The sequence below is a fragment of the Dryas octopetala genome, chromosome 3 (assembly GCF_963921425.1).
Source record: "Dryas octopetala chromosome 3, drDryOcto1.1, whole genome shotgun sequence".
NCBI lineage: Eukaryota > Viridiplantae > Streptophyta > Magnoliopsida > Rosales > Rosaceae > Dryas > Dryas octopetala.
Genome location: NC_141368.1, coordinates 22,287,630 through 22,431,443, shown reverse-complemented (window position 1 = coordinate 22,431,443; position 143,814 = coordinate 22,287,630). Strand labels below are relative to the sequence as shown.

General features: G+C 37.5%; 6 protein-coding genes, 4 long non-coding RNA genes and 2 pseudogenes across 11 annotated transcripts in view; 5 read left to right on the top strand and 7 right to left on the bottom strand.

Annotated features, from left to right (window-relative positions):
- The window catches only part of LOC147291822 (putative dynamin-related protein 4A), a 1,465-nt gene extending 484 nt beyond the window's left edge, over nucleotides 1–981 (top strand). The window contains 4 exon segments of the mRNA XM_086236036.1: nucleotides 1–494; nucleotides 497–729; nucleotides 732–901; nucleotides 903–981. The exon segment at nucleotides 1–494 is cut by the window's left edge and continues 206 nt beyond it. Of these exon segments, the coding sequence (XP_086092162.1) occupies nucleotides 1–494; nucleotides 497–729; nucleotides 732–901; nucleotides 903–981 (976 nt within the window).
- Nucleotides 982–7,201: 6,220 nt separating this feature from the next.
- On the top strand, nucleotides 7,202–10,827 carry LOC147291821 (uncharacterized). Its single transcript, XM_086236035.1, has 4 exons — nucleotides 7,202–7,369; nucleotides 9,933–10,205; nucleotides 10,324–10,565; nucleotides 10,653–10,827. The coding sequence occupies exons 1-4, from the start codon at nucleotides 7,202–7,204 to the stop codon at nucleotides 10,825–10,827; spliced, it is 858 nt and encodes a 285-aa protein (XP_086092161.1).
- Nucleotides 10,828–10,967: 140 nt separating this feature from the next.
- On the top strand, nucleotides 10,968–11,365 carry LOC147291820 (uncharacterized). Its single transcript, XR_015121022.1, has 3 exons — nucleotides 10,968–11,018; nucleotides 11,118–11,187; nucleotides 11,301–11,365. It is a non-coding gene; the product is annotated as an uncharacterized LOC147291820 (long non-coding RNA).
- A 2,895-nt stretch (nucleotides 11,366–14,260) lies between these two features.
- LOC147291819 (DEAD-box ATP-dependent RNA helicase 21-like) lies at nucleotides 14,261–15,667 on the top strand (annotated as a pseudogene).
- A 16,062-nt stretch (nucleotides 15,668–31,729) lies between these two features.
- LOC147291818 (uncharacterized) lies at nucleotides 31,730–34,559 on the bottom strand. Its single transcript, XM_086236034.1, has 8 exons — nucleotides 34,049–34,559; nucleotides 33,753–33,964; nucleotides 33,328–33,411; nucleotides 33,130–33,237; nucleotides 32,793–33,057; nucleotides 32,636–32,688; nucleotides 32,178–32,535; nucleotides 31,730–32,003 (listed from the first exon to the last, which is right to left on the bottom strand). Exons 1-7 carry the CDS (start codon nucleotides 34,557–34,559, stop codon nucleotides 32,233–32,235), a joined length of 1,536 nt encoding a protein of 511 aa, XP_086092160.1. The 3' UTR covers nucleotides 31,730–32,003; nucleotides 32,178–32,232.
- Nucleotides 34,560–37,355: 2,796 nt separating this feature from the next.
- Nucleotides 37,356–37,885, bottom strand: LOC147291817 (uncharacterized). Its single transcript, XR_015121319.1, has 2 exons — nucleotides 37,854–37,885; nucleotides 37,356–37,734 (listed from the first exon to the last, which is right to left on the bottom strand). It is a non-coding gene; the product is annotated as an uncharacterized LOC147291817 (long non-coding RNA).
- A 1,838-nt stretch (nucleotides 37,886–39,723) lies between these two features.
- LOC147291816 (uncharacterized) lies at nucleotides 39,724–43,311 on the bottom strand (annotated as a pseudogene).
- A 2,614-nt stretch (nucleotides 43,312–45,925) lies between these two features.
- LOC147291815 (uncharacterized) lies at nucleotides 45,926–49,239 on the bottom strand. The gene is made up of 3 exons (XR_015121318.1): nucleotides 48,845–49,239; nucleotides 47,980–48,036; nucleotides 45,926–46,795 (listed from the first exon to the last, which is right to left on the bottom strand). It is a non-coding gene; the product is annotated as an uncharacterized LOC147291815 (long non-coding RNA).
- Nucleotides 49,240–61,642: 12,403 nt separating this feature from the next.
- On the top strand, nucleotides 61,643–67,532 carry LOC147291814 (nudix hydrolase 16, mitochondrial-like). 2 transcript variants are annotated; one of them, XM_086237910.1, is made up of 4 exons: nucleotides 61,643–62,068; nucleotides 63,313–63,427; nucleotides 65,890–65,973; nucleotides 66,989–67,532. In XM_086237910.1, the coding sequence occupies exons 1-4, from the start codon at nucleotides 61,998–62,000 to the stop codon at nucleotides 67,265–67,267; spliced, it is 549 nt and encodes a 182-aa protein (XP_086094036.1). In that variant the 5' UTR covers nucleotides 61,643–61,997; the 3' UTR covers nucleotides 67,268–67,532. The 2 variants fall into 2 exon arrangements, with proteins under 2 accessions (XP_086094036.1, XP_086094035.1); XM_086237909.1 differs by lacking the exon at nucleotides 61,643–62,068 and adding an exon at nucleotides 62,337–62,850.
- Nucleotides 67,533–73,364: 5,832 nt separating this feature from the next.
- Nucleotides 73,365–90,215, bottom strand: KEG (protein kinase KEG). The gene is made up of 16 exons (XM_086237908.1): nucleotides 89,237–90,215; nucleotides 86,621–86,983; nucleotides 86,298–86,528; nucleotides 85,957–86,082; nucleotides 85,527–85,863; nucleotides 85,270–85,427; nucleotides 80,265–80,422; nucleotides 79,644–79,765; nucleotides 79,345–79,479; nucleotides 78,785–78,909; nucleotides 78,374–78,478; nucleotides 78,019–78,252; nucleotides 76,256–76,589; nucleotides 75,956–76,144; nucleotides 75,543–75,848; nucleotides 73,365–75,120 (listed from the first exon to the last, which is right to left on the bottom strand). Exons 1-16 carry the CDS (start codon nucleotides 89,986–89,988, stop codon nucleotides 73,903–73,905), a joined length of 4,893 nt encoding a protein of 1,630 aa, XP_086094034.1. The 5' UTR covers nucleotides 89,989–90,215; the 3' UTR covers nucleotides 73,365–73,902.
- Nucleotides 90,216–128,468: 38,253 nt separating this feature from the next.
- On the bottom strand, nucleotides 128,469–130,554 carry LOC147291812 (uncharacterized). Its single transcript, XR_015121320.1, has 3 exons — nucleotides 130,243–130,554; nucleotides 129,745–129,792; nucleotides 128,469–128,691 (listed from the first exon to the last, which is right to left on the bottom strand). It is a non-coding gene; the product is annotated as an uncharacterized LOC147291812 (long non-coding RNA).
- Nucleotides 130,555–140,903: 10,349 nt separating this feature from the next.
- Nucleotides 140,904–143,814, bottom strand: part of LOC147291811 (uncharacterized) — a 7,568-nt gene continuing 4,657 nt past the window's right edge. Inside the window, exons 9-16 of the mRNA XM_086236033.1 lie at nucleotides 143,316–143,814; nucleotides 142,382–143,066; nucleotides 142,000–142,206; nucleotides 141,817–141,906; nucleotides 141,600–141,707; nucleotides 141,217–141,471; nucleotides 141,088–141,129; nucleotides 140,904–140,975 (exon numbers count right to left, since the gene is read on the bottom strand). The exon at nucleotides 143,316–143,814 is cut by the window's right edge and continues 103 nt beyond it. Coding sequence (XP_086092159.1) covers nucleotides 140,904–140,975; nucleotides 141,088–141,129; nucleotides 141,217–141,471; nucleotides 141,600–141,707; nucleotides 141,817–141,906; nucleotides 142,000–142,206; nucleotides 142,382–143,066; nucleotides 143,316–143,814 — 1,958 coding nt within the window. The remainder of the gene's footprint in view (nucleotides 140,976–141,087; nucleotides 141,130–141,216; nucleotides 141,472–141,599; nucleotides 141,708–141,816; nucleotides 141,907–141,999; nucleotides 142,207–142,381; nucleotides 143,067–143,315) is intronic.

The window sequence follows — 143,814 nt, the reverse complement described above, 5'->3', positions numbered from 1 at the left end:
AGTCAAAGCCACAGAGTTCATTGCTGGGGGAGGTAAGGGAATTTCGAACACCCCATTGACTCTGTTGGTGAAAAAGAATGGTGTTCCGGATTTGACAATGGTGGATCTCCCTGGAATCACTAGAGTTCCTGTTAATGGCCAGCCTGAGAATATCTATGACCAAATCAAGGACATGATCATGGAGTACATAAAACCAGAAGAGAGCATAATTCTGAATGTTTTGTCTGCCACTGTCGATTTCACCACTTGCGAATCGATTAGGATGTCACAAAGTGTGGACAAAACTGGTGAGAGGACTCTGGCTGTGGTCACAAAGGTGGATAAGGCACCCGAGGGACTATCAGAAAAGGTTACAGCAAATGATGAGAACATTGGTCTTGGATATGTCTGTGTAAGGAATCGGATTGGAGATGAAAGCTATGAGGAGGCAAAGGTTGTTGCTGACCAACTATTTGAAACTCATCCTCTGCTTTCAAAGATTGACAAAACTATAGTTGAGTTTCGGTTTTAGCTCAAAAATTGGTGCAAATTCAAGCTACTAGCATAGCCAGAAACTTGCCAGAGATTGTGAAGAAGATCAATGACAAGCTGAATTCTTGCCTTTCAGAGCTGAAAGAACTGCCAAAGAGTCTGTCATCTGTTTCTGAAGCAATGACTGCTTTTATGCAGATCATTGGGAAGTCGAAAGATTCGCTTAGGAAAATTCTTATGAGAGGAGAGTTTGATGTTGGTATCCTAATGACAAGCGCATGCATTGCACTGCTCGGCTGGTCGAGATGCTCAGTCAGTATGCAGATGAACTCTATAGCTGCACTGAAAGCGACCCCAAAAGTAATTTCCTAATGGAAGAGATTAAGGTTTTGGAGGAAACCAAAGGTATTTGCCTTCCGAATTTTCTTCCCTTTTCTGGTTGTTTTGCAGGGAAAAGTGAAAGGAATTTCAAGCATACCAATTGGGTTTGTTGAGAAGGTGTGGGGTTAATTTGTGAATTTCTAGTTGTGATCCTTTGTGGTCTAATTAAGTCCATTTGAAGAAGTTTTAGTTAATTAGTACTGAAGCATCTGGTTTCCAAGTAATTTAAATATTTCAAGTGTTGTGGAACTTGGAAAGCAATTCGTTCATTCCTGCTTTGATACTCTGCAGCCAAGACACCAACATAATGCAAAATTTAACAAAGTTTTAGAAAAAGGAAATAACTACAAACTGTAGTTTTCGAAACCCCATAATTTCAATTTTGTACTGTTTCTACAGTCCTCTCCACACTACAAAAGGGAAATTCTTGGGAAAAAATTTGCAGCTATAAGAAAATGATCAATGCCATAAAATATAAGCAATCATGTGCATTATAATCATGCTCCACAAATCTTGTTTAACTCTTTATTAATGCCCTGTTGTAGAAACTATATCAAGTCTAGCCATAGTTGATACATTAGTTGTAGACATCTGTGCATCAATGGACCATGAAATTTCACAAGCTCACTGTAGCCTGCACGGTTGACACACAAAAAAATACTATATTCTCCTATCATTTAAAGTAGAAAGTTATAAAAAAAAAAAAAAAAAAAAAAAAAAAAAAAGAAAAAAAAGTAGAGAAGCTATAATTGCAACAACCCAAAATTAGGCTAAGAATCAACCTCACAGGACAAAACCAGAAAAGCTATTGTTGTTGTAGGCTATTCCGCCTACACAAACAACTACGTTGTTCCTTGGTTTAGTCTCATATCTCACATGGTTTCAATAACAAATGAGTTACACTCAAATACCCAAGTAAAAAAACTTTCCTTTTTCTTGCCAAAAGGATGAAATAAGATTATTCATAACTTCAAAGCAAAGCTCATAACTATAATAGAGTTAATATAAGTATGCACATTATGTAATTATGTTAAAAGAATAATAATATAGAGCTAATATAAGTATGTCATGTATGTTTTTTTTTTAATTATTTGGAAAGAGAGGGGATCAAACTTAAATGTATTGTTGGTAATTCTACGGTCCTTCCAACTAAACTACCCAACAACTGCATTATGTCATATAAGTTGTGAAAAAAAAATTGAGCTAAATAAGTAATGTCCGAAAATTAAAAGTTTCAAGCTTTTGTGAATTTGTGCACTTGTCAAATGGAGGATTTATTTACACACAAGAAACTCTTTTTAGTTAGAATTAATCCAAGTTGCAGTGTCAGAAAACCAAACAGAACTATTAAGGCTATAATAAGAGCATTCATTACATTCGTTAGTTTAATTAATGTATAGTTCAATATTTGAACTATTTTGGCATCTATTAAATTGAACTGCAGTTTTACTTGCAATGGTATAGTTCAATAATTTTACATAAATAGCTATGTATCTTTTTAAATGTCACTCACTCATTGGTTTTTTCTTTTCTGGTTCTCTCTTTTGCAAGCCCATATGACATATGGGGCCATTGTCTGGTGCTATTACAAGTCATACCAGGGTGTTATTTCATGCACTCTTTATTATAATTAGGGTTAAATACAAAAATGGTTCATGAACTTTACAGTGAATCTCAATTTGGTCCATTAACTATAAAAAGTGTCAATTTGGTCTACGAACTTTTCAAGTTGTACCAAAGCAGTACAAATGTTAATTTTTATTGAAAAATTTAACGAAAACTGGTCATGTGCACAGCAAGTGACCACATTTTCAAAGGCATTTTAGTCCGTTCATCACATTTTCATGTGACCAATTCCGTTAATTTTTGGATGAAAATTAACATTTGTACTGGTTTGATACAACTTGGAAAGTTCGTAGACCAAATTGATACTTTTTATAGTTAGTGTACCAAATTGAGATTCACTGTAAAGTTCGTGAACTATTTTTGTATTTAACCCTTATAATTACATCAATTACAATGAACTAAACTATACCACTGCAAGTGAATTTTAATCCATTAGTTTAATTTCATGCAATAAAGTTGCATTGAACGCGGAGAGTGATATAAATTACTTTAGAATTGTAGTTAATTAGATTTTGTAATCATTAGATTTTATTACGACCACCCTCTACCAATCAGAGCAATATGTCCTCTCTTTCCCTCATATCCCGCTGCCCTACGATTACAATTGGCCTTACAAAAAAAATAAAAAACATGTGAAATAAAGGGTGCTTACTGCTTAATAATAAAACCCCTTAGCCATCCTAAAAATCTCCCAAAATCCCCTTACATCTCAAAATATCCCAAAACCCCCTAGTCATCCCCAAAACTCTTCCAAAACCCCATGTCATTCCAAAACTTCACCTGACTATAATTGTTTTTTTTTTTATTGTAATTATTTTGTAATTGTTTTTTATTGCAATTATTTTTTATTGCAATTATTTTTTATTGTAATTTTTTTTTAATTTTTTTTCACTTTAATTTTTTATTGTTTTTTATTGTAATTATTTTTTTATTGCAATTTTTTTTTCATGAAGATTTTTGGGATGGCAGGTAGTTTGAGGTAGTTAGTGGGTTTCGAGATAGAGGGTTCTTGGAGAGTTTTTATATGGCAGGGGGTTTTGGAAGAGTTTGGAGATGATTATGGGGTTTATAATTCATAACTATAAAATAAATAATACGTATCAAGTTTGCTCAACACAAGTGACAAAGGATGAGATGTGTGATGCCCAGAGACTGCAATGTCACAGCGGCACCTTCTAAAGATTCCGAGACTACAACACCCTTACCTTTTAGTGTTATAATTCCAAGCTCCTTAAAACAAGTTAAGTCTTTTTTAGTTGTACCGAATTGGATCAGAGTAGTAAAATGCAACGGAATAAGTTACTGAATATGTCTCATTATATATTAAATAAAAATAAACCAACCTACGAGGGGGTTATATGTTCAACATACATTAACCCTAGTACTGATGATGTAACGACCCGACCCAAATTTCACTGGAAGTTTGAATTTTTATTTAACTTTAGTTTTAAGAGGGTTTTAAGAAAGTTCAGTTTTGCGACCTTGGAAATTTTCTTTAATTTACTTTGGGAGTTTTTAAGAGTTTATTTGACGTTTTTACTTAAATTGATTTAACGTTATTTAAAGTTTAATTGGATTTAAAATGTTTCGTTTTAAAATTGTAAGACCATGTATTTTTCTAAGTTTTATTTCGAAAAGTATTTTAAAGATTTTGAGAATTTATTTTGATTATTTGGGAATTTATTTGAGAAATAAAATGTTTTGGATTTATTTTTAATTTTCATTTTAAATTGGGCTTGACCCCACAGTTGACTTTTTTTATTAGTGGGCTTTTGATTTTGACTTTGAGCCCGTTGGATAGGTCTCGAGTCCACGAGTTCATAGACACGAAGCACGCGCAAATCGGAGTTACGGTTTGGGTTTTACAGACGTTCAAAGTGAAGGGCAATTTTGTAAAATTGCATGAATGAGTTTTAAATACCCAAAAAGTCTTTTTTTTTTCTCTCTCTCTCTCTCTCTCTCTCTCTCTCTCTCTCTCTTACGCCTCTCGCAGCACCGGAGCAGTCGCGCCTGCCACCGGCGCGTCCGGCGGCAATGTTAGTTTCTAGAATTCGATATTGGCTTTTCCTTGTCAAAATCATTGTATTTATTTTTTAATTATTCACTCATAAGCTCTAGGCTAGAATTAAGGGTAAGATCACTTGTGTTGAAGAAATCAAGAATGAAGTTGTAATGCAAAAGACTCTAAGTTATACTGCATTTCATGCATTTCACGAAAAACAATTTTGTGTCTATTTGACTAGTCACTCACTGATATCATAAGAACAATTTTCTTCACACGTGTACTGCACTTGCAGTTTTATCACTTGAATAATTGTTGACAGTTCAGCAGCCCATTTCGTGACTTGGCTCTTAAAGCCCATTCAAATTAAAGCCCATTTCTCTTTCTTTAAACAAGCATGTGCACTGCACATGATCTGGTTGTTCACTCACACACTCACATCACTATTTATCTTCTTCCTCTTTTGTGAATTTTGCAAAATGAGGATATTATTGAATTTACAGCTCTACATCCTTATCTTCTGGTGTACTAGGATTCCTTTCTAGGACAAAAAGAATATGTTTTCATTTGTCTCTTGTAGACAGCCACTACTTAGCTTCCACGTGGCACGAGCATCATATGTGTGTGTGCGTCGTGAGTAGTTTGGGTATCCTTGGTCTGGGTCTTCTTCGTGTGATGTGAATTTTGATCTGGGCATTCTTGCTGCGTTAGAGCTTGGGCTTTTTGGGTGTGTGTGCTTATCTTTTCAAGCAAGAAAATGTTTTTGATTTTGAAAAACTAAAACAATTTTCTTAACTTGTTTTTCATCATCTAAATCTGAATGTGTTTGAGTGTGTTTTAAAATATTCATAAACACTATCATTTAGATTTTAGATTAATGATTCTCCATTAGCCTTTTCATAACTTTTGCTTGAGAAGGCTGATTTTTAAAGAATCCAAATCTGCATATCATGTTTATACATTGAAGAATATGCTGTGCTTGGTATGAATTGGTGCCATGGGTTGATAAGCTTGGAGTTTGAGCTACCTTATTCATGTTGACTGATTGCCTTACTTTTGGAAGTTGCACAAAGAGGTAAGAAGCTGCTACTTAGTTTAGGATTTAGTGATTGAGCTTGAATGCTGTATGTTGTATACTCCCTTTGTATTGAACCTCCTATATAGTGGATTGCTCGGTCAGCTGAAAACGACCCCCAGTTTTTACCCTTTGTGGTTTTTCTGGGTGAACAGCTGTTTGCCTTCGTCTCCATTTTGTGTTGTTTTGTTTACTGACTCACTCAACTTTTAAACACAAATATACATTGAATTTATATGCTTGATATTTCTATATGTCATATGGAACTGTTTAACTAATCACACACCATTGTAATTGTGGATAACACTGAGATGCCTACTGTGATGAGTTCTCTGAGTGTATAGGTTGTCACTTAATCCTTTGGTGTGTTTGATTTGTGTTCCTTACAAAAGTTATATTTTGATTTACAAGTGTCAATCTGTGTCTTCAGATTTTGTCACAAAAAGTCAGAGTTTTGTTTGTTTGATTAGTCCCGGAGTCATCACATAAACAAAAATTGGGGTCCGATTATTGACTGTGGTTTTAATCAAGTTAATTAGGTAGATAAATCACTTAATACAAACTTTCAATTAGTATCAGAGCGCTACTCTAAAAGGAAATCGAGAGATCCTAGGGTGTTGTTTGTTTTTAGGTGTGTCCAGATGGAAAGAGATCGAGTTGCAGGGTCTTGTAACTCTCCTCCATTCTTTGATGACAGCAACTACGCTGCTTAAAGAGAGAAATTTGAAATTTTCCTTGATGCCTATGATGAGTTGGCATATGAATATCTCACTGTTGAGTAGAATCCTCCCACTAAAATTGTAGATGGAATTGAAATTCCTAAGTCTAGGTCTGAATGATCTATAGTCGAAATCACAGCATCTAGCTCCAACAAGAAGGCTAGAAATGCTATTGTCACTACACTATCATCCTCACAATTTGCACACATACAACACTGTGTCACAACTAGGCAAGCTTAGAACAAACTTCGGGTTGTTCATGAAGGGGACAAACAAGTTAGGTCACTCAAGCTTCAAATGGTACATGCCAAATTTGAAGAAATTAGGATGAAAGAGTCCGAGTCATTCTCCGAGTTCTATGAAAGATTGGAAGCCATCACAAATGAAGCCATGTCCTTAGGTAAACCTTATGAGGAGTCTACCATTGTCCAAAAGGTTCTTAGATCTCTACCTAAGAGATTTCAATCTAAGAAACATGTCATTCAAGAAGTCCAAAATTTGGATGAACTCAAGATTGGTAAATTAGTAGGAAAGCTTAAAACTTTTGAGATGAAACTTGAAATGGATGAAAAAGACAACAAGAAATCAAAGGATATTGCTTTGCAAAGTGTCAAAGAAATGAGTGAAAACTTGATTGAAAAATCATCAATGTCCGATGATGAGGTTGCCCTTTTTGTCAAAAAATTTAGGTGAATTCTTAGAAATAAAGGGAGAGAAACTAGGACTAGTGATAAAAACTTCAAGGACTTCAAGTTCAAACCTCAAGGAGAAAATTCTTTTGTGAAAAAACAAGAGAGGAAGCCTAACTTTAAAGAAGAAAGAACAATCAAGAGAGATGTGAAATGTTACACTTGTGGTGGAATAGGTTACATAGCAATTGAATGTGCAAATAATAGAAAGAATTATTCTTCTAGTAAGAATAAATCCATGAAGATCACTTGGAGTGATAGTGAGAATGCGGACTCAAATGATTGTGAGTCTTCATCTGACATTAAGGGTGATGAAGTTGCATTTGTTGCATCAATCAAGGAGATTGAACAAGTTGATGGTGGATCTGAATCAGAATTTACTCCTGATGATGAGTCTTACACTGCAGTCTATGATAAATATGACTTACTTTTCACCGAAACACTTAGCATAAAGGAAGAAAATCAGAAACTTAAGAATGCCAAATTGAAATTGAGTAGAGAAGATTGAGTCATTAGAAAGTGTGGCTATATTGAAACAAAATCTAGAAAGTTAAGTCAAAGTGCTCAAGGAGAGCAACATCTACTTTAAATCTTCGAATGGGAAACTTTAAAAAGAAGTGAATGATGCAAATGAGAACATTGTTAAGCTCACCACTGGGGTTGAAAAAGTTGATAGGATGCTTAGGATAGGGAAGCATCATGGGGACAAGACCGGTTTGGGTTTTAATGAAAATAGTCCTAATGAATCTAACGCAAAGACCATTTTTGTCAAGTCAAAATCTGGTCATGGTGTCAAAAAGGGTCTAGGTTTTATTGACATTGGTCTACATGCATCTCATTCTAAGTCAAGTCAAGCTACACCAAGTGTCACACAAATTGATTGCTCTATTTCACATAGAAAAACAAGGTTTGTCCCGGTTTGTCATCATTGTAATGTCAAGGGTCACATTAGACCAAATTGCAACAAATTTAGAGGAAAGAAATCAAATGAAGTAAAGAGAAATATTTTTTTTCAAGAGCAAGTGAACAATCTACTCAAATAGGTAACCAAAATTGCCTTACTTGTCACCCCATTTCTCAAAAATAAGTTAAGTCCACATCAAAGATGGGTTGTGAAGAGTTCCACTAAATGTCTAGTAACCTTGACCACATTTTCTGCCACTAAGAAGAATATTTAGTACCTAGATAGTGGGTGTTCCAAATATATGATGGGAGATAAGGAGGTTTTTACTTCACTTGCTCCTTATGATGGTGGTAGTGTGACTTTTGGAGGAGGAGAGAAGTCCTATGTGAGTGGAAAATGGGTTGTACACATTCCCGCTATACCCGAATTGAAAAATGTAAGGTTTGTTGATGGGTTGAATTCTAATTTACTTAGTATTAGTCAACTATGTGATGAATGGGGTGGTGAAGTGTGTATGTCCAAGAGTGGATGAAGAATTGTTGATTCCCAAGAAAGGGAGATCTTGAATGCCCCTAGGTCTAGAGATGATTGCTATGTAATTGATGGCAATGTTGGCAAATTTGAGAATACTTGCAATAGAGCTATTGATGACACTAGCTCTCTTTGGCATCAAAGACTTGGACACATTAATGTTCATGACCTTTACAAGTTATCTAAGCATAAGGTTGTTAGAGGTCTACCAAAGATGGAAAAACTCGAAACTTTTATTTGTGGTCCATGTCAAATCGGGAAACAAACCAAAGAACCACACAAAAGGGTCAAAGACATAGGCACCTCTAGGACACTTGAACTAGTTCACTTGGATTTGGTTGGTTCTGTCCAAACTCTGTCAATAGGTGGAAAGAAATACATTTTGGTCATGGTAGATGATTTTTCTAGGTACAATTGGGTGTCATTTTTTAAGGACAAGTCAGAGACTTTCCATCATTTTGTCAAGATTTTAAAACTGCTGAAAAGTGAAGGTATGACAAGTCTGTCAACCCTGTCCAGAATTAGATTCGACTATGGAACTGAGTTTGAAAACTCTCAATTCGATGAGTTTTGTTGTCAAATGGGTATCAAACATGAATTCTTAGCTCCTATAACACCCCAACAAAATGGAATTGTTGAGAGAAAGAATAGGGTTTTAATTGAGACGTAAATAGCAAAAATCTTGCAAAACATTTTTGGGCTGAGACTATCAACACAACATGTTACATCATAAATAGAGTCTACCTTAGGCCGGGAACCAAAAAGGAAACCCAAGGTTACACACTTTAGTGTGTTTGGGAGTGCATGTTACATCCTTAAGCATAGAGAACATTTGGGGAAATTCGATTCTAAAAGTGATGAACGTTTGTTTTTAGGCTACTCATTAAACAGTAGAGCTTTCAGAGTTTTCAATTTGAGAACAAGTTCTATGATGGAGTCCATAAGTGTGAAAATAGATGATCATGATGCATCTATTAAAATGGCTGCAGATAAGGATGAATTGTTTCCTCATCTGTTCCAAAAGAGATTGATTTGATTTAAAATGAGTCCAAGTTAGGCTGTGATGAACTTACTGATGACTAAAAAATTGTTGAGTCTGATAAGTTAGAAAGCGATCAAAATGACAAAATTCTGAGTGACAGATCTGAAAAACCAAGATGGGTGAGGTATAACCATAGTGAAGATGTGATTTTAGGTTCTATAAACCAACCAGTTAGAACTAGAAAACAAATGGCCAATGAACTTGCTAATGTGTGCTATGTGTCCATTGTTGAACCTAAAAATGTCAAAGAAGCACTCAATCATGAGGAATGAGTGAGTGCAATGCATGAAGAATTGAACCAATTTGAAAGAAACCAAGTGTGGACTCTTGTAGAAAGACCAGCCAAAACAAATGTCATTGGAACCAAATGGATTTTTAAAAATAAATCTGATGAGTTTGGGAATGTGGTTAGAAATAAGGCTAGGCTTGTTGCTCAAGGGTACTCTCAATTAGAAGGTATTGATTTTGATAAGACTTTTGTACCCGTTGCAGGACTTGAGTCCGTTAGGTTACTTTGTGCCATTGCATGTCATCTTAAGTTTATGGTACAACATTGTCGCATATGGTACTGTCGTTGAGATGAAATCTGAGACCATACATGGTGTTCCTTTGGCAAAGGACTGCTTGCGGGTTTCAATTGACATGGCCACTAATGTGGCTGCTTTACTTCCAATTCCTGTGGGTGACGAGTTGGTAAATGTTGGTCAAGCATTTGGAAGCCATGTGGCTTGGCCGAGGGAACTTATTATCATTCAGCAGGTGAAGGTAATTAAACTCTCCCTACTGTAATTTTTTTAAGTGCCAAGTATACACTTCATGAATATTGATCTAAAGACTCAAAACTGAGTGTTTGTATTTGACACCATAGAAACAAACAAGGCAGGTTCCTATGATGGTGAAGGAGTTATTCAAGAAAGATGACCTTGGGAAGAAAGTTACTAGCGAATGCAAGCTGCTGTATCGTTTCGCGAGGGAGGCGATGGCTACATCTGGAAAGGCTCTCACAACTGACATAGATGAACAAGTGTTTGGAGCTGTCCGACGACTTTATATCCTGAGAGAGGATATTACTTCCCTTATGGAGATGTCAGAATTATCAGCCTCGTGCATAGTTGTGTACATGAGGTAATTTAGGGAATCGTTCAAAATGTTTAAATATTTTGTTGCCCTTTTAAAACGCTGTGATTTAAAATAATTCACTTATATGAATAGGCACCTATTTGATAAGCTTGTGGATACAAACATGGTTGAAATGGTTGCTTTTGTGGATCCGGCACGCATATCTAAAGGAGTAGGAAATGCAGAGCGTAGATCAAACTACTTAGCAGAACGCTTTCAGCAAGGAAAATGTGATCGTGTCTTCTTAGTGCCGTACAATGCTGGGTAAGGGTTTTAATTTGGTTAAACTGACTTTGAGTCTATGTTCTGCTGCCTTAATCTATGCATGCTTATTATCATTTTTTCTCTTAGCTCGCACTGGATTTTGACAATTATCAATGAAGACAAAGACACGATATTTGTGTTGGACCCTCTTCCAAAACTGAACCAGGACGCAAACTGGAAGGAAGTTGTCAACACGTGAGTTGCTTTTTTGCCATTTTAAATCATTAAAATGCATTGCAAATTTGGTTACATATATTGTAATTTAAACATACTGATATTTTGTTGATATATTAGTGCCATTCGACAATTTAATGTACTTACGGGTAGGAACAGTCGGAAAACAATACAGTGGAAGCATCTTTCTGTAAGTATATATTATTTAATCTAGTGGTTTGTTTTTACAAATATTTCTATCATTGGAAGCATCATGCATAATAACCATCTGCATGTCATTAATTGGATTCTGATTTTGTGTAGTGTCCTAAACAACCTGGTGGGGTTGAATGTGGTTACTATGTGATGATGTATATGAAGGAGATCATTGAGGACACGAACCTAGGATTTGAGACCAAGGTAGGAATCCAATTGACTCTTTGTTTATTGGATCACTTGTGAGTTTTTGTGTGTAGTGCTTTGTCAATCTTTCATTTTGCATAAAAAATGCAAGCTAATGATTGGTACCTAGCTAGGACTGGTCAATGTATATAGTTAATGGATTGTTGGCTTTTGGATGTTTGATTGGCTAAACCCTTTATTTGATATATTGGATATGTTTGGAAGTCTGCCTTCATCATTATTTAATTTATGCAAAATGCAGGATAAATGATTGCTGGTCCATTGAATGGAAGATGTATATACATATATAATTGATTGCACAGATAGGAACTATGGTATTTATGGATTTGGGACTACTACTTTGCATTTTTCATTTGAAGTTCAATTGGATCTACATACCTATTGGATGTCTGATAGTCCTGCCAGCTTTATTTCAAATATTGCATGTCTAGGTGACTTTGATAGCATGTAGGCTTATAACTTTATGCGCCTCTGCCTTCACTATTTTAATAGCTATATTGCATATATGTCTTAGTGATACTGTATGCAGCCTTATAACATGGCCAAGCTTAGTTTGAACACTTTAATTACTAGTTGTCTTTCAACTTGATTGGGCTTAATTATAGCATGGCCCAGCCTTATGCCTCATATTTATATATGTTAGGTTTATTTACTGTTTGTAATTGACTTGGTGCCTTCTGTTTTAAATGTTTGCAGTGGACTAATCCGAATAAAAAGCAAACCAGTTACACACAAGAGCAACTTGATCAGATCCGGATTGAATGGGGCAACTTTGTTTCTGCCAATTATATTCAGTAGATGACAGATGGAGTTGGTATGTGGGGTTTGGACATTTTGTGGATAAGTTTTTGAAGCTAGCTAGTAGTGCTGCCATATTTGCCAATTTTTTGTCAAGGAAGCTTAGAACATGTGTTAGACATTGGCATTTTTGTGTGAATATTGAAGCTGAATTATATATAACCAGGTGTTGGCATTTTTTGTGTGAAGAAAGGTAACAAGTGCTGCCAATTAATATTTTGTAAATGAAGGCAGCCTTTAGAAGTGGTGAATCATGCACCTATTTTTGTGCAAGTGCATGGGCTGATTATTGGTTTTTGTAAAGGGATGCTATGCATGGGCTGATTATTGGTTTTTGTAAAGGGATGCTAGCTTAATTTAGATACTAGCTAGGATGGGATGATGTAATTCATTATGGATATATGCTCCATATTTTGGTGCAATGTGTAATCCTTTTTCGGAAAGTCTTGGAATACTTGTATTGGATATATGTTGGAATTAATGGTAATGGAATGGATTGAGATTGCACCAATTTCAGGCTTATATATATGTAAATTTATATCTTTTATATCAGGATTGTAGTACAAATTCGATAATAACAGTGACATTATAGTACAAATTTCATATCAGTTTATGTTAAAAAAAAACCAATATTTAAGTAACATTACAATATCAGTAAATATAAAAAACCTGATGTCCAAAATGGTCTTTTATATCAGTTATATATCAAATACAGATGTTTTCGACACATTCAAAAATCTATGTAGATCAGTTATAGGAGTATAAAACGATATCTAAGGTAACATTTCATATCAGTTTATGTTAAAACACAGAAATATAAAATAGCATAAATATCAATTTACCAAAAACAACCAATATCTAAGTAACATTACAATATCAATAATTATTAACAAACCAGATGTCCAACATGGTCTTTTATATCAGTTACATATCAAATACAGATGTTTTAGGTACTTTCAAACATCCATTTACATCACAAAAACCGATATGTAACATAATATAGAGATCTGTTCTTGTAGAATTAAACGATATCTAAACTAGTTAACATATCAAAAATCACATAAAATATGATGTGGAAATCATAAAAAAATACATTTAATGGGTTTTTCATATCGATAAATATATGAGAACGGATGTCTAAATCACATTTTAGATCATTTACATAGTAATTAACGATGTCTTTATTGTCTTTAATATCAGTTTCAGAATCTTAACGCTCCAGAAAATTGGAAAACGGATATCTAAAGGGACCATTGGATATCAGAATTTAAACAAAAAAGATGTCTAAACTCATTTTAGATATCAGTGTAAAACCGATATCTTAAGTACGTACATTAGACATCGCCTGCCTAGACATCGCCCGAAAACATGAAAAGACATCAGTTATTCACTGATATATAAGGGGGGTATTTGGCGTAGTGGTAGCAATTAAAGACGAGGGATGACATTGAGTGAAAATGCACTTTAGGGACCAAACTAATGTTTTGGTGAAAATTGAGGGACTATTTGTGATAAAAAAACATGTATATATATTTTTTAATTTAATGAAGAGTGTAAAAATAAAATGGGTGGAAAAATAGGAAAAAATGGTGAAAATATAAGCACTTTATTTTTAGGGAAGCACTATTTGCACTCCAAAAATGTCATCCTACACTCCAACATATATAAATTTACTCTTATGTTTAGAGTGTAGGATGACATTTTTCTTATGTTTGGAGTGTAGGAAGACATTTTTCTTATGTTTGGAGTGTAGGATGACATTTTTCTTATGTTTGGAGTGTAGGATGACATTTTTGGAGTGCAAATAACATTTCTCTATTTTTATTAATAAAAAAATTTAATTAAGTTCTAGAAACTCTTGATCCCATAAACATCTCATATTCCCATGGCATTTTACTGTTTCCTTGGTCGAATTTAAAGGCAAGAAACAATGCAATAAGTTATAACTGCCGTCAATTTGAGGAAATTTTGGTGGGTTAAGGTGGTGGCTGGAAAGGACAAAATTTTCTCGAAAATGGATGGGGTTTTAAATGGCAAGACTTTGTAAAAAAAATGTAAAAAAAATGTATGACACTTTCGACATGAGGGTTGATCGCCATTGGACTGATAAGAAGCTTGAGGAGATGACTGAGAGAGATTGGAGGATTTTCCGAGAGGACTTCAATATTTCTTACAAAGGTTCTAAGATTCCTCACACTATGAGGAGCTGGGCTGAGAGTGGATTGAATGCCGAGCTGCTCAAGGTTGTGGAGAGGGTTGGTTACAAGAAGCCCTCTTCCATTCAGATGGCAACCATTCAGCTAGGGCTGCAACAACACGAAGTCATTAGCATTGCCAAGACTGGTTCGTGTAAGACTGCTTCCTTTATTCTTTCTATGTTGACTTACATTTCGAGGCTGCCTTCCATTAGTGAAGATAATGTAGCCGAAGGGCCATATGCTGTTGTACCGGCGCCTACTCATAATCTTGCACAACAGATTGAGGAGGAGACTGTGAAGTTTGCGCATTACTTGGATATCAAAGTGGTTTCCGTTGTTGGTGGGCAGTCAATTGAGGAGTAGGGGTTTAGAATTAGGCAAGGATGTGAGGTTGTTATTGCCACTCCAGGGCGTTTGATTGATTGCTTGGATAGACGTTATGTTGTTCTTAACCACTGCAATTATGTTGTTCTTGATGAGGCTGACAAGATGATTGATATAGGATTTGAGTCGCAGGTTGTTGGCGTCTTGGATGCAATGCCTTCCAGCAATTTTAAGCCTGATCAGGATGAGGATGACGAGCTTGATGAGAAGAAGATCTACAAAACCACCTATATGTTCAGTGCCACCATGCCTCCTGCTGTGGAGCAACTTTCCAGGAAGTACTTGAGGAATCCTGTTGTGGTCACAACTGGCACAACTGGAAAGACAACCGATTTGATCACTCAAAATGTGATAATGACCAAGGAATCTGAGAAGTGTGAGAGATTAAAGAAATTGGTTAAGCAAATTGGTGATAAGACTGCTATTGTCTTCGTTAACACCAAGAAGAAGGCAGATTATGTTGCCAAGAGTTTGGATATGAATGGATATCGTGTGACCTAGTTGCACGGGGGGAAGTCACAGGAGCAGAGAGAAATTAGCCTGGAAGGTTTTCGGACCAAGAGATACAGTGTCCTTGTTGCAACAGATATTGCAGCGCGAGGGATTCATATACCTGATGTGTCTTATGTCATTAATTATGATATGCACAGGAATATTGAAACGTACACACGTCGTATTGGACGTACTGGCCATGCCGGGAACACTGGTGTGGCCACTTCATTCCTGACAATGCACAACACCAATGTCTTTTATGATCTCAAGCCGATGCTCATTTAGAGTAATAGTCATGTTCCTCCTGAGCTGGCTAAACATGAAGCCTCAAAGTTCAAGCTGGGCACAATTCCTGATAGACCACCTAAACGTAATGACACTATTTTCACTTATTGAGAAGTTTGGATCAACAGACTAGACTTTTTTACGAAGGGCCCAACTTATTAAGCCATGTGACGGTGTTATAGTAGCTGATGAGACATCTTTGCTTGCTGTTGGAACTGAGGAGGTGAGTTTCTTTGGATACGATTGTGCTCGATCGTGTAAAATGTAATTATAAATTAAACTTCTACTAATTGGAAAATGATGTCATCACTTTTTCTTCTGCATATATTATTTCTGTTATGATTATCTCAGTTAGTATATAAGATCGATGTTCATGATGATATTAGTTGGTAATGGTTCATTTGGGTTCTTCAATGGTTTTTTCAAATTAGTGATGGCCGGATTGTAGCATAAAACCCTTCAAACATTATTTTTGTCTGTTAAACACTGCTGTCATATTACATTTGAATGCATAAATAGAATCTTAAAGGTTGTGCTCCATACTTTTATACATTTTGTATGTAGAGTTTGTCCATAGTGGAGCAGTTTTTTAAAAATTAAATAAATAAAAGAGTTATTTACACTTATACCCCCTGAGGTTTATTGTCTTTTTGCATATACCCTTGGGGTTTCAAAAATTACATATACACCCCCTGAAGTTTCAAAACTGTTGCATATAACCCTCTGTAAGAGAAAACAATAAATAAACAAAGAAGAAGATATTTGTATTGAGGTTGGACCTTACACCTTAAGTAATCTTATTAGGTCATTTCACCCCCTTAGCATGCCTTTTTGCAAACCTTTTCATCATTTTTCGTCTTACTGTAAGGCGTTATGTGCAACAGTTTTGAAACCTTAGGAGGTGTGTGTAATTTTGAAAGCTCCAGGGGGTATGTGAAAAGACGATAAAACTCAGGGGGTGTAAGTATAAATAACTCTAAATAACAACAAACACACAAACAGACAATTCACTAACGGTACTCTACAATACAATCCGATAAGTTTCACTCACAGTGCTAATACGTGAAATGACCGAAATGCCCTTCATGGCGCCATTGCTCTGATATCAAATCTGGCAGCATAACGGCATCAAAAATAAGATTTCCCGAGCCCGTGGGCTTTGGGTGTAACATCTTGAACCTCGAGCCCATAAACACACTGAAAACTTGTCATTTAAACCCTTTTTCAAAGAATGCCATGCACTTAACATAGTAAATAAATACATATAATAAATTAGAGTGTGAGCTCAAAAACATTTATGTAAAATCACTGTATAAAATCAGTTTAAATCAAATTAAAATGAGCCACACTGCCTCGTCTTCTCCCTACTGCTTCCTCAGCCTACTTAACCTGCAAAACAACAACAACCACAGTGCACCATATTGATGGTACACCGGGTCATTCAAACAAATAACCCGGTAAGCTCACTAGAGCTCGTATGAGTGAAATGACTTAAACAATTAAACTCAATAATTTTCTCAATTTCAATACTAAAAAAATAATCCACAATAATATCCATAATTACTCAATCACAAAATATTTCATCACCAATCATCCAAACATCAAGATAATCAAAATCTTCTCATATGCACATCAAATCTCATCAATAATAATAATAAATCATTCTGGCAAATCAATTGCCTAATTATCAACTATTAACCTCAACCTCAATTCATTCACATCCTAATTAATAACCTCAAGATTCAAGCCTAGACTTTACCAAGTCCTAGCCAAACCAAATCCTAGCAAACAAATGCATACACGCAAACAAAGCAAACAAATCATACTATCTAATTTCACTCAGATCGCTCTTGAAAATTTCCCAGTTTTAAAACCATTTCTCAAATCCATTTTTAAATCATTTCAAAACTATAAATCGAACTCTAAATAAAAAATAATAATCTCAAGCTGTAAAACTATTAAAATGTCTGAAATAAAACGCAATGTCTTACTGAAGCTGTCAGTTATAATGTTTACTGATGAAAAATCATTTCTCAAAATACTCCATAACTGAAACCTCACGCCACACTAGTACCCGGGGAACTGCTGGTCATACACTGAGGTAATTAAGCTCGCCACTTCCCGTGTAGAGAAATCTCGATGCACAGGCAGGCAGAAATGCTCGCCACTTCCCGTGCAGAGCAAATCAATGCACGAGCAGGCAGGAATACTCGCCATTTCTCGTGCAGAGCAAATCTATACACGAGCAGGCAGGAATGCTCGCCACTTCTCGTGCAGAACGAATCTATACACGAGCAGGCAGGTAACTAGGCTTGCCACTTCCCATGCATAGCGAATCGATGCACGGGCAGGCAGGTATTCTCGCACAGCCTCAATCACAACGTTTTCGAAACTAACTCATAACTATTATTGTTTAACAATATATTAATGCCCCTTGTATTTCTTTTTAGATTCATCTCTACATAAGCATCATCATCAACATTTGCTGTGAGAAAATTTATTCTTAAAACATTTAGAAAACAAGGTTCACTCACTGTTTACTCCGTACTATATCGAATCCTTTCTGAAAATGATTACTACTCAAGACCCCTCACTTGTTTGCCACTCAAATCATACCAACACTTCCTCAATAAGTAACTTGATTATTCTGTAAAATAATTGCCCAATCATCATTCATTAATCCTTGATAATAAGCATTTCTTCTCTAATTCAGCAATTATTCTCAGGGCAACTCTGTAATTCCCAATTAATTCCTTAGCCTCAAATCCTCATCAATTCATTCTCATGATTCAAATCTTATACTTAGCCTTTTCTAACATATAACAACAAACACACAAAACAGACAAATCACTAATGGTACTCCACATTACAATCCGATAAGTTTCACTCACCGTGTACTCACGTGAAATGACCGAAATGCCCTTCACTATGCCATTGCTCGAATATCAAATCTGGCAGCGTAACGGCATAGGGAATGAGATTTCCCGAGCCCATGTACCTGTTAAGACCAGACAACTAATCAAATACAAAACGATTCACAAATGGTCGTTCAACGATCGAAACGGGCGGAAACCACCACACATGGTGGCTGCCCAGCCCCAAACAACACACAAACATCATCAAATTCTCACCAAAAGGACCTACAAAGGTTCATAGGACCTCAATTGAGCGGAATCGGGTCAAACAACCATTAACCCGCTGCCAAAAATGGTGGTTTCGATGGTGGCAGCGGCGGCACAAACCTGGAAATATCCAAAATAAACTCCAATTAATCCTAATTGCACAATAGAACCTTCAAGTGCACAAAAACAACTCGAATTCAAGTCCAATTTCAATAAATTAAAAATAGGCATAAACCCTAATATCGAATTTCCAATTTCTCAAAATTGGACGTGCCCACCTTAGGGTAATGATTACCTATCCCTCAAGGATCAATTCTCGTAACTGGGTTGACGGTCAAAAGTTGCCGGAAACGGTCGAAAACGGTGGCGGAAGCCCACGGCTGGCTTGGCTTTCCGAGCTCATTGCTCCTTCGGGGAGCATCGTATGAACGAACGGAGACCATGGCTGGACTCACCATGAAGAGGGCAACAAAGCCCAGTAGGTCCGATGTCGCGTCTTGGCCAGAAAAATCAGATCGTCGATGGTGGCTCTGTTTCTGTTTTGTATTGTTGCTTCGTCGAGGGGTGGCAGTGAGGTACGAGATCGGGCTGGGGAGGATGGCGACGGCGAGACGAGTCCATCAGTGCCCATCGCTGGTCGTGGGGTGGCCGGATGGTGCAGTTGCCGAAAAAGAAGAGCGGTAGAGATAAAGGGGAAGAGAGAGAAGGGAGAGACTCGGGGAGAGAGGAGAGAGAAATTAGAGAATTTATGGACTTTTGGAGTTTTAAAACCTAAACCGTAACTCCAATTTACTCGTGCTTCGTGTCTACGAACTCGTGGACTCGAGACCTATCCAACGTGCCCAAAGTCAAAGACGAAAGCCCACTAACTTTAAAAGTCAACTTTTGGGTCAAGCCCAATTTTACAAAAAAAAAATTAAAAATTAAATTAAAACCTTTTTAAATTCCAAATAAATTCTCAAAATCCTTAAAATAAATTCTCAAAATATTTAAAATAAATCTTTGAAAAAATACGGGGTCTCACATTGGGTGAGTGGCTAAAGGCCAAAAACCAATAATTAGAATCATCGGCACAACCAAACACGGCGGAACCCTCGGTGGTCAACCTGGGTCGACGACTAAATCTCGCTGGAAATGGCCGAAATCGGCTGTGGAAGCCGCCGGCCTTCACAGCGTCGATTCATCAACGAGGAGCGTTGGGTGGATGATTGAAGCACACCACCATGCTCGGCTCAATGAGAGGAAGCTTCCTGGGCCAGAGCTAGGCCTTGAAGACGCCGTAAACGGTGAGTCAACGCCAGAGCTCCAAACAGGCGAAAACTGGGTTCTCGGGTTTGCGGAATTTTTAGGCTGAACGGAGACCAGGGGAAGGAAGAGGGAGGGACGGCGAGCTTGGGGAGCTTTTGTCTGCCTCCATCCGCCGCCGAGCGCGCGCCCATGCAGGTGACAGGGCGACAATGTTGAACGGGTGAGAGAGAGAGAGAGAGAGAGAGAGAGAGAGAGAGAGAGAGAGAGAAAGAACCGGAGAGAGGAAAGAGAATGAGAGAAAACAAAAGTGGACTTTTGGGTAATTAAAACCCATTCATGCAAAATTACAAAATTGCCCCTCCTTTACGCGTGCTTCGTGTCTACGAACTCGTGGACTTGAGACCCATCCAACGTGCCCAAAGTCAAAGACGAAAGCCCACTAATTTAAAAAGTCAACTTTGGGTCAAACCCAATTTAAAACACAAATTAAAATTAAATTAAAACCTTTTTAATTTCCAAATAAATTCCCAAAATCCTTAAAATAAATTCTCAAAAAAATTTAAAATAAAACTTTGAAAAATACGAGGTCTCACATGAAGAAAAATAATGAGGTCCGTTTTTAGGAGTTTTTGTCCTAAAGGCTCTTTTAAGGACTTGAATATGTTTGACAGTCTGTTTGCCTCAAAATCTCTACAGCACGTGTCAGGCAAGCTGCGGATCAAGGAAACCGGCCACGTACGTGTCCTTCAATTTTGCATTGGGCGTGCCAATACTAGAGGCCGAGTGTACAAAAGATGATGTTGTGGGTAACTGACTTCCGATTTGGCGACCGTGAACCGAGGAAGGAACACCCCTCGTTTTCAAAGACTCTGATGCCTTGGTTGCAAGGACTTAGGGTAGATAGGCAGTATTAGGTGTGTTGGTGATGCGGTGTGAAAACGTGTATGTGCGAATGACAGGTGTGAAATTAGGATCATGAAAATAACAATTAACAGTAAAAACAAATTTAAAACTTAGCAATCTTCAGTATTAACTGTAACAATATGAGTATGGACTGTAAAACACATAATCTAAACTTCCTTAATCTAAGAAAGCGATAATAAAGCAATAAACCTAATTATGCAAGAAAAGTAAAGAAGGGGAATTTGAATCTAAACTAACAATATGCAAATCAAAGTGATATACTCATATTATAACAAGGAAAACCGAAGAACATAAAGGTTTTGATCCTAAGTTCTTGAGAGAAACCATGAGATGTTTTCAAGAACAAATCTAAAAACAAAAGAATATAGCAACAACCTATGAAAAGTGAAATATAAGGGCTCTTATGGTGATTCGAGTTGTTTTTATGGTGACCTAAGTGTAACGACCTGACTCAAATTTTTCTAAAAATTGAAATTTTTAATTTTCTTTGGTTTTAAGGAGGCTTTAAAGGAAGTAGGATTGTGAGATCTCGTATTTTTCCGAATCTTATTTTGAAAAGTATTTTAAAGATTTTGAGAATTTATTTGAGAAATAAAAGGTTTTGGGTAAATTTTTAATTTTGTTTTAATTTGGGCTTGACCCAAAATTGACTTTTGTTCTATTGGGCTTTCGTTTTTGACCTTGGACCCGTTGGAAAGGTCTCGAGCCCACGAGTCCATAGAAGTAAATCATGCATCGATTGGAGTTACAGTTATAGAGTTACGGACGTGTGAAGTGAGGGGCAATTTTATAAAATTGTAGTTAAGGGTTTAAAAAAACCCCAAAATCAAATTTCTCTCTCTCTCTCTCTAGAATTGCTACACTCTTCCCTCTCTCTCTCTCTCATGCACCCTCTCATTTTCTCACACATTCTCTCTCCTTTCTCTCATTAATTCTCTCCCGCACTCTCTCTCTATCTTCTCTCTTTGCTCTCTGGCACACCTCTGTACACACTAGCCCGACCAATTCCAGCCACCACTCGACTAGCCCAGGCTACCGGCGAGCCCTTCTCGCCAGTGTCGACCTCCAGGAGTCTACCCCTTGCAGCCCAGCCTCACACGCGTGAGAACAAGGCCAGAGGAAGCCCAGTCCTGCTCTCACAGGAAAACCCAGAAAACCAGCTGCTACCCCCCCTGTCTCGTCGGATTCCGGCCAAACTCCGGCGCCATTCACTTTAAAATTAGGTGGGTTTTCTTCCTTTCTTAGTGGGCTTTCATTCTCTTAAGTTATGGTTGTTTAATTTTGGGTTTAAGTGGAAGTTTGAATTTGTGAGTGTAGGGCCATTTCGGGTTTTCTTTTATTTTCGGATTAGAAGGCTATTCTTGTTCTTTTGTTTAACAAATTTCATCCCTAGGAACCTCAAATGTGGTTTAAGATTGAAAGGTTAAGTGGGTTTGAGGAATTTGGCATTTTTTGGCTAAAAATTTGTGATGGGGCAGCCACTTTGTGCGGCACCCACTGTGATTTTGTGAATGTAAGTTTATTTTAGAATGATCGTTGAGTGGGTTATTCGATCTTGGCTGTGTTGAGCGTTGTTGGAGAAGCCGAAGTTGTTTTGGGGGCGAAAAATGTGAGACTTTGCCGATACCGATCTTACTCTAAGACGAGCTTTTCAACCAAAATAAGCCTTGTGCAGGTTTCTTTTAAAATTAGAATTTGGTTTAGAAGTGTACGTGGGTGACGTTGGGTTGAGCCGTGAAGCTTTCCAGGTGAATGAGGAGACGTTTATGGATTTTAAATTTTTGGTATGTTGAAAGTCGTTGTGATTAGAATGAGAGTCGGGTGAGACGTTAGGTTTAGCACACACACTTTGATGCCTTTGTGTCAAGACTAATATATTTTTTATTTTTTTATTTTATAGACGAGACTACTGTGGCCCAAGACGATCCGGCTAAGGATCAAAGTTAGAATTCTTGAGGTGAGTGGACCCTTGTTTCCTTAAATGATTTATGAAAGCCATGACTTATTTTGATCATTTGAGTTTTGATTGGGAAATAATGAATGTGGGTGGATTGTTGGTTTTCAAATGTATTTATGAAATTCTTTTAAATTGAACATTGTTAATAATCTTCATTGGATGTAGGGGTTTTGGTGAGTGGAGTTGGATTTCGGGTTTTCAAATACCGTCGTATATAAGTTTTAAAAATATGGTTTTACTTGTTGGATCGTTTAAGTTGATGGATCTCTTTTGGAAATGATTCTAGCTTCTTACTTTCTCCTTATGGCTTATTTATTTCTTCGGTTTTTGAATCGAAAATAATTGGTTGGATTTATGCTTATTGAATTTAAATTGAGCTATGTATTACGTTTATGGATTTAAAGTTTTTCTTTGGAAGTACAATAATATTTACTCTTGGTGGAAAGGATTTATGTTTTGGCTGTGGAGAAAAATGGTATTTAAACCACCTTGTCAGTACCCCCTCCCTCTCTTTATCAGACCGACTCTGCACTTGCCTCGAGGTTACGCGACAGTGTATGATAGTGATCTCAGACTGGCTCTGCACTTGCCTAGAGTTTACTCGGTTATGTATGACAGTGGTCTGAGTTATTCCCTCTGCGTGCAAGTATGACGATTGTGGGCTCTGCATTTGTATGACAATGCAAAGGCTCTGCACATGTATGATAGTTATCCTGGCTTTGTGAGTACCTTGAGATCACTCGGGCTCGTATGACAATTTCCCCTCTCCCTTGGGTGTCTAATTTGGTGTGAGTTGTTATTACTAAGTTTGTATGGATTTACTTCAATTCTACTAAATTTGTACAATTGTGATTACTTAAATTTCTTAGCGCATTGAGCATACTTAATTGGATTTTAAATTAATTATTTACTCATTGATTTTACATCCATTTGCTTCGAAGCTTCTGCGAAAGGGTTTTAAAACTGGGGGACTTCAAAACCAAGCTTGATTTTAAGGAAAAAGGGTTTTGTTGTGGAAATAAGTTTTACGAAGGGTTTTACGCTATTAATTAATTCATGTCTACTCACTGAGATTTTCTCACATCTTATCTGTTTTGGTTTTAAATTTTCCCCCAGGTAGAAGCGGTCGAGCCAAGAGGAACGACGAGGCATTTTGTAAACATTTCACACTACAAGAAATTCGGGATTAGGCAACGAAACAATAGGCAACGCTGCAAAATTCGTTGCCTAATGCGAGAATAGGCAACGAAGTTGTTTACAAGCGCAACGATTATGTACTTGATCTATGATAATTAATAGGCAACGATCTCGATATTATAGGCAACGATGTTTTGGTTGCTGAGTATGAGAATAGGCAAGGAGATAAAAAGTGGGTTGCCTATAATTGGGCGGGAAATGATCACAACGATGAGGTCGTTGCCTATTGTTTTCAAGTGGTTGCCTATTCATTTGGAGGAAAATTTTGGCACCATAATGAACATAATATAGGCAACGACTGTTTTTGTCGTTGCCTATGCGTATAGGCTATGAATGTGCAAGAGTTTAGGTAACAAAGTGAATTTGTTTTCTATTAAGTTTGGCAACGATTACTCTATAATAGGCAACAAACATGAACGCAATATTGAAAAAATATAAGGCAACGAATTCAGTACAATAGGCAACGACGTGGTCATTGCATATTGTGGGGATTGGCAAGAAACTAAGTTGGGCGTTGTCTATTAGTACAAGAGAAAAAGGCACAGAGTTTAGCAACAACGAGGTCGTTGCCTATTATTTTTCACGTGGTTGCCAATTCATATGTGGAGGATTTTTGGCACTATATTTAATATAAAATAGGTATGGACCGTTATTGACATTTTATATGAGTAGATATAAGCAATAAACTTCCCAATATAAGAAACAAATTAAACTGAACACATTGATTTTTGACCCTTATAAGGCAATAATCTTATGAACGATAATTGTTGATTAATAGAAAAAAAAAGTTTTGGAGTCGAGTTGTTTTTTTTTTTCTTTGAACATTTATGTAGATGGAGAGAGTCCATGCATATAATATAAAGATATTACTACTTAATATAAATCAAGACAAAACAAGGAAGGGGCAAATCCCCTGCACATTTCTAAGTGTAGTGCAATGAAACTTTGACATGCTGATATGTTTAAAAAGGGATTCAGCTCCATTACTTCATTATAAGTCTTTGCCCTTCTTTCCTAGCTCTTAATTCACAAACTCTGCATGCTTCTCAATAATAACAATACAATTAACATTGTTCTTCTTGAAAGTTAAAAAAGGAATAAATAGGAATATTGGAAGTTGAAAGCTCAAGCAGGACATTGAAACTTATAAATTACATTAATAGTAAATATTTTGCTCACAATATATACATATATAATTTCCAAATACATGCACTAATTAATCTTGAGCTAATGCTATTTCTCAATGTCTTGCTTTTTCGTATTTCCAGAGCATGGCTAATATGTGATTCTTCTTATGCATCAACCTCCATCTTTATCTCTTCACTTAAGATGCGATGATTGTAATGAGCTTCTTCAATGAATAAATAGGTTGTCACTTAAAACTTTCACCTCTTCTTTCAAACTCCAAAAGTTGGTTAATTGTGTATGAAGGGCAAGCATGCAAGACCATCTCCTGGTACTGAAATCATGAAAAAAAAAAATATTGGATTTTGAATGTTCAAGCTCGTTATAATAAATAATATACTGCAACCACATAACTTGTAACTTGAGAAGTCCATTCTAACATAATATTAGCAGCCAATAAGAAGTTCAAATTATGGTTTTCTGCTCAAAGCCCATAACTTTCATACAACTACAGTCTACAGTTAATAACTCATATTAATTTTCTACAAAGAAAGATGTAGAGAACATTGTAAAAATCCCATAAACAACAATGACTCCTATGATCAATTGCTATCATCAAATCTAAGGCATATCCATAACTTACCACCTACGGACAAATGTATTCCTCGAAATTTAACACAAGGGAAAAAATGTTCAATTTATCATAATGAAGTAACGCTTCTCTTGAAATTAATGAAATAAACAGCAACCTCATGCTATCATCATCGATTTCAGATTCTCAAAAGGAACCCACAACAAATTACTCATAATTTCATTGAACAAAAGCCACAATCATGGAGGATGATTTCACCCAAAAAACAAAAGCCCCTCCTGACTTAACCTATTAAGCCATAACTATGAATGATGATTTAACCCAAAAGCCCGTCCTGACTAGCCAATTTATTCTACCCAACAAATTAAAAAACAAAAAATACAGAAATAATTACAAAAATGGTGAAGAAAAAAAAAACAATTCTGAAAATGAAAAGCTCAAGCACCTTAATGGGATCAGCCTTCTCACCCTGCACAACCACCTTGTGAGTCTTGCAATTTGTGCTCACATCTTCAACCCCTAAAATTAAACACAAACAACCCATTAACATAAATCTCAAAACATAAATTACTTGTTCCTTGAATAGAAGATGCAAGAATAGAAGCTAGGGGAATTTTCCTTGACAAACATATTTGTTTCAATATTCATTTAGGCATACGCATTGCACTCATCACTATATTATTCAATGGCAGCAACAAAACAAACTCAGAAAAACAGCACATAACGAGTTCATAAAATCATAAGCTAAAATGTGACCACGTGAACAAAAGTTAAGGTTTAAAGCAAATAACATATCTGTAACCGAGGGTTCAACTCTAAGAAATTGTACTTGCCAGTGTCCATACTGTATAGATACTAACAGTAGCTGCTCCAACGTAATTAACACTTTTAGCCAACCTTCGAGCAGCCAAATTTTTATTCTAAATCACTAAATGAGTCAACATTAACATTCTCATCCTCATCCTCATCTCCGGATTGTATTCTAGCCTCTTCTATATCATCATTAATAAAGTCATCAACATCATTAGATTTGCTATTTTCAGCATCAACCAAATTTGTATCAATATTTTCATGTTCACCATCATGTCTACACAAAAATGCACCAGAGTTGTCGTCGTCGTCGTCATAATTATCATCATTGTAATCGTTATCAAGCTCATCATTGTCACTGTTATCAAGCTCATCACTAGCATCATCGTCCTCTTTCTCGGGTACATCCCACAAGTGTCTATGTTCAATCCTCTGAACAACTTTCCATCCAGGGCCCAACACTGGATCGTCTACATAAAACACCTGATTTGCTTGGGTTGCTAGCACATAAGGATCGTTTGTATACCACCGACTATTTACATTCACAGATGTGAGATGATAATCTTGAATAATTAGTTTCCTCTTAGCATCTGTGTTGTACCACTCACATTTGAAAAGAATGACATTATATTTTATGAATTGCACTTTTAAAACACTTACCAAATGTCCATAATAATTACAATCTTCACCACCATGCGACCCAGGTGTCCTTAACCCACTATTTTGGGTCATGCGGATCCTTTCATACTGCCTTGCTGACCACCTAATCCCATTCACAATACACTTTGGATATTCGACACATCGCGAATCTGGACCTAGTGCTAATGCATACAACTCTTCATTGACCAATAGAGACCCCTCATTATATAATATTGTAACACGATTCTTAAACCACTCAGGAAACAGTTTCATATGTCTGTTCTAAATTGTCAAGACTCTCATGTTCTAACATTTGATAATGCTCACTACAAGAAAACATTTAAAGGATTAGAATACATGCATTACAAATAAAACTTTTTTTTTTTTTTTTAAAAGGACTTTGTAGGGTAACGTCCCTTATATTTTTTATTTGTATAAAGTCTAGTATGGCGCTGATAACCTATGGAACTTGCTTGTATGGATGATCTATTTTATTTTGGACGGGTCAGAGACCTTTGTTGCTTTGTGGTAGAGGTGGCTGAAAGACATAGAAGTGTTTCTAGCCCAAAAGGTGAAAAATTACTAGGAGACTATAAAGCCCTTGAGTTTGAAAGTTGTCACAATGCTGATCTCAAGCAGGGCAACAGTTAGTGTGAAACAGTTTTGGAAATTAGAATCATGAAGCACCAAACAATGCGACAACACTGATGTTTTGAGCTTTGTGGCTGAAGGTGCACTGAAAACAATTAACAATCCACCTTGTCAAGAGGGTTAAATGACCTTTAATTGCAATGCCATTAAGCCATATATATATAGTGTATACATATACATATATATGCTAATACACCTAAGATGTACTTGTGATTTTGTTGATATAATACTGACACTGAGTATTATTCTTGTGCTCATCCATTAGAGTAGGCAACATCTGACAAGCAACCAATGTACTGAGTTATGAGTTATTACAATCAAATTAGGCAAGAGGTTATAGCATAATTCAAATTGGTGAAAATAATGAGAGAGGGGCAGTCCAAAAAAAAATGGAGAGAGAGAGAGGCTCTGAATTTCCTAGCTAGTAGTGAAATTTGTTAGATGCCTTGGCAATCTTCCCCTTTCAAGCCAGTTTTTAAGGGTGAGTTAAAGCCCATGAGGCTTTAACATAGTATCATATTCCATGGTGTGTATTCCTAGACATTTTGGACAAACTAGTGTATCTTGGGCATTGGGCTTGGTAACCCGTTTGTTGGGCAGTGTTCTCGTATGACGGTTATAAGTCTTGGGCAATTCTCCCCTTATAAGCCGATTTTTAAAGGTGAGTTAGGCCTATGAGACTTTAACAAAATTTTCATTTACTGATTCGAAGCCAAGCAAAAGCGATTTGAATGGAGAGGGCTGGTTCTAATCTAACACCAAGACACGAACAAAGTTTTTTCATGTCATAATAGAAAATTCCGATATACTAGTTGAGTCAATAAATTACATGACTATTTTTTATGTTGCAAGAGGAAAATATACAAAGCACCAGCTCACTAAAGTGGACGAACTTGACAAACATGAGACCTTGAAAACATGAGTAGTGTTAGAGATTTCAAATTTATATTCTAAATTTGGATACCAAATGATGTGTCAATGTTTTATTGATTCGTATATGGCCCACTCTACGACTCATTTATTTCACAAGTAAAACTGACACGTATATGACACAATATTATTTGGGATTAAATTTGGGATCTCTATCATTATTTCAACATAACCTAAAATTAAAAGGAAAAGAAATATTATGTATTTTAATTTTTTTTTTCTTTCAAATAAGTAGGTGAAGAGATAAGAGACAAACTAAATATATCACTTACTGATTGATAATATCTACCTTACTTATTCTATTCAGGAGGAAAAAGGATTGAAAAAAAAATCAGGGGGCTTTATGATCGGAGAAGGAGGAGGGGGCCGACTCGCTAAATTCACTTAAGAAATTGACAACATGATTGCCGTTGGATTGGTTGCGATGTGGTTTGGGCAGAAAGCTGATTACTTTGTGGTTTTGTTTAGGGTTTGATTTTGTTGAAGAAATTTAGGGAATTCGATTGTCGTTTTGGTTTTCTGTGACAGTCGTTTTGCTTTTAGTTTGTTTAGGCTTTGCCTGTTTGGGCTTTGCTATTGTCTTTTGTTTGTATCTCTGCCTTTTGGGGATTTTTTAATATCATGTTGTTTCGACTAAAAAAAAAAACATAAACAAAATCTTAAATTGCGTATAGAAACAAAACAAAACAAAACGAACCACTTTATAGGGGAAAGACACTTTCCAATAAACTATCTTTGAAGGATGAGGTCTATGGTCTGAGACTAAATGAAGGGGAAGATCTTCATGAGCATATCAGTAAGTTCCAAAGCTGCGTTAACAATTTATCCAAGTTAGATGTAAAGTCCGATGAAGATGACAAGGCACTTTTGCTCTTGAGATCCTTGCCGTCATTTTTTAAACACTTCAAGACAACTTTAATCTTTGGTAAGGATTCCCTAGTATTTGATGATGTTGTTGAATCTTTACAATCATATGAGAAATGACTAATGTCACAGAGGGCTCACAAGCACAAGGGCTCTATGTTAAAGGCAAGGAGAGGGGGCGGTCCAAAGCAAGAGGAGATAATTATGTTAATAAGGGTAGATCAAAATCCAAAGGGAAGAAGAATGGTTGCTTCATGTGTGGTGCATCAGACCATTGGAAGAAAAATTGCGCCATATGGAAGGAAAGAAAGGCAAAGGCTATTGCTCAGAGTTCCAATACAGCCATTGTTGTCACTACAGACAATAGTGATGGGGAACTACTTGCAATATCATTAGGCTCAAATGCTATATCTTATTGGATTTTGGATACCGGGTGTACATTCCACATGTGCTCAGTAAGGGAATGGTTCGACACTTTTGAAGAGAACTGTAGTGGAGAAGTTTTGATGGGAGATAACTCACCAGGTCAGATCCTAGGTATTGGATCAATTAAAATTCAAATACACGATGGAGTTGTGAGAACTTTGGGAAAAGTAAGATATATTCCAAAGCTCATGAGAAATTTGATATCTTTAGGCACACTAGACAAGGCCGGCCATAAGTATGTTGTAGAAGGTGGAAGACTCAAAGTTATCAAAGGGTTACTTGTGGTGATGAAAGCTGAGATTCAAAACAACAACCTCTACAAGCTTCTAGGAAGCACAGTAACAGGCAATGCTGCAGTTTCTACTGAGGCAGGTTTAGTAGACAAATCAGAACTCTGGCATCACAGGCTAGGGCACATAAGTCTAAGGGGAATGCAAAAACTACACAAAAGAAATCGGCTAGAAGGTGTTAGTAATTGCATATTGAATTTCTACAGGTACTGTACTTTGGGAAAGCAAAAAAAAAAAAATTGCATTCAAGGTTGGAAATAAGGAGAACACAAGCAAGGGTCTGCTAGACTATATTCACACAAATTTTTGGGGTCCTGCCCCATGTCATTTGCTATGCAAGCAAGACCCTCACCGATGCCCAACTCAACTATTCCACCACTGAAAAAGAACTTTTGGCGATTGTCTTTGCACTATACAAGCTTAAGTCTTACCTTTTAGACACCAAGGTTATTTTTTATTGTTGATTTCTCTACCTCAGGTGCAAAGTTGTCAATTTTTTGTATAAATTGGGAAGTCGGGGGTTGTCGTACCCAAGAAATTGGATTGAGACTTCAAGCACAATTTAGATTGATTTTAGGGTATAAAACTAACAACAAGCTACTATGTACTATGCAAAGCCACGGCTAAGCATCATGATATACACAAATGAGTAGTATTTGGTTGTTGGTTGGTTGATTGATAACAAGTAACACTAAAATTCAAGACAAGCTAATTTAAATAGAAAGCTAGCAAATTTAAGTACAAGTTTAAATTGATGATGATATGAGATTTGAGGTTGTTAAGGGTTCATATAAAGCCTTCCATATAACAAACAATGCAATTAATGATTATGTCAAATTTGATATATTAGATTCCCTCCTAACACTACAAGAAAAAAACCCTTTAACAACGTGCATTTCGCGTTGTTAAAACCTTTTCACAACATGAGCCCCCACGCTATTGAATCCGCAGTTGTTAATACTCTAGAACAATTAACAACGTGCATTGCACGTTGTCAAAAGTTCACGAACACGTTGTTAATACATATAACCAGATGTACGAATGAAGAAACAACAACGTTTGCATGTTGTCTAGTATATAAATCGCAACGCGCGGCGCATGTTGTAGTATATAAGTTTTGACAGCGTGCATATGTGCGTTGTAGTGAATCCTTTGACAACATGCCACGCACGTTGTTATACAAATTTTTTTTAAAAAAAATTAACAAACATGACCTATGCAGCTATGCTACAACCAAAATTTATATCCACAATAAATCTTATATACCAAAAGAAAATATATCTCATTAATTCACCAATCAAAAGTTATTTCCCAATGAAAAGATAACTAAAAAAAATATATATATAAATTTAGTTAAGAGAATTAAACATCCACCAATTCTTCATATGAAATGAAATTAGAAAATATTGACGTGGACACCTTGCATTACAAAATTTGGTGTGTGGCCTATTTGCTAAGTCTGTTCTTCACTATACTAACACCAACAGCACCATCACAAGTTCACAAAACATGCTGATGCAAAAACCATCCTGCCTTGAATATATTGAAATTGAGATAGGATAACCTAACAGCACCATCACAAGTTCACAACACAAGCTGATGCAAAAACCACCCTGCCTTGAATATATTGAAATTGAGATAGGATAGCAGCGAGTCCATCTTGGGGTCACCACTACAAACATACAGAGATGAGAAAATAAGAGAGAGTGAGAGGGGGAGTGACTTGTATGTTTGCACTAAATACAAGAAAAAACAGAAGAAAATTGCATCTCAGCTGAGGCTAAAAAAATACCAACTGAGGTTGAAATTATGGCATAGTAAATATCAATTGAGGCTGAAAAAATACCTGAAAGAAAGTCATATCTCTTCCTTTTATGAACAATTGAGGCTGAATAGCTTTTCTACAGCAGTTTGATAGAGCTTTTGGGCCATGCAACTGTACTGCCTATAGCTTCACCAAGCCGTTTGAATTCATCTGTGGCCCTATACAAAGACAGCTGTTCATTGAGCACGTCATCAACCCATACCTTCCAACAATCACGCCCAAGGGGTATGTGATGTACGTTCATCCTTGGGTCTGTTGATGAAATGCGTCCTTCAGCCACAACTTCCTCTGAATCAAAATTGTACCAATGCAAGAGCTGACACTTTACATTTTCCAGATTGTTGCTTTTGTCTTGCATCTGACGGCTTCCTTGTTGTGACTACAAATAGCATAATGAAATTGATATCAAGACTAATGTGTTTATATTTCATCTTAAAGAAAAATGTACAAAACTATATTTGTAATGAAAGTCTACTTACAACAGGAGTACATGCATGTGAGCTTATCATATCCTCCACATTTTTGGTTTGGTGTTGCAAAAAAGATACAAGTAAGATTGACATAGAATTTGTAAGTATTAGAACATTATAAGATTGAAACTGACTTAGTACATGGATCATTACACGAAATTAAGTACCTCTTGACTCAATTTTAAAATTGCTTCTAGCTTAGCTTCAAAACTGTCCAACTTTTCACCTTGAGTTTTTACTATAGCTTCAAGCTCCTTAACTTTTACATTACCATGAACTGCTGCATTTACTTTGGAGGGAGTCACACCAAAACCAAGGGCACGAACTCTCCCACGAGTTTCAGGTCCCAAAACTCTTGCAAGAGCATCATCTTGTACAAGATCTTTGCTTGGTGGATTCTCTTTTGACTCACTAACCTTCTTTATTTTTTCCTATAAAAGTTGAATATTATCTCAGCAAAATAGCATCAGTATTACACAAGTGAGAGCTTTTGTGAGGCTTACCATTAAGTCACCAGCTACCTCATTGACAGGGGTTCCATCCTTTTTCTGATATGCTTTAAGCCATAAATCAACCCTGGTTATTTGTTCAGGATTAGGATGGTTCAGTTTCTACATGAGTATATAACATATTCAGCTATATTAACTTAGCAAGCAGTTCAAGTTATAAATACAAACAGCACAATCAATTCAGTTTGTTACCATTTCCTGCTCCAAGCGAGCATAGCCCCTTCGACTCATTGTATATTTGATTTTTTGCTTCTTAGCCATTGCTTGGTACTTTTCCTTTCAGCCTATACAAACATATTTTCAAATGTTAACCAAAAATAGTACATAATTCAGTTCTAAATTTTCATCACAACTCTCTCTCAGAAACTGTCATTGTAGAACAGTCAACTTTGAGGATTAAACTGCACCTCCTCGGAAGGAATTATCTAATGAGCCTTATATCGTTGGAAAGCTTTGGAAGTCAGCTTTTTGGAGAATTTGACGGATTGTGATTCCGAATTTTATAGAGGGAGATATGATGGTTTTAGTGCCAGCTGTTCAGTACAGGAAATTTGTGCGAAAATTTACCATAAAAATCAGTTCAAGGCTACTTCAAAAACTAAAATAAAAAAACTTACTCGAAATTGAGGTCCAAGTCTCTCGGTGACAAATTGGTACCATGCTGCGTTTGATGTCACATTTGGTGGTTTCAAAAGGCCCATAGCACGTTTCTTATTTAGCATTTCACTTGCTCGAAAAATCTGGTTTGTTACTTTACATCTATATTGCCTCCAATAATTTGCCATCATTTGGAAAACAATGGGTTGATGAACCTCATTCACAATGAAGTATTGCTGCAGTACAAAGAATTATTAGATATTAATTTTTTTTAATAGACTTTGATGAAAACATAATAATCAACTGAATGTGTGTCTCATCTGAATTAAAGACCATAAATCACCCTTCAACTTACTCCATTCTTCCTTCTCAAGGTCCTTCCAAGTTATCACGATAGGCACATGTTGGCGTGCTATGACTTCAAGGAAGGAGACTAGTTTTTGTGAGTTTTTCCCATAAGGTTGCCCTTTGACATTGAAAGCCACCGGAAGCTTTTCAATTTCACCTTTTGGCAGGACTCCCATTGTAGTTGGACCTCGTGTCTTTTTTGGTTCTGTATGATCTGCATTTTCAGGGGGTCTCTCATTATTGGCTGGTTCATTAGGTGGAGTAGTGGCTACCTCATTGGCTGGATGAATAGGTGGCAGCATGGGTCTCTCATTGGCTGGATCAATAGACTGCATCATGGGTCTCTCATTGGCTGGATTAGCAGTCTTCTTTTGTAGTTTTGCAGACTTTCCTTTAGGGTCTTGTTCCTTAGTCCTTTTCACTCCATTAGTGGTCTTCTCATTGACAATGCTAATTCCCTCATTTCTAGGGCTGCCCATTGGTTTGGTATTTACCGAACCGACCGACTACCGATCGAAATTTTTTGGTTTAGTAAATCGATTTTAACATGCCGAAAATCGAAAATCCGAAACCAAAAAATTACCGAAAAAGTTGGTTTGGTTTTGGTAAAAACCGAAAAAAGTTGGTAAACCGACCGATTACCGAAAATTATGACCGAAAGCAACCGAATCGATTATTACCGAAAAAACCAAAATATATACCGAAAAATCCGAAACAATTACCGAAATTTAGTTATATATATTTATATGTAATATTATTACATTAATGATTTAATATGGTTAGTATATGGTTATATATATTTATATGTATTATTATTACATTAATATGCTTAGTATATAGTTTATATACTTTATAGTTTATGTTTATATAGTACATAGTTTATAATACCATATAGTTTATATAAATATATAGTTTATAACTTTACTAACTTTATATAGTATATAATTTATAACTCTATATAGTATATAGTACAAAGTATAAACAACTTATATAATAATGTTTTAATATATAATTTCAGTTATACTTATACCCTATATAATAATATTACTAATTAGTATATAGTTTTAGACTTTTAGTTATAGTTTATATGAGATAAATCATAAACTATAAACTACATAATAATATTACTAATTAGTATATAGTTTTAGACTTTCAGTTATAGTTATAGTAATATTATATCATATACTTGCTTATACCTATACCCTATATAATAATATTACTAATTAGTATATAGTTGCTTATACCTATAATATATTTGCTTATATCTTTGCTTATACCTATATAATAATATTACTAATTAGTATATAGTTTTAGACTTTCAGTTATTCTTATACCCAATTGGGACATTAATTTGCTTAGTATATAGTTTATAGTTTATAATTTATAATTTATAATTTATATAGTATATAGTTTATATATGTAGTTTATAACTTTATATAGTTTGTAAACTTTGTATAGTTATATAGTATAAACTATATATACTAAAAGTATAAAACTATATATTATAGTTATAAACTTATAACTTATAAGGTATATCCATATATGGTATAGGCTGTATAGCTATATAGGGTATAGACTGTAGACTTATGAAGTATATTAGTATAGACTATAGGGTATATACTATATAGTATACTTGCATAAGATATAGGGTATAGTGGTATACTAGTATAGGATTATAGTATACTAAATTACTAATATATATGGGATATGGTATATGGTATATAGGACTATAGAGTATAGGGTATGGTATATGGTATAGTGGCTATAGCCATATAGGGTATAGGGTTTAGGGTTTAGGGTATTTTTAATTAGTTTTTATATGAAATCTATTAAGATTATTATAGGGTCAATATATATCTAATTATGTATATAAATTATATATATGTTTTATATAAATTATAAAACACATAATAATTAAAAGTTTAAAACATATGTAAATAAGTTAAATAACTAAATAAGTAAATATGTAAGTGATGTATAAGGTTTTTATTAAACTAGTTAATACTTAATAGTTAATACCCTAAAGTTCTAAACAATTAGAAATTTCAAACTAAAACAGAAAATAACTTTGGTCAAAAAAAAAAAAAAAAAAAATAGAAAATCACTAAAAGTCTAAAACACAAACACAAATCAGTGAACGCTCTCGATTCAGAACTCAAAATAGATAACCCTAGCCGCCTAGCCTCACTCAGACCCTCTCTCGCCTCGCCTTCGCCTCTCTCTCGCCTCGCCTTCGCCTCTCTCTCGCCCTCGCCTTCGCCTTTCTCTCGCCCTCGCCTTCGCCTCTCTCTCACTCAGACCCTCTCTCGCCGAGTCGCCGCCTTCACCCTCGCCTTCGCCTCTCTCTCGCCTCGCCTTCGCCTCTCTCTTCCCCTCGCCTTCGCCTCTCTCTCGCCGCCTTCGAGAGAGTCTCACCAAAAACGCAGAAATCAGAAACTCACTCAGACTCTCTCTCTCTCACCGAGTTTCGATCTCCCAGAAACCATACACTCTGTCTCTATCACCCAGGTTATAGCTTCGATTTGTTTACATTTGATTTTGTAGTTTTATTCATCTGTCAATCTCTTTATCTTGTTTATGAATTAATATTTGGATTTTGTACTAATTTACGCAGGCTCAGAAACAGTCACTTGCAGCAATTTAACCTGAAGCCAAGACATGTTGAAGTGATACCCTGATGATCAATGAAGTCTGTTCACCAATGAAATCTGGTATCTAATAAATTTCTTGACTGAACTATGTATGCTAAAGTTACAATATTTATTGCATATCTATCTGCCACAAGATGAATGTTAGTTCAGATTTGCATATCTAATTCTGATTCCCTTCTGAAATATATGGTGGACAAGATTGTGCATTGGTAAATATTCTGTGAGATTCATTCATATACCATTTAGATCTGGCTTTTAATATATTGGAGAGTGCTAATCTAGTTTTTGAAACTTCTGGTAGAGAGACCATTTAGATTTCAGGTTGTATTTGAAAGATTGACATGGAGATAAAAAATTGAGATTTTGAATATAATTGCCAAAGCAGGGCCACAAGTGAAATTGCTTATGAATTTTCATATCCACTGCAGGAAATTGCTTATGAAAATTCTAAGTGTAGGAACTTTCAGCATGAATTTCTGCATATTCAATTTTACTTGGTTCATTTATAAACAAAAAGAAAAATGCTTTTGCAGATCAATTTTGTGTCATCAAAGAAAACTACTTTGCTTGGGTGATGTTATAGGGTTTATTGCAGGGAATTTGCAGTTGAAAGATGTATATATATACTCGATTTACTATATTCACCATGGGCCAGTATAATTTGATAAAGAGCACACATAATACAATCCATTAGAAATTAGTCTACTGATCCTTACAATTTGTTCCTCCTGGGAAACACTACAAATACACAAAGATAAATTTGTATTGGCCACTTATAGTTCATATCATACAACAGTAATAGGTTAATAGCAGTAGCAACAAGGCTTAGGTGAAATTAATCATTCCATTATTCTACCCCTTCATAGCAGACACTATAAATTGCAGCATGAGATGCCTTTATTCCTTCAAATTTTCCTTCTAAGCTTAGAGGTCCACAGAATCCCAAGTATGAGAAGCATTCATTTTAATCATCACAGTTCCCTTGTCAAAACCAAATGCAACCCTGCAGGGAGTAGTATATATCATTAAGTACACATCACATTTTCCTCAGTTATTGCATAACATTATCTGATTTTGAGGCAATAAATTTTTCCACCATAACATGTTTGAATATCTACTTACTTGTGTGATCCTTTCATGTGTCCTATATTGCTAAGTATCTAGTTAATTAATTTTCTGTTTGAAGCAGTAGTTATGGTTTCTTTCAAAAGATATGAGATACAGAAACCATTATTCCATTTAATTCAGATGTCTTGAAACCCCTTGAAGATTTGATTAAACTAACTGATCAATGATGCATATAATTAATTGAAGGAGTATTTTATTCGTCACATGGATGGTTGCACCCTTGATACTGAAGGAGAGAAGGAAAGGGTCATCAAATGTATTGATGCTGCAATTCGAAGAAGAGTAAGCGAGGTTAGTGAAAAGTCTATCCAACAGGAAATGCTCATTTTAATTAGCATTATTAATAGGATAATCACAATTTACAAATAATAATATGTTTTCCAGTCCCTAACATAATGGAAAAATAACTAATCCATACATTATTACAATTTTTCATTCATATGTATCATTATTTATTTATGTTCTTATCAGCACAGTGGTTACTTTTTATACACTCAAATCTTGTCTCTTCAGATTTCAGCAAATTACATAAGCACCCCTGGGAAGTTGATATGCTGCAGCCCCAGGTCTTGAAGCCTTTGACCTTGAAGTTTAGAGAGTGATCTTCAATATTTTATTTAGTAGTTTATTTTCTGAATTGTAAACTTTGTTCTTATTAATTTGGGTTTATTGTAATTTCTGGATTATTCTAGTTAATTTGGGTTAATTTGGGTTTTTTTAATAGTTTATAATCTCAATAGTTGATACTTGATAATTTGATCTTTGGATATGTGATAATTTGATTTTTGGATATACTGATATACTGATATACTTGATAATTTGATCTTTGGATATGCTGATATGCTTGCTGGTTGTTTGTGCTGGTTGTGTAATCTAATTGTAATATTAATAATTTAATATATATATAATTGATTGGATTCTTAATGCTAATTGTTATATTGGATTCTTAATGCTGATATGTCTTGCTGGTTGTGTAATGTGTGTGTGTGTGTGCGCGCAGGGAAAAGGCCTAAAAGGCTTGGATTTTTTTGTTTATAATTTTTTTTTTCTGCTGTAAGCTATAATGAACATTGTTTACCAAAATACCAAAAATACCGAAAATTACCGAAAATTGAAGTATCCGAAAATTACCGATTACCGAAAAAATCGATTTGGTAATCGGCATCCAAATTGAATTACCGAAAATGTTGGTAATCGAATCGGTAAGGCCATTTACCGATTCGATCCGACCGATGGGCAGCCCTACTCATTTCCATTATGGGTTTCAGCAACAAAAAGAGCTCGACGTTGCTGTGACCCTCTCTTTTCGGGTCTCTTAGAGGTCTGAACAACCAAGTAATTAAGGGAGCTTGTGAGAAACAACTTATTAAACACTTGATCATGATAAACAAGCCCAAGAAAAAAAAAAAAAAAGTAACTTTTGTGCATTTATTCAAAACCAAATACGTATGTGAAAGCCTTACCTCAACAGAATCCATTTTGTGACCTTTGCTTGATTCAACAGTGAAGCTAGCTATTCCTCAGCAAAATGCTACCAACAAACCTGGAAAAAGAAAGGAGATTGTATAATTTAGCAAAGTACCTGAGATTATTTTATAAATTAAACTCTTTCATAACTAAGAAGTTACAACTAAAAAAAAAAAAAATTAATTCTAAACATTAATACAAAAGCAACCACAAACTATTCCACAACAATAGGCTTCAATATTTACCTAATTACAAACCATTAATATAAAGATGAAGATACATTTCTGGAGTTCACTTAATAAATAACACAAGCTAGCCATCACACTTGGAATAAGTTTTACTAAAAAAAAAAAAAATTAGCATAAGCACATCAAAATTAGGACACCAATGAAATACATTATGCATCACATAGCACCCCATCCACACCCATCCGTGCATATTCTTCTTCCTCATCTCCATTGTAACTAAGTCTTGATACATCAAATGGTGTAGATGGTACACATTCAATCTCATCACAGCTATCAAACTCTTTAAACCCTCTTGGTGGTGGGTGCATCACAACATACCAATTTGAAGTATCATCCACCCTAGAATAAAAAAATTTCTTAGCTTGTGATGCTAGAATAAAAGGATCTTTTTGAAACTGACTTTGTCCTTGATAGAGGTTGACTAATGTGAACCCATCCTCAACTTTCACACCATTCACAATATTTGCCCAATCGCATTTGAATAGTGCAATATGAAATGAATTATAGGACAAAACTATGACATCTCTCAAAACCCCATATTAATTGACTTTCTCATTAACCATTGCATTGTCCCTTGCACTAGCTCTACAAACCGTTGCCGCTTCAATGGTAACTCCACTCATTTGTCGAGATTTCTCTTTATCTTGAGTGCGAAATCGAATACTATTTATAAGCAACCCAAAATATGAAAGGGCCTGCTGCAATGGGCGACGTGAAAGCCACCTTATAATCTTTGACAAATTTTGGACCACCATCTCAGCCTTAATATGTTTAAGGTATGAGCATAAGTTAGAAATAACAGTGGCAAATAAGATAAAAGTGAAATCTAATTGTGTAATGTCAAATATATGCATGGCAACCTTATTTGCAAACCATGAAGTGAATGACTCCATGTGTTTCTTCTCTAACAATGCATCATTCCTTTCGAGACGTCTATCTAAAGTCTTAAGCTCATCCTTGTGCATTCTAGTACAAAAAGCTAGATGTTAGATTAATTTCACCAATGTCTCTTAATTTCTATTTTTAATGTAGAAAAAGGCATTTCTAGAGCAAGAATGACTTACTGTACATAAGGCTCAACTTCTTGTGTATTACACAACGCATAGCGATGGGCAGCTTCTAACATTTCTGGAGTAAGAATGATTTGCTTCTTTGCAGATAAAGAGCGCCCTTCCAGCAATAAACCATTCTCAAACTCTTCATTGCGTGCATGCCTAGAGCCTATATCATCAGCTTTTGTTATGTACTTGCTACATAACAATGCGCACTCTTCAGCAAGGTATCGTTCAGCAATACACCCTTCAGGCCGTGCACGATTCATAACATAACCTTTCAATACTTTCATATACCTAAAATAACGATAAAATCTCTATTTAAGATTTTACATTACTTAGAACAAGTTATACTTACAAGTAATAAAAATAAAATAAAAAATTACCTCTCAAATGGATACATCCAACGGTATTGTACTGGTCCACATAATCGAGCTTCTCGTCCTAAGTGAATTGTCAAATGGACCATAATATCAAAGAATGAAGGAGGAAAAAACCTTTCTAGCATGCACATAGTGTCCACAATATCTTCCTCCAACTTTTCCAGTTTGTTTCTATCTACAACTTTCTGACACAACTCATTAAAAAATGCACACAATCTGAAAATGGCAGTTCTAGGCCCTTTGGGAAGAAGACCTCTCAATGCCACTGATAACAGTTGTTGCATTAGAAGGTGACAATCATGAGACTTCAGCCCAAATACCTTGCAGTCCACTAGGGATATACAGTTTCCAAGATTTGACCCATAACCATTAGGCAATTTTAAATTTGCAAGCCTACTGCAAAAAAGTTGCTTTTCTGTCTTGGACAAAGTGTGAGGTGCTGCTGGAAGATAAAATTTATTCCCTCTTTTTTCAGGATGTAAATCGCTTCTAATTTGCATTTCTTCCAAGTCCTTACGAGAATTTACTCCATCTTTAGTTTTCCCCTTCAACATCAAAAGTGTTCCAATAATGCTCTCACAAATGTTTTTTTCAATGTGCATGACATCTAAATTGTGGCGGACAAGAAGACTCTGCAAATTGCAGCAACCATGGTCTGTGTTATAATCATGATAAGCTATTCTAAAATGTAAAAAAAAAAAAAAAAAACATGTATTGACACTTTAAAAGAAAATGACTAATATCATTACCTTCCAATATGGTAACTCAAAAAAAATTGACTTTTTCTTCCACTTGGTTTCAGATGGCAGATTTGTGTCATTCTTCTTCTTCCTCTTTCCTATTGTTTTCTTATCCTTTTTCCCAAAGTTATTCACAATTCCATCAATTTCAACATAAATTTCCTCACTTGTAGAAATCTTAGCCTCCTCCCATTTTCATGATGCCCATTAAACCAACTTTGTCTCGTTCGAAGGGGATGACTTGGAGCAAGAAATCGTCTATGACCCATATACGTAAACTTACGGCTATAGGTCAACTAATTTGAAAATGTGTCTTCACGACAAACGGGACATGCAACTTTTCCTTTGGTGGGCCATCCGGATAAGTTTCCATAAGCAGGAAAGTCATTGATTGTCCACATCAAGATAGACCTTAAGTGAAAAGTCTCCTTACTAAATGCATCATACATCTCCACTCCATTGGTCCATAGCACTTTTAAATCGTCTATAAGTGGCGCCAAATACACATCTATGTCATTACCTGGTTGCTTTGAACCTGGGATCAGTAAAGTCAACATTAAGTTTTTCTTAGACATGCATAACCATGGAGGCAAGTTGTATGTAGTCAAAATCACAGGCCAACAACTATATGGACACTTGAGATCATGAAAAGGATTAAAACCATCAGTAGCAAGGCCAAATCTGATGTTTCGAGGTTCTGATCCGAAAGATGGCCACTTTCTGTTTATCACATCCCATGTCACCGAATCAACAGGATGTCTCATCTTACCATCGTGACTTTTATTATTTGCATGCCACCTTAATTGTTCTGCTGTCTCACTCATTGCAAACATCCTTTTCAACCTTGCTATTATTGGAAAGTATCGCAATAATTTTGCTGGGACCCCTTTTTCAATTTTAGTAGTGCGTTCATTAACTTTCCATCTTGAAGCACCACATTTAGGACACATCTCTACATGCTTAAGCTCATGCCTAAATAGACAACAGTCATTAACACACGCATGTATCCTCTCATATCCAAGTTCAAATGTCTTGAAAAATTTCTTTGTCAAATAAAAGGAATCTGGCAGCACATTATCATCTGGTAGCATATCACGAAACATTTGAAGCATGGCAGTGAATACACTATCAGTTAAGCCAAATGAAGCTTTCAACTTGAACATAGAAATAATTGCCGACAGCTTTTTGTACTTTGTACAACCAAGGAACAGCGGCGTTTCAGCCTCTTTAACCATGTTTTCAATTTCAGCCTCTCTACTTTCCCTAGGCTCCTCTACAACTTCATCTTGTTGAAAAAAAAAAAAATCCTTGTACATCCTATATGCCTCAGGCATCTCCACATCATCATGCTCGTTAGGTTCACTTGGTCTTTCACCATGAAAGACCCACGTCTTGTAATTAGGGTCAAACCCTTTCATGATCAAGTGTTCGTACACTATATCAAAGTGGTGGTGTTGTAAGTTTCTACATACCAAACAAGGACACACTATCATATCTGAATCTCCTGCTTTTGCTCGAGTTTCATTAACAAAATTACGTAATGCCTCCTTAAGACTCTCCATACTGGGAGACCAAGTGTACCAAGCCTCCTAGTTTGTTGATGATATAAGCACTTGAAAAAAAAAAAAAAATTGCAAGATCAATATTCTAATACTATATCGAACAACTAATCAACAAACTCTGCTAAAATTCTCAAACATGAATTGGAATGAAGTTTACTAAGTTGACATACATGTATACCAGGCAAGAAAAACTTTTGCACACAACAACAAAAAACACTCCCTCCACAATCTAACTAAAGAGTGGAGAAGAGCACAATGCACCGAAGAAAATAACAAATAAATCTAATCAGAGAGGAACACCATGAGGGAAGTGGAGGTGGTAGTGATTTCTTAAGCTTAAAAATGATTTCCATAGGAAGTTTTGAGCAAATATGAACTGAATGCTGCACATTCTAGATGTTAAATTAATTTCACCAATGTCTCTTTCTATTTTCAGTGTTGAAAAAGGCATTATTATGACTTACTGTACATAAGGCTCAACTTCTAAAACTATATCAAACAACTAATCATGCTAAAATTCTCAAACATGAATTGGAATGAAGTTTACTGGGTTCACATACATGTATACCATGCACTACTTTTACAACAACTATTACAGCTTATCAAATTGGATTAAAAACCAATTTACCAAAACGATTGCACCAGTATCAATTTAAAGAGAAAACCATACATGTGTCACTGTCCTTTACATCAGAAGCTTGATCACAAGCAAACCAGGATGCCTAAAACTAACATTTTTGCCCCTTAACATAGAAATCAAAAGTTGACACCAAACTAATAAAATTCACTACTTTATTAATACCTGTTGTACTTGAATTAAAAAATCAGAAGTTTAGCACCAACCCACCACAACTCATTACTCTAATTGTACTACCTACTCAATTCTCCTCCAATAGGACGCAGCATCCCCAGAGAAAAAGGCAATAAAGTAACTAATTACAAAGAAAAAAGCACCTTTTAAAAGCAAAAAAGTTACTAGGTACGTGAGAAGGAGGAAGTAGGTGCAAGTAATATGCAAAAGAGAAGAATCAACTCAGATGCCAATGATAACAAAGAAATTACATAGATTTTGCTTTTGAAATAGAAGGGTCACCCTTCAATTACCAAATTCCTATAAATCATTTAATTTCTTAAAAGAACTAAATTTGTCCTTTGATCAACAAAAAATGTCGCTCAAAGAAAAAAAAATTCACAAATTCTATTTAAAAATCAATCAAAGAGCTAATAAGGACAAAAGATTGCCCAAATTTTTAATTCCCATTTTGAGACGCCAAATTAGAATTCACATATGCAAATAAAACCCACCTCTCACAAATTCTAACAGAGACCCCTGTTCCCAGATCATGAAATAATCAAAGAAACGTTAAATTCATCCTTGAAATTCATTAAACCACTAATCACCCAAGTCATACAACACAAGCAACAATGAGTCAATGACCCACAACAACAACAAAAAAAACAATAAAAACCTTATTAATCCACCTACATAATTAAGAACAACAAATTTATCAAAATCCAATGAAAGCTTAGCTCCGACATACCCATCATGATTATCAATCCAATTAGCAGTTGGCCGGCTTCGTCAGGGTCATTTCGTACAACGTTGGCACTTGGCCGGCTTCGTCAGGGTCTTCTACTTACCATAACGGCGTTTCCACTTGATATGTTCCTTGCAGCGAGGGCAGACGCCAGTGATCTCCGACAACAGCCTGAGCCGGCCTCCGACCTCTGTCTCGTTGTACCCCAAGAAATTTTTTTGTGGACTACGAAAGGAGGATTCATGCGTGGGGAGAGAGTACAGAAAGAGAAGAGGGAAATCGTGAGTTTTGTCTAAATTTTTGGAGTGAGAAGAGAGAAGGTTAAGGTTTTGTCTGAACTCTTGGGAAATTGATCTTGAATTTTGTTTGAATTTGGGGCTATCTGAAATTTTGGCGTGAGGTCTAGAGCGAAATGTATTCCCGCTTAACCAAAATATATTTTAGGGCTTTCCAATTTTTTCTAAGTATCAGAGCACTGTTAGTCTAATATTTTTATTTATTTGCTTACTAACTTATAACAACATGGTAACATGTTGTTATAGGTAAACCCATTGACAACGTGCACATCTCGTTGTTGATTCAACTTATGTCAATGGGCAAAGAGTGCACGTTGTCAATCACTTGTAAATGACCAATTCGACAACGTGTTTTAAAAGCACGTTGTTGAATATTACATTTCACAAAGTGTTTTCACTGCACGTTGTTAATCTCGTGTTGTTAAAAATGTTTTTTCTTGTAGTGTAACCCCCGGCTAAGGTGAATTAGGTCACATCCTCTTTCATGTTATCAACTATCCCACTCAAGATGATAGCTAACTACCTAAGATTAATGTCATAGCAAACCCTAGGTGTATAAAGTTCTAAGGATGAAAAATCCAGGCAATTAAAACAATCCAACAAAGGTGCTTTTAAATTACCACACTCTTATGCAACATGCTTTAGAAACTAAAGTTCATCATCTCCAATTTCTACATGACAACATTTCTTATATGCACAAGTGATGAGTTCATACATACAAGTCATGATAATTAAACTAGCATAAGAGCATATATATCCAAATAGACATTATTTCACAAATCACAAAGTCATTACATAGTTGGGTTATGGGTAAATCTCTAACCCCAAATCAAGAAATTACTCACTAGTCATTAAAGTTATAAACAACATCACAAATTAAAAAATAAATGAAAACAAAAGGGAAAATAGAAAACTCTAGATGTTGAAGCCAAGCTCGCAAGGGATGTCACTCCTCCAAGGATGTCCAAAATAGCTTCATGTGTAACGACCCGACCCAAATTTCACTGTAAGTTTAAATTTTTATTTAACTTTAGTTTTAAGAGGGTTTCAAGGAAGTTCAGTTTTTGCGACCTTGAAAATTTTTTTGGGAGTTTTTGAGAGTTTATTCGACGTTTTCATTGAAATTGATTTAACGTTATTTAAAAGTTTAATTGGATTTAAAATATTTCATTTTAAAATTTGTAAGTCCCTGTATTTTTCTAAGTTTTATTTCGAAAAGTATTTTAAAGATTTGGAGAATTTATTGTGATTCTTTTGGGAATTTATTGAGAAATAAAATGTTTTGGATTTATGACAGGACCGCCCCCGGATTCCACCCTGAAACCCGGAGGGGTCCTGTGGGATCCAAAATCAAGGAAAATCCTACCGAAAATTCGACAGAACCTCCCCTGAAAATGGACTAACCCAAAAATTTCAAAACCTGTTAAAACACTTCTAAGATATCAACCACCTCTACCACAACCAAAAATAAAATCTCAGGCCCACAACAAGTAATACAACTCTAATCAGAGCACATCTAATCGACAATACAATCATATCTCATTTTAATAATTTCAAGGGAAGACATTGATCCTATTATACCAATAAGTTGGAGATGTGAAACTCGAATGCCTCGACGTGGTACGGCCCGACCTCGATGATCACTACAACCTGGGGGGACGTCAAAAACAAAATGTGAGAAAACTCTCAGTGAGTGAACAAAATAAAGAAACAAAACATTAAGTGATTCATCATTTCAAATTCCTTTAAAATCAAATCTTCACTAAAACCTCACGTCACTCTTTGAAATCCCCCAGTTTTAAAACAATTTCACAAGTCTATTTCAAAATCTCCTTGTAAACCACGATCATGCTTAGAGTATGAGAAAAACATATGAACATGAAACTATTTCAAATCCTCAGAATGCCCAATGCATAAGAAAACTCATAGAATAATAAAATCTAAAGTTGAAAATCAATCTTTGGAAATAACAAGTTCTCAAACTGAAATCGATACTGTCAATTTATAAATAAATAAATAATTTAAGCTAAAAACTTTCTTCTCAAACCACTCTCAATATACTGAAAACCAATAAAACTGCTCAACTGAAACCGTCTTACTTAAAACCTTTGCAGCCATAAACTTATCACTTAAAACTTAAAATACTTAACAAACTGAAAACACACCCCAATCAGTTACCCATAGAATCTGTCATACACGCGCAGAGCCAATAATCTGTCATACGCATGCAGAGCTATAAATTCTGTCTTACGTGCACGCAGAGCCACCCCCAAAGGGTCAAGCATCACGACACACGGTCCAAAGCCTATGTGTGTGCCGCAATGGGTCCCAAAGACCTATCTAATCTGATAACCTGGAAGGGTACTGAAAAGGTGGTTTGAAAACCAACAACAACTTGACAACAACATAGCTTTTACTTAGAATGCCAACTTCCCCAACCTTTTTCGAAACTTTTCAAAATAAAATAATGAATCGATATAAATCTCAATTCCATCTTTCTCACAATAGGTTCAAAATAAAATGAGTTATAAACATAATAAAAAGAGTGGTAATAAATATTAAAAACCCCTCGCTCAAATTCAAGAAAAATTAACATATAAAAATTTATGCTAAAACGATCACTTGTGTATGATTTTAAAAGCCAAACGCTTCAAATCAAATCCCCAATTAAAATCCACATCATAGAATAATTAAAATGATACGATTTTCATAACTCATTAAGAATTAAACCAACTCAAAGATTCTTATTTCTCAAACACTAACTCAAAAACAAGTATAAATTAAATTATAAACTTTCATAAACATTTCCAAAATTTAAAAGTTAGTCCACTCACACTGAGAATCCTAACTTCGATCCTCCTCCGGGTTGTCTCGAGCCACGATCGTCTCGCCTATAGAATAAAATGATAAAACCATAGATTAGTCTTGGTTCTACGACATTTAAAGGGTGTGTGTGTGTGTGTGTGGAGCCTAACGTCCCGCCCAACTCTTGGTCAATAAAAAGGTTAGAAACTCATTCTCTTTAAACCCATAATACCATACTTATGTCCTTCTCTTAACGTTAATTACACAAAGTGATCCAACCATAAATCCAAAATTAATTATGTATAGCCAAACCCCAAAACCACAATTATTCTAGAGCTTGTTCGGTCTCGGAAGGGTACCCAAACACCGTGCAATACCTCCACCCTATATAAACCGACAACTAACTACAATTAGACGCTTAAACGGTGATAAAAACTAGAATTGGTAACTGAATGGTTGTATTCGCAACTGTCACTATCCAACTTGGCAGCTCCAAAGGCAATATTCACCAAAACTGAGAATTTTCTTAAAACTTCTTATTAGGGTCGGCACGTAGAAGTTTCTATAAGTGAAAATTGTCCATAATAACCCCCAAAACACCACCAAATCCAGAAATTTCCATCAAACCCGAAATGGGTTCCAAACCCATGAACCCAACTCCCCCAAGAACTCGAAAATCCTCCAAATTACTTTTAAATTTCCGATTCTAACATCAATTAACCTTTCTAAGAGGTGGAAAAATATCTAAAACACAACAAAATCAATCCACAAACTCTACATTCAAAGGGAACCCGCAATGGCTATAAAATCCAAAATTTTAATTTCCTAAATACTCAAAATTAACCACAAAAGTATAGGAAAAAATAAAGCCCAAGATGGGGGAGAGAAACCCACATAAAATCGAGGTGATTGACGTTGAAAAAGTGGCTGAAATCCGGCGAATAGAGGGGCAGCGGGCTGGTGTTTTTCCGACGTGTTTCCCTGTGCCTGGATGATGGCTGGCAAGGAAGGAGGCTGGGCTGGACCGGCGCCGGGGTGGGTCGTCGAGAAAGTAGCCGAATGTGGGCTGGGTGGCTGGGTTGGCGTGCGCAGGGGTTGGGTGGCTGGTTTGGTCGAGCGCGCAGGGGCTGGCTGGAGGAAGAACTGGCAAGCTGACCGGCGTCGGGGAGACACGCCGGTGATCAGGGTCGACGAGTGGTGGTCGACGACGAGGTGGTGGCGGCTGTGGGAGCTGGTGTGCAGGGGTGGTCGCGGGGAGAGAAGGCAGAGGAGAGAGTGCGGGTGAGAGAACAAATAAAGGGAGGGAGGGAGAGAGAGAGAGAGAGAGAGAGAGAGAGAGAGAGAGAGAGAGAGAGAGAGAGAGAGAGAGAGAGAGAGAATGTTGTAGAAAATTCTAGAGAGAGAGAGAAAATTCCCTTTAAAAATCTGATTTTCTATTTTTAAAACCAAATCGTCAATTTTACGAAATTGCCCCTCGCTTCAAACACCCATATCTCTTAAACCGTAACTCGGATCGACGCGTGCTACGTGTCTATGAAATCGTGGGCTCGAAACCTATCCAATGGACCCAAAGTCAAAATCAAAAGCCCATTTATTTTAAAAGTCAACTTTGGGTCAAGAGCAAATTAAAACAAAAATAAATAAATAAAATTTAAATCAAAACCCCTTTCTTTTTTTTCTTTTTCCAAATAAATCTCAAAATCTTTAAAATACAATTCGACATCCTTTAAAAGAAATCTCTTAAAAACATAATTAAATAAAAATTTAAATTTCTAGTGAAAATTTGGGTCGGGTCGTTACAATTTATTTTAAATTTTCATTTTAAATTAGACGTGACCCCAAATTTGACTTTTAAAATTAGTGGGCTTTCGTCTTTGACATTGGGCACGTTGGATAGGTCTCGGGTCCACGAGTTCGTAGACACGAAGCATACGTAAACCGGAGTTACAGTTTAAAAGTTACAAACGACCAAAGTAGAGGGCATTTTAGACTTTTTTATTTTAAGGACTTTTAAAATTTTAAAAAACTCAAAAATCAGAATTTTTTTTTCTCCCTGTTTCTAGAATTTTCTATAACCTTCTCTCTCCTCCCTCATTTATTTTTTTCCCGCACCCTCACTCACTCTCTTTCTCTCTCTTTCCCCGGGGAGCTCACTCTCTCCCCTCTCTTCTCTCTCCGGCACGGCCAGCTCCGGCCAACTTCTCGGCGACCAGAGGCCGGCGGCAAGTCCCTCTCGTCGTCGCCGACACCCCCTTCCAGACTCCCTACTTCTCTCTCTCCTCTGTTCTCTCTTTCTCCCTCGCGCCCTTGCAAACACACATGGCCCAGCCACCACAACCACCATCGCCGACCACCTCCCGTTGTTCTCGATCCACCGGTGCGATCTCCCGGCGCCGGCCACCTCCTCCCTGACTTCCTCCTGCTGGCCCAGCTTCCCCTGCTAAGAAAACAACTCAAAAAAAAAAAAAAAAACCCAGCTGCCGCCCCTTCCCTCTGCACACAGCCCAACCTGAAAAATCCTCCCAAGTCCGGCCACCGACCCACTCCACAGATGCCGGCCATCTTCCTCAGCTGCTCCTTCAGTCAACCAATATCCCTACACGCGCGAAAACAGCCCAAGAAACCCCAGACCCGCCGGCCTTGTCCTCCAATTTTCGGCCAGTTTTTCACTACAAATTCTTCAGCGTTTTAGTGGGTTTTTCCCCTTGAGGTGGAAGTCTTCTGGATTTGACGAAACCTCAATTTGGATTGTATTCAGATACTTTTCTGTATCGAATCGACTCACAGACGAGTCCTGGTCGAGGTATAGCGCACATAATGTTTAATTGGATATGTTTGATGGATTAAATGTTTGGGTGTAGTTGGATTTTGAGCCGGGAAGGAATTAGAAGAGATTTGGGTAATTAGACTTTAAGAAAAGTAATAAATCATCTTTGAAAAATAGAAGGGTTGAGCGGAACATTTAGGCTTCACACGTACACTTTAATCATCGTTGAGCCGAGCCTAATTTCATATTTCATTTCTTTAACTGTAGGCAACAACCCTGAAATCCGAGACGACGCAGCGGAGGATTGAAGCTAGAGTTTTCCAATTTGTGAGTGGACCTTTGTTTCTCTAGATGATTTATAAAATTCATGCTTTATATTGGTTATTTGAGTTTGATTGAGAAATAATAAGTGTGCGTGAACTTTTACTTTTCAAAAGAATTTGTTGGGTTTATGCTTATTGAATTTACATTGAGTTATGCATTACGCTCATGGATTTAAAGTTTCCTTGGAAGTACAACAATATTTACTCTCGGTAGTGGAAACAAATTTATGTTTTGGTTGGAATTCCATTGGTTTTGTTCGAGAATTTATTTATGGTTAATTGTTTGAGAAACATCTATTAAATGAATTTCTTCCTTTTATTTTGAGTTAATGATTTGGGATTTCAACTCATGGTTGCATGCATGATTTTTATGTGAAGGTTTCATGAGAGGTTTTGAAAAGAGTTAAATATTAATCTCTTGGGGATTTAAAATGAGTTACACCATATTTACTTATCTTAAGGATTTCTTTACAAGAAAAGAGAGGATAATTTATGAGCATGATTTAAGCAAAGACGTATCTTTATGAGCTTGGTTTTGTTAAGGAAGGTTTTGGAAAGGAAAATGAAAGGTTTTGATATTAGATTTCATATATGATTTTGTTATGGAAAAAGGTTTTAAACCACATTGTCAGTACCCTCCTCTTTATTAGACTGGCTCTGCACTTGCCTCAAGATTTCTCGGTAGTGTATGATAGTGGTCTCAGACCGGCTCTGCACTCGCCTAGAGTTTACTCGGCAGTGTATGACAGTGGTCTCAGTTATTCCCTTTGCTTGCACGTATCACAGTTATGGGCTCTGCATGTGTATGACATTGCAAAGGCTCTGCACATGTATGACAGTTATCCTGGCTCTGCGAGTACCTTGAGACTCTTGGGCTCGTATGACAGTTTCCCCTCTCTCCTTGGGTATCTGATTTGGTGTGAGTAGTTATTACTAAGTTTTTATGGATTTACTTCAAATTTTACTAAATTTTTGTATAATTGTGATTTATTTAAATTTCATGACATGTTGAGCATACTCGATTTGATTTATATTAATTATTTACTTATTGATATTACATCCATTTGTTTTCAAAGGTTTTGCGAAATGATTTTAAAACTGGGGGAGTTCAAAGAGTGACGTGAGGTCTTAGAGGAGATTTGATTTTAAAGGAATTTGAAAGGATGAATAACTTAAATGCTTTGTTTCTATATTTTGCCCACTCACTGAGAGTTTTCTCACATTTTGTTTTTTGACGTTCCCCCTAAGTAGTAGCGATCACCGAGGTTGGACCGTACCACGTTAAGGCATTCGAGTTTCTCATCTCCAGCTTATAGGTATATTAGGATCAAGGTTTCCCTTGAAATTATTAAAGTGAGATATGATTGTATAGTTTATTAGATATGCTTTGATTAGATTTGTATTACTTGTTGTAGGCCTGAGACCTTATTTTTGGTTATGGTAAAGGTGGTTGATGTTTTAGAAGTGCTTTTACAAGTTTTGAAATTTTTGGGATAGTCCATTTTCAGGGGAGGTTCTGCCGAATTTTCGGTAGGATTTTCCTTGATTTTGGATCCCACAGGACCTCTTCGGGTTTTAGGGTGGAATCCGGGGGCGATTCTGTCATCTTGTCCCAAGTGCCTCCAAGCTCCTCTTGCAAGAATGGTGGTGAATAAGGTGGATGAGTGTTGTGATGGTGTTTGGCTTTTTGGAGAGGAATAGTTGATGGAGGGAAGATAGAGAAAAGAAATAATAGAGAAAGATGAGAAAAGGCTATGGTTTTGAAAGATGGAATATGAGATGTGTGTTTTTGAGATGAGATGATGGAATGGATGATGGTTTGAGTGAAATTAGAGAGGATGGAGAGAGAAGCTCAAAAATTTTGAGGAGTGAATTATGGTTTTGGTGAGTTGTTATGTCTAGAATAATCCTTGTGGTAGAAGTCTTTGATGTTTGGGGCATTGATTTTATGGGACATTTTTCTAATTCCTTTGACAATTTGTACATACTTGTGGGTGTGGATTATGTGTCCAAATAGGTAGAGGCAATTGGTATGTAAAACCAATGATCATAGGGTAGTGATTCGCTTCTTGAATGAGAACATTTTTACTCGATTTGTTTCCCAAACACTATGGTATGCGGATATTGTAAATTTCCTTGTCACTAATGAGATGCCTTTTCAGTGGACCAAGCAAGATAGATCTAAGTTTCTAGCTAGGGTTAAGCATTATTTTTGGGATGATCCTTAATTGTATAAATATTTTCCCGATCAAATCATTAAGAGATGTGTCCCGAATAGTGAGCAATCCAATATCATTTCCTTTTGTCACGATCATGCTTGTGGAGGTCATTTTAGTGCTAAGAAAACCGCCGCTAAGATCCTTCAAAGTGGTTTCTATTGGCCTTTCATTTTTCTTGATGCCCATACTTGTGAGAGATGCCAAAAGTTAGGGAGTCTCACTAGGAGAAATATGATGCCTTTAAACCCAATCCTTGTGGTAGAAATCTTTGATATTTGGGGCATTGATTTTATGAGATATTTTCCTAATTCCTTTGACAATTTGTACATACTTGTGGGTGTGGATTATGTGTCCAAATGGGTAGAGGCAATTGCATGTAAAACCAATGATCATAGGGTAGTGATTCGCTTCTTGAAGGAGAACATTTTCACTCGATTTGGGACCCCACGTTCTATATATCATTAGTGATGGAGGGAAACACTTTTGTAATAAGCCATTTGAACACTTGATGAATAATTATGGCGTCACACATCGAGTTGCCACTCCTTATCATCCCCAAACAAGTGGTCAAGTTGAGATTTCTAATAAAGAGATTAAGCATATCTTAGAGAAAACAATCAACCCGTTCCGAAAAGATTGGTCTTTGCGACTCATTGATGCGTTATGAGCTTACCAAACTACTTTTAAAACTCCAATTGGAATGTCTTCTTATCGCTTACTTTTTGAGAAAGCGTGTCATCTACCTATTGAATTGAAATATAGAGCGTTTTGGGTCATAAAACAATTTAATTTTGCTTTAGACAAAGTAGAGACCTATAGGAAGCTCCAGTTAAATGGGCTTAAGAATTAAGGAAAGATGCTTACGATTCTGCTAAAACCTACAAGGACCGTATGAAGGTGTTCTACAATAAACACATTTTCAGGATAACTTTTTCACCTAATTAAAAAGTCTTTTTGTATAATTCTCGTTTGTATTTGTTCCCTGGAAAATTGAAGTCTCGTTGGACTAGTCATTTCCTTGTTCACACTGTTTATCCTCATGGGGCGGTTAAAATTGAAAATCATAAAAATGGTGATGTGTTTAAAGTCAATGGTCAAAGATTGAAAACATTTCTTGAGTTCCAAAATTATGAGGTTGAGAAGGTCTTAGTTTGTGATCCGGTTTATCCTGATTGATATTTGCAGTCACACTTTCTATGGGGGCTGCCAAGACATACATTAGCATTCATAAATACTGAATTAAGAATATTTTCACTAATGTGGTTTAAGTGTTTGGACTTCTTAATTAGAGATTAAGGGATACAGCTCTTACTTTATTCTTGGGTTCAATTCCCTAAATGGTATGCATACAAGTGTGATCTAGAGTTGGTTATGAAAATTAAGAATATGCTAGAGGGGAAGTACATGGTTTTTCTTTACTTCAATAAAAGAACATTTCACTATCTAGATCTTACTTTTTAGTAAGATATGAAGGATAAAGGTAATTAAATTTGTATGCCAAGACATACATTAGCATTCATAAATACTGAATTAAGAATATTTTCACTAATGTGGTTTAAGTGTTTGGACTTCTTAATTAGAGATTAAGGGATACAGCTCTTACTTTATTCTTGGGTTCAATTCCCTAAATGGTATGCATACAAGTGTGATCTAGAGTTGGTTATGAAAATTAAGAATATGCTAGAGGGGAAGTACATGGTTTTTCTTTACTTCAATGAAAGAACATTTCACTATCTAGATCTTACTTTTTAGTAAGATATGAAGGATAAAGGTAATTAAATTTACAAATTAGGGGATAAGTCCACTATTTATAAACTTTACAAGTTTGCAATGTCATAAAGAAAAAGGTACGCTTTGCATTGTTATTTAAATAAACATGCATTTGCATTTCATGAAATTAATCATGATTGGATATTACAAGTATAGTTGTATGATTATTTTGTCATGTCCTACCCGAGAAAAAATTTGGTTATTTATGAAAATATAAATGCAACTTATGTTTGTGTAATCGTGGTTTTGATCTTTGAAATTGAATATGCTTATATTTCTAAGTAAGATTGATTTGGTTTCCCTTTTTAAAGTTTTAAATAGGCTGCCAATTATTTGTTAGATCACTTGATTGTACCATTTCGGTAAAGGCTTAAGTCAATGTTATACCCTACTTGTTAATGAATTGTTTGTATTGAAATGATTGAGTTTTGTTAGGCTAGTTGAGTGTGTGATCAGCTGTTTTGGTGATGCTCACCCTTACACAGTTTGTTAAGTTGCAAAAAACCTTTAGGACAAAAGAATGGTCAGCTTCATAAACATTTCAGATAGTGAAGGATGAAAATTTGGAAGTAGAGAGAATTCACCAAGGAATAGCTTACCAACACCACCCACATCTGAATACTCAAGTGATGAAGAAGATGATCCAATTATGGACGTGTTTGTTACTATCCCTTTACTATTTATCTTTTTATATTTAGTTGGGAAATGTGTGCAATTAATTATTTAAAGATTAGAATGGCTCAATTACTTACCTATTATTTGATGTTTCGAAATGTTGTTATGTTTACACCAAAATTTAGATTTAAAATAAAGTTTTCACTTCCAAATAGATTTCAATTTCTTATTTGATGTTTTGCTCAATGATTTTCAAATAAAGGGTTTATCTTTATACTTGGAAATCGATTTATCTTATAAAGTGAATAACCAAAAGCTCACTATTTTACAAAGTTTCCCTTTCGGTTATACTCTGATTATTTGTTATGAAAATGAAAAAAATTCCCCACTATTTGGAGTTGGTTTGTTTTTTTATTTAAAGCCTTACATTGATCTTCGATCTTAGCATATTCTTACTTAGGGTTTAGTGAGAGTATATCTGATAGGACCGACCCCGGATCTTCATCCTTGAACCCGAAGTGATCCTATGGGATTCAAAGCCAAGAGAGATCCTACTGAAATTTCGATAGAACCTCCCCTGAAATTGGACTAACCCATACTTGAAGAACATGTAGAAAAACACTTCTAATATTCAACAACCATCTCTACTGCAACCAACAGAGAGTCTCAGACTCATCAAATAAATATTCCAGTTAGAGAGTTCAAATGCGGTTATCAGAGCCAATATTTCAACAAATTTTTACATTAAAGCTAAATGAATGACTAAAAGGACATGAAGCCTATAATGTCTGAGGAATGAAAGTGGAAAATTATGTCTAGATGTGTACGGCTCGACCTCCACCACTGCTATTACTTGGGGGGAAAATTTGAAACATGATATAAAGAAAACATAAGATAAACTCAGTAAGTGGACGAGTTATAAAAACGAGCACAAAAATTATTTATCTTTTCATAAGTCTTAAAATAATTAATCTCTAAGACTTCACATCGCTTTTTGAAATCCCCCAGTTTTAAAACACTTTTGAAATTCTTTCTAAGGACGACATAAAATCCTTTAAAAGTAAGAAATAATAATAAGATTAAAATGAACTTGCTCATTTAAACCTCCAAAAATTTAAGTATCATAAAACAACATGTTATGAGACTTAAAGTAATATAGTTATTATTTAAAACTTATGTTGTGATCAAACTTAAAAATAAATAAATAAATAAGAAATTTTCACCATAATTGTACCCGGGAACCTGTGATAGGACCGCTCCCGGATTCCACCCTGAAAACCCGGAGAGGTCCTGCGGGAATCCAAATTCAAGGAAAATCCTACCGAAAATTCGGCAGAACCTCCCCTGAAAATGGACTAACCCAAAAATTTTATACCTGTTAAAAAGCACTTCTATACAGCAACCACCTCTACCACAACCAAAATAGGGTCTCAGACCCAACAATTTCAAAGAAAAACCATCTAAGAATTTTAAGTGTGATCATCAGAGCCACTATCCTAATATAAGAAACTTTTACAATAATATTAACTGGCGTCTACAGAGTCCGACTTGAGAGATAGATGTAATTGCCTCGACGTGTTTGGCTCGACCTCCACCAAAGCTATTACCTGGGGGGACAATTTAAAACAAAACAAGAAAACGGTGAGATAGGCTCAGTGAGTGGACAGTTAAATGGAAATGAAAATCAAAGATTTAATATCTTTTCAGAAAACCCTTTTTACACACGTTTAAACTTTAAAACCTTACGATGTCTTTTGAAATCCCCCAGTTTTAAAAACCATTTCCCAGTAAAATAATAAAATTTGAAGCTGAAACTTTCTTCTCAATATATTGAAAATCAAACATTACCCGCTGAAACTTTCTTCTCAATATATTAAAAACCATTACCCAACAATAAAACTTTCTTCTCAAACATTCTCAATATATTGAAAATCAATAAAACTGTTCAACTGAAACCGTCTTACTTAAAAACCTTTTGTTGCCATAAACTCATCACTTAAAATACTTAACAGTTAAAAACACACACCAGTCAGATACCCATAGAATCTGTCATACATGCGCAGAGCCGAGGATCTGTCATACGCATGCAGAGCCATAAATAATCTGTCATACATGCGCAGAGCCGAGAATCTGTCATACGCATGCAGAGCCATAAATAATCTGTCATACATGCGCAGAGCCGAGAATCTGTCATACGCATGCAGAGCCATAAATAATCTGTCATACATGCGCAGAGCCGAGAATCTGTCATACGCATGCAGAGCCACAAATTCTGTCTTACGTGCGCAGAGCCGAGAGTCTGTCGTACGCACGCAGAGCCGGATATTCTGTCGTACGTGCACGCAGAGCGGCCCCCAAAGGGCGAAGCATCCCGACACACGGCCCAAAGCCTATATGTGCATCGTGATGGGTCCCAAAGACCTTTTAAATCTGAAACCTGGAGGGTACTGTAAAGGTGGTTTGAAAACCATTTTTTTTTTCTCAATGCCACGCAAAATAATTTCTTAAAAATGAAAAGTCCCAATGAGATTCTCACACCTTTTACTATCAACTCAAGGCTTTCTCAAAACTTTGAAATCAATTTCCTTTCAATAAATTATTGTATAAATCACTTTTGAAATCGTACATCTCTATCGACTCTTAAAACCACATTTATTCGTCAATCTCGTATGAAAAATCATTTAATAAAACTTAAAGTAAGAACATTAGTCAAACTAACGGAAATGTAAACTTTGGAAATCATAATCACTTATAACAAATTCAACCCCAAAATATTTTACTCAATCCATACTCAAATAAAACTCGGGATAAGCAAATAAATTCAACCATAAAATAAACAAAATGTTTTTAAAACAAAAGTCCACTCACAGTGAGAAAATCTAACTTCAATCCTCCGCCAGATCGTCACGAACCCCGGTCGTCTCGCCTAAAAACTCAAAGGTTGAGGTGAAAATCCGACTAAAAATGGAGGGGAAGGCCGGCGGGTCTGTGTGGCTTTTCCGAGCAAAACCAGCGTGCAGGGGGGCTGGCTGGCTGGAGGAAGAGTTGGCGAGCTGGCTGGCGTCTGGAAGGCACGCCGCTGATCTCAGGTGGCTGGAAATGGCTGGGCAAAGAGAGGGGCGGCGGCTGGGGATTTTCTGGCTTGTTCCCTGCGCGAGTGAGAGTTGGCTGCTGAAGGGAATGGCGAGGAGTGGTGGTCGGCGCCTGGGAGGCGCTCGCCGGGGCAGAGGCTGGTAGGGGTGGCCGGCGATGGTGAATGGTGGTGGCTGGTTGGTGCGCGCAGGGGAAGGGTGCGGGGAAGAGAAAACACCCCCAGTGAGAGAGAGAGTGCGGGGGTGATAAATAGAAAGGGAGAGAAGGTTCTAGAGAGAGAGAGAAAGTTCAAAAAAAATCAGATTTTTAAACCCAATTTGTCATTTTACGAAATTGCCCCTCGCTTCAAACGCCCATATCTTCCAATCTGTAACTCGAATCGAAGCGTGCTACGTGTCTATGAACTCGGGGGATCGAAACCTATCTAACGGACCCAAGGTCAAAGTCGAAAACCCATTTATTTTAAAAGTCAACTTTTGGTCAAGCTTAAATTAAAACAAAAATAAATATTTAAATCAAAACCCTTTTTATTTTCCAAATAAATCTCATAATCTTTAAAATGAAATTCCACACCTTAAAAAATATCTCTTAAAAACATAGTTAAATAAAAATTTAAATTTATAGTAAAAATTTGGGTCGGGTTGTTACAACCTGGCCATACACCTATACAAGCAAGGCGGGAATATTGGCCATACACTTGTACAGGCAGGACAATATCTTGGTCCTACGTGCATGCAGAGCGGCCCCCAAAGGACGAGACATCCCAACACACGGCCCAAAGCCTATGTGTGTGTCGTGATGAATCCCAAAGACCTACATGAAACTCATCTTGAAGCTAGGTGTACTTATATGGCATTTTAAAACCATTCATAATATCTCAAAATCACGCAAATAAATTATTAGGCTGAAAATAAATCCTTAAATTTCTCACACATTTCACAATCCACTCAAGTTTAAGCAAGTCCTTGAAATCGATAAATTTGCCATGAAATTTTGTATAAAACCATGATTGCACAGTTTATCTCTCACAACTAGTAAAATCAAATTAAAAGTATCAATTCTCAAATAACAATCTTTTTATAAATTAAACTTAAAGTGAAATTCTTCATTGAAAAGCAAAGAAATCCTTTGACAAGAATTTAAGATAAAAACAATGATAAGACCAAGAAAATGTATACTTTGAAAATCATAAATCATACGTAAACGGGTCAATTCCCATGATTTCTTTCAACTCGATCCATACTTATATAAATCAAAAGAGAATTAATTTATAAGATATGCAAAATATTTCAAAAGTAAGAGTCCACTCACTAATTGAGAAATCTAGCTTCGATCCTCCGCCAGATCGCCACGAGCCACGGTTGTCTCGCTTATAAAAGAAAAACAATACATACAATTAGTCCCGACTTAAGGGCATCAAAGTGTGTGTGTGTGTGTGGTGAATCTATTGTCCCACCCATCAATCGTTCCACACAATGAGTAAACATTTAAACAAACTAGCTCTATACACACTTCCTCCCTCACTCTAAAGATTCCTCGGCTCTTTCCAACCTCACCCACGCCTCCAAAAACATAAATCCTAAACTCAAGGAAACTCGCGTAAGACTTACTCGATCAAAAAATTCGTCCTAAGGGTAATATCGATGTCCACAAGGTCTCAAGTAATCCCCCAAGCAACTTCGGCTTCTCCAATCCCATTCAACATAGCCAACACACAACAATTTACTCAAAAGTTGTCCAAAAAAAAAATCCTTAGATCACGGAATGATAGTGGGGGTTTCGAAATCGCAGTGGGTGCCGCCCATAGTGACTGTTCCAAGACCAATTTTCTAGCCAAAAATATAAATTCCCCAAAACTACATAAATTTTCAATTCTAAACAACAATTGGGGTTCGTAGGGATGAATTTGTCCCAAAATAACTACAATAAACGCCCATAATTCGAAAACCCAAGAAATTCCCAAAATGACCCTAAACCCCTCAAATCCAAACTTCATCAAACACACCAAATCAGCCAAATAATCATAAGGAACTGAAGGCCCACTGAGAAGGGAAGAAAACCCATCTAATTTTCAAAGTGAATGGTGTCGGTTTTGGTCAGAATCCGGCGAGACAGAGGGAAAGCTTCTGGCATCGTTATTGTGCACGCAAGGGTTGAGCAGCTAGAGGACGTCGATTGGTGGACCGGCGAGAGGGGTCGTGAGGTGGTTGACTTCGTCGGTGGTGACCGACGGCATGAGCTGTGGTGATGGCTATGTATGTAGGGGCGGGTTGTGGGGGAAAAGAGAGAACAGAGAAAGAGAGTGCATGGAGAGAAAGAGAGAATTTAAGAGAGAGAGTAAGAGTTGGGGTTTGAAATTACTCAAATACCCTTTCTAGAAATATCTCCACACTTCCTACCATAAATTTCCAATTAAAACCTCGTTTTCACCTACGCGTTTGGATACTCGAGTTCTAATTAGTCGTCTCAAACTTAAAGGCTACAATTTAAATTTTAAAACGTCCTTCTAAACACTAAAATTTCCTTCCAAAATTTAAATAAAGTCTGACCAATAAAATTTAATTTAAAAATTTAAAATTGATACTAAAATTAACTTGAAGTTGGGTTGTTACAATATAAGGTTAAAGACCGATATGGCGTTACCACATGCCCAAAGTACTAGACCTATTTTGGGGTGCGACACATGGCTTTAACCACCAATACGCTGACCTCTTCAATCCAACTTCCAAACAACCCCATCTCTATTTATAAAGGTCCAAAGTCCAAACGAACGTGAAAGGTGAAGGTCCATGCAACATCCGGTGGTTCAAAAGGCACTGAATCCCAACCCCGTTTCGTACAAAAGTAGGGCCCGCATTTGACCTATCACCCACGTGATTTTGACCACCCTTACCGTCGATCCGTTCTATGCGCTTTAATTAATTCTTTTAACTTTCTCTCTCTATAATTTTTTTGTTTTTTGGTTTTCTCTCTCTCTCTCTCTCTCTCTCAACGGAACCCAACAACGCCTATTTTCCCTCTCTTTCCCTCTACGAAACCCTAAAAATCGAAGCAAATCCACAGACATTGGATGATTCGAGAGAGCGTCGATCGCTGCCGTCGAAGCCCAGCGATGTAGTGGTGGGCGAGTTATCCGGTGCGGGCATGAGCATTGTGAGAAATCGTGCGAAAACAAAGCGATCAATGGCCGGTGGGAAGAAGAAAAGCAATTCTTGAAGATTATTAAAGAGAAAAACAGTGTTTTGTTGATTGGGCTTAATATGTGTGATATAGTGGCCCGTACGGGTCGGCATCAGCAACGCTACGAGGCCGGTTGTCGCCTTGTTGCCGGGTATGTACATTTCTTGAATCTATGATATGTTTGATTTGATTGATGTTGATGGTGTTTGTTTATGTGGTATTGTGGTGGCGAAGGTGGACCAATGTGTCTCTAAATTTGGAGGATTTTGCTTGTGATATGTTTTTTTTTCTAGGCTTTTGTTTTTGTTTTTGTATAATGCATTTTGGCTGGTTGATGGCTACCATTTGGATTTTTAAGTAGTGGGTGTGTGTTATATATATGTTTATTATATGGGTTAGGTGGGGAATGTGGGTTTTATTAGGACCAACAATGACCCTTATATTGACTTATCTGGGTTTCATATATGATTTTTTGATGAGAAATGCTGGTTGGATCACATATGAAAGGGATGTATACGGTGTGGTTACGTTTTATTCCATTGTGAAAGCTTTTTAACCTTTATTAAATATTAACTGTCACTATTTTTAGGTTAGGGGGACTAGGATTTTGGGAAAATGGTGATGCAATGAAAAAGATTATTTTACTGATTGTGATTTGGGGAAAATTTTGATTGAGGCAATCGTTGTAAACAGAGGCCCTACTTTTGAAGTATAAAAGTGGCCTTAGGTGAAGACATGCTTCAGTAGGATAAGAAAGGAGTTAGGTTAAACAAAATTTAAACCAATGGCCTTTGAATAACCTTATGTTTCATGGCTTGGGAGAGATGTTTAGTGGATTTTGGATTGAGAAAATGAAAAAATGTATATGCTCCGCCGGGGAGTGTGGCCCTCTATATTATGCTGTATTTGGGGAAAAGCTACTGTGCCATGGTGGTGAGTGGGTTTCCGCTTACTGGTAGATGGTTGGATATATTTTATAATTATTTTATGTTTGCCGTAAAACCAACTTGGCTAGTTGTTCACACAATTCTTGCTTGGGTCTTTTTTTATGAAATTCCTTTTCCCGTACATCAATGTCAGAAGAAGCTAGTAGAGTGAAGTATTGAAATGTTTATGTCCACCATACATATAGAGGGTGAGCTTGGTGGTATGATGATATAATAAATTGTTTGTCATTGCTGAGAGATGCAATACATACATACACATAAGATTCTCTTATGCTACTTAAGATTTATCTTACACTGTCTTGTCTGATTGAGAAATTAAACTTCAACAAAGCTTGTCGGTAACTGATCTTAAATTTGTTTTGAGATTACTCGCAGTTACATTTAATTTACATGAAATATTATAATTATCTCTGATATGAAGATGCTTACTCTGATGACCTTTTGACAGGTGTATTCCATTTAGGTACAGAAAGTCCGATGAGAGCGGTGAAGCCAATTCTGAGAAGATTGTTGAGGTGCTTATGATTAACTCAACTAGTGGACCAGGCCTTTTGTTTCCAAAGGTATTTCTTTTTCTGTTGGAGTTTCAAAATGTTAAAATTTGTGAGATCTTTCTTTGCGAAATTTATAATTTATTTTTATGGCTACCTTTTTTATATTTATATTTTATTTTTCTGCTGTTGCCTTGTTAGCAGATCAACAGTGAAATAAGTTTTAAGTGGTAAAATATTAACGTTTCGAAGTGATTTAGGCTCGAGAGTTAATGATTATGGTGAGTAATTTAGGCTTGATATCAACTTGGAGGTTGATAGGAATGCTTTCTTGGCTAACACTTAGGTTATAAGAGTTAAAAATGGTTGCTTCCCATGTAATTGCCTCTATCAAGTTTTAAGCACCAATAAAATGACCATGGGGTTTGAAAACCTGGAGGCATAAAGTGTGACAGCTCAGATTTAGATTTGACTAAATGTGAGGATGTGAACACTGACTTCTCTTGAAGGAATTGATTAAGTTGTATTCAGATTCAGAATCTAGATACTTGGTTATTGCAGAGCATAACTAATTGAAACTCCGATGATGAAAATACATACTATCATTTGTACAGACTAGTACTTTACATCAAAAGACTGGTTTTGATATTTTTTACTCCAAAACATTATTAGTTATCAACCAGAGAGCGTGAGTCTTCAAAAGATACAATATTAACCTAGAACTATAAGTCTTAGGATGATAACCAAGCCTTCCTCCTCTTCCTCCTCTATCACAGCCAAAATGTCAAAAACAAGCCAACTTCTATTGTGAGCTAATCTGAAATGGAAAGGACAATAAAAGGGTGAGCAACCACAGCTCAGTAAGCAACTACTTACAGCCATATGTGAGGACAATATACAATGGAGGTGAATAAATCAAGGGAGTATAAAGAAGTGGAAATCAAACTAGTAATATGCGAACCAAATTGAAATAGCATATACACAAATCAGAAAGCTAAAATCGAAGAACAAATATACCATCCTTATTCCTCATTAGAATCCCAGTGAGGCCTCATTCCCATGGTGGTTGCATGGGCATTATTACTAGCTGGCCAGAGTTCTTGAATCCTCCACTTATGAAGGCACAAATATAATAATTCAGATGGTCTGAATCAACCACAAAGTTTAGATGCTATTCCAATATTCAATTCTGAGTTCAAATGCAAACTGAGTAAAGGGAAAGATGTCTAAATCGGTAATCAATGAGACAAAATAACAGTACAAAGCAATTACAATACAATTAGCTCTTTTTCCAATTCTGTAGAGTTCACTAAAATAGGGTCAAAGGATTCTGAACATGAACAAGGTCTCAACAATGATTGTGATAATTCAAAGAATCTAGTTTATCACACTGATTTCAGAATATCAAAGTATTCAAAGGTCTAGAATGACAAATAGAAGACAAATCAAACAACCATAAAGAGAAACTTACCTGATTCACTAATCTCTAATTAAAATTCCACAACCAGACATTAGTTTTCCAAAGGACGCAGAAGAACTACTTAGCTTCTCTTTTTCCTTAACTACCAGTTTTAGCTTGGTTTTCATCTAAGTTTTGACTAGTAGAACCTCTTGCTTGCTTCTAAGTTCTGACTGGTGAATAAAGTGACAATCAACCTCAATATGCTTGATATGCTCATGGAAAACAGGATTGCTAGCAATAAAGATAGCAGATTGAATGTTAACAATGCATCTGCATTGGAGTAGGTATGGAAACACCAAGATCTTGAAGTAGATAATGAACCCATAACAATTCAGATGCAGTGTGTGCCATAGCTTCATACTCAGCCTCGGCACTAGAATGGGCGACCACATGCTGTTTTTTACTTCACCAAGTAACAAGATTTCCCCCAACAAATGTACAATAACCTGAGGTAGACTGTCTATTGGAACTGCCAGCCCAATCAGCATCAATAAAGCCATTTTCTCTACTAATACTTAGCAATAGTATTGATTGGGAAACTGGAATATATGGGCATTGGAAAGTTGTATTTTGGGAGGCAGTTGGAAGTTTGGAGCAATGTCAGGAATGTGATGAATATCTCTTAACATTTGTAGAAAAAAAAAGGTTTTGTGTTTACATTAGGAATGTTGGAGATATACTAATAATAATTGCAGGAGTTTAAATGATGTATTGTAGAAATAAGATAGGCGAATTGATGTCTCCAGTATTAACCATAAGTCCTTTAACTCAGGATTTTTGAAGTGGTAGGAGTGATTGTGACATTCTTGAGATCAATAAGATTTATCTTGAATTTTGTGTTAAATAAAACTGTCAATATATTTTTTGGAATCTGGGAGATATATATGTTTTACTGCTAATGTTCCCACCAGTTTATATATGTTTTCCACATGAAGTGCAAGATTAGCTGCTTCATGATCACTTTGCATTCTTAATTGGTGTGATTTATAACAACTACTTAGTGCTTTTTTCATTTAGGAACTTATAATAAGCTTCTCTTTTTATTTATGAATATGTTGTTATCCGCTTGCAGGGAGGCTGGGAGAATGATGAAACTGTTCAAGAGGCTGCAGTAAGGGAAGCTATTGAAGAAGCTGGAGTTCGAGGAGAGCTAATGGTGAAATACATCTTTATAACTTTTCTTCGTCTAATCTCTTATCCGTTGGGTCTTTTCAATATTATGGTGAACTCTCATATTTTTGAATAATACCATGATCCTTTGGAGGCTTGAATTAGTTTGATTTTCTTTTTTAAAATTTGGGGGAGGGGGGATTCGAACTTGGGCCATTTATGTGTTTCAATTCGGATGATTTCTTTTGTTTAACGTGGAATGCTTTCCGGGATTAGTGCAATGTTTTGTTAGATGCAAGATGATGCATATATTTATATAAATGCTGCAGTACTACTAATGAGTTTCACCTTATAGCTTATGCTGCACTGCCCAACATTAAAATTACAGGTGTTGTGGCAGAAAAGCTTTGTAACTTCTACCGTGGCTGAATTTTCCATGTAATAATTCTCATTGAGTTTCACTTTAAAGCTTATGCTACACTACTATGGATTGATCAAGTACTGGAATTTTAATACTGGCCAAAAAAAAAGTACTAGAATTTTAATGATCTTAGTTCTTAGAGGAAGAGTTACCTGTCACACAAGAATTCTGCAGTGTATCTGATGTTTTCATTTGATCCCTTTCACTTCATTTAGTTTTGGACATGCTATTATTTTAAGGGATATTATTTGCCTTAATGCAAGAATGTGTTTGTGTGTAGTGTGCACTAGGTGAGCTCAGTAGTTATGACTTATGAGGCAACCATAACTATGCTGAGCTGGCCCCCCAAGGGGCGTGGTATTCCAAAGTAGTTATTTCTTCATTCAATCATGTTGGTTTGTAAGTTTCAGGTGCTCATATCCAATTTATTTATTATGTTTTGGCTGCAAGGAGGAAGGATAAATTCTGTATGTCTGTGGCATATGTTTTTAACAGTTTTGAGCCTTCTTGCCTGCTGCCTGCTTCCTAGAAAAACTGCTGCTTAGATCACCGGGCCTCTATGAATTTGGTTTATTTGTTGTTTGTTTCTTCTCATTAGATGGACCAAGGCAAAGCCACTATTAATCCATTTGAATTTCAGGATTTCCTGGGGTATTATCATTTTAAGAGTAAAACACACCAGGATGATGCGTTTAGCCCGGAAGGTGTGTGTAGAGCTGCTATGTTTGCTTTGTTCGTCAAGGAGGAGCTTGAGTCATGGCCAGAACAGAGCACCCGAAACAGAACTTGGTTGACTGTACAAGAGGCTATTGGTAGTTGCAGGCATGCATGGATGAGGGATGCCCTGCTGGATGGCTTCTCAAAGTGGCATGCAGAAAAGATGTTAGGTACAGGGGAGGATGTAACATTGACATGCTAGAATTGGGTGTGCTGAAAAAAGGCCTTCTTAGGCGCATGCTCAAAAAATTCACATTTTCTGGGACATTTTTTCTGTTTTTCAGTTGGTCATCAAGTAACAACAATTTTAGCGACATGACTGTTAAAAATTGCGGTCACTGTCATTTAAGTTTCTTTTTATTTCCAGTTGACCTCTGACATTTTAATTCAGATGGTCATGTTTGAGCTTCCCTGCTAGAGATGTTCACCTATGTATAACATTTGCATATTGAAACATTTACTTATCATATACTCCAAATGGTACATTATTTTGAAGTTGGAAACAAATTACCGAAGCTCATTCTCAATGAAATGATCTTACTATTCATTTTCATCAAATTTCATAGGGTTTGGTTATAAGGTAACTGAATAAAACCTAAAAAATTCGGTTGGAGGTTGCCGAACACTATTCAATTATATAACTACATCCTACCGAACACTATTCAATTATATAACTACATCCTACCGAACACTATTCAATTAACATAAATCCAGCTACTCTATCTGGGACATTTTCCAAATGAATTGTTTGGCGTGTAGTCACCGAATTAGTTTCCACCATTTGGTTGATATCCATTGAAAATGGTTATCATATTCAGTGCTAGTCCATGGAACGAAACCTGACCCAGAATTTCTCCAACACATTATATGTGCGAAAATTTGCAAGAAAATGGAAAATATTTGCTCACATACCTCATTTGGAAGTTCACAAGGAACGATTTCACCCTTCATTCGCCTAAAAAACATTGTTTGAATGACATGGGGTCCAAAAATTTTTAGGGTTTGAAGTTGGGTTTAGGGTGAAGTTGAAAGTGAGTTTGAGTGTGAGTGAGTAAAGTTGATGAAGGGTTGGGGTCATTGGGTATAGAGAGTAAATTGAAATTTTTTATTTTAAATGTAATTCGTCCTTAATGGTCATTTAATAATCAGATATAATGATCAATTCATGGTAAAAAATATGATGGGTAAGAAAAGAAGATAAGGGTACGAATAAAATTTCCCTTCATTAAATAGTTAAAACATTCTAGCCAATCAAAAGGATCCTCTATTCAATCTAGAGATCATTTCGATTGTTAGCTGCAAGGTTTGGTCTACAATTCGCTCTTGATTTGGGATTTGGGGACGTTATTTTGGAGATGGATGCGAAAGATGTAATAGCATCTTGTTTGTACTTAACTAGATACTTGTGGAAATGTTGACTTTCATTTGGTTGAGAATGTGCAATCATTTTTAAAAAGATTTCAATGTCATTGTTGACGTTAGAATAGTAATGGAAAATTCTATTCATACCCAACAATCTTCTCATTTTACCCAACTATTACCTTTTTGAAATTTTTATTTTCTCATTTGACCCAACTCAAATTACTATAATACCTTTATTAATAATACCTAACCCACTCTTTTGTACTTTCTTTCTTTACCCAACTGATTCACATACCCAATCTCATCCCATTCCATTCACCATCGCACGAGCCCTTCTCATCGAAATAGAAAGGGACGCACGACAAGCTCTCGCTGAACCACCTGCCGCCACGAAGACGACCCATGTTAGGTATATTTTCTACGTTTTTTCTGTCCTCTTGGTCGATTTCATGTTAGTGTATGAATCCTAAGCGAATAATTTCAAATTTAGTACTTTGTTTAGACTTGGCCTACCAAATACAATGAGAGTATTCGGTACCCAGCCACCGAATAAGTTTGACTTGTTCGGAACTCACCCACCAAATGACTAAAAAAAAATGTTAGGCTGCCAAATGTTATACGGTTGAGGGGGGGGGGGTTTCCAAATATGTGCCAGTTTTTCGGCAGGGGGGTTCTAAAGAGTTGTGATATATTCGGTGGCTCCCTGCCGAATAAGTTTAGATGTTTCAGTGACTTCTTACCGAATTTTTCTGTATTGTTCATATTGTCAATTATTTGAATAAGTTTGGTAATTTGGTATGCAGGATACATTGACTTTCCACCGTCGCCATGGATGATGACTAGCTAGGTTTTGTGGAGACCTTGATGTACACTTGGATGACTTGATGACTAGCTAGGTTTTGTGGAGACCATGATGTATTTTTGATGACTTATTTGAATCTATGGATTACTTATTTGGTTTTGTGGATCACTTGGACTCATGTGATAATTTTAGGTATTTATGCACTTTTGAGTCATGTAATCTTGTTGTACATGATCTTCTATGTAATTGTCTTTAAATTTGCCCACAATTGTTTTTGAATTTATGCACTTGGATTATGCCCCGATTCTGCTCACAAATCATTTGGTGGGCAGCTACCAAATATCCTAACCATATTTGGTGGGCACTTGCTGAATATCCTAACCATATTTGGTGGGCACCTGTCGAAATATCCTATTACTATTTGGTTGTCGCCCACTGAATAATGTCATCGTGTTTAGTGGCCGACGACCAAAAACTGCGCGAACCCAAATTCATTCATAGCGTTCAGAAACACGAAAAAATTTTCACATAACTCTCATTTGAAGGCTTTGAAATAACGATTTGACTCTTCATTTTTCAAAACAACCTTAATTGAATGATATGGGAACAAAAATTAGTTTAAGGTTTGGAGTTTAGTTATGAGAGTGATGTTGAAGGTAAGTTTGGGAGGGAGGGAGGGAGGTTGATGAAATGAGATGTTGGGTATGAGAAAAAATTGAGTTTTTTTTTTTTTAAATATAATTTGTCCTTAATAGTAATTTCATGGTGAGACATAATGGTCTATTCATGTACAAAATTTATGTTGGGCAAGAAAACAAGATTGTTGGGTATAAATAGAATTTCCCAATAGTAATTTGGTAGCGCAAAGTATAGCAAAATATGCTATTGGTATATCTGACTTTTATGTCTAGGTTTTTTTTTTTTCTTTTTTTGAATGACTTTATGTCTTAGGTTGGCCAACGACTCTACTTCTCCAAATGTAACACTTTAGTTTAGTTAATGAATGAATCCATTTGTTTTTTCTTTTTTTGAAAAAACACCATCCCATCTATTTACCATTACATCATGTTGGAAGAACCCCACATATTATGGAATTTAAAAGGAGTGTTGCTATTTGCACACCTTTCTCCCTCATTTATTAAATTACAATTCTAACCCATAATCCAAATGATCATAATACCCTCATTACACACCTCAAACCAGCCATCATCACCTCCAAGTGTACACCTACCCCGACCCCACCATCGCTAGCGCCTCCCATTCTCTCTCCTTCCTCTCTCTCCTCTCTTTCTTTCTCCCTTTGGTCTCTCTCCTCTCTCCCTTTTTCTCTCTTCTATCCCTCTCTGTCCTCACCCCGACGCCACCCTTAGCCACCTCCGTTGTCGGCAAGGTCACTGGCGGTTCAACCCTTCCAGTTCTCTTCTCTCTCCTCTTTTTTTTCTCTCTCTCTCTCTCTCTCTCCTCTCTCCATTTCTCTCTTTCTTCTCTGTTCCAAATCAAATCGGTGACGCCCCTCCCCTCCGCACCCAGCCTCACCTCGCCCCTCTGCACCCAGCCTTGCCCTGCCTCGCTTGATGCCAATATCGAAGGAGAAGAAGAAGGAGAAAGAGAGAGAGAGAGAGAGAGAGAGAGAGAGAGAGAGAGAGAGAGAGGAGGCACTCCGGCGACGGCCTGAGTTGGCTATGGGGTGCAAGGGGTGGGTTGGCTATGGGTGTGCAGGGGTAGAGTCGAGCTGGGTTGCTTGTGGGTGAGTGTGTGTGTGTGTGTTATTTTTTTGTGAGTGGGTAATTTGGAATTTTAGGGGTGTTTTTTTTTTTTTTTTTTTGAGAAATTGTAAAATTTTAAAAATGAGGTGTGTAAGAATAACGGGTGTGCAAAAAGAAAAAAAATAATGTGCAAATAGCAGCACTCTTTAAAAGCCTTCTTATTTTTAAACTAAAACTAAGGTTAAATACATTTTTGGTCCACGAACTTTGGGCGGTTTCTCAATTTGGTCCACCAATTATAAAACGTAACAAAAATGACCCCGAATTATCTAATTTGTGTCAATCCAGGATCTTCCGTCCAAATATCCAACAGAGGCTGACGTGGCCGTTAAACGATAACGTGGCGCGCTAGATGTGCGTCACGTGTCACCTCTTTTATTTTATTTTCGCATTTTTTCTATTTTTCTATTTTTATAAACTTTAAAAATTAATTAAAAATAGCTCCGGACTCATAAAAATACACGAAAAATTCCTACGAACTCATCTTGACTAGTACTAATTTAATATTGGGTCAAACTACCAATTTTCCCTCTAAGTGTTTCCAGAAAATTTGGGAAGTCCAAATTTATTTCTAGAAAATTAAAATACTCTAGACTCTTTGGAAATTCATAGAATAATCTGTTGAGCTCCAAAAAATACGAGGTTTGCACCGTTGGTCTTCTAAAAACTAACACTACCTTTCTCGTGAACACTTGCTACCCAAATGACCTCTCAGTCTTAGAGGAAAATAAATTTTCCTCTATAAAATAAATTTTTTATTTTAACTTTTTTAGAAATAAATTTGGATTTCCCAAATTTTCTAGAAACTTTCAGAGGGCAAATTAGTAATTTGGCCCCATAATAAATTAGTACTAGTCAAGACGAAGTCGTAGGAATTTTCCGTGTATTTTTATGAGTCTGAAGCTATTTTTAATTAATTTTTAAAGTTTATAAAAATAAGAAAATAGAAAAAATCCGAAAATAAAATAAAAGAGGTGACACATGGCGCACATTCAGCGCGCCACGTCAGTGTTTAACGGCCACGTTAGCCTCCATTAGATATTTGGACAAAAGATCTTGTATTGACACAAATTGGATAATTCAGAGTTATTTTTGTCACGTTTTAAAATTGGTGGGCCAAATTGAGAAACCGTCCAAATTTTGTGAACCAAAAATGTATTTAACCCCTAAAACTATTAACACAGAGTTCTTATGAAACATAAATCCACTTGATTCAAATGGCACTAAAACCAAGAAATATAATACGATAATTCTGGAAATACTCATACAAAATCATTTAAAGAATTGAAAAAAAAAAAAAATCAATTTTTTTCACACAATGTTTGAAAAGTCTGTTGTGCTAAAATTTGAAAATTTGTTCTTATACTAACCCGACATATTCAATCCTTAATTATGGTTGGTTATATCATTTATAAGGTCTGAATCAGGTGCGAAGTGGACGCTGATCAATCCATAAAAGAACATAAAAACCTCCTGTAGATTGTTAGGTAAAAATTGATCTACATGACTGGCCGATCTATTTGCCCACATATATATCTTTATGTCGATCAACCAAAAAACATAAAAGCCTCATGTCGATCGATCTGATCTGTAGATGATCAAAGCCTCATGTTGATCAATCTGAGCTCTAGATGATCGGCCGATCAATCGGACATACTAGCCGCAACAAATAGCCGCAACAAATCCAAACCATATAGCCTACTAACTTCATGTTGGATTTCAGATGTAATATTTTTCCTGTTCTATATAAGGCCAGTGCTATTCCGACTATCCTAAATTGCTGAGTTGACCACCTTATTTTAAAATTTCAACTTTACCCTTAAAACAAAAAAATTTTAATTTTGTTCGTCAGTCATTCGACAGTTATCTACCAAAATATTTATGATTATTCGACAGTTATCTGCTAAACATTGGTGAATTATTCGGTGGATAACTACCGAATGGAAATGAAAAAAGCATTCGACAGTTATCTGTCAAAATATTTGTATTTATTCGACAGTTATCTACCAAATATTGGTGGATATTTCGGTAGATGACCACCGAATGAATCTGAGTGATTTTATCATGTTTTTGCAATAAAGGGTAAAATAAAAAAAAAGTTAAAAAAAATATATTAGAATAGTCAACTCAACAGTTAAGCAGTTAAGAGTAGTCTGCGTGGCTTCACTCTATATAATCAGCCATAATACAAGCAGACCAACCACATTTTGGAATCTGAAAAAGCACACCAAAGCAATCACCATGGGTCGTACCGGTAGTCCGGTACAGCCAACGCACCAAAAATATCAACTACAAGAAAGAAGACGTGACAAGCAGCAGGTATAAGGATTACATACTCTGTCCCAAATGCAACCAAATACATTAAAAAATAAAAATAAAAAAGGCTTGATTTTTCATTGAAACACCTCTATACCAGTTTTGTTTTGGCTGTACTGTACTCTAGGAAACACTACTTTGCTGCCAATTCGTTCAAGGAAAGATAAAACGCAGACCAGAAGAGGTTTCAAAAAGGAGTAAAAAATGAATTAAGTAACAAGATTAAGGGTTCAATTTGTACAGCAATATAAATAACCTTATATATATACCTCAAAAGCTTGTCAACTGCACAACTATGAAACACAAATGACAAAATGCCACCTTTTTTCTTTACCACCTACCTTGTGTCTCCTGTAATTAACAGTAATGCAAGCCAATTTCCCCCATTTCCTATCTATCCATCTCTTGTACTCTTCTGTATTAACAGTAAATAAATTGTCCCTTCAGAACCCATTACAACAAAGGTATAGTTTCCAAGCAGATCTGATTGCATGGTGCAGTAACAATGGCTTTCCCATCTATCTGCACAAGCCAATAGGGCAAAAACCCTGAAAGCAGAGGAGCCAGTTGAAAGAAGCATAAGGAGTTGTGTCATGTGCTTTCATCGACGGCAATATCAGCAGGATCTCCAATCCATGGCCTCCCTTCTCTCCACCGGAACTTAATCCTTAACTTCCCATTTGCATCCACCCCTACCACCTGTCCTTTGCTCGCATGTGTCTCCATTCCCCAACCCCACCGTGGGGTCACCAAACCTTCTCTAATCCTCACTTGGTCCCCCACTTTAAAAGGCCTAACCCGTTCCATTTCCAATGCCTTGCAAAGCCACAACCTCTCCGTGAAGCAAAAAGCCACCCAAAGCTCCTCATTTTCCATCCGATGCACCACCCCAATGCTCGAACGATTCACCTCTCCCCATTGGTGGGTTGGCATTGAAACTGATGCTTTGACCCTAACCCAATCGCCAATGTGAAGTTCCTCTTCCTCCACAAGTTCTACTTCTGATGGATCCAACATCCATGCTTTTGAACCAGCTGGTGTGTATATTCTCAGCTTTCCATCAGCATCAATTGCGGATATGGTTCCAACACTTGCATGGCTGTGGCCTGACCACCCAAATCTTGGCTGCTTGACAGACGGTTTAACCCTAACCTTCTGGCCAACGATGAGCCTGTTAACCCTTCCAAGATCACAAGTAGGCCCAACCCATTTTTCTTGCTCCCCACAAAATCCAACAAAAGTGGTTCCATCCCATTTATCCCCCTCATATCCTAATCCTTGCACCACTCCAACACTCCCTGGCCCAACAGATTTCCAAGTACTTGCATGATCTTTTAATCTCACCCACTCCCCAACTTCAAACATTTGCTCTATCTCAAGATCCGCAGGATCTCCTCTCCACAGCCCTGGCAAACCAGAGAAAGCCACTCTCACTTCCCCATCAGCATGAACACTAGTTATAATGCCTCGAGAATCAGGTTGAGCCCCTCTCCAGCCCCATCTTGGTTCAACCAGTCCAGTCCGAAACCGAACATACTGCCCAACTCTAAAGCATGGAATTTTTTCGACATCCGTGTAATGAGTTATCCACCTGCCTTTACGGAAACAGCAAGCCAACTCCAGATAACCCGTGTCTTGTACACTATGCACAACAGCTAAACTTTCCTTTCCAATACTGTTCCAGTCATAACTTGGTCGAGTACCCAGGCTTGGTTTTGAACGTACCCAGTCACCAACTTCAAATCCAGAGAGTCGTTCTGCATCTCCAGGAGAAATTTTCCACAAGCTCTGTCTACCAGTCACTTTTACCTACATCAAAATAACCAAAATCTCATCTCATCCACAGTGACATTTAACCAGGACAATTGGACAAAGGTCCCGTTGGCTGTGTTGTTAGATGCGTGCGCGCATACACAAAAGAAATATGCTTTTACAGTTGTAAAAGTTGTCATTCACAAGGAACCAGCAGAATAACAAATAGTTCTACCATCAGTTTTAGCGAAAAGTGCAGGCCTGTTTAAGAACATATTTGTCTTTAATTTATTTATTTTTCTGCTGTTTTTGGTTAAGGAGAGAAGGGGAAGAGAGAAAAGAGTAAGAGATGAAAGAAAATAGATTGAACAAAAATTAAAAAATAAAAACCATTTAAATAAAAGGAAACCACTCATGCAAGACATTGCATATATATATATGTGTGTGTGTGTGTATAAGATAAAGATAAGCATTCTTACATTCAAAGCTCCATCCATGTCAATTCTAGCTATTTTTCCAACAGTTGCTGGACTTTCATTTGACCATCCAAGTCGAGGCTGAGTAACAGATGACATCACATGAATCTCTTGTCCCACTTCAAAAGGGGGTACCTTCTCCACATCTGTGACTGAACAAGAAAAAGGCTTGCTCCTGAAGCAGAAGGCGACACCCATATCGCCATCTTCCTCCAAGCTATGAATTATCCCAACACTGTTCCTTGTAATATCCTCCCATCCATATTTGGGGGAGGGTACTGAAGCTTTGACTCTAACCCAATCCCCAACCTGCTCATGGTGGAAATGCCAATATGAAGATAAAAAAAATGAATATTAAAAGCCACCCTGGATTTTTAAGATCATAAATATAATAAGAATGAGCAACTAGATATTACCTTGAAATCTTCCACCTTCTCCATGTCAGAAGGATCGGCCTGCCATGGTATTGGTCGATTTGGAATTTCAATTACCAGGAGGCCATCATTCTCTATCTCACTTATTCTTCCAACACTGTGGTGGGTCTCGCCTCCCCATGCATACCTAGGTTCTGCAACAGATCGCTTCACACATACCCTGTCACCAATCTTCAAAGTGAACAATGTATTATTGTTTGAAAAAGAAGACGGAAATCAACAAAGGGAATAACAAAATTATATATTGTCTCTGCAACATAAAAACTAACATATCTCCCTCACCCTGAAAGGGATTACAAGCTCAACCTCCTCTGGTTCACAATGCCATGGATTCGGAAGATAACTCAATTCTAACAACAGACTACTATCTGGTCTTATACAATACACAATACCAATGCTCCCAGGTGTAACAGATCCTAATCCATGCTTTGCAGTTGTAAGAGTGGGGCGGATACGAACCCAATCCCCAACCTTGAATTCTTCAACTCTCTCCATTTCCGCAGGATCAGCTTTCCATCCTCTGGAGGCTCCAGGAAATCCAACGCGGAGGATACCATCATCATCAACACATAATACAGTACCAATGCTATCACGTGACTGTCCGCGCCACCCAAACCTGATAATAAAACAAGGTCAGTCACCAAATTTACTATAAAATCCTTTTCAATAAGGATTACAAGCAAGCAACTATTAGCTGACTCTAAGAAGGAATTAAACGAGACCGAGGCAAAACTAAAAGATCCATCACATGCATGTGAAGTTTGATTGTTGATTAACACAAAGAGATAGTAAGGCCAAAGAGAGAACTACAATTTTTCTACTTTTATCTCTACCACCATATATCTACTATTATCCAGACCTTTACAACCATTACCTAGTTGTACAGGATTCTGCATTTCTGAGCATACCTTTTTATTCCTATAATTGAAACAGATTGTCTACAACATTACTGATAAAATATTATTAGAAGCAAACAAATCATATTTATTCTTTTTCTTATATAATGTTATCTTTTTTACTTGGTTGCCCAAAACCTTTTTGTTTGTTGGACATTTTCCCACTGTTGTTTTGTATCTTCTTGTATTTAACCCTTTGGGTCCTCTCATATGTAACCAAGTCTCTTTCAAGAATCCTTGATACATTAAGGCTATAAATTTTGTATTGATGAGTGTGGTAGGCCTTCACCCCAAAATACATAAGTAATTGTACATTAATACATTTGCAGTTTAAATGCTTGAGACAAGATACATCAATGCATGAATTAACGCTTGGAATGGGATGCACCACTTTGGCAGACTAAGAACTATTAAAGCAAGAATGAATAAGCAGTCATTAAAGTAAGCTTAAAAATTAAATAAGTTCAAGGATGACATTGTTTATGAAATGAATTGGTTAAATAAATCAGAAATCCTATGAGTCAAACATTAAAATGAATTTATTAGAGTCTGTTATAATTATCTAGTCTTTTATTTGTGTTGTAAAGGCTCAGGCCTAGAACCCTTTAATGGGTATTCGTTGTCAGGCATGGCTGGTCTCTGGAATGCATAAATACTTCAGACTACACTCAGACCAGAAGAATTTGCAAGAAATGTGAATCAGACTGACAATCATATCAATTTACCACCAACAATATTAGTGGTTTCACTAATGAATATTATCCGACAACAAGCTTTCAAAGAGGTACAATTTTCCTTTCTAAATAAATGTTGTATGCACATTGAATTTTAACTGCCAGGGAATTGCAGTATAAAATTATGGTTTGGATTAAAGAATCTTAGGGGGGTGTATTCAATTAGGATTTTAGTGGATTTTAAATGACTTGAATAGACCCTTTAAATGACTTAAAAAACTCTACAAAAGTCGGTGAAATTCCATATTGAATACACCCCCTAAATAGCACAAGTTAAAAATCAAAAGTAGATAACTAATAAGTATTTTGAAACTGGAGCACAAGATAAACTTCACCGGAAAGAAAACACAACGCCAGTACATCAGTACAATAAATCTTGTAATAGTATACATTTGGAAACTGTTCAGAATTAAACCTGGGCTCTTTGACATCCGGTTTAAGCTGGACATGCTGTCCCCTGTCTAAGGGAATAACTTTTACAACTTCATTTGCCAAAACACGAGCCTCACCAGAACAAAATGATACTATCAAATTGTCCTTGTCTGGGACATTTTGCACAAAGCCAACACTTCTATGTTTTGCATCTTGCCAGCCATATGTGGGAGTTGTTATACTTCTTTTAAATTTGACCCAGTCTCCCACTTCGAATCTAGACCATAGAGAAACAAAAATTATGAAATCTACTAGTCACAAGCAAGTGTAGATTTATGATGTAATCTACTAGTCATGCAAAAATATCAGAACAGCACAATGATGTAATCTCTTCTCACATTGTAGGAGACAGATAAACTCCCCTATTTATGAGTGCCTCCATCAGATCTTCAGATATCCATTCTCGGGGAAGGGTCTCCAAAAAGTCACGCAATGTCTTGCCACTGTCATCAAAGTCAAATATCTATATTGGTAACATAGCAGATAGCTCACCCTGTGCTTGGCACATTTTTGGAGTTCCCAAATCAGTTCTCTAATAGAATAAATGTAACAGTTTAAAGACCTAACAGTCATTAATAACTTGTCCACAACTTTGTATTTTTATTGATCATTAATAAATTTCATTTCTTATTAAAAAAAATTAAATGTTAACGTTTAAAGACCTAATAGTATATAAAGTTGAAAGAAGAGAATCTCTTGTGAATGAAGGTTGAGCCACATAAAAGAGGAATGCCATAATTGGTACTTACCTGTGATTTCTGGCTTCAACAGCAGCATCAGGATTTCTAAGCATGACAATAAGCCATTCAAGATTTTCACGAATCATTTTTGCTGCATCTGCTGCTATATGGAAAGCATTGTCACCTTCATCATCCTGATAACAATGAGCAAAAGACATTTACAAAAGCCAGATGGTTAACAGAAAAAATCTGCTTTAAGTAGTCAATACGCAAGGACAAAATCATCAGATATCACCAAGAGATAAAAGTTATGTTCATGTGTGCGTGCAAGGCATTCTAATTAGGACCCAAGTTGAGGACTTGCATATCAATCATTTGATCAGATACAGACAGTTAAGATACACAGTGAGAGACATCTCAATCATCCATATCTGCTTAACAGCTAATATGTGTGTGTGTGTGTGTATATAAGATTGTGTCTTTGTCTGTCTTTAGAAGACACTATATGTATGCCATATAATAAAACATGTGAGCATCATTATCACAATTCTATTCCAACAAAGAAATTAGGGAGATATCACAACATATAAAAGATTCGACAACGGAATTTCAAAATATCAAAGAAAAACCTGCAAATTATAATTTGCTCCAGCAGATAGAAGCAGTCCAACACATGACTTCGCCCCTCTGGCCAATGCTACATGAAGAGGAATTGTATTTTGTACATTCCGAATGTTCACATCAACTCCAGCGTCGAGTATAATCTAGTCAACAAATAGAAAAATAAAAGATTATATTAAGAGATAATTAGACAATAAAAACCAAATTTTCCAAGTGTTGATACATGAATAATGCACAGAGGATGACCAAAAATTAAGAAATGGGGTTTAGGATCTGATATCATGTAGTAGGAAGCTATCTTGCATACCTTGACCAACTCAACGTCATTAGCCATTGAAGCTGTATGCAAAGCTGTCCGTCCATGCTGGGCATCTTGAGCAGTTGCATCTGCTCCAGAAGCAAGCAAAATATGCACCATTTCTCTTCCTTCTACAAGCAGCATCAAGTAAAAATACTAATTATAAATTAATTTATTACTTGAAGTGAAATTCACTAGAAAAAAAAAAAAAAGGAAAACTAGAAGTCAGTATTACCAATCAACAAGGAAAAAACTACAAAGTTCATTATTATCTGAAAATAATATTATTTTATTAATATATAATATATATATATATAGAGAGAGAGAGAGAGAGATCTTAAAATGTCAACATTTCTTTGCTGACAATTTCTAGGATTCAATAAGTGCCCATCCCATATGTCAGCATGTCCTGATACGACTTTACCCAAAGGAACAGCTTAAGAGCAGGCACAACAAAGAAGGTAATGATTAGTTATATATCCTCTATATCAACTATAGGAGGTCATACTCACTAACCAAGAAAATCCCAAAAATAATCAATACATAAGCATAACTCTAAGGATATAGGATTACTAAACAAATTAAAAGTTTCAGATCAATGGACCAGACATTTAAGGATATAGGATTTACCAATTTCATGATCTTTCTTTAGAGCAGCTGCCATACACAACGCAGTGCCAACTGGACTTGGTATATCAATTGCATCGGCAATCTCTTCTGGTGTTGCAACTTCCACCCACCTTCTAACAACAGTAACATTCCATGTTGCCACACACAAGTGCAGTGGTCTACGATACCATAAGAATTGAACAAGGAAATCAAAAATTGATGCTAAGAATATATGTTGTTTCCATCCAATACACACAATTTACAATTGAAAAAACATTTAATATAGCCATACAACTGCTGTTAACAATTTTACATACATGCTTTTGGCCTATAAAAAATATAAACTACTGAGAAAATATGCTTAACTAAAAAGGTGACACTTATCAGGTCTACCAAGCATGTACTCTGAATCACAAGCTCAGGAATAATGGGCCAAGTTTGGCTCCAAACAGGCCGTTTGGAAGATCAATTACTAGAGTTGCCAATAATATATCACATTTAGCACTAGTCAGACCTTTCTTCAACCAAAACTACAAGGGCTTTTTTCCTTTTGGATTAGCTCAGGATTTGTCTGCCTATTTGTATGGGCTGACTGTACATTTAAAAAAAATGCAGCAATTCCCCATGAACTTTGACCCGTATTTCTTGGTCCCTGAATTTCAAAATGACTCGTTATATCCCTTGAACTTCAATTAGTATAATACAATGGCCTGTAAAGTGACTTCTGCTATCTTTCCCATCAGAAATGACAACTTGAGTTGTCACGCACATCGTCGTTTTTGTCACTTCAGGTCTTAAGAACACTTTAGTGTAATTGGGGCCGATGATTTTGATGAGGGTATTCGATTTGGAAATTTAGGGCTAAAGAGATGAAGAAAATAGGATTTTATTCACTCATATGCGTCATTTAGGGTACGACATGAGGGTAAGGATCTGCAATGTTACCTGATTATGGATTTTAGTTAGTCTTTAATCTTTAAACAATCTGATTCCTGATTTTGGGTGCATCCTTCTCCAACCATTTCCACTATCTCATCTCATTGTTCATGTTATCCATACCACCATCTCCCTTATATAAAATAAAACTTGAAATTAAATTAGTATATCACAATGGCTCTTATGTTGCATTAGGATAATTTATCTATGAGAGATATGCTAATTCAATTTTTCTCTGCATAAGTTTATATTTTATCATGGGTCTTGTGGATATGCAACATATGTCAATGTTGACTTTGTTGTTAATTTGGCTCGCATTTGAAGATTTCCTGGTTCATGGGGGATTTCCATGGTATTCTAGGATGAAGTTAGGAGTCCAAATAGGTGTTGGAAGGTTATTAATTCCTGGTGCGTTTTGGACTTCATTTTGGGCAAGTTTTGAGGTTTTCCTTGTGTATAAAGGAAACTTATTTCCTACTCAAAGTTAACTTTCTTCCTACTTTATCTAGGATTGTAATATAAGGCCTATGGTTATAAATAGGACCTTAGGGGCTTAGAAAAACGTGAGAGAATCAGATTAGAGTGAGCAAGTCCTTAGGATTCTTGGGAGGCACACAATCTAGAATTGGTGAGATCAAGATTAGGTAATTAATCTTGGGTGAGAGATCTAGGGTTTTGGGAAACACTTTGTGAAAGGGTGTAAAAGGGATTTGGGGATTGGGTTATGTGATTTAGTCCAATTGTAATCTTAATACTTATTATTCTCATAGTGAAGAACGGAGATCTCTCCCGGGGACGTAGGCAGGAATTTTGCCGAACCTCGTAACAAATCTCGGTGTGATTGTGTGTGCTTGTTGGTTTATTATTTTCTGTTTTCTTGGCTGTGTTTGTTATTTATCTTTCATCGAATTATTGCTTGTACGCCGTGACGGTGGGAATTAGGATTTAATTCTCAAACTACATCAACAAGTGGTATCAGAGCCAGGTTTCGTGTTCATCGATCGTGGTTCCGTGTTTATCGATCGAGGGTAGTTTGTCATGGCAGCGGGAAGTAGTGGTGTTTCATCCTTTAAGGTGGAGCAATTTGATGGAAGAGGTAACTTTATTCTATGGCAAAAGAGAGTGAAGGATGTCCTAGTTTCGCAAGGCTTGGCACGCGCCTTGAAGGGAAAGGAAGAAGGAAAGCCGGCAAAGATGACAGATGATGACTGGGAAGACTTGGAGTGCAGGTGTGTGAGCACGATTCGGCTTTATATTGCTGATAATATTATCAACAATATAGATGAAGATTCTGCCCCGGAATTGTGGAAGAAACTAGAAAAGCTGTATTTAGCTCAGAAGTCTATGGCCACAAAGTTGAATCTGAAGCGGGACATATATAAGCTGAAGATGGAAGCGGGTGCAAATCTCATGGATCATATGAACGTGTTCAAAGGACTGCTAAATCAACTCGAAAGAGTTGGGGTAAAGATTGAGGAAGAAGATCGATCCCTCTTACTTCTAACCTCACTTCCTGATACATATGACAACATAGTGGATATCTTCTTGTATGGTAAGGATACACTGAAGATGGAGGAGGTCGAGTCAACTCTCTTGTCTAGTGAAAGGAGAAAGAAAGTTGAGGATAAAGATTCCTTGTTTGTTGCTCATGGTCAAGGAGGAAGGCAAACTACCAAGGGTTCTAGTGATAGCAAGGCTAGATCAAAGGGTAGTGGTAAGGGCTGGCAGTGCTACAAGTGCAAAGAGTGGGGACACATAAAGAAGGACTGTCCGACTTGGAATAAGAAGGATGGTCATGGCTCTACAGCGGTAGCAGACTATAATGAATCTGGAGAACTTCTCACAATCTCTATAGGTAACACTTCTTCTCATGGTGATTGGATATTGGATTCGGGTTCTACTCACCATATATGCTCTAGGAAAGAATATTTTGAAAAGTTTCAAGAATCAAAGGGAGGATCTTTCTCTTTGCCTGACGGGTCCAAAGTTGACGTCATGGGGGTTGGAACGGTGAAGATCAAGATGTTCAATGGGGTGGAGCATACTTTGGGTGGAGTCGCTTATGTCCCAAAGCTACAAAGGAATTTGATATCCTTGAGTAGGTTGGATTCCAAGGGCTACCTGGTTTTGATAGCAGGTGGAGTCATGAAAATTACTCATGGAAGCATGGTCCTAATGAAGGGAGAGAAGTGTGGTGGTTTATATCGTTTGATAGGAACTCAAACCTCGATGGTTGGTTGGAAACGAAATGCACAAGAAATCAAGCGCTTGAGGAAGGTCTCGTTTGCGGGTACAGCAGAGACGGTTGTGACATGTTTCCAAGGTTCAAATGATGGTGAGAAAGGAGATCCTACTGGAAGAGGGGGTGAATCGAGGCCCCTCTTCGGTGCTAACCGGTAATTGGTTACACGATGCAGCTGCACATAGGTATTGGCCGTGCGAATCAAGGGTGGACCATAGTTTCTTGATTCGGGTTATGTGTAGTTGGTACAAGGTCAAGGCCAATGGTATTTGGTGCAAGGTAATTTGCATGATATGCTCGCCAAGGTGGAGATTGTTGTTAATTTGGCTCGCATTTGAAGATTTCCTGGTTCATGGGGGATTTCCATGGTATTCTAGGATGAAGTTAGGAGTCCAAATAGGTGTTGGAAGGTTATTAATTCCTGGTGCGTTTTGGACTTCATTTTGGGCAAGTTTTGAGGTTTTCCTTGTGTATAAAGGAAACTTATTTCCTACTCAAAGTTAACTTTCTTCCTACTTTATCTAGGATTGTAATATAAGGCCTATGGTTATAAATAGGACCTTAGGGGCTTAGAAAAACGTGAGAGAATCAGATTAGAGTGAGCAAGTCCTTAGGATTCTTGGGAGGCACACAATCTAGAATTGGTGAGATCAAGATTAGGTAATTAATCTTGGGTGAGAGATCTAGGGTTTTGGGAAACACTTTGTGAAAGGGTGTAAAAGGGATTTGGGGATTGGGTTATGTGATTTAGTCCAATTGTAATCTTAATACTTATTATTCTCATAGTGAAGAACGGAGATCTCTCCCGGGGACGTAGGCAGGAATTTTGCCGAACCTCGTAACAAATCTCGGTGTGATTGTGTGTGCTTGTTGGTTTATTATTTTCTGTTTTCTTGGCTGTGTTTGTTATTTATCTTTCATCGAATTATTGCTTGTACGCCGTGACGGTGGGAATTAGGATTTAATTCTCAAACTACATCAACAGACTTTTCTATTTAAAAGTTTAAAAACCATGGGACCTTATAACTATTAAGAAAATTAACCAGGGGCCTGGATCTAAAAATCTCAAATATATAATCTGTTTCAAACAGATGCAAAGATTTACAATCAGATTCTTGTTGGAAGCAGCCCAACCAGAAATGAATGTTAAAACAGCTGCAGTGGGGGATAACCAATAAACAAGACCAATATAACTACACGTTGTCATGGTTATATATAAGACTTCAACATCTTAATTCTACAACATGTGAAAGTCACAATGTCATGGATACTAATTTGGAAGACATGAAAAGAGGTAAAGCTGGAAAAGCACATTGGTAACAGTGGTGAGCTATATTTCCACATTCAGTTTTCTCTTTTTATTTTATTCTTTGGGGCCCAATGGCCATTTGAATTTAGCAATAAAATGAATAAAAGAGTCAATGAAGCAGTGGAAAAAAATCAGAATGCACAATCTTCCAAAATTTTCCTTGACTCATTAAGAATTAAGATACAATTTATCAATTTATCATTGATAATTGATAGCCATGCTTTTATGCCCACATCAAGAGGTCAAAATTTGGCTACAACTATATGTTCCTTCAATTTGTATAATATCCTTTACAATCAAAGACACTAGAATCCTGTATCTCAAAAGGCACAATGTTCCCAGCAAAGCACCTGCCTAAATGAATAATAGACTATTTATTAAAAACTGATTACACAATAGTGGATTGTGCACTTTTTTTAAAAATACACAAATATTTGATATTATATCACACTTCATCAATGAATTCAATACCCCAGTACTAAATGTAAGCACATTATTCATATCAGCAAAAAGAAAAAGAAAATCAATGTTGTACTTACGTCAATCTTTCTGAATTTAAAACAGCCATTGACCTACAGCCTCCATTCTCCAAAACGACAAGAGCGCAATCTGTATATTTCTTGGCAACAGCTCTATGCAGTACAGATTCACCTTCTTCATCCACCGCATTAGGATCTGCTCCAGCTATTAGTAACTCCTGATAGTATGCAAAATATATGTTAAGAGTACACCTTTCAAGAGCCTTATGAAGCAGAAATGAAATATCACTAAACATATCCAAGAAACTGAGACCTACACGCATACAATCAGGCTGGCCATGATAGGCACAGACATGAGCAACGGAGGGACCAAAGCCCTCCCGCAATCTAGATCTTACATTAGCGCCTCTGTTAATGAGAGCATGAACGCATTCTGGGGATCCAGCTACTAAAGCAAAAACAAGTGGAGGATCCCCATCTTTGTCCAAGACATCCACATTCGCCTCTCTATACTCCAAAATAGCCTCAACAAGTTCTGCACTTCCACGTCTACAGGCCAAATGCAGTGCAGTTTGGCCATCAGCATTTTGAGCTTCTAATAGAGACAATATTGCGCTGTTATCACTTCCTGCTGCAGCCTTTTCAAGAAGATCTCTGTATAACCAAAGAAGTCCAGCATAGAGAATAAGACAAAAAGTCTACATTTTAAAAACTAGCTCAAATAATTGTGTACTATAGTGCACTAACCTAACACCACACACATCCCCTTCAGACACAAGTCTATGCAGAATGGTGGGGTTACCCTGAAAAACTTCTGAATTGGATACAGGAGATGGTTCCGTCACATTTGATCCAGAGCATCTAGCTAAGCCACTGTGTTCACACACCCAAGATGTAAACCTTATGTAACAGGATTAGCAAATTATAAATTTCAATATAAAGACCTTGGTCTCTCTGTGACTGAAAGAAACCCAATATCACTTAATTAGTTTCTATATATATGTTCTTCATCCAACAGCATCAGCTAGGACTAAGTCAGATGCAATAAAAAAGAGATCAAGAGAATAATCAGAACTTTTAATTCTTACTTATCAGGACTTGCAGGAGGGCTGCGTGGAATCTCCTGCAAATGGCGGAGGAAAGTTGCTAACATTGAATTAAAGGATGGTCGTTTTGCTGCCTTGAACTGCAGACACTCACCAATCATTTTCCACAATTCCCTAGGTATTCCAACACCTACTACACTTGCATATTGTGGAGGCAGTTTCCGAGCCTTGATCACAGCCCGATAAATTTCCTCTGTGCTTAAACCAGCCCATCTGCACAACGAATTTCAACTTGTACTAAAAATCATTCCATGAAGGGAAAAAGAATGAGAACTTTCAAATATAGATTATGTTTCTCCACATACGGGATGGAACCAGTGCACATTTCTACCAATGTACAACCAAAACTCCATGCATCTGACTCTGCAGAAAAACCAATAGCATCATCCCAAAATGGATTCAATGACTTCCTCACTGGCTCCCATGCCTCTGGAGCTGCATAGTGGGGACTGAGCATTGTACACTCCATACACGAATGGACCCTTGAGGTGTCACACTCCGATCGAGCTTTCCGGCAGGAAGATTTCTTCAGAATTGCAGCAACTCCGTAGTCAGAAATTACCGCGTGACCACTTGCATCCAAAAGAAGATTGGACGGTTTAAGATTCATACAAACAACACCTGCGGCATGGAGTTCAGCCACTCCTCGTGCGATATCAGCCCCATATCTATAAATGGCAAGCACTCAAGATGTCACAAAAAGAGTTAATGCCAGATAATAGTTACTAATATTAGATTTTATATAAACTCGGTAAACCTCCAACTCAATTAACTCTCAAATCAATGAATTCAACATGTATAAAATGGAAGTATAAACATGTTCATAACTATAATAATCTGTATTCATCTATTCTGTTCCTGGAATTTTCAAAATGTTGTGGATACAGACAGATGTGCCTAACAAACCCTATCCTATTGTTGGCAGCTGGTTATATGAAAAACCCAACAGATGTTTTGCCTTTTTCAGTGACAACGCATTTGATTCTTCTACATTTGTTCTCCAAGTCTAAAATTCATCCCTTAGATACAAAAATTAATTTAGAAAATCAGAATGTCATTTATGATCACTCTTATTTTGTGGTTAGTATTTCCCACATTTACCTCCTAAACATTAAATTAAAGCAAGCTTATCTGTGTATACAAAAGAAACACATTTCAACAAGAATCTGTTTAAACTCCCCATATAAAAGAAACCAATTTCCACCATTGATATCTAGAACATTATGAAGACCGAAGATCTTTCAGAACAAATGAGAAGTCCCATCATCATTTGCATGTTTCAACAGTTTGTTTATCTGCTTTTTCTGTGCTAATCAATAAATTGAAACATTTCCATCATTTATAAAATATTTGTGGAACCAATGATGGTTAAAGAAGGACAAGGTAACTAATATTGATCCATTGATCTTCCATAATAATGCATTTATCGCGTAGATTGTTGACTTCCTATTGAAGGGGAAAATAACATATAAGATCATTTTATTAACAAGTCTCTTCAACTTAAATAAATTGATACAGCTGTTTATAGTTTTACAATTAATTGGCAACAGTTATTTCCAGCTTATAGCTACAACTGTAAAGCTATTACAAGCTCAAAATTGTTAAGTACAACATGGTTAAATCTGACTTCTTCAAATTTCAATGAATTTAAATAATGAATAGAACCATTAATTAAATAAATAAAAATTTAATCAGCTTGATCAACACATTAGGGACAATTTTTGTTAAACCAAAATGACATCAATACCACCTCCATCCAACAAAGATGTCCACTTTTTTGCATTTATAACTGTTCTATAATGTCCATCCATTACTATTAAGTTGAAAAAGAAATTTTCTTACGGGTATCAACATTCTTAGAAATTTTGTAATTCCACATTGCAGCCTTGAAAAATGAGAGGGAAATGTTTGAAAAGAAATGCAACATTAGCTAAGTAAGAAAGGTTAAATTTATTTTCCTTGAAAGCATTCTGGTGAGGACAACATTTCCGCGAATGGAGGCCATCACAATATGGTGGTTGTAATATAAATTGTATCCTAACTGGTGTCAACATTAGCATTGAATTAGAATAATGGAAAGGGTGATTTTGCAGCATTAAGGCCTTACTAGGAATAGTTTATATCAAACTCAACAAAATACTATCCCACTTGCATTGTAAGACATTGATAACATGAATAGGTGTATCTTTTAAATTCATTTGTTCACATCAAACATTCACTCAACACGATGTAATTTGAACTTGTTCTTCATTTTTTGATTCAAACTCTTCTACAAAATTTATGATAATATGACTGGATGAATTTTCATAGAATAGAAAGATACACATACTAAATCATATAATTAACAATCATGTCTAATGATAGACGCTTCAATAACTTACATATAAAATATTCTCTTTTCCATTGGTACTCAAGCTCACGTTTGCAGACAAGAAGAGAAAATAAAATAAAAGAAATGAAGAAACATAGCAAAAAAAAGAAGAAGCAGAAAATGGTTTAGATATCACAAAGTACTACCCCAATGTAACTCAGCTCCATACGACAGTGCAATGCATGTGAAGTGCCAACATACAAAACATTATTGCAAAAATACCACCCCATTTTCTATGAGACACAAAAACCTAAAATTAATTTTATTTGTGAAATAAATTTAAAAGCCCACAATGTTTGCGCCAGCAACCAATTATGGCACTGTTATACATACATCCAATCTATACCCACTATATAGAAAGCAACAAGAATTTCCTACACTCGCTAAATAACCATTTTGAACTAAACTATCCACAATGATCAAATAAACCAATATAAAAAGTTACTCTCCACACACACTCACACATATAGAAATTAACCAAAGCATACAAAAATTATATAATACAAAACCGTTTAATAAAAAATTGAAAGGAAAAATAAAACTACAAAACCTTAGGATTTGCTCCAAAGTCAGTCTGCCCTCATTGCGCTGCATCTCGGATTGAACAGACCCATAACACCTATCCATAACAAGACACAAAGTGCCTTCACTCCTCATAGCCCCATGGAATGTGCACACATTCCTACACCACATTGAGGCCCGCCGCAAATTAGCTAGTTGCCCCATCACCCAATCCATACTCGTCTCCTCTGCCGCCGCCACCTTCTTCACAGCAACACGGTGGCGGCACCGGACGCCACCATTGCCAATCGTAGCCGTCCACATTTCAACCCCGGCCTGCCTCCCCTCCCCTATCCGCCGCACCAATTTCAAGTCATGGTGCACCGCGACCTCGATCACCGGCCCACATGCCCCCGAGCTGGAAGTGTGGGATCCGCGGCTGCATCTGCGGCGCGAGAGGGAGTCCTCGTCATTGTCCCCAGCATCCTCATCGTCGTCGTCACCCTCCTCGTCATCCGTGTAATCGCAATCAAAATTGTTGGCCGCTGGGGCGGACGAAGGGGCATTGGAGCTGGAGTGAATCAGCGCAAGCACGGCGAAGTTCTTCCGCAGAGCCTGAACGGAGTTCCCGACGACAGACACGTGGCGACACCTGGGACAGACGAGCGTGGTGTCGGGACAAGCGGCGAACATTCTGGACAAGCAGTCCTTGCAGAAGCCATGACCGCACTGAAGCAAAAGCGGGACTCTCTCTTCTTCGTCGTAGCGCGTTTGACAGACCGAACAGCACGGCACTTTCATCTTGTCGTCCCCGTGAAAAGTGCTTTTCAGCTGAATCGATTGAAAAATTGGGTGATTTTATAGCTTCGGGAGCTCAGGAGATGTTGGGAGTGGAGGAAAAGGTAGATCCATAAACGAATTGGGAGAGGGAAATGAAGATTCGCAAGAAATGATCAGTTGGGCTAAACGGGAAAGAAATCTACCCAGAAAAAGAAAAGAGGGTTTTAGTCTTCTAGAGAGAGAAAGAAGAGAGAGAGAGAGAGAGGGAGAGTGGCTTGTGTCTTGTAGGCTTGTAGCTTGTAACTTGCAACTTGTTGGTGTGAGGTGTTTTTTTGTGTTTTGTTTTTTGTTATTTGATTTTTGATTTTGTGATTTTCATTTCTTTTCCCTTTATAAGGAGAGAGGATGGTTGGGTGGGTGTGGGTCGGCTGCTGCTTTTCACACCGAGTAACTTAACCCGCTTCTTCCGCCATAAACACGGTTTCTTTCGAGGGTAGAAATGGTATTTTGTGCAACAGTGCATGAGATATATTTGACAATTCTTTTGAGTTGCTTGCATTTATTTTATTTTATTTTATTTTTTTGTTGAATATTTTCTTTTCTTTTTTTATCTACAGTAAAATATATTTTATGGTGAAAAATCTACACATCATCTTAAGGAGTCTCACCCCTCTATAACCTTATTTATTGCTGCAAAGAGCTGTTGAATCGAAGCTGGAGTGTGCCACTGCATCATAGGAGCAAAATTGTATTGTTGACTTCCTTGCCAACTCCAGCTTTGGGTGTACCTTGGGCCTTCATGTGCCAAGCTCTCTCCAACAGCTACTAATTCCTTAAAAATTGAACGGAATGGGATAATTTGAGAAAAAAGACTCCAAATTAGGTATTGGAGTCGTATCAGGATTCCTCCTTTAAAAGTGTATATGTTAAGACTACTATTTTACTTAAGCTTCAAACGAGGTTATTTTATCAAATCCGTTAACATTTTCAGTTAAAAATATTAAAATATTTTTTGTTACTATTAAAATATTTATAAAAACTTAAAAAATAACACTAAAAGAAGAAATTAATAAAAAATAAAAAACTAAAAGAAGAAAAAGAAGAAAAAATAAAAACACATTAAAGAAGAAAAAAACTTAAAAGACTAAAAGAAAAAAAAAAAACTACTTCGAAAGAAAAATATTAAAAACAACTAAAAGGAAAAAAATGTAAAAACTAAAAGGAAAAAAAAAAGGGAGGAGCAGAACCTCCCTCCCAACCCAGCCTCAGCCACCTAGTTCGCAACCCCTCCCAGTCCCAGCCACCTCGAACCCCTTCCCCCACCTGTCACACCTCAAACTCCAGGTATACGACAGAGGCACTTTTCCTGAGTATCCCGAGAGATGAAAAGTGCTTTTCAGCTGAATCGATTGAAAAATTGGGTGATTTTATAGCTTCGGGAGCTCAGGAGATGTTAGGAGTGGAAATTGGGAACTAGAGAGGAGGAAAAGATAGATCCATAAACGAATTGGGAGAGAGAAATGAAGATTCACAAGAAATGATCAGTTGGGCTAAACAGGAAAGAAATCTACCCAGAAAAAGAAAAGAGGGTTTTAGTCTTCTAGAGAGAGAAAGAAGAGAGAGAGAGAGAGAGAGGGAGAGTGGCTTGTGCCTTGTAGCTTGTAACTTGCAACTTGCAACTTGTTGGTGTGAGGTGTTTTTTTGTGTTTTGTTTTTTGATTTTGTGATTTTGTGATTTTGTGATTTTCTTTTCTTTTCCCTTTATAAGGAGAGAGGATGGTTGGGTGGGTGTGGGTTGGCTGCTGCTTTTCACACCGAGTACTTAACCCGCTTCTTCCGCTACAAACACGGTTTCTTTCGAGGGTAGAAATGGTATTTTGTGCAAAGTGGAGAGATGGTGGTGTGCAACAGTGCATGGGATATGGGATATATTTGACAAAGAGGAGGGTGGTTTTCAGTCCAACACCGTCCATATGGTGGACTAGGAAACTAATTCTTTTGAGTTGCCTACATTTATTTTATTTTATTTTTTTGTTGAATTTTTTTTTTCTCTTTTTACCTAACATTTTATAGAAAATTAAGACTAAATACTAAATCCTAATAATTTTTTAGTATAGCATAAAGACCATATAATATTTCAATTGAATTACCAAATTTAAATGTAGTTTTTTAGATTAGTTTACAAACATGTTGATTCCTTTGATTTGAGCGTTTTCCATTTGACATTTTATTCTTTGGCCCACATATGATAGGTGTTAGTTAAAATTTATAAAGTTTTGACAAAATTGTCCTTGAAGCTTTTATATCATCTTGAAAATTGGCTAATGTAGTCTCAACTTCAAATTTAGTTGTGATTAAACGACAGTCATATCTAAGTTGTGACTTAATTGAATTGTTTTTTAGTAATATTATACTACAATATAATATAAATAGAGGTCAAAATAATATTTTTACTCAAAATAATACATAGTATAGTAGTGTGAGTTGTCTTTTTCAATTTACCAAGATCACAATTAAATTGTGGCTGGATTGATTTTTTTTAAAACAAAAATTTAATACAATATAGTATAAATTAATGTAATATTTCTAATGTAATATATATTTTTTTATTGTAGTGGCATATGATGTAATATTTGTGAATTCTAATACATTTTACTTTATTATTTTGTTTAATTTTCAACTAGTACCTAATCTAAAATGCTATTTAATTTTAATATCTAAACTAAAAATTTATTGAAATTTAGTAGTTAAAATCAATAGATCTAATATTTTATGATGAAGAATCTACACATCATCTTGAAGAGTCTCACCCCCTTTATAACCTTATTTCTTGTTGCAAAGAGCTGTTGAACCGAAGGGACTGTGTCACTGCATCATAGGAGCAAAATTGTGTTGTTGACTCCCTTGCCAACTCTAGCATTGGGCGTACCTTGGACCTTTATGTGTCCAGCTCTCCACCTGCAGTTGCTAGTTTCCTAAAAATTGACGAAAATTATAACAAAATTGACGATATATCCTTATTTTAGTCAAAAATAATGTTAAAGTCCTAATTTAGGTCACTTTGAAGGTGGTATCCTCGATTGAAATAGGCATATAAGTGGACTCCTGTTGCTAAAATTTTCTCATTATGATATATAAGATACTTAAAACATCATTATTTTTTATGGAACTTATATAAAAATTTATAGTAGACATCAATTTTTTTTCTGTTTTATGACAGGACCATCCCAAATTCTACTCTGGAACCCGAAGTGATTCTATGAGATTTAACACCGATAGAGTGTCAGCCCACTAACCTCAATCATCCTGTTGAGTGCTCATTTTACACTACTTTATGATACTAACTCCCTAACTCAGAGTGCAAGAACTCGATATTTTGTGGGTTGTTAGTTTGTTTTTGTTCTTATAGGATAAAATGAGCAAAAAAGAGAAAAGGAAGCAAATGGAGCCATTTTTGGACATTTCCTGGTTAAACTAGGAAAACGAGTGAAATCCTGGTCAAACCAGGAAAAGTGCAGAAATCCTAGTCAAATGAGGATTCCTAGTCACACTAGGAAACATCAAGTCTAGAACCATTATTGCAGAGCCTGAAATGAGAAATCCTGATTGAAACAAGAAATCCTGGTTGAACTAGGAAACCTAACCCTACTAAGGAAAGGAGTCCTAATGACACTAGGAGACCCCAGGGGCAATATGGTCATTACGAGAAGTCAAAGTAGATAAGGAATCCTTCATTTACAAGAAATCCTAGTTACACTAGGAAATGTTGGTCAAAGTCAACTTTACAAAGTCAAGGTTCCAGACACTTCTAGAAGGTGGTGGACATCCATGGAAATAAATGGAGGGAACAAAGGAATTCAAATTCAAATGGAGATGAGGGGCAAAATGGAAAGTCAAAGCTAATAGTCAAGGGTCAACTATGACAAAGTCAACAAGTCAAATGAGCCATGGGCCTATGCAATGTCGAAATCTGAAGGGGTCATGCATGCATGCATGCGCTAGCCCAAGATGAAGCCCAAAGCGCTAGCCCAAGACTAGCAGCCATGCACCTGACCCTAGGGGGCTGGTGTGTGTCACTTAAGCCCAAAGCCAAAGCCTTTGCCGCAAGCCCAATGCCTCTCCTAACCCTAGCTGCTGCCGCACTTTCTCTTTTCCTTGCCTCTCAAGGATTCCTCTCCTACTGATCTCTATAAATACATATCTTCAATTCAGAAAAAGGGTTCTCTCCTCTTTTATTTTTCAGAAACCCTAGCTAGCCTCTCTTCCTTTTTCTTGCCGCACACCCTTATTCTCTTCTCCCTCTTTTCTTTCTTTTCTTTCCTGGCCGAACCCTAGCAACCACCATCTTTGCTTGTCTTTCTTTTATCTTGTGCCAAACTGAAGGAGGAGGAACAAGTCAAGCCGCAGCCACCACCACCTAGTTACGCCACCTTCTTGCTGCCACCACCTTGCCGAGCACCCCAGCTGCCTTGCCGTGGAGCCCAAGGCCGAGCATCAGCCCATCACGTCACCACCTTGCAGCCGCATCTCCACCTTGCTGCCGTGGCTGGATTTCTCTTCCCTTCCTCTTTCTTTTCATAATGTTGATTATGTTTGGTTTATTCGTGGATTTAATTATGTGTAGCTAAATATTGGGCTTGGGCTAGGATGAAGCCTTAGAGATGCTGTTTACTTTCACTATGGATTATTGATATTTTAATTATTTACATGTTGACAAATTTTGGATCTCTGTTTAAATTGACTCTATTTGTTTCGCATCTTTGACTGATCACCTTAGGTATAGGGTACCTTAATTTGGAGCTATGCGCTATGTGTTTGTCACTCTCACAGATTGTAATGACTCTTGCATGGGTAATAGCTGTCTTAACTTAGCACTAGGGAACATGCAAGTTAACTGGCTAAGGAAGGCCCAAGAAGCTCTTAGTTTATGCACAGTAAGGGGAGTAATTGCTAAAATTAACTAGCCAAACCTTTTAGTAGACGAACTTTGTTGGCATGTTTATATATTGATCGTTAATATTCATAGTAAAGTGAACGGTATGCTAGTGGTGGATTCTGACCCTTAGTGTTTCTTTATTATTGTCCTATCCGAATTCATTTAATTTGTGACTTCAAAGTTTTGTTATTTATCTGTTAGTTTAGTCTAGTCTTAAAAACCAATCAAAACCCCCCATTTGCGTGTGTGAGTTACAATTGAGTTAAATTGAGTTAGTAATCATAACACTAATACAATTCTCTGTAGGATCGATCTCGTATTTGTAAGCTTTGCTACTTAGCAATTCGTGCACTTGCGAGTTAACCTATAGCTCAGAAAAGGTTATTTAATTTGTTCTAGGAAAACATATAACAAGTTTTTGGCGCCGTTGCCGGGGAATTGTTATTTGTGTTGATTGCTAGTTTAATTAACTTTAGTTAAGTCATTTTAGTTAGGTTTTATTTTTTATTTTTATTTTTTGGTTCTCACTGATTTCTCTTGTTTCTAAGGTACAATGGAAGAATCAAATTCGAAGATCACTCCTCTTTCACGTGCAGAAGGCCAGAAGGTGTTGAGTGTGTACAAGGGTAGGCCGAGACTCAATTGGACACCATTAAGGATGAGGTCAACTCTTGTGTCGCCAAGAGGAAGTGAATCTGAAGAAGCATACGAAGAAGAGAAATCAGAAGAGGAAGTTGAGGAGACCTTGCAGCCGAATGCCTCTCAAATGAGAGTACCTTTGAGTGATTATTTGTCTCCAACGCTTCTAGCTCAACCTACGTGCATTGCTTACTCTCAAGTGGAAGCTGATTTTGAAATTTCAAGTGGGACAATCAGACTTCTTCCATCATTTCATGGTCTAGAAGGAGAGGATCCCTACGTACATATTAAGGAATTTCATGCGATATGCGAGATTGGCAAGCTGAGGGGGTTGAGCGATGATCAAAGGAAGTTAAGGTTATTTCCATTCTCTCTTAAAGATAAAGCTAAACATTGGTTGTTTTCCTTACAGGTCGCTTCTATTAAAACATAGGAAGAACTGGCATTTAAGTTTCTGCTGAGGTTCTATCCAGTTAGCAAGACTACCATTGTGAGGAAGCAGATCTTAGGGTTTACACAATCAGAGGACGAAGTGTTTCATGAGAGTTGGGAAAGGTACCAAGAGCTTCTGACTTCTTGTCCACACCATAATTTTGCCCCATGGATGCAGATTGAGTACTTTTATGAGGGTTTGTTGGATCAAGATCGTAATATGGTGGACATGACATGTGGAGGAGCACTGAAAAAGAAGACTTTTGAGGAAGCATGGACACTCTTTGACACATTGGCATTGAGTTCACAGCAGTGAAATAGAAGGAAAAGAGTGGAAAAGAAATTAGCTATGGAAGCTGAGATGTCTGAACTTAAACAAATGATGCAGGTTCTGATGGCAAATCAAGAAGCTAGGCCATCACAAGGAGAGTCATGTTTCGAGGTTGAAAAGGTTCAAGCTAGACCGAGTGTACAGTCCCCTATTGGGCAACGAAGTACTTATTTGGAGGACATGATTGCTGCATTAGCTCAGAGTACAACTTCAATGTCTAATGATACCAAGTCATTTATGAATAAGACTGAGGAGCAATTGAATGTTACAGCTAAGGCTATTTCGAATTTGGAAGCCCAATTGGAACAAGTGACTTTAACCTTGGACAAAGTGGTAAAAGGTGCACCAATTCAGGATAAGGCCGAAGCAATCACTACTTTGAAAAGTGAGAAAGTAATTGACAACAAAGTGGGCACCACTCAAGATGATAATGCAGGCAATGAGGATGAAGTTGAGATGTTAGAGCCTGAACAAGTGGAAAAGTACAAGAGGGATAAAGTTAAAGTTAAGGATGAGGAAGATGAGGAAAGAAAGAAACAAGAAAGACTCAATGCTACGCAAGCTAACAAGAAGGCCGTGATTACTTCCTCTATCCCAAGAGCTCCATTGCCTTTCCTTCAACGTCAAAGGAAGCAGAGTAAGGATGAGCAAGCTAAGGAAATTTTGGAGATGTTTAAGAAAGTGGAAATCAACATTCCTTTGCTTGATGCTATTCAGCAAATTCCTAAGTATGCCAAGTTTTTGAAGGAATTGTGCACACACAAGAGGAAATTCAAAGAACATGAGCAGGTGTGTCTGAGTGAAGAAGTCAGTGCTGTTTTGCAGAGAAAGCTGCCACCAAAGTTGAAAGACCCTGGCAGTTTTACGATTCCATGTTTGGTTGGGGATCATAAGTTTGAGAATGCATTGCTGGATTTGGGAGCAAGTATAAATTTGATGCCGTATTCAGTTTTCGCACAGTTGGGCATAGGAGATCTTAAACCTACTAGTGTTACTCTTCAATTGGCAGATCGTTTAGTAAAGGTTCCGAAAGGTGTGGTTGGAGATGTGCTGGTTCGGGTTGCAGATTTGATCATGCCCGCTGATTTTATCATTCTCGAAATGGAGGATACCCCAATTAGAGGAAATGAGCTCCTGATCATATTGGGAAGACCGTTCATGGCCACAGCGAACACCAAGATTGATGTGAGTAATGGGAAGTTGACAATGTCTGTACTTGGTGAAACAGTTGAGTTTGATGTTTTCGGTGCAATGAAGTATCCAAAGGAGGAGGATGATTGCTTGAGGATTGATAGTTTGGACCCATTGGTTGAGGAAGTGTGTGAAACTAGCCTTGCAGAAGATACATTGGAGGTTGCTTTGGGAACACCAGAGTCCAGTGAATTAGATGAAAACGTAGAAACAACTCCTACACGTTTGGAAGGCACCCGACCTCTCAAAAATAAGTGGTTCAACCAGTTTGAAATGTTAGTATCTACTAATCATAAGACGCTTTCTTCTATTGAGCAAGCACCTAAGTTGGAGCTGAAACCATTACCGGAGCACTTGAAATATGCATTTTTGGGAGAAAATGAGACATTGCCTGTGATTATTGCAGCTAATTTGAGTGCAAGCGAGGAAGAAAGACTCTTGGGAGTTCTGAAGGAAAATCGGTTGGCATTGGGATGGACCATAGTCGATATCAAGGGGATCTCACCCACAGTGTGTATGCATAGAATTTTACTTGAGGAGGAATCTAGGCCTACTCGTGATGCCCAAAGAAGACTGAATCCAACTCTGAAGGAAGTTGTGCGTAATGAGGTAATCAAATTGTTGGATGTTGGTATTATTTATCCTATCAGTGATTCAAAGTGGATCAGTCCTGTTCAAGTGGTGCCAAAGAAAATTGGTATTACTGTGGTGAAGAATGAGCACAATGAGTTGGTTCCCCAAAGGACACAAACCGGTTGGTGTGTTTGTATTGACTATCGGAAGCTTAACACCGCAACAAGGAAGGATCATTTTCCTTTGCCATTTATTGACCAGATGTTGGAAAGGTTGGCTGGCCAAAGTCACTATTGCTTTTTGGATGGTTATAGTGGGTACAATCAGATTGCTATTGCACCCGAGGATCAAGAAAAGACCACGTTCACATGTCCATTTGGTACATTTGCTTATAGGAGGATGCCATTCGGATTGTGCAATGCGCCTGCAACATTTCAGAGATGCATGATGTTTATTTTCTCTGATATGGTGGAACGAATCATTGAGGTATTTATGGATGATTTTTCTGTTTTTGGTTCGTCTTTTGATGCATGTCTGGATAACTTGTCTTTAGTTCTGAAAAGATGTCAAGAAGCCAATCTAGTGCTTAATTGGGAGAAATGTCACTTCATGGTTCAACAAGGGATAGTATTGGGTCATGTGATTTTGAGGGAGGGCATACAAGTTGATAAGGCCAAGATTGATGTGATACAAAGATTGCCGCCTCCGTCGAGTGTTAAAGAAGTAAGAAGTTTTCTAGGCCATGCTGGGTTTTATAGGAGGTTCATCAAGGACTTTTCTAAGATTTCTAGGCCTTTGTGCACCTTATTGCAAAAAGAGGTGAATTTCGAGTTTGATGAGGATTGCTTGATTGCATTTAACAAGTTGAAGAAGCTACTCACTTCTGCTCTGATCATTATGCCACCTGATTGGAATTTGCCGTTTGAGCTTATGTGTGATGCAAGTGACTATGCTGTTGGAGCTGTTTTAGGTCAGAGAGTTGAGAAGTTGCCGCATGTGATTTATTATGCAAGTAGGACTCTGAATGATGCGCAATTGAATTATTCCACTACAGAGAAGGAGTTGCTTGATGTGATCTTTGCCTTGGAGAAATTTAGAAGTTATTTGATTGGGTCTAAGATCACCATCTACACGGATCATGCCGCTCTCAAGTATTTGCTGAACAAGAAAGATGCAAAGCCGAGGTTGATTAGATGGACTTTGTTGCTATAGGAATTTGATATTGAGATCAAAGATAAGAAAGGTTGTGAAAATGTGGTAGCAGACCATTTGAGTAGACTCGTCAATGAGGAACAATTTGAAGAGGACACACTACCGTTACGAGAGTCATTCCCGAACGAACAGCTTTTTGCCATCTTGACTACTCCATGGTATGCTAACATAGCAAATTATTTAGTAAGTGGAGTGTTGCCCAATGATCTGACACACTACCAAAGGAAGAAGTTTTTGCATGATGTTGGACAATATGTGTGGGATGAACCTTATTTGTTCAAATATGGATCAGATCAGTTGATAAGACGGTGTGTACCGGAAATGGAGCAGCGGAATGTCATTGAGATGTGCCATTCTAAAGAGTGTGGAGGCCATGGTGGAAGAACTAAGACTGCTTACAAGATTCTTCAAGCAGGTTTCTTTTGGCCCACTATTTTTCATGATTGTCATCAGTTTTATCTCACATGCGATAGATGTTAGAAGATAGGAAATATTTCTGCTCGTGATCAGATGCCGCTGAACTTCATGTTGGAAGTTGAGATCTTTGATGTTTGAGGTATAGATTTCATGGGACTATTTCCATCTTCTTTTGGTTACGAGCACATTCTAGTGGGAGTTGATTATGTGTCTAAGTGGGTGGAAGCTGTCGCTTGTAGGACTAATGATGCTCGAGTGGTCTTGAATTTTCTTAAGACCAATATCTTTGCACGATTTGGTACTCCGAGAGGAATTATTAGTGACGAGGGATCGCATTTTTGCAATAAGCTGTTTGAGGCCATGATGAAAAAGTATGGAATAAGGCATAACGTGGCTACTCCTTATCGTTCGCAGACGAGTGGGCAAGTAGAAATTTCGAATCGTGAGATCAAGTTCATTTTGGAAAGAACGGTGCTCGCCAATAGGAAGAATTTGTCTACCAAGCTTAATGATGCATTATGGGCCTATCGCACCGCTTACAAGACACCCATTGGAATGTCTCTGTTTCAACTCATCTATGGGAAAGCTTGTCATTTACCAGTTGAGCTGGAGCATAAGGCATATTTGGCGATTAAGAAGTTCAATTTCGATATTCATGCCGCTGGTGAAAAAAGGAAGTTGCAACTTAGTGAGCTGAAGGAAATACGACATTTCGCATATGAGAATGTTAAGTTGTACAAGGAAAGGACCAAGAGGTACCATGATAAGAAGCTACGTCCGAGAGAATTCTTTGTTGGAGGGAAGATGTTATTATATGATACAAGATTACGTCTCTTCCCAGGCAAGTTGCATTCGAGATGGACCGGACCTTATGAGGTGATTAAAGTGTTTCCCTATGGTACAGTTGAACTCAAGAACCCGAAGAATTGGAACATATTTAAGGTCAATGGTCATCGTGTGAAGCCTTTCCTTGAACCTGATTTTGAGCTGAACCAAGAAAAAATTGATTTCTAGTATAAGACTAGATCTGGCTAAAGACGTGAAACTTAGCGCTTCTTGGGAGGCAACCCAAGGGATGGATGACGACGAGGAGGTGATTTGGTACTTATGCATGGGCGAGCCATTTTCACACCAGCCAAGGTACGTTTTCACCCTCTTTTTGCTCATTTAAGTAGTTTTGTTTTATTTATTGTTTTCCCCTTCCTCTTTTCATTACATTGTGCATTACATTTGTCTTTCATTTAAACATTGAGAACAATGTTTCTTTTAAGTTTGGGGGTGGGGAATGCATTGCATTTTTGGTAAAAAAAAATTTTGAGTCGTTTTGTTTATTTTTGTCTTGAGTTCCCAACTAATTGATTTTATTATGTATGGTTATTATGAGCATGTCTAGCTTGGATATATAGTATGAATTCTTCTATCTCTAGTATTGGTTCATAACATGCTTTACAACTCTATGAAGGGGCCTTGTTTTCGTGAACTGATAACTTGCATGACTAAAGATGCATATACTTAATAGAGTAGACTTGTGTGACCTAAATGAGCTTTTGAGCCCTGTACTTCAATTCCTGAGTGTTAACATTACTCTAATATTTTCGTGTCATATAAAGTTGTTGTGATCTCATTATTCTTTCTTTTGATTAAGTACTTGGAATATAATTGTGAATCAATGAGCTAGAACTTCTCTCTTATTCTATACAAAGCATGGAGATAACTACATGAATCTTAGGAGATGATATTAGGCCTTGTTTGTTTTAACCCGTAGCCTAAGGCCTGCCCTATGTTATAACCCTAGTCAAACATTTTGAGCCTAATGACCTTTTCTTTGTTTACCCTTGTACCAAACCCTAATTTTGGGGAAGTTTCACTCCTCTACCTGTTTACCTTACTTATGGATTTACATTGAGCCAGTGAATTGTGAGGTTGAAAAGAAATGTTTATGCATAGCTTGGAAGAGAAGGAATTGTGCTTAAGATTGTTTGTCGTTCCCTTACCAAAAAAAAAAAAAAAAAAGAGATTAAAGGGAAGGGACGATTGCAAAGATTGAAGAAGAAAAGTGTTCGAATTCAAGGCTATGAGTGCAAATTATGCAAGGAATGCCTCTATTGTTGTTTTGTGCAAATCCATAGTCTGTAGCCCTTTGTTATCCGTTTCATTTCAATACCTTATCCTAACCTAAGCCTCCATTATAACCCTTGTAAAAGCCCTACTTGATCTTGGGAGAATTGTGGTTCATTATGTGGAGTTTAGATAAAAGGAAAGCTTATGGTTATTGATTCTGTTCCAAGTATTTTAATTCCTTCTATTGAGATCAGTGTTTTTGTTCAGTGTGCCTATCTTTCATGATTAATATGTGAGCTTTCTGCATTTGTTCATCATATCATTTCTCACATATACTTGAGTGCACGTGTTGACCCAATCTCTGAGCGTTTTATTATTAAGAGTATGCCTTAGTGAGAATTGGAGTTGATGCTATTTTGGATATGCTGATTTAGTCTTGTTTGTCTAAACACTTGAGTTTGTGTCAAGGATGGTCTATATATTTCATGGAGGAGTAAGGTATATATGTTAATTGAAGCATTATTAGAAGTTGAAGAATAAATTCTATATGTATCTTGCTTGATTGTGCTATTTATGGCTGTACTTATGAAGTCATGTGTTAGGATGTTTTGAGTCTGTCTTGAGTCTTTTCTTTGTTCTTTTGCTCGAGAACTAGCAAAATCTAAGTTTGGGAGTGTCTTGAGTGCATATAAGTGGACTCCTATTGCTAAAATTTTCTCATTCTGATATATAAGATACTTAAAACATCATTATTTTTTATGGAACTTATATAAAAATTTATAGTAGACATCCATTTTTTTTTCTGTTTTATGACAGGACCATCCCAAATTCCACTCTGGAACCCGAAATGATTCTTGAGATTTAACACCAATAGAGTGTCTGCCCACTAACCTCAATCATCCTGATGAGTGCTCATTTTACACTACTTTATGATACTAACTCCCTAACTCAGAGTGCAAGAACTCGATATTTTGTGGGTTGTTAGTTTGTTTTTGTTCTTATAGGATAAAATGAGCAAAGAAGAGAAAAGGAAGTAAATGGAGCCATTTTTGGACATTTCCTGGTTAAACTAGGAAAACGAGTGAAATCCTGGTCAAACCAGGAAAAGTGCAGAAATCCTAGTCAAATGAGGATTCCTAGTCACACTAGGAAACATCAAGTCTAGAACCATCATTGCAGAGCCAGAAATGAGAAATCCTGATTGAAATAGGAAATCCTGGTTGAACTAGGAAACCTAACCTTACTAGGGAAAGGAGTCCTAATGACACTAGGAGACCCCAGGGGCAATATGGTCATTACGAGAAGTTGAGGTGGATAAGGAATCCTTCATTTACAAGAAATCCTAGTTACACTAGGAAATGTTGGTCAAAGTCAACTTTACAAAGTCAAGGTTCCAGAAGCTTCTAGAAGGTGGTGGACATCCATGGAAATAAATGGAGGGAACAAAGGAATTCAAATTCAAATGGAGATGAGGGGCAAAATGGGAAGTCAAAACTAATGGTCAAGGGTCAACTATGACAAAGTCAACAAGTCAAATGGGCCATGAGCCTATGCAATGCTGAAATCTGAAGGGGCCATGCATGCATGCATGCGCCAGCCCAAGATGAAGCCTAAAGCGCCAGCCTAAGACTAGCAGCCATGCGCATGACCCTAGTGGGCTGGTGTGTGTCACTTAAGCCCAAAGCCAAAGCCTTTGCCGCAAGCCCAATGCCTCTCCTAACCCTAGCTGCTGCCACTCTTTCTCTTTTCCTTGCCTCCCAAGGATTCCTCTCCTACTTATCTCTATAAATACATATCTTCAATTCAGAAAAAGGGTTCTCTCCTCTTTTATTTTTTAGAAACCCTAGCTAGCCTCTCTCCCTCTTTCTTGCCGCACACCCTTATTCTCTTCTCCCTCTTTTCTTTCTTTTCTTTCCTAGCCGAACCCTAGCAGCCACCATCTTTGCTTGTCTTTCTTTTATCTTGTGCCGAACTGAAGGAGGAGGAACAAGTCAAGCCGCAGCCACCACCACCTAGCTACGCCACCTTCTTGCTGCCACCACCTTGCCGAGCACCCCAGCTGCCTTGCTGTGGAGCCCAAGGCCGAGCAGCAGCCCATCACGTCACCACCTTGCAGCCGCATCTCCACCATGCTAGTGGTGGATTCTGACCCATAGTGTTTCTTTATTATTGTCCTATCCGAATTCATTTAATTTATGACTTCAAAGTTTTGTTATTTATCTGTTAGTTTAGTCTAGTCTTAAAAACCAATCAAAACCCCCCATTTGCGTGTGTGAGTTAGAGTTGAGTTAAATTGAGTTAGTAATCATAACACTAATACAATTTCCTGTGGGATCGACCTCGTATTTGTAAGCTTTGCTACTTAGCGATTCGTGCACTTGCGAGTTAACCTAGAGCTCATAAAATGTTATTTAATTTGTTTTAGGAAAACATACAACACATCCTTATAATATTTATAGGAATGTCAATCTAAGTGGAAAATCATACCGAAAATTCGGCAGTACCTCTCCTATAAATTGAACAATCTCACCTATTCAAAAATTAAATAGCACTTTTAAATCAACAACCAACCCCAACCACAAACCAAATAAAGTCTCAGACCCACAACAAGTAATATTAAATCCACTCAGAGCATATTTAATAAACTTTACAATCATATCTCACTATAACCATTACAAACACAACCTTGATCCCATAATACCAATAAGCTGGGGATGAGAAATCTCGAATGCCTCGACATGGTATGATCTGACCTCAACGATCCCTATAACATGGGGGGAAACGTCAAAACCAAAATGTGAGAATAATATCAATGAGAGGACAAAAATAACTTTAAAACTTTTTCTTTGAAAATCATTTTATAAAACAGCTCATTTTCCTTAAGCCTAGTTTTCTTTGAAAGCCCTCAGTTTTAAAACCATTTCAAAAATTCATTTCAAAATCTCCTTTTAAACCACGACCATGCTTATAGTATGAGAAAAACATATGAATATGAAGTATTTCAAATCCTCATAATGCCCAATGCATAAGAAAACTCGTAGAATAAATAATATATAAGATTCTCAAAAGAATGTCATGGAATAATAAAAAGAAACTCATCATTTGAAATCTTGTAAGTAAATCAATTAACTGGAAATACACTCTGAAAGATATTACGCTCAAACAAAAACCTCAAACCGATAATTATTTCCCATCAAAATAATAAAATTTGAAGCTGAAAATCAATCTTTGAAAATAACAAGTTCTCAACTGAAACCGTCATACTTAAACCTTTATTGTCATAAACTCATTTTTCAAAATACTCAACAAATTGAAAACACACAGCACACTAGTACCCGAAAAACTGGTCATACACCCATGCGAAATCCTATATAGCACGAGCAGGGCGGAGTAAATTGGCTATACACCTGTACAAGCAGGGCGGAATTAGCTTGTCATACACTTGTATAGGCAGGGCAATATATATGATCGTACGTGCACACAGAGTGGCCCCTAAAGGGCTAGACATCCCGACATATGGCACAAAACCTATATGTCACTACTAGGAAATACCACATTAGATATCACTAAAAATATATCGGTTTAAAAAAAATTGATATTGTCAAAGTTTTTTATATCAGTTGGATTTTTAGTTTTCTAAAAATGATGTCTAAACACATTTATATATCGCCAAGTTTGCAAATTTGATATCTAAATTTTTGGGTAGAAATTAAAATTCTATGATAACCGATATCTAAACCATGAATTGATATTAATTGTTTCAGCTAAAAATTAAATATACAAATTTTTTTGACAACTTAAATGTTTTGACTTAAGTTAGACCCAATACTCCCCCCTCGCAAACACTCCCTCTCACCCCGAGCTCTCTCTCTCTCTCTCTCTCTCTCTCTCTCTCTCTCTCTCTCACACCCACAGCCCTCGCCGTTGCTGTGATTTTGCTTCAAATTCCCCTAGACCAGAATCCATGAGGTCTCTACCTCATCGATCCTGCTTCTCAAAAATTCCCAAAGGCTTGACAACTCTTCACTCGCAGACACATTCACTCAGACTCCATCAGACCAAACTCAGCTCCTTCTCTCTCACCCTCGCTCACTGAGACCAAACTCAGATCGACCAAACTCTCCTTCGATCTCTCTATCTGTATGTCTCTCTCTTTTCTCTTCCTCCTAAACACGATTCACTCATCCAAAATTGTAAAACCCCCAAATTCTAGGGTTTCACTTTCTCTCTCCGATGGAAGGGAACGACGAGACCTCGGGACCAATGATCGACGACGAGATCTATCACCCATCGTCCAACACCCACCGCCTAGTATCCATCGTCTAGCTTTTTGTGTAACACCCATCCAACTCCGACTCTGTTCTCCGAGAGCTCTCTCAGGTACTCACTCTCGCTCTTGCTTTTTGTGTTTTTTATTCACCTTGTTTGCTTGCTATACTCTTCCTTCGGAAGCCTGATTTTCTCTATTATTTTTGGGAATTTTGGTTGAATTTAGACAAATTTTCTCTACTATTAGTTTCTGAAAAATTTTATTTATTTTTTGGTTGCAGGTGGTTTCGGCTCTCTCTTTCTCTACTATCTTTCCCTTTCTGAGCTCTCACATGCTCTCTGTTATCTGAATGCATCATAGAAAAGGTATGGCATCAAGTATTTAACTTTAGCATATCATGTCAAAGATACGTTTATGTATCAGATCAGCTTGTTTAAATTTGGTTTGTGACTCCAGGGCTTGTCAACACTCAATGCAGAGCCATTGCTTATTGGAATTTCAGTTAGCTCTTTAGATAAAGCTTTTAGGGTTGTTGATATTGGTCCAGATGCTGATAATAAAGAGGAGGTATATGAGTACCTGTTTGAAATTATAAGTCTATTATTTCTTTTTATGAATGTAATGATTTTATTCATGTTCTCTCACTAGGCTCTCAAATTCCGCAAGTTCTGGGGGGAGAAGGCAGAGCTCAGGAGATTTAAAGATGGTAAAATTGCAGAAAGCACAGGTTAGGCATTTGTTTTGGCTTTTTTTTTTTTTTACTTAATTGATCTTAGTTGTATTCAATATGATCTAACATTCCTTAGTCTTGCTAAAAATTGTCAAGATGACTAAAATGATGAAACTGTTTGCACAATTCCTTAGTTTGGGAAGGTGAGTAATGGAAAAGACATCTCATTTTAAAAAGGATTTCTGAGTATGTGCTTCTGCGGCATCTTTCTCTATCAAAAGAGAATATCATGCACATCTCGGATCAACTTGATTTCTCTTTGCTCTTTGGTGCTGGAGGTAACTAGAGCCATTTATTATTGTTAATTTTCTTATAAAAAGAAAATTTATGTAATTTCTATGCCTCCTTAGTTTTATACATCGCTTTATGGAAACAACATTGTAATTGCTTCAGATCCTATATCATCTTCTCGGAGTTTGCTAGGGGCATTCGACATTCTATTGAAGCGCTTGCGTCTTATTGAAGACATTCCGCTGACCATGGTTTGTGTCTTAATGACTTTTATAACGATCACAAGCAATTTACTCCTGTATAAGGTGCACACAAGCAATTTACTCCTGTATAACGATCGTTATAAAAGCCATTCTAAGCTCTGTTTCAAGGTGCACACAAGCCATTGCGTCTTAATGGTTTGTGTCACTGTCTGCATATCATTGATTTCTGTATTGTTTGTTATAAAATGTGTGCAAAATGGTTAGATGAGAATTTTAACATATTTGTTGCGATTCCTTTGGATCAGTTCATAGAGCTTATCAGGGATCTGGTATCTTATGGGACCACAGGTACTTTATCATTTGGTCTATTAGCCATATGGTACTGTAGGCATGCAACAAGTTTAGACTTGCTAAAACAAATTAATTATGATACATGCCATTTTGAAATAACTAACTATGAAATCTTATGCATCTACCTCAGTTTATGCGTACGTCAGTGCTGATCGAGTTTATGTTCATTGCCGGGAATATGCAGCTGGCCTCTTGAACCCTGTAGGTTGATCTCAGCATACTTTTGATTTTTGTATGCTTTTTGAAATTCTCTCTTCTTCTGGGTTTGGTGCTAGTTCAATAAATTTCTTGGTTTGGTGTGTAAATCTCTAGTACTGGTTGATTGTTGGAAGTAGTTCAATTTGTTCTCTTATAATTCGAAGGTTGGTGCTTTGATGACTGGCTTAATTAGACTAGAGTCTTTGATTAATTTGATCAAGTTGCCTATTAACCACCATGTTCCTGTTTTGGGTGATTTATTGTTCACTAGCTGTTACCAGTCCAGAGGTCTATTGATTGGGGCAAATATGTTATTTGATTGTTTGCAGTACAGTGGTCCCTTCTTACCTAGAGTGGGTATAGATGCAATTATGATATGTTCATCTACCCTAATTGAATGTTTGTTTAGTATCAACTACTTTAGTTACAGCAAACAGAGTTTGTCTGTTACAGCAAAAATGTGTGAAGTAAATGTTTGAAAAGATTGTCCAATATATGTTTAGTTAATGTGTATGGCTTTTGCAATGATGTGGATCAAATCTCTTTCTGGAAGAAATTTCAAATTCAATATTTGTTACTGAACTAATGTGCCTAGCCAATGTAGGTCCTTTTCTCATGTTTTGAATTTGATTTTCTCTCTATTGGGTGAATAGTTAACTTAAGAGTTACATACCCTGTCAAAATATATTTGGCGATGAAAAAATTTGTTTCAAGCAAGTATTAGATTGTGTAGTAATTATCTGCTATGCTTATGGAAATTCAAATATATTATATGAGGCCTAATGATTTGATAGTTGCTATTTTGCAATACCAGAAAGTGAATTGTTAATTTGTTATACGCAATTCTTGTCTCACCTTTTTGCTAATTGTTTTACTTCTCAATTCCAATTATAATGAATTTGTGCTTGTTTTATGAATTCACTGCCTTCATGTAGTTATGTCTTGATGCCTGACTTTATTTTTTCATTTGCCAACTACTAAACTGCATCTCCATAAGAAAACACTCTATGAACCAATGGATGCCCAGCTTCTATTTTAAAAATGTTTCATATTTCACCTAACTGTCCACCCTTTCCTAGTGTCTCTAATTTTAATTCATTGGGTGTTGCCTGTTTGTTTAGGATTTGTCATCATGTGTCCATTTGGGAAGGAGTGTGCTGAAGGATTCTAGGTGTAGCTAATGCCATTGTTTAAGTGTACCCTCATAGGATAGTTCATGTATGTAGATAGGAAACTAGGATATGGTTTTGGTTGTTGTAAATCTGATAAATTGAACTTTAAAGCTTGTTGCTGGACCATCACATGCAACTCTTCCTTTTGGATTTTGGGATTGCTATCAGCTGCCTTCTTTATTTGAATAATTGTATGTCTAGGTGGCTGTGATAGCGTGCAGCTAGCCTTATATTATTTGTACTCTGCCGTGTATAGGTTTTGGGATTGCAACAAGAGCATAACTTTATAGTTTGAATATATAATTGCATATCTTTTGGTGGCTGATCATGCACTTGTCTTTAATGTTTTCAGTGGTCTAAGACGGAGAACAAGCAGACTGGTTACACCCAAGCCCAGATTGATGAAGTCTGAGTTGAATGAGGAGATTGTGTCACCGATAATTATTTTTAGACATGTTGGTATGTTGTTTTGACATACATTCTGTGGATATGGTATTAGTGCTGCCATTCCAATCTTTTGTAAAGGAAAAGGCAAAATTTAGAACTAGCTAGCTAGTGTGCATAATTTAGAACTAGCCATGCCTTATATTTTGTGCAGATTTTTGAAGTTGCTTAGGGGGTTATATATGGATTATGGTTATCTCTACTTGTAGAGGGATTTGTAATTCATTTTTGTTAACTTGAATATGGGTTGAAATTGGATGTTGGAAATGTATGAGAATGTTGGATGAAATTTATGGAAGCATTTAAATTGCACAAATTGGATGTTGCATGTTGGAACTTTTATATCAAATATTTGGCAGGAAAAGTTAATATCTAACAACCTATTTTATTTTATTTTTTTAATTAAAAAACATTTACAATATCAGTTAAACACTGATATCTAATGTCTATTAAATCTGATATTTATACAGGTATATACATCGAAATAACAAATAATACCGATATCTAATGTTATTTTTATATCACATTGTAACTCAAACCTGATGTTTAAAAGACTTATAATATCTAAAACAACGAACAAACAGATATCTAATGTGTACATATATATCAGTTTTAGTTACAAATTCGATGTGTTAAAAATATTATATATCGCTTTGATAAAAAAAGTGATGTAACAACCTACCAAATATAGCTTTTGATGAGTTTATAATATCGAAAAATAGAACCAAACAGATATTTAATATACCTTTTAATGTCAGTTCTTGAAAAAATAATGATATTTAAAGTATATTACATATCGGAATCCGTTTATTTAGATAGCGAAAACTCGAAAAATAGATATATATTATTTATTAACAATATCGGATATTTAACAAATAAGATGTCTAATTTGATATAGACATCGGCTCAAAACTGATCTTGAAAATAGGGTACATTAGATATCACGTCTGCCCTTATCGGTCGCAAACCTAATAGACATCAGTGTTCCACTGATATCTAATGGGGTATTTCCTAGTAGTGTGTGTGCCGTGATGGGTCTCAAAGATCTATCATCATTGTCAGGGGAGTGTACTAACATGTAACGACCCGACCCAAATTTTCACTAGAAATTTAAATTTTTATTTAACTATGGTTTTTTAAGAGGTTTCTTTTAAGGACGCTGAATTGTATTTTAAAGATTTGAGATTAATTTGGAAAATAAAAAGGGTTTGGATTTAAATTTTTTATTTATTTTTGTTTTAATTTGGAGCTTGACCCAAAGTTGATTTTTAAAATAAATGAGCTTTCAATTTTGACTTTGGGTCCGTTAGATAGGTTTCGAGCTCACGAGTTCATAGACACGTAGCACGCATCATTTCGAGCTACGGTTTGAGAGATATGGGCGTTTGAAGCGAGGGGCAATTTCGTAAAATGGACAAATTGGGTTTAAAAATCAGATTTTTTTTAGAAATTTCTCTCTCTCTCTAGAACATTTTCTCTCCTCTTTCTAAATTCTCTTTCCTGACTCTCTCTCGGCCTTCTCTTCCCCCTCTCTGCGCACGGCCAGCTCCGGTGAGAACTTACCTTCGCCGGCCAACCCACGACGGTCGAAGGCCACTGATGTGACCCCTAGCCGCCGGCCATCCTCCTTCGCGTCTCCCTTGCACCGGCGAGCTCTTCCACGCGCAGGAACAGTCGAGAGAAAACATAGCTCACCGCCGGGGATCTCATTTTTCCGGCGACGACGGGACACCGGACTTACTGGGTCCTCTTCCTCTCACCACGGCGAGTTCAACCATGGGCTCCGTTCATCCAGACGATGCTCCACGACGGAGCAATGAGCTCGGGAATCCAAGTCAGCCGCCGGCTTCTGCCGCCGTTTTCGGCCATTTCTGGCGAGATTTGGCCGTCGGCCAAGTTGTCAAAAATGATCCTCGAGGTATGGGCCTTCCTTCCCCCTTGTTATTGCGTGTCAATTTTGAGAATCTAAAGATTTGAAATTTTTGGGGCTTGTACTCATTTCGGGTACACCTTGAATTGAGCATAATTAAATGATTTCTGAATTGTTTTTCGTCCAATTGAAGTGCCTAGGTTGATTGGAGTTGATTTGTAGATGAAAAACAAATTTTTTAGGATCTATCACCGCTGCCACCACTGCCTCCGCCACTTGTGGTGGCGGGTCAACGGTCGTTTGTCTCTTTTTGCCTACATTGAACTTCTAGGAGATCCTCGGAGGTTGTTTGGTGAGTTCTGTGAAATTTTTGTGTTGTTTAAGGCTGGGCAGCCACCGTGTGTGGTGGCGGCCGCCTGTTTTGGACGATTAAACGACCAGTTGTGAATTCTATATATATTTAAGTTGGTTGTCTGGTCTTAACAGATACACGGGCTCGGGAAATCTCATTCCCGATGCCGTTATGCTGCCGAATTTAAGTTGAGAATTTTTATTTAAACCTTCTTCAATGATTTTCTGTTTGAGACTAATGACTTTAGAAATTGAGACGTTGTGATTTGAGGAAAGACACATGTTTGATGAGTTGGATTGTTAAAGATAATTTTGAAAGGAGTATTTAAAAACTGTTGTGTAAATGCACGTGTTGACCGGTCGAGCCTGCCTGTGTAAAATGCACGGGATTGTGGCTAGAATACGAGCCTGCTCGTACGGAGTGACCCCTCCGTACGAGATTGTGGCCAGGATGTGAGCCTGCTCGTGTGGAGCGACCCCTCCGTACGAGATTGTGGCCAGGATACGAGCCTGCTCGTGCGGAAGGGTCATCCGTACGAGATTGTGGCCAGGATTTGAGCCTGCCCGTGCGTGGGATTGTGGCCAGGACATTGTTTACAGTACAGGTACAAGTATGGTGTGAGTTTTAAATATAAGAGTTTTGAAATGATTTTCGAAAATGGGTTCTTCCTTTAGTTAGTGTACTTGAGATGTAAAATAAATTAGTATGCTCTGATAACCCCGAGTTAGGTGAATAATATATTTGGATGTGGATTGGTTATTTGAAACACCCCAAACCTCGGGCCCATGAAAAATACTGAACATCAAACTGTTAAATCTGCTTTCTCTTATTTTTGAGCCATACACAACAACATAAGTAAATATAATTCTGTCAAAAACATTTTAAACAAACCGCTGAGTAAAAACAATTAAATAAATCTTTCTGGGTCCCACTGCCTCGTCTTCTTCCCCCTGCTTCCTCAGTCTGCTTAACCTGCAAAACACAAATCCTACACCACATCCATGGTGTACCAGGTTATACGACAAACCCGGTAAGCACACTAGAGCTCGTATGAGTGAAAGGACTTAAACTATAATCATCAAATAATCCTTCACGTTCCATGCTCAACAATAATCCACAACAGTATCCAAAATAAACATAATTCCTCAAGATTCAAGCCTAGACTTACCCAGTCCTAGTCAAATCAAGTCCTAGCAAACAAAAGCACGCGAGCACACAGCAACAAAACAGACTATCTAATTTCACTCACGTCGCTCCTTGAAATCCCCCAGCTTTAATATCTTTTCACAAACTAGCTTTTTAAATCATCTCAAAACTGTAAATCAAACTCTGAAAAGCAAATAATACTCTGAAGCTGTAAAACTATTAAAACATCTTAAACAGTACGCAATGCCTTTCTGAAACTGTCATTTAAAACATTTACTGGTGTAATTTCATTTCGCAAAATGCTCCACAAACTGAAATCTCACGCCACACTAATACCCGGAGAACTGTCGGTCATAATACTGCGGTAACTAAACTCGCCACATCTCGTGCATAGGCACGAGCAGGCAGATAAGCTCGCCACTTCCCGTGCAGAGCGAATCGATGCACAGGCAGGCAGGTATGCTCGCCACTTCTCGTGCAGAGCGTATCGATGCACGAGCAGGCAGGAATGCTCGCCACTTCTCGTGCAGAGCGGATCAATGCACGAGCAGGCAGGAATGCTCGCCACTTCTCGTGCAGAGCGGATCAATGCACGAGCAGGCAGGATACTCGCCACTTCTCGTGCAGAGCGTATCAATGCACGAGCAGGCAGGATGCTCGCCACTTCTCGTGCAGAGCGTATCAATGCACGAGCAGGCAGGTAACTAGGCTCGCCACTTCCCGTACAGAGCGTATCAATGCACGGGCAGGCAGGATTTCCCGCGCAACCTCAATCACAACATTCCCAAACCATCTCATAACTATCCTTGTTTTACAATATAACGCCTCTTGTATTTCTTTTCAGACTCACATCTACATAAGCATCATCATCAACCCTTACTGTTTGTCTGAAATACACCGAATCTTTTCCGAAGTTGACTCCTACTCACGACCTATCACTTGTCTGTCACTCAAATCATACTAGCATTTCCTCAATAATTAATTTGATCGTTTTGTATAATAACTGCTTAATCATCATTCACTAACCTCGACAATGAACATTCCTTTCTCTAATTCATCGATTATCCTCAAAGCAATTCTATAATTCCCAATTAATTCCTTAGCCTCAAATCCTCATCAATTCCTTCTCATAATCTAAATCCTATACTTAGTCTCCTCTATCATAAAGCAGCAAATCACACAAAACAGACAATTTATTAACGGTACTCTACATTAAAAGACCGATACGTTTCGCTCACAATTTATCTACGTAAAAGACAGAAATACCCTTCACAGTGCCATTGCTCGGATACCAAATCCGGCAGCATAACGGCATCGTGAATGAGATTTCCCAAGCCCATGTACCTGTTAAGACCAGACAACCAACATTTAAATATTCAGAGTTCACAACTTCCGTTCAACGACCGAAATGGACGGTAACCACCACGCACAGTGGCTGGCCAGCCCCTAACAACACACAAACACTCACCAATATGCAAACAAACCCTAGAATTGGCCTTCAGATGTCCTGGGGAGGCTGATTGGCAAGGAAAATCACCCGACCCGCCGCCACAAGTGGCGGAGCCGACGGTGGCAGCGGCGGCACAAACTTAAAAATACCCAAATTCAACTCCAAACAATCCTAATCATATAATAGAACCTTTAATTGCACAAAAACAACACGAATTTGAGTCCAATTTCAAGATATTCGAAAATAACATAAACCCTAAAATCGAATTTCTAAAATCTCAAAATTGAACATCAACACCTTAGGGGAAAGATTACCCGTACCTAGAGGATCGATTTTGTCAACTGGATCGATGGCCAATTATCGCCGGAAACGCCGGAATCGGCGGTGGAAGCCGGCGGCTGGCTTGGCTTCCCGAGCTCATTGCTCCGTCGTGGAGCGTCGTCTGGATGAACGGAGCCCATGGTTGAACTCGCCGTGGTGAGAGGAAGAGGACCCAGTAGGTCCGGTGTCCCGTCGTCGCCGGAAAAATGTGATCGCCGGCGAGCTCATTTCTCTGTCATTGCGTCGATTCTCCGTCTACAGTGGTCGGCCGGCGAAGGGGAAAGCTGCTGGGGGTCGGCGATGGTGAGAGGAAGTCGCCTGTGCCCGTCGTTGGTCATGGGTTGGCCGGATGGCGAATCTGCCGAGAGAGAGGACCGGCGGAGAAAGACAAGATAGAGACTCGGGGAGAGAGAGAGAGAACCCAGAGGAGGGTGGTCGGCGTCGGGGTGCTCGCCAGAGGTCGAGGCTGGCGATGGCTAGCCGGCGATGGTGGCTGTGAGGGGGGTGTGTACTCGGGGAGGAAGGTTCGGGAGTGGGGAGGGAGAGAGCACCGAGGAGAGATAAAAGGGAGAGGGAGGGAATATTCTAGAGAGAGAGAGAAACTTCTTAAATAAAAATCTGATTTTAAATTTTTAAAACCCAATTTGTCAATTTTACATAAATGCCCCTCACTTCACATGTCTGTATCTTCCAAACCGTAACTCGAAACGACGCGTGCTACGTATCCATGAAATGGTGGGATCGAAACCCATCTAACGGACCCAAATTCAAAATCGAAAGCCCATTTATTTTAACAGTCAACTTTGGGTCGGGTCGTTACATTATTGGATCAGAGACTTTTTTTTAGTTGTGGTAGAGGTGGTTGACGTTTTAGAAGTGTTTTTAACAGGTTTTGAAATTTCTGGGTTAGTCCATTTTCAGGGGAGGTTCTGCCGAATTTTCGGTAGGATTTTCCTTGATTTTGGATTCCCGCAGGACCTCTCTGGGTTTCAGGGTGGAATCCGAGGGCGGTCCTGTCATAACATGGCGGTTTGAAACTGCTTTCCATACTTAATAAACTTTTGCTCATAAAATACTCATCCTATATCAAAAACTGAAATGCAACTCTTTTATAAATACTGTAAAATAAAATGGTTCTCAATTCATGCCCGAGTAATGCCAAAACCATTTTCCAGAAACTATCCGTATAAAAAATCATGTAATACAACTAGAAATAGTAATGATTTACCAAATTCATGTATGCTTTTTGAATCAAACAAATTTCATGCATATAAAATCATTAACTAAAAGACAATGCAATCAATTCTAAAAATCTAGACGCTCATGTTATGAATATTAAATCAACGTTTCCAATGAACTCATACTAAAACCAAAATATAAAATATTTATTCATCACATAAATATAAATCTAGAGCTAAACGAATAAGAACTCGATATATATGGATAGTTATTTAATAATGGATAGTTATTTAATAAATCTTAATCATTAATAAAACTCAATTTAATTTCTCAAATGATTAATATAAATTAAATCATAAATTCTTGAAAAACATTTCTAAAACAAAAGTCCACTCACGATTCAACAATTCTCAATAAAACTCAAGACAACAAATATGAATTAACTCATGAATTTCATAAAAACATTTATAAAACAAAAGTCCACTCACGATTCAACAATTCTCAATAAAACTTAAGACAACAAATAGGAATTAACTCATGAATTTCATGAAAACGTTTATAAAACAAAGTCCACTCATTGTTTTAACCAGGCCATGCTCAACTCTTTTTGGGTCTCGTTTACATCTCACGATTCAACACTCATTGCCACTAATTGTAGCCAAGAGACGAAGCTCCATCCACCTAACACAAAAGTACCACTCACACAAAGCTTCATCCACCTAACACTCGTTGTGTAGAATAACCGAAGTGTCCCTATGACCTATCCGAAAGCCTAGAATTTGTCTCAAGTTAACTTAATTCAATACCAACCAAACGTGATTACTAAGTCACCCAACACCACCAATTATTTAGAAACGACTCATACCTCTTTCGAGCACTACTTGGAGATCGTTAGGATTTCAAGTTCAACTCCGGTACTTAGGATGGTGTAAAAATATAATTACATATGAGTTTACTAGAATATTTAGATGTCTAATATCTATATTTTAAAGCATTAATATCATATTTATTTTATTACAAATAAATCAATAAAAAAATTTGAAAATTTCATAATAGTCAAAATACAATTTTGGTTCCCATAATGGTCACATGCACATAGTCAATGGGTCCAACCCAATTTAGGTGACCCTATACTATTCCTAGTGTTAAATTACTATCATGTATGTGAGACCCCGTAAATTTTTCAAATTTATTTGGAAATTTACTTTGAGATTTTTGGGAAATTATTTGAGAAAATAAAAGGTTTTGAGTTAATTTTAAATTTTGTTTTAAAATTTGTTTGACCCAAAGGTTAAATTTTTGTTTAATTAGGCTTTTGGTTTCGAACTTAGACTCGTTGAAAAGGTCTCGAGCCTACGAGCCCAAAGACACAAACCGTGCGTCAATTGGAGCTACGGTTTGAGAGATACGGACGTGTGAAGTGAGTGGTAATTTTGTAAAATTGCAATTAAGGGTTTAAAAACCCAATTTTCTGATTTTTCTCTCATTTATCTCCCTGTGTTCTCTCTTTCTCTCTTTCTTCTCCCTGCGTGCAACAGCTTCGGCTAGAACCAGCCGTTCCTGCTACTCCCTCAGTGGCGCAAGGCCACTGGTGTAATCCCTGTAAGCCGGCCATCCTCCAGCCTTCCCCTTCGCTGGCTGGTGCTCCCACGAGCAGAAATTAGCTCAGAAAGCAAATTGCCACCGCTGGAGTATTTTGCCGATTCCGGCCACCTCTGAGCTCCGATCAACCTAATTTTTGGTGGGTTTTTCTCTTCTTATCATGGGCTTTCATTTCCCCATGGTCTTGTTGCTCAATTTTGTTCAATTTTGTGAATTGAATTTCTAGGGTTTATACTCATTTTGGGTTTACCTTGAATTGAGCCAATTGGGGTTGTTTTTGGGTTGTTTTGATCCAATTGAAGTGTCTAGATTGTAATTGGGCTGAGAAATTGAGGAAATTATAGATTTCCAAGTTGTGCCGGTGTTGCCACCATCAACTCCGCCACTTTTGGCGGTGGGTTGAGTGGTTTTTCGTGTCGTTCAACCTCCCCAGGATCCTAGTAGCTCAATTCTAGGTCCGGTTGTGTTTTTGGGTGAGTTATGTGTGTTGTTTGGGACCGGGCAGCCACTGTATGTGGTGGTAACCACTCGTCTTATCCGTTGAACGGTTAAATTGTGAACCCTGTTTGATTTGGTGGTTATCTGGTCTTAACAGGTACGTTGGCTCGTGAATTCATAACCCGATGCCATTTCGGTTGTTGAACCCGAAACCCAAAACCTTAATTTGGTATTTTACCGACGAGGGCATTCGTATTCAATCCACTAAATCTAATCGATTTACTTTTGAGATAATGTTTGAGTAAATCTTAAACTTTCGATTAAGTCCTAAAGGTAGTTTGGTCATTTTACGTGACCCTCGAGGAATGGAACGGTTAGACGATGGATCTCATGTGGTAGTTGTCGTGTGGTACGAGCTAAGTGGAGTTTTGCTCGGAATCCAAGTGGGTGATTCATGGTCTTGATCTAGTGATTTTTGTTATTAGATCTTTGTAGTCTAATCGTATGATTTGTTGAATTGTTATTGTTCAATTAAATGGTACCGTAGCTGAACGGTACACAAGTTGATTATGATGACACATTTAGTTGCCGGTGATGCTCAGTTGTTTTATTATTGTGTTGTTATTTGGCCATTGACTTGACATTTAACTTATTATTAATCAAGTTGTGTTATAAATTTCATAATTATTATTGGAATTCTCTGTTGTTAAGGTGATAACTTCTGAAGTTAATATACCTGCTTTGACAGGACCGCCCCCAGGGTCCACCCTGAAACCCGAAGGAGTCCTGTAGGAATCCAAAATCAAGAAAAATTCTACCGAAAATTCGGCAAAACCTCCCTTGAAAATGGACTAACCCAAAAATTTCAAAACCTGTTAAAGCACTTCTAAAACAGCAACCACCTCTACCACAACCAAAAAGAGGTCTCAGACCCTACAAATACAAAATAGTTTTTATAATTTAATTATGGTTATCAGCAAGGAATGAAATTTCGTTTTTTTGAGTCACCGAAATTTTATCAAATACCCAACTATATTTCGTAATTCTTTTGGCGAAATTTCGGAAATTTCGCTAAATTTCGGCAAATTTGACGAAATTTCGGCGAATTTGACGAAATTTCGGCGAATTTGGCAAAATTTCAAGTTTTATTTACTGGGTTTAGGGGGAGAGAGGCGGGGGAGGGGCTGGGTTTGGGGGGAGAGGGGCGGGGAGGGGCTGGATGAGGGGGGTGTGTTAGGGATGGGCTGGGTTGGGGGGAGAGAGGCGGGGGAAGGGACTGGTGCTGGGTGGGAAGATGATGGGTGTGAGAGAGAAAACTATGGAGGAAGAGGCGAGAGAGAGTCACTGTCAAAGAGGAAAAATGAAGGAAAGAAAAAAAAGAAACTCACCTTAACAGTAAGATCTGGCAGTAAGATCTGGGCGATGAAGAGAGGAAGGACTGAAGGAGAGAATGAAAACTTTGTTATATAATTTTACGCACTTTAGCTCAAGTCCTAGAAAATGGATATATTTAATATAAAAAAAAAAGGTTTTGGAAAGAAAAATGGGAAAAGAGGATTAATGTCATTTGAAAATTTGGGCAAACCTGTATGCAGTAAGTGGGTGGGTGGTTCGCAAAATCAAGGGGTGCAGACTGTGCAGTGGTTTTGACAAAAAGGCAAGGTCTGGTTTTTTGTGGGTTTAAAGCAAACAAGTGTCAACTGGTCATGGTCTAAGTGCTTTGGTTTGGGTTGGTGTTTGAAATGGTAATCGACAGCACATTGCTTGCTTTGGTACCATCAAAATTTTGATTTTCTTTGCCTAATTCTTAATTAATTAAGTTAACATATTACTTATATTATATATGAATAGGGTACCTCTCACAACAGGCTAAATTGATAAGATTGCCACAGTAATTTTTGTAAATTAATATAACAAAATAATTTGGCTTTTGATTAACCAATGAACATCCTGTTTCTTGGAAGTTGGAACCAACAACATTAAGAAGATTAAGTTTTGGATCTTAAAAGGAAAAGCAAGGAAAGAAAAAAAAAAAAAAAAAAAAAGGCTTTAGAGTTGATTGGAGTTTTGGACCTTTGGATAATTGGAAAGAAAAATAAGGATTTGAGGTTTCGTTTGGCTCTTTTGGGATTTAGTTTAGTTGTTTTTAAACCCAAAGGGTCTAAATCCTAAAAAATATAGAGTATATAGAGTTTAATATTAGGGTTAGTGTATATATTATAGAGTATAAAGAATATACTAATTTTATTTTTTCATTATAGTAATTTTATTTAACAGTATTTGTCTCTAGCGCCCACTATATTTATCTTATATCACATAAAACCTATTATATAATTTAGTTTCTTCAATATTTTTTATCAATATAGTATATAATATGTTAAATAAACATATGGTTAAGTTTCATTCAAAATTTCCGTATTTTAATAACAATTTCTATCATTTTTGTCTAATTTTGTCGAAATCGAAATTTTAATCGAAATTTCCGCGAAAATTTCCATCGAAATTTCCATCGAAAATTTCCTCGAAACCGAAATTTTACTCCTTGGTTATCAGAGCTCCTACTTCTATTACAACAAATTTACAGTTAAAGTAAACCGAAATTTCCAAAGTGGAAGCGATGCCTACAAGATCCGAGTAAGGAAAAATGGATGTTATGCCTCGATGTGATTGGCTCAACCTCCACCAAAGCTACTACCTGGGGAAAGAAATTTAGACAAAAAAAAAAAAAGTGAGATAACTCAGTGAGTGGGCAAGTCAGAAAACGAAACATAAAATTGTATTATCTTTTAGAAGTCATAAAATAAAAATCTCTAAGACCACACAATCGCTCTTTGCAATCCCCCAGTTTAAAAAAAAAAACCTTTCGCAATCCATTATCGAAAATCATCTCAAATAAACCTCGATATACTGAAAAAGCAATAAAACTTTCCAAGCTGAAAAATAACAAATCTGAACTGAAATTATCTTTATAATTGATATCTCAAAACACTTGTACTTTAAACTCACACCATACTTGTACCCATACTGTAGACAATGTCCTGGCCACAATCCCACGCATGGGCAGGCTCAAATCCTGGCCACAATCTCGTACGGAGGGTCGCTCCGCCAAGCAGGCTCACATCCTGGCCACAATCTCGTATGGAGGGTCGCTCCGCACGAGCAGGCTCGTATCCTGGCCACAATCCCGTGCATTTAACACAGGCAGGCTCAAATCCTCTTTTCACAATTCCCTTTAACAACCCAACTCATCTTATATGTATCTTTCCTCAAATCACAACGTCTCAATCTTTTAAAGTCATTAGTCTAAAAGGATATCATTGGAAAAAACTTTAAATAACAATTCTCAACACAAATCCACCATTAAATCAATGAAATCATAGACATTTAAAAACATAAACTTTCGTAAAAATAGAGTCCACTCACAAATTGGGAATTCTAGTTTTGATCCTCTGCCGGATCGTCACGAGCCACGGTCGCCTCGCCTAATAAAAAGCAATAGCATTCAATTAGACCCATGTCAACAACCAAATAAGTGTGTGTGTGTGTGTACATACAAGAAAACCCGACGTCCTAGTTACTTCGCATTCCTCTCTATGGTTAGAAGTCGCCGCTTAAAACGATGACTCTCTAAAACTTATTCCCAAAACATCCTCGTTTCGACCTACGACATCCAAGATCTCAATTAAACTTTGGTCTATCCGAACAGCCTCCATCTACCAAAATTGATAACCAATTTGGTAAAGGTATTCAAATTGATGTTAGATCATCATCATGACAGCGGGGTGGTCAGAACCACCGCCGTCGCCGCTCAAAGTGGTGGCACCAATATCGAATTCCATAATTTCTCCCAAAATTCACAACCTTTTCAATTCTAAACTTCAATTGGGGTTTCGTATAGATGAATATTGTCCAAAAATTATCTAAGAACAATCCTCAAATCCAAATTTTAAGGCAAACCCGAAATAGCTTGTAAACTTCTAACAATCAAGTCCCTCAATACCCAAAAACTATCCATTTCTCCGATTTGTTTCAATTTCTAGTCATAAATTAAGGGTTCCTAGGGGTGAAAAATATCCAAACACGTCCAAGAACACCGCCAGAAACTGAAATTTAAAGGGGAGCCGAAATGGGTCCTAAACCCCAATTTTTTTTCAAAATCACAAATGCTCAAAATTGGTAAACTATACTATATGGGTTTGGAAGCCCATGAAGAGAGGAAGAAAACCCACTAACCAATTTCTTGATCGGAGCTCGAAGGTGGCCAGAATCGGCAAGAGAAACCGGCAGCGCGGCTAGCTCTCTCTGGCGATTTCCTGTGCACAGGGGTGGCGGGCCGGCGATGGGAGGCACGGAGGAGGACGGCCGGCTCACGAGGGTCACGACGGTGGCCTCGTACCGCTGGGACAGTGGTCGGGAGCTGTCCTCCGGTGGTGATCCTGCGCGCACAAAGGAAAAGAGAGAGGAGAGGGTGTCGGAGAGAGGGTGAACTCGAGGGGAGGGTGGTCGGCGTCGGGGTGCTCGCCGGAGGTCGAGGTCAGCAGTGGCTGGCCGGCGATGGTGGCTGAGAGGGGAGGGTGTGTGCGCGGGGTGGAAGCTGAGAGAGAGAGAGAGAGTAGTCCGTGAGAGGGGATAGAGAAAACTGAAATCAATTTCAGTTTTTGGGTTTTTAAAACTTAGCCCGAGCAAAATTACAAATTTGCCCCTCACTTCAAAAGCCCGTATCTCTCAAACCGTAACTCGGGTTGACGCGTGCTACGTGTCTACGAACTCGTGAACTCGAAACCTTTCCAACGGATCCAAAGTCAAAATTGAAAGTCCATTTATTTTAAAAGTCAACATTTGGGCTTGTATCAAAACAAAAATAAAAATTTAAATCAAAACCCTTTTTATTTTCCAAATACAATTCAACATCATTTTAAAAAAATCTCTTAAAAACATAGTTAAATAAAAATTTAAATTTCTAGTGGAAACTTGGGTCGGGTCGTTACATGCTTGGTAAGATAAAAATGACTTGATTAAGACACTTAATAACCGGATTAATGAAATGATTGTTTCGTGTACTTGTTAGTGAATTAAAATGAGTTAGGGTACACTCTAGAGATTTCACGTAAACTCTTGTTTGTTGAGTGCGTGTGACCCTATTGTATCTCATAATTGGATATCATAATTTGACTAAATAGTTACTCAGTAAAGATGATTAATGTCTATTAGAAAACTATTGTTTATATGTGTCTTTGTTAAGTTGTTTGAGCCAGGTTGGGCAGAAATATAATTTGATATATGATTTTATTGAGAATGATTTATGTTGGTGATTGATTGATTCATTGCTTATATTGCATAATGATTTGGCATGGCAGCTAAGCATGATAATCAATAAATAATAAATTGATTATGTGGATAATTATTGGATATGCTACTTAGAGTGCAATAGAAGTTGGCATGACATTAAGCATATCAATCATTATTGATATATTGATTACACTGATGATGTTTAAGTGTTTGGACCACTAACTTAAGATAAGGGTCATGTTAGTTTATAGGATTTGTTATATTGGCTATTTTTCTTGTCAAAACCATTGTATTTATTTTTATTTAATCACTCACAAGCTCTAGGCTAGATTAAGGACAAGTTCAGCTGTAATGAAGAAGTCAAGAATGAACAAGACTCAAGGTATACTGCACTTCATTCAATTCATGAAAATATCATTTTTCTATCCATTTGACTAGTCATAAAGAACAATGTTTTTCACGTACAGTGGTTGATACAGTGACAGACACTGCAGTGGGGCCATTTCAGGTTTTTCTTTTAAAGCCCATTTCATTGAAAGCCCATTCTCTGTTTTTTACTAAACATACATGTGCATTGCACATGACTTGGTTTCCCCACTATATCAATCAGATCTGATTGCATCTTAGTCATTCACGCCACACACTTACACACACATCAGCACTATTCATCATCTTCTCCATTTTTGATTTTTGCAAAATAAAGCAATATTGGTTTTTACAACTCCTCATTCCTATCCTTAGTAATACTAGGATACCCCTCTAGGAAAAAAGGAATATGCCCCTTATTCGTCTCTTGTGGACAGCCATTGATTGGCTTCCACGTGGCTCGGGCAAACATGGAAATGGTGTGTGTGTGTGTACGGGTATATGATATATTCCGTTCAGACTTTTCAGTGTGTCTATGAGCATTTTTAGTGGGTATTTTCGTGGTTTTATGCCTGGGTATTTTTCAGGGTGAGTGCTCATTTTTATCAAGTCAGAAAATGTTCATTTAATTCTTAAAAATCAAAAAGATTTTCTGAACTTGTTTGTTTCATCTAAAATTCTAAATGGGTTTGAGTGTTTAAATCTTTTTATATATTCTTCAAACACATTCATTTTAGATTTTAGTTGAAGGATTCAATATCAACCTTTTCATGCCTCTAGCTTGAGAAGGTTGATCTTCTTTTTAAGAATCCAACATTGGCATATCATGTTCATACATTGATGAATCTACTGTGCTTGGTGTGAATTGGTGCCATGGGTTGATGAGCTTGGAGTTGGAGCTGCCTTCTTCATGAATGACCGATTGCCTTGCTTATGGAAGTTGCACAAAGGGGTAAGAAAGCTGCCACTTAGTCTAGGACTTAGTGATTGAGCTTGTGTGCTGTGTGCTCCCTTTGTATTGAACTTCTTCTTTAGTGGATTGCTTAGTCAGCTGGAAAGACCCCCAGTTTTTAACCGTTAGTGGTTTTCTGGGTGAACAATCGTGTGGCTTGTTTGTGATTTGTTTCCTATGTGTTGCTGATTATTGATTCGAAAATATCTTCACAAGATCACACACTTCACTTTAGCATGTTAACTTAGACCATGAATGCTAAATGAAAGTTTGTTAAATCTGTCCACACACCACTTTAGTTGTTGATAGCACTGGGATGCCTACATTGATGGATCCTTTGAGTGCATAGGGTGTCACTCAATTCCCTGGTGTGTTCTGACTTGTGGTATTTACTGAAGTTGGTTTGATTTTACAAGTAAATCTGGAGTTTCAGATTTTAGTTACTGCATCGTCAGAGTTGTGTCTGTTTGACTAGTTCATGAATGATCATATAAAATAAAAATTGGGGTCCGATCACTGAAAGTGAATTTAATCAAGTTAATTGAGTGAATAGATCACCTAAATTAAACTTTCAATTGGTATCAGAGCGCCACTCTAAAAGCAAATAGAGAGATCTTAGGGTGTTGTCTGTTTTCTAGGTGTGTCTAGATGGAAAGAGATCGTGTTGCAGGATCTTGCAACTCTCCTCCATTCTTTGATGGCAGCAACTACGCTGCTTGGAGAGAGAAATTTGAAATTTTCCTTGATGCCTATGACGAGTTGGCATATGAGTATCTCACTGTTGAGTGGATTCCTCCCACACAAACTATTGATGGGATTGAAACTCCTAAGCCTAGGTCCGAATGGTCTTTAGCCGAAGTCACGGCCTCTAGCTCCAACAAGAAGGCTAGAAATGCTATTGTCACTGCACTATCTTCCTCACAATTTGCACACATACAACATTGTGTCACAGCTAGGCAAGCTTGGAACAAACTTAGGGTTGTTCATGAAGGGGACAAACAAGTTAGGTCACTTAAGCTTCAAATGGTACATGCCAAATTTGAAGAAATTAGGATGAAAGAGTCCGAGTCATTTTCCGAGTTCTATGAAAGGTTGGAAGCCCTCACAAATGAAGCCATGTCCCTAGGTAAACCCTATGAGGAGTCTACCATTGTCCAAAAGGTTCTTAGATCTCTACCTAAGAGATTTCAATCTAAGAAACATGCAATACAAGAAGTCCAAAATTTGGATGAACTCAAAATTGGTAAATTGGTAGGAAAGCTTAAAACTTTTGAGATGGAACTTGAGATGGATGAAAGGGACAGCAAGAAGTCAAAGGATATTGCTTTGCAAAGTGTCAAAGAGATGAGTGAAAACTTGAGTGAAAAATCATCCATGTCCGATGATGAGGTTGCCCTTTTTGTCAAAAGATTTAGACGAATTCTTAGAAATAAAGAGAGAGAAGCTAGAACGAGTGGTAACAACTTTAAGGAGTTCAAATTCAAATCTCAAGGAGAGAATTCATTTGAGAGAAAACAAGAGAGGAAGTCTAACTTTAAGGAAGGAAGAACAACCAAGAGAGATGTGAAATGTTACACTTGTGGTGGAATAGGTCACATAGCAATTGAATGTGCAAATAATAGAAAGAATTATTCTTCAAGTAAGAATAAAGCCATGAAAATCACTTGGAGTGATAGTGAGAGTGAGGACTCAAATGATTGTGAGTCTTCTTCCGATATTGAGGGTGATGAAGTTGCATTTGTTGCATCAATCAAGGAGATTGAACAAGTTGATGGTGGGTCTGACTCAGAATCTGCTCCTGATGATGAGTCTTACACTGCACTTTGTGATAAGTATGACTTACTTTTCACCGAAACTCTTAGCATAAAGGAAGAAAATCAGAAACTAAAGAATGCTAAATTGAAATTGTGTGAGAAGATTGAGTCATTAAAGAGTGAATTAGAAAGTGTGGCTATCTTGAAACAAAATTTTGAGAGTCAAGTCAAAGTGCTCAAGGAGAGCAACATCTACTTTAAATCTTTGAATGAGAAACTTCAAAAAGAAGTACATGAAGCAAATGAGAGCATTGTTGAGCTCACCATTGGGGCTGAAAAGGTTGATAGGATGCTTAGGATTGGAAAGCATCATGGTGACAAGACCGGTTTGGGTTTTAGTGAAAATAGTCCTAGTATATCCAATACAAAGACCATTTTTGTCAAGTCAAAATCTGATCATGGTGTCAAAAAGGGTCTAGGTTTCATTGACATTGGTCAAAATGCATCTCATTTTAAGTCAAGTCAAGCTACATCAAGTGTCACACAAATTGATTGTTCTACTTCACTTAGAAAAACAAAGTTTGTCCCGGTTTGTCATTATTGTCATGTCAAGGGTCACATTAGACCAAATTGCAACAAACTTAGAGGAAAGAAATCAAGTGAACCAAAGAGAAATATTTCTCTACAAGAGCAAGTGAACAATCTACTCAAAGAGGTAACCAAAATTGTCTTACTTGTCACCCCACTTCCCAAAAATAAGCCAAGTTCACATCAAAGATGGGTTGTGAAGAGCTCCACTAAATGTCTAGTAACCTTGAATGCTTTTTCAGCCACTAAGAGGAACATTTGGTACCTAGATAGTGGGTGTTCCAAACATATGACGGGAGATAAGGAGGTCTTTACCTCACTTGCTCCTTATGATGGTGGTAGTGTGACTTTTGGAGGAGGAGAGAAGTCGTATGTGAGTGGAAAAGGGGTTGTACACATTCCCGGTATACCCGAATTGAAAAATGTAAGATTTGTTGATGGGCTGAATTCTAATTTGCTTAGTATTAGCCAACTTTGTGATGAATGGGGTGGTGAAGTGTGTATGTCCAAGAGTGGATGTAGAATTGTTGACTCCCAAGGAAGGGAGATTTTGAATGCCCCTAGGTCTAGGGATGATTGCTATGTGTTTGATGGCAATGTTGGAAAAATTGGGAATACTTGCAATAGAGCTATTGATGACACTAGCTCTCTTTGGCATCAAAGACTTGGTTACATTAATGTTCATGACCTTTACAAGTTGTCTAAGCATGAGGTTGTTAGAGGTCTACCAAAGATAGGTAAGCCCGAAACTTTTATTTATGGTCCATGTCAAATGGGGAAACAAACCAAAGAACCACACAAAAGAGTCAAAGACATAGGCACCTCTAGGACACTTGAACTAATTCACTTGGATTTAGTTGGTCTTGTCCAAACCTTGTCAATAGGTGGAAAGAAATACATTCTAGTCATGGTAGATGATTTCTCTAGGTACACTTGGGTGTCATTTCTTAAGGACAAGTCGGAGACATTTCATCATTTTGTCAAGATTGTGAAACTGCTGAAAAGTGAAGGTATGTCAAGTCTGTCAACCCTGTCCAGAATTAGATCAGACCATGGAACTGAGTTTGAAAACTCTCAATTCGATGAGTTTTGTTGTCAAATGGGTATTAAACATGAATTCTCAGCTCCAATAACACCCCAACAAAATGGAATCGTTGAGAGAAAGAATAGGGTTTTGATTGAGATGGCAAGAGTGATGTTGAATAGCAAAAATCTTGCTAAACATTTCTAGGCTGAGGCGGTAAACATAGCATGTTACATCATAAATAGAGTCTACACTAGAACAGAAAAGGGCTTTTATAGCACTCAAAAAACGCTATAAAAACCCTTTTATAGCGTTATTGAAAACGCTATGTCAGCCGACGTTATAATAGACCCAAGGTCTTTTATAGCATTTTTGGAACGCTATAAAAAAAAACCTTTCTATAGCATTTTTAAAATGCTATAAAAGATATATATAATAGCGTGATCGAAATGCTATAGAAATATATACCATAGCGATTTTAAAATGCTATTATTGTGGCTTTTAATAGCATTTTAAAATTGCTACAATATGTAACAATCTTTCATAGCATTTTAGAGAAGCTATAATAATTATTACTATAGCATTTTTATAATGCTATTATTAATTTTTTCAAATATATAATAATTATTGATTACATATTTTGGTACTAGAAATTTTTTATATATAGCATTTAGTATGAAAATTATGTGCTATCAAGTATATATGTAAATTAAAAGAAACAATTGGAACTAAAACACATCATTAAATATATTGGTCCTGAAATACAACATAAAGAAGTTATTACAAATACCAATGTTAAGGCTGGTTGCAAAAGCATAATAGTTTCATAAGTGCCATAGTTTCAAATTGGCCTTTATAAAACACTAATACGTAGGTCCTATATATAGTAACAAAAGGTACCCTAACTTGTTAATTAACTCTCTTCAAAATAAAGCCTCCAATAGCCAAAAGACTCCAAACTGCCAAAACGCAAACATCCAATTATATCCAAGTGCCTCCAAACTGCCAAAAAGAATAGTTAACAATAAGTTTCATTAGTACCCTCAATCTAAAGGTTGTAGTTCTAATACGGGAGGACTACCTCTATAATGTACCAAATAAAAACATGCATATATGTGACCCTCTTAAATACACGAATTTGTGATGTATCAAATGGTATATGAAAAAAAGAAAACTGAAAACAAATCCTATATATGTGTGCCAATAAATGTCCACTCAGTCAGAAGTTTACATATTCACATTAATATACTACTACCATGAAAATAAAGCAATCAAAAAGTTTGGATTAATATTGAATTAACCAATTCCAACACAAAACCACCACTAATTAAAAATTGAATTGAAAGAAAGAATGTATATAATGTCCAAGGTTGGCTCAAATTTCACTGTAAATCCATTAATTTCAATTTAATCTTCAGGGTTGGGGTCCTGAAATTTAGTATAATTTGTCTGCTTGTTTGCCCTATTCTCCTTCTATCAGTCATTTTGGACCACAATAATAAGTTCCTATACAAAAATATCTTCCAGCTTGACAGGGGTATCAGTTCCATGATTCCATCAGAACAGTACTACCCTATCATGTGTGGCTAACTCTTTGGAATTATTTTGTAATAAGTTCATATACAGTTGCAAACAGGATGGGCTGATACTTAGGACACCACATAAAACTGACACTGCATTATATTCATTTACATTTGAACTGACCGACCCTTTATCAAAATTCTAGCATTCTATTCTTTATAATAATTTTCCAGAAAGACCAATTATTCAGTTATTGGATCAATTTGTCTTACTTGTCCAACATAATTGCCAACATGAATTAATTAAATGACCATATTATGGTTGTCTAAAGATCAAAATTTCGAAACCCAAATGCACAATTTTTCATAAGCGAAAAACACAGAATGACAGAAAGAAAGAGCAAATCAGAACACACAAACTCACACACACATAGAAAATTGAATTCTTTCCTATATCCCCCCAATGAATTCACAGAGAGAGAGAGAGAGAGAAGAAAGATGTTGTGAAGAAAATAATCAAGTTTGAATTTCAGACCTGCAGTAAGAGGTACTTCAAGAGCTGAGGAGATTACAACTTTTAGTCCTGTATGTAAGGTAAAATAATCTGACTAAAATTTAAAAGAGAAACCCACTTTTTATAATTCACTGCATGAAAATTATAAAAATAAACAAATAAAGGCTGCTTCCCTATTTCAAAAGGTATATAATGCATCTGCAAAGACATCTATTCCAACGAATCGTTATCTACCCCAGAATTCAATTTTATCAAGATTAGCCATGAAAACAAAAATGTCCAAGCTCCAATGCATGGTATCACCCTAGCTTGTATCAAACATAGTGAATAATTTTGGTATTGCCAGTCAAAACATGATTAGATTGAAATGCCAGTCTACTAGAAAATGCAAATACAGTCAACATGGTTTTAGAGACTGAGAAAAGTTACCATGGAAAAGAAATGATTGATTAAAATCTATGTTGACAATACTGCTCAAAATCTAGTTTAGAACTAAAATTTGAGTTGATAAATGTTTACCTAATGTGGCATAATAACTTTGTCTGCAGGCCATGCTGTTGTACTGCCAAGAGCTTCTTCAATACAAGTCATATCAGATGTAGGCCTCCATAAAAATGCTTCAGGTTTCCTTGCTAAATCTACCCAAACTCTCATTGCATTCGGTCCTAGAGGAGTATGATGTACAAGCTGTTTCGGATCACTTGAAGACCAACGTCCTTCAGCCACTACTTCACCAGATCCAGTCCAATCTAACAACTTGCACTTGTTGTTTGAATTTGTATTCATACTCTAACCACAAGGCAAGTAGAACAAACAAAATGAATGTATATTACTTATCTTTAGATTGATATTTGAACATGTTAATTTATGTATGAAAATTCAGAAAAAGTTAGTATTTTACCAATGGAGAAGATATATTCACATTGTCCCCAGCTTGTTGACTCATGGGCATAACCACTTTGTCAGCTGGCCATGCAACTGTACTACCAATAGCTTCTTCAATACAAGTCATATAAGATGTAGGTGTAACGACCCGACCCAAAGTTGACTTTTAAAAATAATGGAATTTCGTCTTTGACTTTGAGCACGTTGAAAAGGTCTCGAGTCCACGAGTTCGTAGACACGTGGCACGCGTCAATCGGAGTTACAGTTTGAAAGTTATGGGCGTTTAAAGCGAGGGGCAATTTCGTAAAATGACAAATTTGGGGTTTAAAAATTCAGATTTCTAGAAATTTCTCTCTCTCTCTAGAACACTCTCTCTCTCCTTTATATCTCTCTCTCTCTCTCCCGCACACTCACTTCTCCCTCTCTCTCCCCGACGCCCCTCCCCTGGCACCCTCTCCTCTCCGGCCTGCTCCCCTCGCCGTCCGGCCAGGAGACGGCGACGGCACCACCTCAGCCTCCTCCTTTTCTCTCTCTCCTCCCCCGATCCCTCTCTCCCCGCTGGCTCTCTCTCTCTTCCCCGTGACCTCTCTCCTCGACCCTCGGTCGTCCGGCGCCGGATTTCAGTGATCTGACCGGCGTTGGACTCGCCTCCACGCCGCCGACCTTCCAGTGGGGTCCGATCAGCCAACCAAGCCGCAACGGCGGCGCAGCGACGCCGTTTCTGAACGAAGCTCTCGACGGCGACTCAACTTTTCCGGCGAGTTCGAGGCCGACGACCACTTGGGTTCTCTTCCCCAGGCTCCGGCGAGTCCAGCCGCGTCACCCCCTTGCTTCGGTGATCGCTCACGGCGGCGAATCGACGATGCAAAAGCCGGCAGCTTCCACCGCCGATTCCGGCGTTTCCGGCGATAATTGGCCATCGATCCAGTTGACAAAATCGATCCTCTAGGTACGGGTAATCTTTCCCCTAAGGTGTTGATGTTAAATTTTGAGATTTTAGAAATTCGATTTTAAGGGTTTATGTTATTTTTGGATATCTTGAAATTGGACTCAAATTCGTGTTGTTTTTGTGCAATTAAAGGTTCAATTATATGATTAGGATTGTTTGGAGTTCAATTTGGGTATTTTTAAGTTTGTGCCACCGCTGCCACCGTCGGCTCCGCCACTTGTGGCGGCGAGCCGGGTGATTTTCTTTGTCAATCAGCCTTCCCAGGACATCTAAAGGTCAGTTCTAGGGTTTGTTTGCATATTGGTGAGTGTTTGTGTGTTGTTAGGGCTGGGCAGCCACCGTGCGTGGTGGTTACCGTCCATTTCAGTCGTTGAACGGAAGTTGTGAACTCTGAATATTTAAATGTTGGTTGTCTGGTCTTAACAGGTACGTGGGCTCGGGAAATCTCATTCACCATGCCGTTATGCTGCCGGATTTGGTATCCGAGCAATGGCACCGTGAAGGATATTTCTGTCTTTTACGTAGATAAATTGTGAGTGAAATCTATCGGTTTTTAAAGTAGAGTACTGTTATTGAATGATCTGTTTTGTGTGTTTGTTGCTTAAGTTTGGAAGGCTAAGTGTAGGATTTGGATTATGAGAATGAATTGATGAGGATTTGAGGCTAAGGAATTATTTAGGAATTATAGGGTTGCCCGAGAATAATTGCTGGATTAGAGAAGAAATACTTATTGTCGAGGATTAATGAAAATGATTAGGTAATTATCTTACAGAATAATTAAGTTACTTTTGAGGAAGCATTTGATATGATTTGAGTAACAAACAAGTGAAAGGTCATGAGCAAGAATCAATTTCGGAAGGGATTCCTTGTTTCAGCAAAGCTCGGAGTAAACTGAGAGTAAATGTTTAAAGAATAAATTGTATGACAACAAGTGTAGATGATGATGCATATGTAGAGATGAATCTGAGGAGAAATACATGAGGCATTTATACATTGTGATACAAGGATGGTTATGAGATGGTTCTGAGAATGTTGTGATTGAGGTTGTGTGAGAATTCCTGCCTGCTCGTGCATAGATTCGCTCTGCACGAGAAGTGGCGAGCATCCTGCCTGCTCGTGCATTGATTCGCTCTGCACGAGAAGTGGCGAGCATTCCTGCCTGCTCGTGCATAGATTCGCTCTGCACGAGAAGTGGCGAGCATCCTGCCTGCTCGTGCATTGATTCGCTCTGCACGAGAAGTGGCGAGCATTTCTGCCTGCTCGTGTATAGATTCGCTCTGCATGAGAAGTGGTGAGCATACCTGCCTGCCCGTGCATCGATTCGCTCTGCACGGGAAGTGGCGAGCGATTTACAGTTTGTGGAGTGAGGTTTTGGTTGTGGAGTATAAATTGTTCTTCAAAGGTCGATTTACAAATTTTGAGGGGATTGAAAAATGGATCTGAAGGAAGAGATTTTGAAAGTAGTTTGAAGGCTGGAGGATTTCAAAGAGCGATGTGAGTGAAATTAGATAGTCTATTTCGTTGCTTTGTGTGCTTGTGTGCATTTATTTGCTAGGATTTTGTTTGGCTAGGACTTGATGAAGTGTAGGCTTGAATCTTGAGGATGGACATTGATGAATGAATTATGCATTGAGGTTATGAGTTAGGAAGTGAACGATTTGAGATTGAGGTTAATAGTTGACGTTTAGGCATTTGAATGGCAGAATGTTTTATTATTATTATTGATGAGATTTTATGTGCATTGAGGAGTTTTTGATTATCTTGATGCTTGGATGATTAGTGGTGGAATGTTTTGTAATTAAGTAATTATGGATATTTTGTGGATTATTTTTTTTTGAGTTTGGGGATTGAGAAAATTATTGAGGACAATTATTATGTCACTTCACTCATACGAGCTCTAGTGAGCTTACCGGGTTTGTCGTATAACCTGGTACACCATGGATGTGGTGTATGATTTGTGTTTTTGCAGGTTAAGCAGGCTGAGAAAGCAGTGGGGAGAAGACGATGCAGTGGGACCCAGAGAGATTTATTTAATTGTTTTTACTAAGTGGTTTGTTTAAAATGTTTTTGACAGAATTATATTTATTTACGTTGTTGTGCATGGCTCAAAAGTAAGAGAAAACAGATTTAACAGTTTGATGTTCAGTATTTTCATGGGCCCGAGGTTCGGGGCGTTTCAATTGGTATCAGAGCTAGACCCGGCCGGAAGTGTGTGGATTGCATGACCCAGGGACCAAGACCCTGAGTGGGCGGCTGCGCGAGGCAGTGGCGAGCTACCAGGTGAGGAGAAGTGAGTGATCCCACACTGCCCGGGTGAGGAATGGTGATGTTACAGAAAGTTTGAGAAAATCAGTTCAGAAAATGTTTGTGAAAGCCAGTTTGAAAAAGAAAATGATTTTTAAGTGATTTCAGAAATGTATTTTATTTGAGCCATGAAAATGTTTGAGAAAGTTTTGAGAAATGTCCCATGCACTGTCATCGTCTCTCTGCTCCTCAGCAAGTTCAGGAAAGTTGGAAGTTTGAGACTTAGTATGAGGTTTGAAGTTAGAAAAGTTGGAAGGTTGAGTAAGTTTATTAATAAGAGATCAGAGGGTCAATCAGAGTGGCGCAGCGGAAGCATGGTGAGACTTGAACAAATCACGTTGGCACGTGGTCAATAGAGGGATCAGCGAGGTCGATAGGAGGTACGAGTTTGGGCATCACTTGTCTGTTCCGATATATGCTAAATTTCGAGGACGAAATTTTTGTAAGGGGGGGGAGGTTGTAACGACCCGACCCAAAGTTGACTTTTAAAAATAATGGACTTTCGTCTTTGACTTTGAGCACGTTGAAAAGGTCTCGAGTCCACGAGTTCGTAGACACGTGGCACGCGTCAATCGGAGTTACGGTTTGAAAGTTATGGGCGTTTAAAGCGAGGGGCAATTTCGTAAAATGACAAATTTGGGGTTTAAAAATTCAGATTTCTAGAAATTTCTCTCTCTCTCTAGAACACTCTCTCTCTCCTTTATATCTCTCTCTCTCTCTCCCGCACACTCACTTCTCCCTCTCTCTCCCCGACGCCCCTCCCCTGGCACCCTCTCCTCTCCGGCCTGCTCCCCTCGCCGTCCGGCCAGGAGACGGCGACGGCACCACCTCAGCCTCCCCCTTTTCTCTCTCTCCTCCCCCGATCCCTCTCTCCCCGCTGGCTCTCTCTCTCTTCCCCGTGACCTCTCTCCTCGACCCTCGGTCGTCCGGCGCCGGATTTCAGTGATCTGACCGGCGTTGGACTCGCCTCCACGCCGCCGACCTTCCAGTGGGGTCCGATCAGCCAACCAAGCCGCAACGGCGGCGCAGCGACGCCGTTTCTGAACGAAGCTCTCGACGGCGACTCAACTTTTCCGGCGAGTTCGAGGCCGACGACCACTTGGGTTCTCTTCCCCAGCCTCCGGCGAGTCCAGCCGCGTCACCCCCTTGCTCCGGTGATCGCTCACGGCGGCGAATCGACGATGCAAAAGCCGGCAGCTTCCACCGCCGATTCCGGCGTTTCCGGCGATAATTGGCCATCGATCCAGTTGACAAAATCGATCCTCTAGGTACGGGTAATCTTTCCCCTAAGGTGTTGATGTTAAATTTTGAGATTTTAGAAATTCGATTTTAAGGGTTTATGTTATTTTTGGATATCTTGAAATTGGACTCAAATTCGTGTTGTTTTTGTGCAATTAAAGGTTCAATTATATGATTAGGATTGTTTGGAGTTCAATTTGGGTATTTTTAAGTTTGTGCCACCGCTGCCACCGTCGGCTCCGCCACTTGTGGCGGCGAGCCGGGTGATTTTCTTTGTCAATCAGCCTTCCCAGGACATCTAAAGGTCAGTTCTAGGGTTTGTTTGCATATTGGTGAGTGTTTGTGTGTTGTTAGGGCTGGGCAGCCACCGTGCGTGGTGGTTACCGTCCATTTCAGTCGTTGAACGGAAGTTGTGAACTCTGAATATTTAAATGTTGGTTGTCTGGTCTTAACAGGTACGTGGGCTCGGGAAATCTCATTCACCATGCCGTTATGCTGCCGGATTTGGTATCCGAGCAATGGCACCGTGAAGGATATTTCTGTCTTTTACGTAGATAAATTGTGAGTGAAATCTATCGGTTTTTAAAGTAGAGTACTGTTATTGAATGATCTGTTTTGTGTGTTTGTTGCTTAAGTTTGGAAGGCTAAGTGTAGGATTTGGATTATGAGAATGAATTGATGAGGATTTGAGGCTAAGGAATTATTTAGGAATTATAGGGTTGCCCGAGAATAATTGCTGGATTAGAGAAGAAATACTTATTGTCGAGGATTAATGAAAATGATTAGGTAATTATCTTACAGAATAATTAAGTTACTTTTGAGGAAGCATTTGATATGATTTGAGTAACAAACAAGTGAAAGGTCATGAGCAAGAATCAATTTCGGAAGGGATTCCTTGTTTCAGCAAAGCTCGGAGTAAACTGAGAGTAAATGTTTAAAGAATAAATTGTATGACAACAAGTGTAGATGATGATGAATATGTAGAGATGAATCTGAGGAGAAATACATGAGGCATTTATACATTGTGATACAAGGATGGTTATGAGATGGTTCTGAGAATGTTGTGATTGAGGTTGTGTGAGAATTCCTGCCTGCTCGTGCATAGATTCGCTCTGCACGAGAAGTGGCGAGCATCCTGCCTGCTCGTGCATTGATTCGCTCTGCACGAGAAGTGGCGAGCATTCCTGCCTGCTCGTGCATAGATTCGCTCTGCACGAGAAGTGGCGAGCATCCTGCCTGCTCGTGCATTGATTCGCTCTGCACGAGAAGTGGCGAGCATTTCTGCCTGCTCGTGTATAGATTCGCTCTGCATGAGAAGTGGTGAGCATACCTGCCTGCCCGTGCATCGATTCGCTCTGCACGGGAAGTGGCGAGCGATTTACAGTTTGTGGAGTGAGGTTTTGGTTGTGGAGTATAAATTGTTCTTCAAAGGTCGATTTACAAATTTTGAGGGGATTGAAAAATGGATCTGAAGGAAGAGATTTTGAAAGTAGTTTGAAGGCTGGAGGATTTCAAAGAGCGATGTGAGTGAAATTAGATAGTCTATTTCGTTGCTTTGTGTGCTTGTGTGCATTTATTTGCTAGGATTTTGTTTGGCTAGGACTTGATGAAGTGTAGGCTTGAATCTTGAGGATGGACATTGATGAATGAATTATGCATTGAGGTTATGAGTTAGGAAGTGAACGATTTGAGATTGAGGTTAATAGTTGACGTTTAGGCATTTGAATGGCAGAATGTTTTATTATTATTATTGATGAGATTTTATGTGCATTGAGGAGTTTTTGATTATCTTGATGCTTGGATGATTAGTGGTGGAATGTTTTGTAATTAAGTAATTATGGATATTTTGTGGATTATTTTTTTTTGAGTTTGGGGATTGAGAAAATTATTGAGGACAATTATTATGTCACTTCACTCATACGAGCTCTAGTGAGCTTACCGGGTTTGTCGTATAACCTGGTACACCATGGATGTGGTGTATGATTTGTGTTTTTGCAGGTTAAGCAGGCTGAGAAAGCAGTGGGGAGAAGACGATGCAGTGGGACCCAGAGAGATTTATTTAATTGTTTTTACTAAGTGGTTTGTTTAAAATGTTTTTGACAGAATTATATTTATTTACGTTGTTGTGCATGGCTCAAAAGTAAGAGAAAACAGATTTAACAGTTTGATGTTCAGTATTTTCATGGGCCCGAGGTTCGGGGCGTTTCAATTGGTATCAGAGCTAGACCCGGCCGGAAGTGTGTGGATTGCATGACCCAGGGACCAAGACCCTGAGTGGGCGGCTGCGCGAGGCAGTGGCGAGCTACCAGGTGAGGAGAAGTGAGTGATCCCACACTGCCCGGGTGAGGAATGGTGATGTTACAGAAAGTTTGAGAAAATCAGTTCAGAAAATGTTTGTGAAAGCCAGTTTGAAAAAGAAAATGATTTTTAAGTGATTTCAGAAATGTATTTTATTTGAGCCATGAAAATGTTTGAGAAAGTTTTGAGAAATGTCCCATGCACTGTCATCGTCTCTCTGCTCCTCAGCAAGTTCAGGAAAGTTGGAAGTTTGAGACTTAGTATGAGGTTTGAAGTTAGAAAAGTTGGAAGGTTGAGTAAGTTTATTAATAAGAGATCAGAGGGTCAATCAGAGTGGCGCAGCGGAAGCATGGTGAGACTTGAACAAATCACGTTGGCACGTGGTCAATAGAGGGATCAGCGAGGTCGATAGGAGGTACGAGTTTGGGCATCACTTGTCTGTTCCGATATATGCTAAATTTCGAGGACGAAATTTTTGTAAGGGGGGGGAGGTTGTAACGACCCGACCCAAAGTTGACTTTTAAAAATAATGGACTTTCGTCTTTGACTTTGAGCACGTTGAAAAGGTCTCGAGTCCACGAGTTCGTAGACACGTGGCACGCGTCAATCGGAGTTACGGTTTGAAAGTTATGGGCGTTTAAAGCGAGGGGCAATTTCGTAAAATGACAAATTTGGGGTTTAAAAATTCAGATTTCTAGAAATTTCTCTCTCTCTCTAGAACACTCTCTCTCTCCTTTATATCTCTCTCTCTCTCTCCCGCACACTCACTTCTCCCTCTCTCTCCCCGACGCCCCTCCCCTGGCACCCTCTCCTCTCCGGCCTGCTCCCCTCGCCGTCCGGCCAGGAGACGGCGACGGCACCACCTCAGCCTCCCCCTTTTCTCTCTCTCCTCCCCCGATCCCTCTCTCCCCGCTGGCTCTCTCTCTCTTCCCCGTGACCTCTCTCCTCGACCCTCGGTCGTCCGGCGCCGGATTTCAGTGATCTGACCGGCGTTGGACTCGCCTCCACGCCGCCGACCTTCCAGTGGGGTCCGATCAGCCAACCAAGCCGCAACGGCGGCGCAGCGACGCCGTTTCTGAACGAAGCTCTCGACGGCGACTCAACTTTTCCGGCGAGTTCGAGGCCGACGACCACTTGGGTTCTCTTCCCCAGCCTCCGGCGAGTCCAGCCGCGTCACCCCCTTGCTCCGGTGATCGCTCACGGCGGCGAATCGACGATGCAAAAGCCGGCAGCTTCCACCGCCGATTCCGGCGTTTCCGGCGATAATTGGCCATCGATCCAGTTGACAAAATCGATCCTCTAGGTACGGGTAATCTTTCCCCTAAGGTGTTGATGTTAAATTTTGAGATTTTAGAAATTCGATTTTAAGGGTTTATGTTATTTTTGGATATCTTGAAATTGGACTCAAATTCGTGTTGTTTTTGTGCAATTAAAGGTTCAATTATATGATTAGGATTGTTTGGAGTTCAATTTGGGTATTTTTAAGTTTGTGCCACCGCTGCCACCGTCGGCTCCGCCACTTGTGGCGGCGAGCCGGGTGATTTTCTTTGTCAATCAGCCTTCCCAGGACATCTAAAGGTCAGTTCTAGGGTTTGTTTGCATATTGGTGAGTGTTTGTGTGTTGTTAGGGCTGGGCAGCCACCGTGCGTGGTGGTTACCGTCCATTTCAGTCGTTGAACGGAAGTTGTGAACTCTGAATATTTAAATGTTGGTTGTCTGGTCTTAACAGGTACGTGGGCTCGGGAAATCTCATTCACCATGCCGTTATGCTGCCGGATTTGGTATCCGAGCAATGGCACCGTGAAGGATATTTCTGTCTTTTACGTAGATAAATTGTGAGTGAAATCTATCGGTTTTTAAAGTAGAGTACTGTTATTGAATGATCTGTTTTGTGTGTTTGTTGCTTAAGTTTGGAAGGCTAAGTGTAGGATTTGGATTATGAGAATGAATTGATGAGGATTTGAGGCTAAGGAATTATTTAGGAATTATAGGGTTGCCCGAGAATAATTGCTGGATTAGAGAAGAAATACTTATTGTCGAGGATTAATGAAAATGATTAGGTAATTATCTTACAGAATAATTAAGTTACTTTTGAGGAAGCATTTGATATGATTTGAGTAACAAACAAGTGAAAGGTCATGAGCAAGAATCAATTTCGGAAGGGATTCCTTGTTTCAGCAAAGCTCGGAGTAAACTGAGAGTAAATGTTTAAAGAATAAATTGTATGACAACAAGTGTAGATGATGATGCATATGTAGAGATGAATCTGAGGAGAAATACATGAGGCATTTATACATTGTGATACAAGGATGGTTATGAGATGGTTCTGAGAATGTTGTGATTGAGGTTGTGTGAGAATTCCTGCCTGCTCGTGCATAGATTCGCTCTGCACGAGAAGTGGCGAGCATCCTGCCTGCTCGTGCATTGATTCGCTCTGCACGAGAAGTGGCGAGCATTCCTGCCTGCTCGTGTATAGATTCGCTCTGCACGAGAAGTGGCGAGCATACCTGCCTGCCCGTGCATCGATTCGCTCTGCATGGGAAGTGGCGAGCGATTTACAGTTTGTGGAGTGAGGTTTTGGTTGTGGAGTATAAATTGTTCTTCAGAGGTCGATTTACAAATTTTGAGGGGATTGAAAAATGGATCTGAAGGAAGAGATTTTGAAAGTAGTTTGAAGGCTGGAGGATTTCAAAGAGCGATGTGAGTGAAATTAGATAGTCTATTTCGTTGCTTTGTGTGCTTGTGTGCATTTATTTGCTAGGATTTGGTTTGGCTAGGACTTGATGAAGTGTAGGCTTGAATCTTGAGGATGGACATTGATGAATGAATTATGCATTGAGGTTATGAGTTAGGAAGTGAACGATTTGAGATTGAGGTTAATAGTTGACGTTTAGGCATTTGAATGGCAGAATGTTTTATTATTATTATTGATGAGATTTTATGTGCATTGAGGAGTTTTTGATTATCTTGATGCTTGGATGATTAGTGGTGGAATGTTTTGTAATTAAGTAATTATGGATATTTTGTGGATTATTTTTTTTTGAGTTTGGGGATTGAGAAAATTATTGAGGACAATTATTATGTCACTTCACTCATACGAGCTCTAGTGAGCTTACCGGGTTTGTCGTATAACCTGGTACACCATGGATGTGGTGTATGATTTGTGTTTTTGCAGGTTAAGCAGGCTGAGAAAGCAGTGGGGAGAAGACGATGCAGTGGGACCCAGAGAGATTTATTTAATTGTTTTTACTAAGTGGTTTGTTTAAAATGTTTTTGACAGAATTATATTTATTTACGTTGTTGTGCATGGCTCAAAAGTAAGAGAAAACAGATTTAACAGTTTGATGTTCAGTATTTTCATGGGCCCGAGGTTCGGGGCGTTTCAGTAGGCCTCCATAAAAATGCTTCAGGTTGCTTTGCTATATCTATCCAGACTCTCATTGCATTAGGCTCAAGCGGAATGTGATGAACAAGTTCTTTTGGATCACTTGAGGACCAACTCCCTTCAGCAACTATATCCCCTGAATCCAAGCCAATCCAACATCTTGCACTTGGCTTGTGAGTTATTATTAACACTCTAAGTAAATAACAAGGCAAAGTAAGAAAAAAAAAATTAGGTATAGTTTTTTATTTATATTAATCCATGTACATATAATTTTTTTTATAATGCAATTAAGTAGCAACTTTACCGATGGAGAAGAAGCATTTTCCTGTTCCCCATTTTGCTGACCCTGACAATGCATAAAGTTTGGATAAGTAAATAGGATACAATTGGATGTATCTAAATAAAAAAGAAGACCTGATTGTTTGTTACTTGCCTGAATGTTCATTAAACCTTGGACTAAGCCTTCCAAATATTTTATCCTGTCTTTCAATTCAATTTGCCCCTCTTGAAGTTGGGCCACATGTTTGTCCCTCGATTGTAAGAAAGATAATTTAGTAAGGGTCATCCCTCTTCCCATTGCTCTCACCCTTCCATTAACCTCTGGACCAAGGACTTTGGTTAGAGCATCTTCTTTCACATTTGTTGTTGAAGACGATGGTGAAACACTTTCTAATTTCTCCAACTTTTCCTAAAGGATGAAATAAAAAAAATATATTATATAAGTACTTTAAAATCCAAGTACCATACAAAATTAGGCATATATATCAAAAAAGAGGGGTTCCGGGTAATGTAAAGTATATAAAAGATATTTCTTACAATAGTTTCACCAGCTGATGTGTTCACTGGTTTACCATCTTTTTTTGTGCGTGATTTAATCCAAACTTGAACTCTAGAAATGGAGGATGGGTTTGCACTACTCTTTTTCTGATAGAAAAATAATAAAAATATATTAAACGCAAATACCACTGCTTGAACTAATTAATAAACAAAATCCTAGCTAAAAATAAATTAAATTAAGCAGGTTATATATCACCATATCAACGGCCAATCGAGCAAAACCCCTTCGACTGCATGTGTGTGGGATTTGTTTGCACCTCATTGTTTTGTACTTCTCACGTGTAGCCTGAGAACAATTTATATAAAAAGATTATATAAATTACACATAAAAATTTCACCATAAAAGCAGCTAGTATAGTTAGTTAATCAATATGTTTACCTTAAAGGCTGGACTTGTTTTTTTCTTCACAAAAGTCTTCCAGACATTAATATCTTTAATGTTATCAGGGCGGAGTTTAAGCCTTTCTTCTTCATTTGGTGCTATGAGTATTTGGCGAACTAGTCTTGATTTTGAAGCTCTCCAAATGCAGCCCATCTCCTTAAATATATAGTCTTTTTGCCATCCCTCCTCAACCTTGTATCTTGCCTACAAGTTATACATAGTAGAATAAGTATGATTGTATTAGATGATTCTGATATTAAAAAAAATATATATGATAATGCAGAAAAAAGAGAGCAAAAAACAATTAGGCAGGAAGATGAACTAGTTAATAATAGCCATCCATAAGTCCCATGAAGACCATTAAACTATTTTCACTTACCTGAACAGATTTCCACAAAATTTCTTTTATTGTATCGCAATTTTTCCTCCAATCATCAAGTGTTACAGGCACATTCTCTCGCACAAGTGGTCCTAAAAATGAAGACAAACTGACTGATCCATCTCCAATAGCTTCACCCCCATCAGTAAAATGAACTTCAACTCGACCATCAGCATCCAAAGCAATGTCTTTCATTTTGGTTTTTCCTCTCTTTTTCTTAATTCCTTGAGAATTTTGTACAGAGGCTGCAGGTGCATCTTGGGGTTGTGAGGTTGCAGGTGCATCTTGGGGTTGTGAGGCTGCATGTTCATCTTCGGCTTGTGAGGCTGCAGGTGCATCTTGGGCTTGTGAGGCTGCAGGTTCATCTTCGGCTTCTGGGGCTGCAGGTGCATCTTGGGCTTGTGAGGCTGCAGGTTCATCTTGGGCTTGTGAGGCTGTAGTTGCATCATGGGCTTGTAAGGCTGCATCTTGGTTGAGTTGGATAACAGGCGCTGAAGTGCCTTGTCCTAGTGCCAATCTTGCTAGTGACCCTCTAGTACGAGCTGCATAAATTTGTGGAAACTCTTGAGATTCTTGTGGATTTGGCTGTATATCCATAGGTTTGAGGTTAGGTTGAGAAGTGACATCTCCTGCTGCCTTTTTCTTGGACTTTGATCTCTTAGTACCCTTAACCATGTTTGCTAACCTGTAGGTGGGAGAAAGCAGAATACCAATAAATAATTAGAAGTCTACTCTCCTTTTAGATTAAAAATGAATCAATAGAACAAACCATCCAATATCCAAAAGAAAAATGATATATGTTTACTTACTGTTCTGACTGAAACACTAAAGGATAGGGAAGAAATATATCTATTGTAAGAAACAAGACATATAGAAGAAAATATAGACTGAAATGAACATCACATTTCTTTGATAATTTGAGTACATATATTACACAAAGATGCCCTCACAATCCCCTCTCACATAACTAACTTGCTCACTACAATCATTAGTATCCATCTCAAGTTCATTTTGTGTGGGAACTACATTTGCATTCTCATCATACTCTTCCAACTCAGAGAAACCTCTCGGTGGTGCCTTTAATAGGATATACCAATTAGAGGAATCATGTTCTCTTGAATAAAAAACTTGCTTTGCTTGAGATGCAAGGATAAATGGATCTCTCACAAATTGACTTTGACCTTGGTGTAGGTTAACAAGGGTAAATCCATCTTCTTTCCTAACACCATTACCAACATTTGCCCACTGACACTTAAAGATCGGCACATAACATGAGTGGTAATCTAATAAAATTATATCAGTTAGTATCCCATAATAGGTAACCATATCAGGTACTTGTGCAGCATCCTTTGCGCTTGCCCTGCACATGGTTGTTGCTTCGATGGAAACACCACTGTTTTGAATTGACAACTCAATATTTATTGTATGAAACT

Excerpts from the sequence above, each read along its gene's own strand:
- KEG (XM_086237908.1), bottom strand. The coding sequence starts at position 89,988 with ATGAAAGTGCCGTGCTGTTCGGTCTGTCAAACGCGCTACGACGAAGAA. Across the intron at positions 86,083-86,297 it reads CCTCCTGCAAGTCCTGATAA|TGGCTTAGCTAGATGCTCTG; the intron begins GTAAGAATTAAA and ends GTGTGAACACAG. Across the intron at positions 79,480-79,643 it reads ATGACGTTGAGTTGGTCAAG|ATTATACTCGACGCTGGAGT; the intron begins GTATGCAAGATA and ends TTTGTTGACTAG.
- LOC147291818 (XM_086236034.1), bottom strand. The coding sequence starts at position 34,559 with ATGGGCAGCCCTAGAAATGAGGGAATTAGCATTGTCAATGAGAAGACC. Across the intron at positions 33,058-33,129 it reads AGGTAGCTGGTGACTTAATG|GAAAAAATAAAGAAGGTTAG; the intron begins GTAAGCCTCACA and ends CAACTTTTATAG. Across the intron at positions 32,689-32,792 it reads TTTAAAATTGAGTCAAGAGG|ACCAAACCAAAAATGTGGAG; the intron begins TACTTAATTTCG and ends CTTTTTTGCAAC.
- LOC147291814 (XM_086237909.1), top strand. The coding sequence starts at position 62,777 with ATGTATATGCTCCGCCGGGGAGTGTGGCCCTCTATATTATGCTGTATT. Across the intron at positions 63,428-65,889 it reads CAGGCCTTTTGTTTCCAAAG|GGAGGCTGGGAGAATGATGA; the intron begins GTATTTCTTTTT and ends ATCCGCTTGCAG. Across the intron at positions 65,974-66,988 it reads GAGTTCGAGGAGAGCTAATG|GATTTCCTGGGGTATTATCA; the intron begins GTGAAATACATC and ends TTTGAATTTCAG.
- LOC147291821 (XM_086236035.1), top strand. The coding sequence starts at position 7,202 with ATGAAGATCACTTGGAGTGATAGTGAGAATGCGGACTCAAATGATTGT. Across the intron at positions 10,206-10,323 it reads TTATCATTCAGCAGGTGAAG|GTTCCTATGATGGTGAAGGA; the intron begins GTAATTAAACTC and ends CAAACAAGGCAG. Across the intron at positions 10,566-10,652 it reads TGCATAGTTGTGTACATGAG|GCACCTATTTGATAAGCTTG; the intron begins GTAATTTAGGGA and ends TTATATGAATAG.